Here is a 120,481-nt window from a genome sequence, read left to right as displayed (position 1 = left end):
GCTCAATCAGTTTGATCATCAGGTGAATTATGGATGTTTGTTATAACAATAGGGCTATTATGTACAGGTGTGACTGGGACGGGTTACCATACCCCTAGCGTAGCCAATCTCAAGATATTCAACTACTGGTAGACTGATACATAAAGTTCTACTGATACAAGCAATTATAGTGTGGTTTCAAAACACAGATTGTACTCATGTCTGTTTCTCTTTGACCCCAGACTTCTGAGGATCACTGTACAGCATTAGTCAGTGAGTAGTGAATCATTAATTGTGATTGTTGTTCATGAGGTCCGCAGGTCTAAACGACTTTCAGTAACCCAATTCTTCCTCTAACTACCAGCCTCTCTGTCTCTATTTCTCACCAGTCACCACCAGCAGAGGACTGAGTTAAGTACATGCATGTCCTATGGATCACCCATTTATATTAATTAGTGCCAATCTAAACCATGGAGTTGGTTGACACAGAAATGGGAACATAATATAGCTGGCCCCAACCACTTACAACTAGACGAGTTGAGTAAATTAGCTGGGAGCAAGAGAGGATGGCTCATAATAATAATAATAAATAGGACTTATATAGCACTTTTCAAGGACCCAAAGTCAAAACAAAACAGACCAAATAAAAACATGAATAAAGAGAGGGGTGGGCTCAAGGAAGGGAAAGAGTGTGATGAGTCAGTGTATGGGGAGGGTTTGGATACGAACCCGGTTTAGGATAAGGGGCGGATTGGGTTTAGGATACGAACCTGATTTAAGGTGGCCTGCTGTGGTGGAAAGGAGTGTGTGTGTGGATTGGTAGGGGAGAAGAAGGTCTGAGAGGTAGGGGGCAGCTTTGTAGGTTAGAAGGAGGATCTTGTAATCAATGCGTTGGAAGACAGGTAGCCAGTGGAGTTCACGGAGGACAGGGGTGATGTGCTACCAGGACTTAGTGTGGGTGAGGAGTCAGGCTGCAGATTTTTGAACCATTTGGAGCTCATGGATGAAGCTTGAGTTGATGCTGGAGAGTAGTGAGTTGTAGTAGTCAAGACGGGAGGAGATGAATGCATGTATGAGGGTTTTAGCGGCAGGACAGGAGAGGGATGATAATGAAGAGAATGCAGTGAATGGACTGGAGACCATTCCATTCATTACGTTCCAGCCATTACTATGAGCCCGTCCTCCCCAATTAAGGTGCCACCAGCCACCACTGCAGCAAATACTTCAGGAAGATCAAACACAGACCTCTTAAAGGCCTCCGCATGCTTCCCAGCCGAAACAGTTTCGGAAGAGATTGTGCGTATATCATGATGACATTTTGTGACGTTTTTTTGTTCGTTTTGGACTTCGGTAATGGGTTTTTTGGCTGTTCGGGCACACTACACATTTGTAAAATAGCTTAAAGTCTGGGTAGGATGGGTGGGAGGTAACACATTAGGTATGTCTGCAAGAATACAAGGAGAGTGTAGTCTTTTGACCTTTTATTGAAACAGGTTTGTTGGTCTTTTGTAGCCTTCAAATGATGAGAAATGTTACAGCTGATGAAAGATGGTTTGTCTAGGAACAAACTGTGACGTTCGTCGTTAAAGGTAGACCAAGGCGTAGCGTGAGTTGGGTTCATCATACTTTATTTTAAATGTGAACCAGCAAAAACAATAAAACGACCGACACGCTAGGCATGCAAACACATGCAACACAAAGACAAGACCCCACAACTGACTGTGGGGAAAAAGGGCTGCCTAAGTATGATTCCCAATCAGAGACAACGAATGACAGCTGCCTCTGATTGGAAACCATACTCGGCCAATCAAAGAAAAAAACAACATAGACATACAACGCATAGAATGCCCACCCCATGTCACACCCTGACCTAACCAAACAGAGAAAAACGTCTCTCTCAGGTCAGGGCGAGACACAAACAGAGGAAACAATCACTTAACATCAAGGTATAAAGGTTAAATTAGCACTATTAAGTCAGGAGGTAACGAAACAATATAAAAGGATAACTTTGCCTTGGCCGCCACACTGCATTCATACAATAATCATTGTCAATGAACGCAGCTCTGCGGTTACATGTTGGTTTGCCACCTCAACCTGCCTCTCTCGCACTGGACACTTCCAGTCTCCAGCAACATTGGCACCCCTACAGTTGACACACACAACTTTTCCCACCGAAACTACACAAACCTCTGTCCCATGCCCTACTGCACACTTTCTACATCTTGGAATCTCCCTACAAACACACTTCTGCGACATGACCATAAACGTGGCACCAAAAACACAGAAGTAGATTCGGCTGATAACTGATGTATCCTAACATGACTTTGTCAGGTAAAGACTGATTCAGAACTTAAAAGGACAGACTGACACCTCTGTTTCACCACACTCCCCACCTGGCCTGTGTCACACCAAACGATGGGAGTCACAAACACCAGGAATCTTCAATTTCAATTGCTCGACCTTCACACTTAACGCTACCCGAGAAATCACTCCTTTCAATGGTGCCTTATTCCTAAGAGCAAGGTAAGAAACAGATCTTGACCGAGTTGCGTGGCATGGAAACAAACATCACAAGTCCACTTCGGGTTACCTTCACCCATTTAACAGTACCCAACATCTTTTCCAGCCAGCCTCATACCACATATGGATAGACCAAAAGGCCTAGATCCACTTTCTCCAAGAATCTCACTCCCACTGGGCCAAACTCATCTTTATCATAACCATGTCCATCGATGCAAGGCTCGGGCTCTGAGCTCCTCGCAACACCTTCCACCTCACTTAAATCTCCCTCATTCACTTCCATTTCACCTCCAGAGCTCGGTCTGGCGGACATCTCACTCTGTTGTACTTGATCCCGGTCTTCTTCGACACACCATCTCCACTTTTAATCGCCATCTTCATCATTTTAAGATTCAATCTCTTCTTCAATTCTCTTCTTCCTCTTTTTCCTCTTCCATTCCTCCTCCGAAATCCACCTTTCCTTGTTCCTGTCCCAATATTCCTCTTCTTCTGGATTTGCTAGCGGCCCTGTGGCATGCCGACTTAACTCCATCTCTCTAGTCAGTCAGCTGACCGTCCATCAATTCTGGGACAGGGTTCCGGTCTGGAAGCACACTTTTGACTGCACCTACATTATTGACCCTTGGCACTCACATCTATAGCCATTAAGTGCTTTGAAAGGCTGGTCATGGCTCACATCAACACCATCATCTAAAAAACCCTAGACCCATTCCAATTTGCGTACCGCCCCAACAGATCCACAGATGATGCAGTCTCTATTGCACTCCATACTGCCCTTTCCCACCTGGACAAAAGGAACACCTATGTGAGAATGCTATTCGTTGACTACAGCTCAGCGTTCAACACCACAGTGCCCTCAAAGCTCATCAATAAACTAAGGACCCTGGGACTGAACACCTCTCTCTGCAACTGGATCTTGGACTTCCTGACGGGCCACCCCCAGGCGGTGAGGGTAGGTAACAACACATCCGCCACGCTGATCCTCAACACAGGGGCCCCTTAGGGGTGCGTGCTCAGCCCCCTCCTGTACTCCCTGTTCACTCATGACTGCACGGCCAGGCACGACTCCAACATCATCATTAAATTTGCCGATGACACAACAATGGTAGGCCTGATCACCAATAACAACGAGACAGGCTATAGGGACAGCCTATAGGGACAGCCAATAGGGAGGAGGTCAGAGACCTGGCCTTGTGGTGCCAGGACAACAACCTCTCTCTCAACATGATCAAGACAAAGGAGATGATTGTGGACTACAGGAAAAAGAGGACCGAGCACGCCCCCATTCTCATCGACGGGGCTGCAGTGGAGCATGTTGAGAGCTTCAAGTTCCTTGGTGTCCACATCACCAACAAACTAACATGGTCCAAGCACACCATGACAGTCGTGAAGAGGGCACGACAAAGCCTATTCCCCTCAGGAGACTGAAAAGATTTGGCATGGGTCCTCAGATCCTCAAAAGGTTTAACAGCTGCATTATTGAGAGAATCCTGACTGGTTGCATCACTGCCTGGTATGGCAACTGCTTGGCCTCCGACTGCAAGACACTACAGCGAGTAGTGTGAATGGCCCAATACATCACTGGGGCCAAGCTTCCTGCCATCCAGGACCTCTAGACCAGGCGAATTCAGAGGAAGGCCCTGAAAATTGTCAAAGACTCCAGCCACCCTAGTCATAGAGTGTTCTCTCTGCTACCGCACGGCAAGTGGTACCGGAGGGCCAAGTCTAGGTCCAAGAAGCTTCTAAACAGCTTCTACCCCCAAGCCATGAGACTCCTGAACATCTAGTCAAATGGCTACCCAGACTATTCACATTGCCTCCCCTCCCCTCTCCACATCACTGCCACTCTCTGTTGTCATCTATGCATAGTCACTTTAATTAACTCTACCTTTACCTCAATTACTTATTTAATTATCTATTTTTTTCTTTTTTTTCTTAAAACTGCATTGTTGGTTAAGGCCTTGTAAGTACATTGTAATGTGACATTCTCTTAGTAGAGGATCTAAGAAGATCAAATTTGACTTCCCTATGGGGCCATCAATGGGAACTATCTTTCTTGGCCGTGATTCAGTTAAATCAAATCAAATGTTATTTGTCACATGCTCCGAATACAACAGGTGTAGACCTTACAGTGCAATGCTTACTTACAAGGCCTTAACCAACAATGCAGTTTTAAGGAAAAAAAAGAAACAAATAGATAAGTAAAAAAGTAATTGAGGTAAAATGTACACTACCATTCCAAAGTTTGGGGTCACAGAAATGTACTTGTTTTTGAAAGAAAAGCAATTTTTTTGTCCTTTAAAATAACATCAAATTGATCATAAATACAGTGTAGATATTGTTAATGTTGTAAATGACTATTGTAGCTGGAAACGGCAGATTTGATATTCCATAAAAACAATCTTATTAGTCACACGCGCCGGATACAACAGGTGTAGACCTTACAGTGCAATGCTTACTTACCCTGTCCCAGAAAAATGGACGGCAATCTGATAAACACTGTACAAAAATGTCATTTTGTACAGTCACTGAACTATCTTAATCAACTTTTGGCTCTGCATGGTCATTATTATAGGATAAAGGTATTGCAAAAAGTCTCATTATTTTCCTTTCATTACTAGGCAAAGGTGAAGCAAATGTTTCAAGTCAAAGTACCTTGTGTACCATTGGATGCTGCTGAGGGGTATAATAATGGAATTGAACACAATTTAAATAGCTGTCAGTGACATCTAGGGATGGGAACGGGTGCACTGCATGCAGTTGGACACCACCTGGTAAGATACATGGCAAGATTAGGGATAGTTGCTTACGCAACAGTGGAGGCTGCTGAGGGGAGGACGGCTCATAATAATGGTTGAATGGTCAGTTTTTTTTTTTATTTATCCTTTATTTAACTAGGCAAGTCAGTTAAGAACAAATTCTTATTTACAATGACAGTCTACCCTGACAAAAGGGGGATGCCTAGTCAGTAGTACACCTGAAATGTTCTTCCACATGGCCCTCTGAATCAGAGAGGTGCAGGGGGCTTCTATAATCAACATCCACGTTGGCGCCCGGGGAACAGAACCAGGGTCTGTAGTGATGCCTCTAGCACCAAGATGCAGTGCCTTAGACCACTGCATCATTCAGGAGCACAGGAATGATGTGGTTTCCATGTGGTTGATACCATTCCATTAACTCCATTCCAGCCATTATTATGAGCCGTCCTCACCTCAGCAGCCTCCACTGTTGTGTAGGCTATTATCACGAACCTTGTCATTGTATTTACCAGGTGATGTATTCAACTACATGCAGTGTAACCCTCACCACCCCTAGATGTCACTGACAGCTATTTTAATTGTGTTCTTCAGAGCCTCCAAATGTGCAGGAATGGATCATTCAGCACTCTCTGGGAGTAACATTTTTATGTCGATATACAATCTAGAGATATACCATTATATTATAAACTATTTTGTCTGAAGTTGGGTGCTTTGAAACATTGTTGTTATTCTATTCCATTCAATTAAATTATATTCTATTCTATTCAATTCTATTCTATATATCTAATAGATAATTCATTTCCACACCCCCTAAAGGAGAAAATACTCATTCTCGGGAGAAAAACAGACTCACTAATCATGGGGAATATTCATCTGTATGGCAGCAGTAATTATGTGTTTGTTTATTTATTTATATTTTACTAGAGGGTTGCAATTAAGGGATCTCATTTTTTATGCAAATCTGGCCAAGGGCTATACATTGGAGGAGAGGCAAGAGATTAGCAATTCTAAGGATAAAAAATGTATTCGTCACATGCTTCGTAAACAACAGGTGTAGACTAACAGTGAAATGCTTACTTATGGACCCTTCCCAACAATGCAGAGAGAAAGAAAGAGAAATAATAGAAAAATAATAACAATACTAACGATAAGCAGTGGTGGATAATGCAATGCTGTACGGTCCAAAACAGAGACATGATCACAGTGTCTAATTGCCACCTGTGCCAAAGAGGGAGACAAGAATTTGCAGTCAAGCAGTGAGAGCTATAATCAAGTCAGAGTTATTTTACAAGAAAGGTCTATCATACATGCAGAGCACGCGCTCTCTCCAAGGGATATCAGTCACATGACAAGACACTGGAAGAGATGAGGCGACTGTATCTTATCACATCAATTAACCCTTGAGTATGACAGAGAGGATGAAACCAGAACTGGTTTAGTAACATGACATAATGTTAGACACTGTCTTGACTCAGGGAATAAACAATGAGCCAGATGTTACCTCAATACACCAAGATGAGACCACTGTTCTTGTCTTTAACCTTAATCACAAGGTCTCAATACTACATGTGTTCATTGTATGTGAACTCATTTGTTGGCATTGCAGCTTATGACTTCATGAGTTAACACTCATGGACTGATACCAGATTTTTATCATACAGTCTGAATTCATCTCTCTATGTCTCCTCTGATTCCACATTGTATTCCTTTTCTCTTTGATCCTGTTACCACAACGCTCAGTCCAGATTGTGTGCTGGTTTCTTGGACACTGACAGATGCACAGCGTGATTAACAGCAACAGTTGACTTGATGTGTTTTACATAATGTCGTGCCGTGCCAGAGATGACATATTGTATTAGTCAGAGAACATTAACAATGAGATCACATCGCTGACTGCTGGCGTCGTTGCGTTCCAGTCAAAATGGTTGGTGAGATTGCAATCCTCCAGTCCAATACATGCTTAAAGGGGCCATCTGCAGTTCGGACTTAATCAAAGTGTAACCCCACCACTGATTTGGTAAACAGCTGAGGCATGGGGCTGGAGAAATCTAACCACTCTCAAACTCATAGAGCTATGGATACAAGGGCTGACTATGATATAACATGTGTAGTTTTAACTAGGTTTTGAGGCTATACAGTGTTTACTGTAAACAATTTACAACACAGTTGTGGTACTGTATCCTTGGGCACATAACTTTGATCATGACCAGACTTTATTGCTTCTAAATATTTGTATATTCTGACTGAAAAGGGAAGACATATTGGTGTTGGAATGGCTTTGAATGGTCTCTAGACAGCATGGCAAGATTTGATAGAGGTATGGTGACACCTTAGAGGATGGTGAAACATCTTATATTCGTTTGACTTAGCATCTTTGTGAAGATGTAATTCCGAGGAGTGTGTGTGGGCAGTGTTGGTGCAGAGGTCTGGTACGGTGTGATGTAACGTCTTAGCAACAGGAAAACAATATCTAAAAGTCATGCAGTGTATCTGTAAGCAATTCCCCAGCGGGACTGCCCCTCACGTCTAGACAACAATAGAGCTGAGTACCAGACTGACCTCATGAAAAAACTCCTATGGCCTGTGATGTGGGGCTGGTTCTATGCCTGAAGAGAGATTGGCCTGTGATCTCCTCAGTCCCATTCTGCTTGGCAGTGTTCACAACCAAGTTGCCATGAACTAGATCCAAGGACAAAAAAAGGGGGAGGTCTCAAATAGCAGGAGAAAAAAACACTAAAACCTTTTTAGCAATGAGTTTCCTGTGTTTTTTATCATGTTTTCGGAGGGGAATTGGGGGTATAACTTCTACAAATGGCATGGTTCCTAGTTTCTGAAAATGTATTTAGGTTGGTTTTAAACTGTAAGAGGTTGTCTGTCACAGAGGCAAATGTGGATTTGGTTGGGAGCACTGTGATTGAAATTCTATATTTTGGACAAATATTTGGATTTGTTTAAAGTACATGCACCGCAGAAATCAAATGTTCTCTAATACAGCCTCAAACCACAGGCCACCCACCCCCATATTGGACATTCTGATACTGTAACTACATGATTATTTAGCTCCTTCTGCCATTTGTAGCTGGAGTGCCTATAGGATTTTGCCAGTCCATGAGAGAACATCAACAGGGCACTGTGGAGAGTGTTAGTCTGGGAGGGCAGGTGTCCTAGTGGTTAGAGCTTTGGGATAGTAATGGAAAAGGTGCCCGTTTGAATCCCTGAGCTTACACGTGAACAATCTGTTGTTCTGCACTTGAGCAAAGCAGTTAAACCCCCTGGGTGCCCAATATGGCAGCCACCTGCACCTCTCCTCTTCAGAGGGGTTGGGTTAAAAGTGGAAGTCAAGTTTTGATTGGACCTTGTGTGCAATTGATTATTAAAAGAAATGCATCCCCTAACCCACAACAGCTGCCTTGCACTTCTTGGTGTTAACAGGTAGTCTATATTTTGGTGAAGTATTTTGATTTGTTTCAATTACATGCACCGCAAAAATCAAATGTTCTCTAATACAGCCTCAAACCAAAGGCCACCCACCTTCTTGGTGTTTACAGGTAGTTGTCATTGGTTACCATGCTTTGTTTACTTTCAGAAGGAGTTCCCAGGTTACGAGAAGTCGGAATCAACTGGAGGGCTTTAGATTGGTCGCAACCCACTCCCCCCCCCCCCCCTGAAAAAGCTTTAGATTGGTTGCAAAAACGAATCGTTTTTTGGAGTCTCGTTTTGGTGTCATCTCACTGTGAGGCGCAATAAAGAGTGTGCTGTAGGTAGACCTCATTAAAGGTGTTAAAATGCTGTGAAATCAGGTCTTGCCCCAGGGAGACATTCTGTGTGTTCCAAGAAAAGCTAAACAAGTTAAAGAGGTGGGACTACAGTAGCATAGGTGATCACCAATAAACTAATTGCAATGGTCAATGAAGAGGTTCTGATATTTCTTAATTTCTTTAGTTTTATTTGGGGGATTTGTTTGTATTGTTAGGTATTACTGCACTGTTGGAGCTAGAAACATAAGTGTTTTGCTACACCTGCGATAACATCTGAAAAATAAGTGTACGAGAATAATAACATTTGATTTGAGATATGCCATAGATTTTAGCCAATAAAAGATGATTTCACATCCATCAAAATGCTGATTGTGTCAACAAAGAGTTTACATCTTGATTGTCACATATACGTTCAAACCAAATACTGCAAGGCTCAAAACCGTGAACACGCTGTTGTAATGTGGAGCTGTGTTCTCTGGGACAGAAAGGTGGATTTACAGAGCTGCATTCAAGGTGTATAAATAGATTTACAGAGCTGCATTCAAGGTGTTAAAACCCTTTACATGTACATAGTTCCATGCTTTGAATACCCTTGCTATTTCCATGGTGCAGGCATTAAGTGGAAATAGCTGAAAAGCGTTTGTATTTTGCAGCTCCATACACTCGTAATCATAGACAATAGCGGATAATCTCACTAAAACGTTTCCATGTGTTCCCAGTGTGATATATTCTGACTTCTGTTTATTTAACAAAGGTAAAAACCCAGGAGATGTATTTCTTCATCTTCATCGATATAGGAGTTCACAGAGGGGTATCAGTGGTAAACACCGCAAAAATATTGTGGTTGATATTATATGCGGTGTAGAATACAGGCCTATGTCTCCATCTTGCCCTCTATCTGTTTTCATTCTGTTCATCCCATTCAGTAAAATATATTCATTGTTACTATTAAGACTGGATGAAATATCACCCTTTATATTTCTGTCACTTTCGACAGAAATAAATGGACTAATATGGGCAAAGTTAAAAGATTTAACATTTTGTAAAACTGTAACATCCTGTAAATTATATTCACTCTTAATTTCCCTTTGTGTAGCCCCCTGCAGTGCCACATTACGCTGTCTTTACTGGGCTGCTTTAAAGACTTCCTCCCCTCACTTCATCATTGACCTACAGTACTGCTCTCTCTCTCTGATAGGCAAGGGGGCTCGCTGTTAGAACAGATTGAGGGACTCTAACATTTTATTGACCAATAGCCTACAGCTGTGTGTGGCAATGTGGCTGCAGACCTGAATGGGACTGTAAAGTTGCCCGCTGGTATTAGGATTTTTATGTACCTATCTCATTTACTTATGTTCATATTCATGATTTGTACTGTTTCATGGGTGTTTTTCAAAAATAGTACAGTGGAAACAATGTGTATGCATGAGTCAGATTCTGCACACTCAATAGGGCCTAGTGACATTAGACATGCAATCAGGTGATAATAGACAACACTAAAAGGATGAAGCAATAGACATCTTACAACCCGACAGTATATGTGACTATTGTGGACTTGCAGCTGGGGATCCCCTCTCCACCTGTTCAAACAGAGATGAGAGGTCAGCACATTGTGTCGCGCAACGGGCAGATAATATTAACACCTGCTGCACTCAGGGGGCCCCTAGCAGACAATGATGTCACAGTCAATGATGTCTACTTCAATTAAAATAATGTAAATATACAGATACTACACAACACAGCTCAGTTCTTCCCTGGTGAGAATGACCTAATTCTGGTCAGAAGAAAGTTGTTATAAACAGGTGATAAACCCCTCCCAAAGTTCTTTGAGAAAATGTGTAATGGTGGAAAGTGCTGGAGAGTTTCCGGAGGGATCCCTGAGTAAACTGGCCCAATTAGGTGGATTATCAAGAGGCAGGGACTGAAGGCGGTAGGCTGGGTGAATTAGTATTGGCAGAAGTCACCATTCAGACATGCATGACTGGGTAATAACAACAGAGCGGGGTGCAATTACCTTTCCCAAATCAGCCCTGTGTCAGATCAGGTTACCCTGCGCTGAGAGGCTTTACGGCAGCCAGGTCGCCCACTGGGAGCCTCAGACGAGCATTCAAAGGTCAACTACAGTGGAGCAGCCTGCCTCTCTTGCCACGGCTTGTTACATGATGACGTCTTTCATAAGTCACATGTGCCAAAGGTCACAAACTTGCTTAGATAAATCTGAATTATGATGATGTCAAGGTTATTTTGAGAATTTGGTTAAACGTCCGGAATCTTCAGTCATTTTGGTAATTAACAGGTAATTAATCTATGGTAACTTTAGTTATTTATACTCAAGTAACTTTAAAAAATGTCATATAAATAGTATACATTTTGTATATCTGTGTCCATTTTGTCCATAAGTTTCTACTGGATATACCATACGGTTCAAGAGAAAATAGCCTAATTCATGAAAAAAGCATCTAATCAACAATGGCATTATTTTCAATTCACTCTTCCAACTTTTGACTTTTTTCACAACTGCCACCAGTTTGGCACCAAAACATTTACAACAAAGACATTTGGCCTTTTCTTGTTTAGAGAAAAGTCTCTCCTTTGTCCTCTCTTCTCCGTCCTTCTCGAAATCCTCCATTTAGGAAGGAAACACAAGTGTATCCTACCTCGGAAGAGTTTTTATATCTGACACACCCCTTTGAATCAGCTGTTGTATTGTCGGAGGAGAAAAGCATGCACACATTTAAAAACGATATGCTACTTATCCTTTTATCTATAAAATGTCTTGCACAACTAAATAAATTCGTTTTTATAACTTTACACATTTATTTAGGGATCCACCGCTGTAAATGTAATTTGACCGATGAAGCGCGAGTGGAGAAGGAGTTTCTCATAAAATCGCATTTTCGTCCACGTTCACTCCTCGCATTGATAATCATGATGAAAAGACAACATGATCAAGTATGAAGTTTTTAGGGGGTTGGGCTACATATTGCTTTAAGTCTGTTCGCACTACAAAAGTTCAGTTAGACTTCATTACACAAATAGTAGGTGGTCTTGTGTTATACAATCTGTATCGAATGTACCGTGGCTCCAGAGCAAAAGCAGACTTAAACTCAATTTCCTCCCGTGGTGTGCCTTTTCATTTGTGTCATTATGCGGCTAAACAGTTCCTGCTTCTCAAATCCCTCCCTTTGTGTCTCAAATCACAACGGACTCTGTTCTCCATACAGTAGTGCACTGCTTTTGACCACAGCCACATTTGGGGTCCTGGTCAAAAGTAGTGCACTATTTAGGAAATAGCAAGGTAGTTGAGAGGCATTTGGTGTTGGTTTTAATTGCGGCCAGGGGTCTGGAGCAAGGAGTAGAGTGACACCGTGCAGGCTCCCCCAGCATTAGTGAGCTGAGCTCCACAGCCTGTTAGCTCATGGGCTCAGGTCATTAAAACACCAGAGACGGCATGGCTGCCAGGCACACCCCAGGCTGAGATCACAGTCCAGCTCTGAGCTCTGGACCAGAAGAAAATCTGTGTTTGTTCCCTGGGCGGTCACGACAATGGTATGTAGTCAGTCACAATACAAGTGGACACAATGTGAGTGGATGGACTTGACCTGTACTGGACAACATCAATGGATGCTGGCAAGATAGACTATGGGGCAAATGTTTTACCCAGTTACAGGATAGCACTGAACAACACTTTGGGTCATGGATTACACTTGTACGAATTTGTTTATAACACAGTTTGTTAAACCAGTGAAGCCTGACAGGTGATTTCTCAAAATGAAAAAGCTTGCCATCTTCATTATGTCTCTATACAAGGGCAATCTGCTGAGATTTTCTGTACTATACCAGTACTATACTAGCACTATACTATACTCTGTACTATACTAGTACTATACTAGCACTATACTCCTGGCAGGTAGCCTAGCGATTAGAGCGTTGGGACAGTAACCGAAAGGTTGCTTGTTTTAATCCCCATGCCGGCAAGGTGGAACAATCTGCCATTCTGCCCTTGAGCAAGGCAGTTAACCCCCACAACAACTGCTACCCGAGCGCTGATAACGTCGATTAAGGCAGCACCTCTCTGATTCAGAGGGGTCGGGTTAAATGAAGAAGACACTTCAGTTGTGCAACTGACTAGGTACACCGTTTCCCTTTCCCTACTACATCAGATCAATAGTCCAGAGGAAGACATATGATCTCCATATTGTTTTCCCTTTTCAACAATGTGCACACAAAAACAAATGCTAGAACCATTGACTCATCCATGTCATTGATTTATAGTGGGGGTGTCCCTAAAATAAAGCCACCAATGGCACCATAAATCCCCTTGTGTTTGTCTGATCAATCTATCCATTCACTGAGGGGACTTTTGTCTCTAGGATCACTCTCACTGATGGCCCCCATGACCCCTAAATAAGATAAAACAGACTGGCTCGAGGTGTGTGTCAGACAGTGATGGAGTTGGTGGTTGCTGACCTCTACTTGAGGGTTATTTAAATCAATCAATCAATCAATAAAATGTATTTATTTATAAAGTCCTTTTTACATCTGCAGATGTCACAAAGTGCTGTACAGAAATACAGCCTAAAACTCCAAACAGCAAGCAAATGCAGATGTAGAAGCAGGATGGCTAGGAAAATCTCCAGAGGTTTCAGAGGTTAGTCCACATCACAGGTTGGTTCCTCTCTGCTGCAACCTAGACGTAACATAGTAAAAGTAAATTCATGACTTTCGATTAGTATGGTATGTTTCCAATTTGAATTCCAATTTGTTTAGACTAACGTTAGCCAGGTGACTAGATTGCTAATGCTACTGTTAGCTAGGTGGCTAACGTTAGCTAGGCTAGTGGTTAAGGTTAGAGGTTAAGGTTAGTGTTAAAGTTAGGAGTTAGGTTAAAGGGTTAAAGTTAGGTTTAGGAAAGGGTTAGGTAACAAAGTAGCTAAAAAGTAGTAAGTAGTTGCAAAGTTGCTAAATAGCTTCACATGCTAAAGTTGTCTATGATGATATTTGAACGCGCAACCTTTGGGCTGCTAGACGTTCACGTTATACACCTACCCATCCAACCTGACCAACCACCCTACTTCAGTTTTTGCCTTAAAGGGAAACTTGTGGATTTTTGGCAATGAAGCCTTTTATATACTTCCCTAGAGTGATGAATTCATGAATACCATTTTTATGTCTCTACATCCAGTATGAAGGAAGTTAGAGGAATGTGTTGCGAGCCAATGATAACTAGCATTAGCGCAACAACTGGAAGTCTATGGTATCTACTAGCGTGCAGAAATTACACTAACGCTTGTTAGCAACTTCCTTCAAACTGCACACAGATAGATAAAAATGGTCTCCATAAGTTCATCTCACTTTGGGGAAGTAGATAATGGGCTTTTTTTTGCCAAAATCCTGAAGTATCCTTTTAAGTAACATTCTGTATTTTATGTAACTATACCAAGTCTAATATATATACTATTTTGAGTGTCCCGGATTTATGTTTATGATTAGGTCTAGTCTATGAGACCAGGCTGTCCTCTCACGTAGACAGAGATTGGGCAAAATCTAATCAACGCTTCAGTCACGTGTCTGTCTTTTAGCGGGAGAGCAGTTTACCCACTCCATTGAATTACAGAAACTGATTGTCGTTAAACAGTTACACACAGACGGCTATCTTAAATCTCTGGGCCTAAAACATGAAACACCGCATGGATCATGTGATATTTTCTTATTGAGTGAGAAGATTTGCAGGAGATTTTGATTATTGTGTGTGACTTGTAGCCTTTTTAGCCTATCCTTTATCCTTTTCAAGGTAATCAAATGGGCAAAATATGGCCATAATAGTTTTTGGTTGATTCAGCTGGAATTATAAGAGCTACACAAAAATGTCTCAATAATTAAAATATAAATTGCGCCAGGGAAAATGACTGCATTCATCAGTAAACACAAGTGCAATGGCTAATATTGGAATATGACAGCAAGCACCCTATTTCAGTAAAGTAAAAGAGCAACGAGATGCAAGGAGTAGGGGATTGGAATTCGTTCAAGCGTGAATCAGTAGCGTAATAAACTAGAGGCGCGAAGTTATTCCAGACTTCTAATTTTCCAAAGTATTAGGAGAGCAAAGAAAGTTTTTGTTCCGCCCTTTCCTCTCTCCCTTCGCAGAGAGCGCTTGCACATCCCCCTTCTCTTTAGAACGCGCACAACTAACTTCGGGGACAACCGCTGGCCAGTAGATAATACAGGATAGTCTACCCGTCGCACAGTGACAGAACTGAGACGCAAGGTAAATATACACTTTTCAATCACTGCCTTTGTACACATCATTGTGAAAATGTGTTTATGTGCTAACCTTATATAAGAGACTGCATGAGATTCTTTCCATGATGTAAAACATGTAAGAAGTATGGTGTTTTCCCACATTTCTACCCATCAGTTGTGTGCATGGCTTGGCATGACAGCATGTCACTGACTTGAACAGATTTGTCAGGCTATATTTTAGTTCCTTTCTCCAAATAACTAAGATATCAGCATTTTAATAATATATTAAGTTATGCCTATTTCACACTTATTTGTTAAAACACAGAGAAAATGGGTTTAAATCATGTTTCAAATATAAAATAATGCAGTATTCTCTTCAATTATCCTTGAAGTCTAATACTTATATCAATGTGTATGGAATGACAAAGTGTAAACAGTAACATTTGTTAAAAGTGATTTGGATTTATTTGAATTTGTGCACCTTATCACCCCTCAGGCTACTGACTTAATCACATTCAAGACATTCTTATGCAAAGTATACCAGATAACTTCAGTCTATCTTTAAATCTTTACAACAGTCAGAAAATACAGTATTTCAAAACCCTAAGACTAACCACAAACAGTACTGTTGAGAACTTTTCCTGATATTCATTATCATGTTAAATGTTTTCTGTGTCCTGGCAAGAGTTGTGGTTGACAAAAGGTGGAGAGTGGGATGAGCAAGCCAAGCCCACAACCATTGTTTTCAGAAGCTTTGGACATTGTGTGAACAGATTGTACGTTTTTCAATGTACTTTGTTTCATTGAAACAAATGAGTATTATCTATGTAAGCAAAGATACAGTGGCCAGATGTATCTTCTATTCACTTTAGCTTCTTATCACAGATTCTGATAGTGGTTGTGCGTGACATATTTATACAATCAGTTTTATTTTCCCAGACAGACTTTCTATTTCTTTTTTGAATCTCACTCTAAGATGTGGCAGACATAGGAACAATCATGCCAATTGTCTTCACATGCCATGTGCTGAATTCAACATAATTAAAACACCAAACCAGTGGGGCACATGCCAGTCAAGACTGTGAGACCTGAAATGATTCCTTACCCGCTGCATACAAAGCCATCATTGATTGTCTAAGTGGTGCATTAGTCTGTGCTGCAGTCCTTCTCATTCTGTGGTCTGGTATGATGAAGAGAGAGACGTAGCCCCAGATGTGAGAGAGGTAGCCAGAACCAATGTTTTACTTTCAATTGGATGTCTGATGGCTCTCAAAAGCTTTGAATTTGAAAAAACGTTGAATTTGGAAAAGGAGATTGTAATATTTCATTTTGAAAACCTCTGCACTTGGCTGTGACTGCTATAACCAGTTAACTGTGCGCTTGGTTGAGTTTGACACTGAGGGGTTGTGTTAGTGTATGATGACAGAATCCTCACTGAAGGGAAGGCTGTGCATGGTCCCTTATATAATCAGCAATGGAGGAATTTGCTCCTAGATAATAGGATGCCTCAACACAGAGCAGCACACTTTGGCATACTTACAGTCCATAACACTATATAGGTTGATAAACTCAACATTCTTATTCAAATATATTTAAACATAGTAATATAATATGTCAGGAGCATAGTATTTTTGAATATGTTGATATAGAAAACATTGACTGTATGCAGTTATGAGTTGCTTTGAGAGTTTAAAGACGTGTCAGTGCAGGTTTCTCCATACAACCAATGTACACACGAGCGTGTCTATTGAGTAAAATATACCATGTCAACACAGGGGGATTTTTGCCCTCCCAAACTGCTCCACCACATGTTGGAATCTATGCACCAGCAAGCTGTTTCTTAGCACTAAGGGGGCACTATGTGTGTCTTTTGAGTCTAACTAACACTGTTAATATTCCTCAACTGACTGTTAAGCTCAGTGTTAAAGATTTCTAAAATGTCAGGAGTAGATCGAATATCGGTTTTTATACACAGAATGTTTCACTTACAACAGGAATGTATTTTGGAAAATAACTTGTGAAATCATAAAACAGATTTCTTTGCTTGAAATGTCGCAGTGTCTCTTATAACTGGACCAAGCACACGAGCAGTGGAGGAAAACAGGAAAAGTGAAATAGAAAACTTAGTTTTCAATAATATGTTCTCTGATTTGAAGTCACATCAATGACTTGGATGACACACGAGTATAGAATTGTCTGAATAACCAATCTGAATATGGATAACTGCAAAGATTGTTCAGTGCAATAGTGTAAGAAATTCATCTTATCAAGAACTTACACACTTCCCACATTCTGAATTGCAGATTTGGAAGCGATCGGGCACTATCAACAAGCCTACTACTGTATTGTGTTAGACCAGTGGTTCCCAAACTTTTTATAGTCCCATACCCCTTCAAACATTCAACCTCCAGCTGCGTACCCCCTTTAGCACCAGGGTCAGTGCACTCTCAAATGTTGTTTTTTGCCATCATTGTAAGCCTGCCACACACACACTATACGATACATTTACAGTGAGGGAAAAAAGTATTTGATCCCCTGCGGATTTTGTACGTTTGCCCACCGACAAATAAATGATCAGTCTATAATTTTAATGGTAGGTTTATTTGAACAGTGAGAGACAGAATAAGACCAAAAACATCCAGAAAAACGCATGTCAAAAATGTTATAAATTGATTTGCATTTTAATGAGGGAAATAAGTACTTGACCCCTCCGCAAAACATGACTTAGTACTTGGTGGCAAAACCCTTGTTGGCAATCACAGAGGTCAGACGTTTCTTATAGTTGGCCACCAGGTTTGCACACATCTCAGGAGGGATTTTGTCCCACTCCTCTTTGCAGATCTTCTCCAAGTCATTAAGGTTTCGAGGCTGACGTTTGGCAACTCGAACCTTCAGCTCCCTCCACAGATTTTCTATGGGATTAAGGTCTGGAGACTGGCTAGGCCACTCCAGGACCTTAATGTGCTTCTTATTGAGCCACTCCTTTGTTCCCTTAGCCGTGTGTTTTGGGTCATTGTCATGCTGGAATGCCCATCTAGGACCCATTTTCAATGCCCTGGCTGTGGGAAGGAGGTTCTCACCCAAGATTTGACGGTACATGGCCCCGTCCATCGTCCCTTTGATGCGGTGAATTGTCCTGTCCCCTTAGCAGAAAAACACCCCCAAAGCATAATGTTTCCACCTCCATGTTTGACGGTGGGGATGGTGTTCTTGGGGTCATAGGCAGCATTCCTCCTCCTCCAAACACGGCGAGTTGAGTTGATGCCAAAGAGCTCCATTTTGGTCTCATCTGACCACAACACTTTCACCCAGTTGTCCTCTGAATCATTCAGATGTTCATTGGCAAACTTCAGACGGGCATGTATATGTGCTTTCTTGAGCAGGGGGACCTTGTGGGCGCTGCAGGATTTCAGTCCTTCACGGCGTAGTGTGTTACCAATTCTTTTCTTGGTGACTATGGTCCCAGCTGCCTTGAGATCATTGACAAGATCCTCCCGTGTAGTTCTGGGCTGATTCCTCACCGTTCTCATGATCATTGCAACTCCATGAGGTGAAATCTTGCATGGAGCCCCAGGCCGAGGGAGATTGACAGTTCTTTTGTGTTTCTTCCATTTGCGAATAATCGCACCAACTGTTGTCACCTTCTCACCAAGCTGCTTGGCGATGGTCTTGTAGCCCATTCCAGCCTTGTGTATGTCTACAATCTTGTCCCAGACATCCTTGGAGAGCTCTTTGGTCTTGGCCATGGTGGAGAGTTTGGAATCTGATTGATTGATTGCTTTTGTGGACAGGCGTCTTTTATACAGGTAACAAAGTGAGATTAGGAGCACTCCCTTTAAGAGTGTGCTCCTAATCTCAGCTCGTTACCTGTATAAAAGACACCTGGGAGCCAGAAATCTTTCTGATTGAGAGGGGGCCAAATACTTATTTCCCTCATTAAAATGCAAATCAATTTATAACATTTTTGACATGCGTTTTTCAGGATTTTTTTGTTGTTATTCTGTCTCTCACTGTTCAAATAAACCTACCATTAAAATTATAGACTGATAATTTCTTTGTCAGTGGGCAAACGTACAAAATCAGCAGGGCATCAAATACTTTTTTCCCTCACTGTATTAAACGTAAGAATGAGTGTGTGTTTTTGTCCAACCTGGCTTGTGGGAAGTGACAAATAGCTCTTATAGGACCAGGGCACAAATAATAATATAATAATCAATAATTTTGCTCTTTATTTAACCATCTTACATATAAAACCTTATTTGTTCATCGAAAATTGTGATTAACTCACCACAGGTTAATGATAAGGGTATGCTTGAAAGGATGCACATACAGTAACTCTGCAATGTTGGGTTGTATTGGGTTGTCTTAAATCATTTTCCACACACAGTCTGTGCCTGTATTTAATTTTCATTCTAGTGAGGGCCGAGAATCCACTCTCACGTAGGTATGTGGTTGCAAAGGGCATCAGTGTCTTAACAGCGCAGCCCAATCCAGAAATATGGCAGAGGTTTCTGATTTAAATTCAATTTTCACAGAACTGCTTGTTGCAATTTCGATGAGGCTCTCTTGTTCAGATATTGGTAAGTCGACTGGAGGCAGGGCATGAAAGGGATAACGAATCCAGTTGTTTGTGTCATCCGTTTCGGGAAAGTACCTGCGTAATTGCGCACCCAACTCACTCAGGTGCTTCGCTATATCACATTTTACATTGTCCGTAAGCTTGAGTTCATTTGCAAACAAAAAATCATACAATGATGGAAAGACCTGTGTGTTGTCCTTGTTAATGCAGACAGAGAAGAGCTCCAACTTCTTAATCATAGCCTCAATTTTGTCCCGAACATTGAATATAGTTGTGGAGAGTCCCTGTAATCCTAGATTCAGATCATTCAGGCAAGAAAAAACATCACCCAGATAGGCCAGTCGTGTGAGAAACACATCATCATGCAAGCGATCAGACAAGTGAAAATGATGGTCAGTAAAGAAAACTTTAAGCTCGTCTTTCAATTAAAAAAGACGTGTCAATACTTTGTCCCTTTATAACCAGCGCACTTCTGTATGTAAAAGCGTTACATGGTCGCTGCCCATATCATTGCATAGTGCAGAAAATACACAAGAGTTCAGGGGCCTTGCTTGAACAAGGTTAACCATTTTCACTGCAGTGTCCAAAACGTCTTTCAAGCTGTCAGGCATTCTCTTGGCAACAAGAGCCTCTCGGTGGATGCTGCAGTGTACCCAAGTGGCGTCGGGAGCAGCTGCACTAGCGTTACCACTCCACTATGTCTCCAAGTCATGGCTTTTGTGCTATCAGTACAGATACCAACACATCTTGCTCAAAACTCCTGTGGCTTATTTTTCAGATTGGCATGTTTTGTTTCTAAATGTCTGCGCAAGAGGGAAGGTTTCATTGAGTTGTGAGATAGTACTTTTGCACATATAACACACTGTGACTGAGGAAAGGCACTACTCCCAATATAAGTGAACCCCAAATCAATGTAGTTCTCATCATATTTGCGCCTCTTCGATGGTCCAACGTCTTTGTCTGTTGTTCGGTGCTTTCCCGGGTAAGGGGGCAGTAGCTCTTAGCTGCATCAGATTCACAACTGTCAGTGTCCATGCTAGCTGGGCTAACAACAAATGTAGAATTACTGATGCTAGCATTGGATGTGTTCGTGGAAGCAGAACAACTTGTGTCGTCGACAGGTGCAGGTGTAGTACTGCTGGTAGTAGCAGTACTACCAGTAGAGCTGGTATGTGTCTTACTTTTTTCAACCATTTATCCATTTTCGAGCAAACTGAATAAGCAGCAGCTCAATTGGCTACATACGGACCGTTAGTGGAATTCCCGCGAGAGAGTAACGGTTAATGTGATCGGATGTTCATTATTTGACTAGGCTACCTGTATTTGACATTGTGTTGTTATTTCGCTGAACACTAGATGGTTTAATTTTATTTTTGGCAGTGAAACGAGGTTACTCAGGTGAGAAAAAAACCTCACCCAAATGTTTAGCCCCGTTGGAAAATATAAATGGACAGAATCTGTTATTTTATTTTATGTTAAAATTTATTTTTTTAAATGTGAATCACATTTTCATTTGGCGTACCCCTGACGGCATTGTGGGTGCCCCAGTTTGGGAATAGCTGTGTTAGAGGATTAGCTTAGCTCTCTGTTTATTATTGTATCTGTTGAAGTTGTTCATGCTCTGTCAGGTGCAGTACTGTAGGTGGAGTACTTTCATCTGTTAGTGTTCCTAACAACTTGTTACTGTACCTCAATAATACCCTCTTCATCTTAAAGAAACTTAACTTTGTAAAGCATTTTACAAGGCAATATTAAATGAAGTTGATATTGTTGCTGATAAACAATCTTCTGCTCCAAGCACTCTGTCAACTGTTTATGTGTGGGCCTCCAATTGTATTGTATTGTTTTGGAAGGTTTTGTTATTTCAGCCTTGCTTTTCTAACTGTGGAAAGTTTGTCTAGGGTTGTCCATATTTCCCCCCAACCCTATCCGGCGTTACCTGTAGCCAAATGTCCATGCCAATGTAATGTAAACCACAGCATGCATCCACAGCTGTGCTGTGACCCAAGAGAGTGGGCATGGAAAAACATACATTAGCTCAATGGTCAATTTTAGTCTAGGCATAATGACAGTAATGTTAGCTAGTTTAAACACACTGGTGGGACCTAGTTCAAATGAAATCAAATATAAGTTTATTTGACACGTACACAGGTTACAGCAACTGTAAACAGTGCAGCCAAATACTTACCTGCAGCTTCCTCAACAATGCAGTTCAAATACCAATACCAATAATATCAAAAGTCAATCAAAAACAAAAAGTAGAAGGAACAGACAACTTGGTGATTACCTTATGGTTCTGTCACTACAGTAACATAACAGAACAGATGTTATGCCTCTTTCATTCTCACAGGTTGAAGGAGGCCATTTGAAATCGGACCTTCAACATCATTCTCACTCTTGTTCGACTGCAGAGGACTGGGTACAATTGTTATCAACAAATTCAATTTTCAACATTTGTTCTTGGGGGACTTTTATGCAAAATGAACCAGAAGAATGTGATGCTGTTTCAATGTGTGCTCCTGTTGTGGCTGGGCACCTGTCTAAGCCAAAGGGACTGTACAAGCGTGGATTGTCCAGTGTTGGACAACTGCATTGAGGAGGTTTTGGAGAAGGGAGCTTGCTGTGCCACCTGTGTTAAAATAGGATGCTCATGTGAAGGTTACCAGTACTATGACTGCATCCATGCAGGATTCCGGAATGGTAAAGTTCCAGAGGGAGAATCTTACTTTGTGGATTTCGGAAGCACAGAATGTTCTTGTCCACAGGGAGGCGGGAGGATCGGGTGCCATTTCATCCCGTGTCCCGAGATCCCTCCAAACTGCATCGCTGTTGCGGAACCCGCGGATGGATGTCCGCAGTGCGAGCGCATTGGCTGTATCCATATTAACCAGAAATACGAGGCAGGTCACTCCTTCCAGATGGACCCTTGTCAGGTGTGTCACTGTCCTAATGATGGCGGGAGCCTGATGTGTTCCCCTATCCCTGACTGTGACTCGGGTAACGTTAAGAAGCCCATGATAGCAACAACCACACAGAACAACGACCCTCCGAGAGACCTCAGCAAACTGCATGATAACAAACAGACAAGCCCGCTAGACCCATTCGCCACCGCTAACACCCTACCTCTTTACAAAGAGGAGCCATCCGTCCTGGATGAAGATGAGGATTATGACTACACACTGCCTGACCCCACATCTACCACTCCACAAAACCTGGTCCAGCCAACAGAATCTACCACTCCACAAGACCTGGTCCAGCCAACAGAATCTACCACTCCACAAGATCTGGTCCAGCCAACAGAATCTACCACTCCACAAGACCTGGTCCAGCCAACAGAATCTACCACAGTGTCACCATCCTATGCTGAGACAAGCTCTTCTCCTTATGAGATTTTTAATGACCTGAGGCAGGAGCTGAGAGAGAGACTAGGAACATACGATCAGGAGCGAACAGAGGAGGCGACCGTTACTGAGGATCCACATCACATAGATCAGACCACCTCAATGGCCCAGGGTGAGTCAACAACATCAACAACTAAACAGGAAGTGACCTCAGAGAGCCAAAGGCGTCAACAGGAGGTTGTTGACCGGGACAGCAGGCATCACAGAGACAGTGACAGAATGATGAAGAGTGACAGTTCGGAGGACGTCACACCAACTGTCCGTAGTGACAAGGGAGTGAGACACACTGGCCTCCACGAACAAAGAGACAGCCACAGCAGTCACCACCATGATGGCAGTCCTTTATCCCAAAGTCATGGAAGGCACCTTGAGGAGCAGCGTGAGAAGCAGCGTGAGCAGCCCAGAACGCCCCAGAGTAAACCTGACCAGGAGTCTTCATTCCCCACAGAGAAGTTCAGCCCGACCAGCAGAGCTCCTGTCACGAGGGAGGAGGGAGTCCAGCTGGCCAGGAGACAGCCCCACACCCTCTTCAACTACCAGGGCCCAAACGAACAGCCTGGAAACACTGAGGGTAAGTCAACAACACTAATATGGCCACTGTGCTTTTGGTATAGTTGATATTGAACAGCTCTACCTGTCCACAGTCTAAAACAATAAGGTACTGCTGATATGTTTCTATTCATTTTCTATAATTACTTTATTTAACGTGAGTAAATCACATACAATGACCTTTGAGACCTAGCGAAAGGCACTATACATGACAGCAGTTCTTGTATATGCAATTTGTTAATTCATTAAAAGATAGGAACTACATTCATCAAATGAAATGGTTTGTGCCTGTGACAACAGTAGCCCAGTGTTAGAGCCTCAGATGATTTACTGTCCTATTTCTCTTACATCCTGTGTTCAATGTAGGAATTCTTAATCAGTCTATAGTAGCTACTACTGTAGCTGGCGCTGGGTCCAGGAAATGCTAGGGTTCATGGAAAGCATATGGTCCCTAGACAGTGAGTCTTCAACTTTCCTACTCACAACAGGGGTTGGAGATAACCATGCTTGTCTTTTTTTAATTAATTTTTTTACTCATTTTAGTTAGGCATTTTATCAAATGGAAATTCCTTAGGATAACCTCTCAATAAAGGACTACAATGGAGGCATTTGGAGAATTCAAGGATGTTTCCATGTTTTCTTTAATTCAAACCCAAAGTGACAGATTGATAAAGTATTGTGACATTTCCGTATCTTCCTTGTGACGTCTACATCAGTGCCTTCCATCCTTCCAGGAGCCTCCTGAACACCGCTTAGCTTCTGTAGCAGTGTCACTCATGTACCATCATCAGTAAGCTCTCAGAGCTAGCAGGCCTCCCCAGGGCATAAATACTGTACAAGAGCAGCTTCTGAGATGGACAGCAGATGATGAAGACATTAGTTAAATGTCTGGAGGATGGGTTAAGAGGGTACAGTGTTCATAGAGAATACCTATCTCTGCTTTCAACTTGAGGTCTTCTCGTCTGTGACACATTCATAGGTAGTAGCTGTGATTGTGTATGCCCTCTAAATGGAGACTGTGTGGGGCCTCCAATATGTTGGAAAGTCTTCTCATCAAATCAGGTTTCACCCTGAGAGAAAAACCCCTCAATCAGATCATGAGATTCCTATAGGGTTTATGGGTTTACCTTTCATAATGTTTACAGTAATAAAGTGATTTGAACTGAATAAACTCCATGTAATTTCATCATCACCGCCACTGTACAGCTACTGAATTACGAACTAGGTCAGAGTTATGGGAGTTCGGACTCTTGTACTATACTGTAAGTAGGTATCGTGTAACAAACAGTCATCTGTGGATTTTCCCAGCCTCAGCAAGCCATCCTGCTTTGCTACACTATCACTGTTCAGACCTGTTGGTATTTTTCTCTGCTTTCAGCATAGGAATGTATAGTATGTATTAGCTGTATGGGGTGTTTCTTTGGGAGTTAGCACAAGAGATACCTGTCACATACATTCCATGCGGAGAGGCTAGATTCTACAGGTCACGGATAGAGTCTGGACTCACGAGAGCAAAGAAAGAAATATGTCAGTTCTTGTCTTCCTCAGTGGCATTGGTGTTTACAATTCACACAATTTGTTTACAAAGGCAAGGCGAAGGTCTGGTCAACTTCTCCAGTATGCCTTATGCCTGCCTGTGAGTAAATATCCCCCCGGCCTGCCTTGGCTGCAGTGCAACACGTAGATTTGTCTTGACAGATGCCCTCAACTGTTTTTCACGCTGCATATCAGAATATTAGGATATCATCCAAAAATGAAATGGTAGATTACTGTTGCTTCACGGTAGGTTGACTGAGACAGTCTGAGTTCATTCACATCCATGCTTGTCAAACACACCCTTAGTATCTCTGCCCTGTTTGGAGCAGCGACATAGAGATGACTGGCCTGGCTACTGTCCAGCCCCTGGGTAAAACTGTAATTGTTAAGCAGGGCCGGACTACCGCATTTGGGGCCTTGTGGCCCCTTCCTCCAGGGGGCCCCCAACCCATTTTTTTTGTTGCAGTTTTAAAGAGAATTTCCTGATATTCTACACATTTTGCCATGATGCTGAGAGAAAATGTTGCAGTTTTAAAGCTAATTTACTGCCATTCTATACATTTTGCCATTTCTTATGACGTGTTCATATGCTTGACCACCAGGGTGCCACCAACCCCCCTCCCCCCAGAAAAAGTATTCGGGCCCCATGGAGGTTGGGGGCCCCAGAGCACATGCCCTGCTTGCCTGGCCCTGTTGTTACTGTAAGGGTCAGAGGTCATGGTCACTGGGTGAAGGGAAAGCGGTTCCAGCATGGTGACATCCTTAAGGACAGGAAGAGACTCAGTTGACAAGGCCCTGAATAATGCCTGTTATCAACCCCCTTTAGGGCAGCATGCCAGAGTCTTTGGGAGAGGAAAGGAGAAAGCATCGACTACAAAAACACAACTATTTTTCACTACACATAAACCGGCCTAGTTTCTATTGAAGTAAAATATATATATATATATTTTAGAGTCAATAACTACCCTGCTCCGTCTGGAGTCTGGGCTGCTACCCTCCCTCTACCAGTTAGGGGGGTTTCAAGTTGTGGGGGTTTCTTGGCACTCCGAGGCTGTCATGGCCGTGTTGGTGTAGGATTTCACAGGGGGTTGTACCTGAAAAGGGCATAATACACATGTGATGAATGAGACCTCTGTTGTGGCCTGATTGCCAGGCGCTACTCGCTGGTCCCTCATGAGCCACTGTGATTACGCTTCTCCCATGAGGCACTGGGCCTCCCAATCCAACCATTAATCACTGGAGCTCCGCTAGACTTTCACACTCTTCTCCTGCTCATCAAGAAACTTACTTAGCCTACTCAACCAAGCCATTTTGGGATCGATTTGTTAAAACAGGCATAGGAAAATGTAAGGCGTGTACAAAACGTTCAAGTCATTTTGGACTTTTGTCCAAAACTCAATTTTCAGTAGCCACTATGCTGTACTTTGTGCCCTCATTATTTGTGTCAGGGATATAGCAAGGAGGACATTTGTATCATTGCCGCTCACAACACCTACTGTTGCATCCAGGGCCGGATTAAGAAATCATAGGCCCCAGGACTTTGTTTTTTTATATAGGCCCCGCCCATCCTCACTTCCCGGCACACCATCATTTTCTGTAAACAAATCCGTGCACCAAGATGCAATTCGATGTGTGATAAATTTACTGTTGAAGAAAAAGCCGCTTTATAATAAAGCCATAATAACATTTGCAATGTGGCATAGCCTACAGTTGAGCAGAGGCGTTTTTAGGATTTCCACACATGGGGAACATGTTAGCAATTCTACTTAAATTTACATGATAGAACACATTAGCTGAATCTTTTTTAATACTATATAAATTACCAAAATGAGTGGCTACACTAACAATCTGAGATCAACAGGTCTTGAATTCAAACAAACAATAGCCAAGGCCACTGAAACGTCACGCAGATTGAACAATATTAAGAGGCAATGTAAGTGCTGTTATTGTGAAGTGGAAAAGTCTAGGAGCAATGATGGCTCAGCTGCGAAGTGGTAGGCTACAGAAGCTCACGGAACGGGACTGCTGAGTGCTGAAGCGCGTAGCTCGTAAAAATGGTCTGTCCTCAGTTGCAACACTCACTACCGAGTTCCAAACTGCCTCTGAAAGCAACGTCAGCAAAATAACTGTTCATCGGGAGCTTCATGAAATGGGTTTCCATGGCTGAGCAGCCGCACACTAGCCTAAGATCATCATGCGCAATGCCAATCATCGGCTGGAGTGGTGTAAAGCTTGTCGCCATTGGACTCTGGAGCAGTGGAAATACGTTCTCTGGAGTGATGAATCACGCTTCACCATCTGGCAGACTGACAGATGAATCTGGGTTTGGCAGATGCCAGGAAAATGCTGGAAAAAATGGTCTGGGGCATTTTGTCATGGTTCGGGCTAGGCCCTGTAGTTTCAGTGAAGGGAGATCTGAACGCTACAGCATACAATGACATTCTAAACAATTCTGTGCTTCCAACTTTGTGGCAACAGTTTGGGTAGGCCCTTTCCTGTTTCAGCATGACTATGCCCTGTGCACCAAGCAAGGTCCATACAGAAATTGTTTGTCAAGATCGGTGTGGAAGAACTTGACTGGCCTGCACAGAGCCCTGACCTCAACCCCATCAATCACCTTTGGGATGAATTGGAACGCCGACTGCGAGCCAGGCCTAACCGCCCAACATCAGTGCCCTAATGCTCTTGTGGCTGAATGGAAGCAAGTCCCTGCAGCAATGTTCCAACATCTAGTGGAAAGACCAGCTCCATATTAATGATTTTGGAATGAGATGTTTGACGAGCAGATGTCCACATACTTTTTGTCATGTAGTGTTTATTATCGGCTACTAAACACAATTTCCAATAGCACACTGACTCATCTAATGATGAAGATGAAGCCACAGGCTTCTTCCCACCAGTCTTGGCAATAGCATTATCTCAAGATGAGCTACTTATAAAAACTGCTGCTGTTTGCAAAAAAATGTATAGTTGTTGAGAAAAATAGTTACTGTTAGTTCCACAGACAGATTAGTCTTCTCTTTCCAGAAGTAGGCATTTGCTTTCCAAACTTTACACTTTTCCCGCAATAGTTGTCACGTCCTGACCAGTAATAGGGGTTATTTGTATTGTAGTTTGGTCAGGACGTGGCAGAGGGTATTTGTTTTATGTGGTTCGGGGTGGTGGTTTGTTTAGAAGGGTGTTTGATTTATTATTTCCGGGTTTTGGGTTATGTTCTATGTTTTTTGTATTTCTATGTTCTCTCTAGTTTAATATTTCTATGTCTAGGTAATTGGGTGTTGGACTCTCAATTGGAGGCAGGTGTTTTAGTTGCCTCTGATTGAGAGTCCTATATATAGGTTTGTGTTTTGTAGGAGATTGTTTCTGTGTATAGCTTCAAGCCTGACAGGACTGTTATTCGTCATTGTTTCTTTTTGTGTACGTGTTTATTTTTGGTTCACCTTCTTTGCCAACTAAATAAAAAAGAAGATGTGTGCACATAATCCCGCTTCGTCTTGGTCCGCTTTATCCGACGACAACCGTTACAATAGTATTTTGAAATTTGCAAAAGACAGACAGACAGCTGCAACCAACCATGGAAATATAATCCATAGATGGCCGTTCCCATTAAAGTCAGGACTAGCAGCTATTGATATTGTACCTATGATTTTAATCTTCAAATTGCCAGGGTAAGAGGTTCCAAAACCCTTCTATCGATTATGTCTATAGCCACAACACAACAAGTTGTATATTTGGCTAGCATGCTGGACAAATAGCAGCCTTTCCGACTATAGGCAACCGGTAACTGCCAAAATAAAGGAAACACTTGAGTAAATGAGGGAAACAAATAATATGTCATGGTGTGGGGTGCATTTTTCCTGTCATGGTCTAGGTCCACTTGTAGAATCTTTGACAAGGATCATTAAAGCTGTTCTGGCAGCTCATGGTGGCCAAACACCCTTTTAAGACACTATGTTGGTGTTTCCTTTATTTTTGCAGTTACCTGTGTATGCTTGTGATACAATTTTATCCACAGTATTTTTTTTTTTAACTATCGATCCTCTGTTGCTAAATTATGCTCCCTGGTGTATTTTGAACATTGAGAGTGGGTTCCTGTGGTTGGATAAAATAATATTAAAATTACAGATTTTTTATTTTATTTGCTTTGTCTCTTGGGCCCCCTATAGGCTTGGGTCCGGCCCCTGTCTCACACAATTGACCAGTCACATGTATTTGTTATGCAGTTACCCAATCAAGGCAGGGCCCCCCAATTACCCACATGTGCCCCCTACCTCTTCTCCTCCCCCAATCTGACGATTAGCTGAGCGGCAGTAAGCAGCAGCAGTCTGTCTACATTCATTGAGAGCAGGCTCCTGAATCCTCCTGTGGTTGGTGGTTGCAGTAAAACATTTTTTTATATATATTACATATATAATATATACTGTATGTATTTATTTATTTTCTACATAAAAAATAAAGAAAATGCTGCCTCTTGGGGCCCCAATGGGCTTGGGCCTGGGCCCAGTGGCTTCATCCCCGGTAAGCTCCTGCATTAATCTGTCCCTGGTAGCATCTGGGAGTGAACTAGGCAGATATGTAATTTTAGTGCTGATGAAAAGGAGTGTGAATTCCAGACCTGGCCACATCAGGGTTCATCTTTACCGCTACTTTGAGGGAAGCGCTTGGAGGTGGTTGATCCTCATGCCAATCTACTGTAGGGGGCTTTCCAGGACATTTCCAGGAAGGCTTATCTCACTATTGCATGTCTTTACCGTAAAAGGGCAAACGGATCCACAAAACCACTCAGAATTGAAAATACGAACCCGAAAAAGCCATATGCAGGAAACCGGATCGTCAACAAGACCTAGACATAACATGAAATTGGTGATAAATACAACTGAATAACAGCTCTGCCACTTGTATCCATCTGCATTAATGTAATTGCAATTATGGTTATGTAAGGCCAACGGCTTGCAGCTATTTTCAGCATACTATAAATCTGTTCTCATGGTTAAAGATTAGATGATATGCTTTATTATTCTTCTTTGATGTGATTTGACCTGGCAGTCAAACATTTGCAATGGGCCAAATAAGATTAGAGAGGTTCACCTGTGTAACCACAAATCAAATCGTTATTTGTCACATGCGCTGAATACAACAGTGAAATGCTCACTTACAAGCCCTTAACCAACAATGCAATTTTAAGAATACATTTTTTTAATTGAAATATAACAAATAATTAAGGACAGATCCCGGAAATGCAACCCTCTTTAGTGTGTGTGTGTGTGTGTTTATATTTGGTGAGGTTATTGCCGTATAACTCTATTGGATTAGGTTTTTTAATACTTAATCATCAATATTCAAAGAAAAGGGCCTTGACAGTGGAACCAGAGCCTGTTAGAATAAGGCAATAATGAAAAGGAAAAGCTAACACCTTTTGGAAACAACGACCGTTCTTTCTATACAGTAATGTTCCCGTCTGAATGGCTGCATATAAATGAGACTGTTTTAACTGCAGCTTGCAAATTCAACCATGCTGAGCAATTGGGCAATTTTTCCCCGCCGTGGTATCTGATGTTACAAAATGCAAAATCTGGATTTGGATGGATGTGCCAAGGCATGGAATTAAACAATATCCTGTCCTTTGGCTTGTGAAAACAGGCTGTGATATATTACCCATAGAACACCAACAGGAAATGGCTCCACACGTTGGAGTAAATGAGAGGTCTGGCGAGGGTGTGTTGCATCTAACCATAACTCTACATGTAGGGAAATAATCACATTCAAGAGCTCTATCCTTGAAATGCAGATTGATTCTAGTCTGTTTGAATGTCAATCAAAATGAAATGAGTTGTATTAATTTGCATTTTTCACAGACATATTTTACAGAATGCTTAGCAAAACAGTGGAAAGGAACAAACAACCAGACCTAAACTAACTATTTATACTGTATACTGTAACATTGATTGCGATCCTGTCAATGATGTTGATCATTCAGATCACCGGAGCCAATCAGGAGTCGGGACGAGGCGATGGGACATTTCAGTGTGTGTCTGTGCCTCGTACTGGTCTGGTCATCCATCCAACACCACCAAAGACAGTGGGGTCTGGATGGCCCTCAGGGCTCCCAACCGCAAACCACAGCCCAGTCAAGAGTTCAGACTCCAGAGAGACTGATGGATCACATGTCCATCTGTTCTACTATCACTACTATCAGTCTCAGTCACTATCAGGGTGATCAGGATAAAAAGCTGTCGATACGCTGTCTTCTTCAACATGCTTCAGCCGGCCATGGAAAGGAAGTCATGCTGATGGGGGAAACACCCTCCCTGTTAAGTCATAGACAGCTGGGGCGTTCCACCAATTGAGTACCTTTTGGGTATTGTTAAAAGTTTTATTTCACTACATTTTTATAAAAGATTAACTTTTGGTGTATGGCTAATTACTTCCCACTCATCTCCCCTGTAACTATTCTCCAGGTCGTTGCTGTAACTGAAAATGTGTTCTCAGTCAATGTACCTGATAAAATAAGGGTAAAATAAAAACTAATTATAAACTGTACAGCAGCACCGGCCACCAATTTATGGCACAAGGATGGAGACATGTCGGGATGGGAGCTGCTCCCCTCTTGTTTTCAATACTCTCAAAGGAAGGTGGTGGTGGTGGGCTACAGTGCTGTGTGTGCGTGATATTACTGCAACTTAACAGGCTGACAGACAGATGTAATGACAGGCCAAGAAGAGAGAGATGTACCTAGAACCACCTATCAAGGCCACCTCCACAACTTTCCTCCTCACATGATAAATCAGCCATGGGGGTGATTACACACCTGAATGGAACATATTTGCTTTAGTCTCCTAATTAGAGAGATGCAGCATATTCATGGGCTGAGCTTAGACATGGTTCCGTTACTCCAGGTAATTGTTTCAAGGCTGTAAAGTGGCTGTTTCAGTCTAAATGTTTGACCTTTATCTGCAGGGTCTCTTTTCAGAGCCTTTTTGATGTTGTTAACTCAAAAGGCCTCAATTCAATCAAACCTGCATTGTGGTATTTTCAAAGTAGCTCTTTTCCCCCATTTAAAAAAACCCAACTTAGAATGGTCTTGGGTTCTGTAAAAACTCACATATTTCATAATAAGAAGTATGTGTTTCTGGGCAGACATTTGTAAACTAAGACCTTGCACAAATATTGCTTTGGCATGTTCAACTGAATTCCAGTCCAACTGCAAATAATATCTTACCTTGTTAATGAGCACATGGGACCATTCTGTACTACGTTTTATGATTGCTATACTGATTCCAGCTGGAGAAAAAAAATGAGTAGGATGCAAATGAAACAGATGACTGATGAAGATCTCGGTCTTATAATAATAACAAATTCACGCAGGTTCAAAGAACATTGTCAGAGAGCGCGAATGGGGACAGATATTTCTGCATCAAAGAGGCCTTGCCTCCTCTGAGGTTCCCTATCTTTTCATTTCTAAACCTATAAATGATTCACTGCTGTGCAGAGCATTCTCCACTGGAAATAACAGCTTGGTGCTCACATGAAAAGGCATGTCAAGGAGAGTGGGCCAAACAAAGGAAAGTGAATCACTAAGAAAAGTTGGGGAAGTTAATTAATGACGAGAGAATTAATGACCAGTTAACATAAGCTCCTTCAAACAAATACTTATTTTTTGCATATGTATTATCTGTATTATCCTTTCTGGCTGTTTCTTTAACTGGACTCATGCTTTAGTTGATTTTGTAGACTGTGGAGTTTAATCATGGTATTGGGTAAAGATCTCCACTTAGCACTTTTCTCTGTACCGCCTCCAGCTGCTCTCCTATTAAATCAAATGCTACATTTTAATCAGCCTACATAATAATTGACAAATTAAAGTTATAAAAGGTATACAAATTAGTTTTTACAGTCTGCTGATTTAGAAACAGTGCAGCTGGAATGCCCACAAACATAAAACAGTTTTAGAACAATGTCCCAGTTTTGTGTTTCACAAGGGTAAACCCTTCAATAATATCATAACAGTCTTAAGATATTATGTCGTTTTATGAAATGTCATCTGTCAAAACCATTGTGATGCACAAAAGAGGCTTGAGTTAACGCTGCTATTTAATTTAACTGTCATTTGACCAATGTTGTCCCCAGGGTGGTACGGATTACTTGAACATTTTAATTTATTACAGATTACATGACAATAAAACATGATTAGTAACAAAATCCATAGAATTACTCAAAATGAATAATGATTCATTTCGCGTAATTATAACTTTTGGATTACTTCCTTGGTTAGACGGCATCTGCCTGCCTCCTCAATTGATTCTGCAGACCGATCAGTTCCCTCTAACTCTGTCCACCCAACCCCCCCAGCATCCTTAGGCAAGTGCTGGCTGAAATTCCTGCTGCATTTTCTTGATGACATGGCATCACTGCTAAAAGGTCAGCTTCACTATGAAGTTACAGGGAAAGCTTTCTCAACCGTCATTCTTTGATTGTGAAATTATAGGCCTATTACACCCAGCCACCAAGCAGATTGTGGCCAGTAAAAGAGGAAATGGTCATTTGAGTGTCTGACCCACCATTACCTTGGGCTCCCGAGTGGCACAGCGGTCTAAGGTACTGCATCTCAGTGCTAGAGGCATCACTACAGACCTGGTTAGATTCCAGGCTGTATCACAACTGGCCGTGATTGGGAGACCCATAGGGCGGTGTATAATTGGCCCAGCATCGTCTGGGGTAGGATGTCGTTGTAAATAAAAATGTGTTCTTAACTGACTTGCCTAGTTAAATAAAGGTACAAATAAAAAATAAAAGTATACCATAACAGGTTGGTATGATAAAGATGTCAATAGACAGATGTAATGGATCTAGGAGAAATCAGATGATTTGTTATCCCAGTGCTTGGGAAGTGAACAGGGTGGAGCTGTGTTGACACAAAGATCATGATGTTTTTTGTTACAAATCCTGACGTAAAAAAAAAGTTTCTGTGGAAAGCCGCCAACGAGAAAAAATGTGGCCGTTTTGGAGATTTCAAACGGATTACAATAGAAGGGAAAGCTTTAATTCCCACTGAAAACAGTGTGGCTCGGCAAGCTTTAAAATAGGTTCCAAAATAGTATGTGTTTAAGGCAACCATTTGCAGCCCAGATCTTGATATTAGAAAAATTATTTCTAAAATGTAATCAGATGTTTTTAAGAATATAACTGTAATTTAAGTAATCCAGTCAAGTTACAGATACTTTATTTTTGTAATCTGATTACGTAATCCCTGGTACTAATTTACTAGTGAACCCTGGTTGTCCCATGATAATATAAACTATCTCATAAGAGAGACATGGTCCAAGATGGTTGTAGCAGAGGACTTGGCAGCCTAGTTGGGAAGGAGCAGTGACAGAACGCGCAGTCATAAATCAACACCCATCAATAGGCAGCAGTGGTAATACATTTCACAGGCAATAATATTGCACACTACAAATATGAATGGCCAGTACTTAATGCTGAAAATCCATAAAGACATAATTTACATTAATATTAGAAACATTCAAAAACATTACTGAAATGGGATAAACCAAATAACGAGAGGCGCCAGCACACAACCTGTGGCTAAAAGGTGAATTTGACTGGCGTGCGCACCTCACAGAGACAATTCAGAGGTGGTGAGTAGATTAGAGCAGGTTGGCGATAGAACAAAATCTATAATAGAGCTAGTCCTGCCCGACTATATTGCTGACGCATGCCAGATCTTACAATGCCTGGATAGGTATTTTACCTGTGTTATAGCAATCTGGTACCTGAATGCACAGTTGACCATGTGGCATGCAACCATTGGTTGATGCAATGCAACGCCTGAGAAGGGGAACACGACCAAACATTTCTTAATAAATTACTTGATTATCTGTCTCTGGCATTCTTTTATTATGGGCTGTCAGAGTTAATCATTTAACTCGAGTTAACTTTTTGTAATTTTGTGCACCTTTTTTCTTTATTGTGTGATTAATCACATTGTCTGAAAGTGTTTAAAATAACTGGAAAACATCCATTATACATCATATTATGCTATGTCAAAACAAGTTGACTTTGAGGTTAAAGAAAGTGTGCTTTATCAATTTACCTGATTTTGCTAACTGTTAGTTTGGACACAATCAAGACATCAACATGCAATGTATTTTGTATAAAACAATCTTAATTCTGAATTTGAGATTAATCGTGATTAATCACATCAAATCCCCAAAAATATTTATCGTTTGACATCCCTATGCAAAAAAACTATGCATTGATGGGACTAGCGATAGCATAGGCCTTGGTAAGCAAACATGTTTCATTAGCAACAAACTTAGTAGCAAACGAGGAGTTCATGTGGGAGAAATGGCACATTATAGATTGACCTAATTATACCAACCAGAGAAATACAGTATTGTAGGCTACAGGCCTACCTTTTCAGCTGGAATGGCTACACTGGGAAACATATCTTTGACCTAGAGGGTTAGGTTCAGTCTGTCCAAATGTAACAGAGTTAAGAACGTACCGTAAACTCACTCCATAGCTAGCTTGAAATGGCTCGGATTGCGCCATCCAATCGGTACGTTTTCGGTGGCCCAACCCTTTGGAATCTTGTCAAGGACGGCAGTCACATGTGTTGCAAAGCAGAAGGTCATTGGTTCAAGCCCAGTATGAGGCAGTTGGACAGTGGAGGAAGCTAAACTGTTAGCAGCAAACTAAACCCTGTTACACAAAGAACTACAGTACAGGAAACACCAATCAACATTGGAATGCACTGATCTGGAGTCATCATGATCATTGGGCAGGCTCTAAATGAGATTATTCTTTTTTTCCCTCTGTCTGTTCCTAGTGCTGGATGGGGTGATAGTGTGTTGTCTGAACACTGATTAGCCTTCAAGCTAAGATTTTGTATACATTGGCTCTGAAGTGTACTTTATAGAGTCTAAGGTTTCACAGTGCTCCCTGCCAGGGAAACAGAGAGAGGGAGACGGAGGTGGAAAATAATAAAATAATTTGTTCCTCATGCTGCTGAATGTGAATTCAGTCTATTCACCAAAGCACATTCAGAGCAAAGTCAATCACTCTAACAGACACGTGGAACAGTAACAGTCAAGCTGGGATGCAGACACACTCTCAGTAAACTGCCTCAGATTTATGTATCTTTGGATATTGCATAGACTACAATGTTACACATTAAATCCTTACTTCCATAAAGGACTGAGTGAGATGTATTGCGTGAATGATAGTCTGAGAGTTTGAGATTGTCCTCTCCAATGGTGATCTCTTCTTCATTCTATTTAGTTAGCCACTTTTCTTTTTTCATTTCATGTGTTCCCTCAAAAAAATTGAACTAAAACCCAATCTGTCTGTTGGTGTATTTGTTTTGTGTGTGTGTGTGTGTGTGTGTGTGTGTGTGTGTGTGTGTGTGTGTGTGTGTGTGTGTGTGTGTGTGTGTGTGTGTGTGTGTGTGTGTGTGTGTGTGTGTGTGTGTGTGTGTGTGTGTGTGTGTGTTTCTGTAGTTTCTTCCAAGGAGTTGGTGGAGACCTGCTGTGGGACAGGGGAGAAGTGGGCCTCAGCCAATGGCCACTGCAGCAACATGGAGCTCCCCAGAGAGGACAGACACTCCATCTGTCGGTACGCCCATGGAGACACACTAAACACAAGTTTTAGGAAGCCCAATTTTTCTGTAGAAATTACTCATTGGTAGGGACCAGAGTTTTTCCTACTTAGTTATAGAGTGTGTTATAAATGTCAGCTTTGCTGCTTTCACTATGCCAGTGAGGGATGGTCGGCTGCCAAGTTTGTTTCTGTTTCTGCTACTTGTAAAATATGATCATTTTATAAATGGCATCTTACGTGATTTCGCTTCGTGGGCCCATGTCATTATTGTGTGGCATGATTCCATGAAAGTTGTATTTGTGGTTGATGTGTTAAATATGAAGTGAATCAGATCACGATCTCTAAAACAATTGTGCCAATATGAAAACTATACATTTTACAGGCCCTCACACATTATATTGCACAGCGTACTAGTGTGAATCTTTGCCCTAATAGACTTCCAATTTGATTCCATAACATTTCCAGATGATGCTGGTTTTGGCCAGAGGGAGGCACAGCTAGCCAACACTCTTCTAGTGTAGGACCACAGTTAGGTCTAGGTACAGTCAAAACACTGACTCAAATTCTAACATCTCTCCTGTGTGTCTCTCTCTCTGCCAGGACGGCTCAGAGACAGTGCTGTCTGGGCTCTCTGAAGGAGAGTCGCTGTTTCTCTGGTATGAATGCAGCCAGAGAGGGAGTTGTGTGTGAGGTGGACAACAATGACCAGTGTGGAGCTGACTCCTTCAAGGTAAATGTGGTTCCCATTAGTTGGTTGGTTGGTTGGTTTGGTGGTGCTAGCTGTAATCCCAGAGTTATGGGTTTGATTCCCACATAGGCCACATTCCATATAGTGAGTAATGTTCTGTTGTTCTTGCCATAACCAACTCTTACCTCTTTTCTAACACTGAATATACAGTATATAACCAACTCCTACCTCTTTTCTAACATGGAATATACAGTATATAACCAACTCCTACCTCTTTTCTAACACAGAATATACAGTATATAACCAACTCCTACCTCTTTTCTAACACGGAATATACAGTATATAACCAACTCCTACCTCTTTTCTAACATGGAATATACAGTATATAACCAACTCCTACCTCTTTTCTAACATGGAATATACAGTATATAACCAATTCCTACCTCTTTTCTAACATGGAATATGCAGTATATAACCAACTCCTACCTCTTTTCTAACACAGAATATACAGTATATAACCAACTCCTACCTCTTTTCTAACACAGAATATACAGTATATAACCAACTCCTACCTCTTTTCTAACACGGAATATACAGTATATAACCAACTCCTACCTCTTTTCTAACATGGAATATACAGTATATAACCAACTCCTACCTCTTTTCTAACGCTGAATATACAGTGTATGCTTGGATTTGGAATGAAAGTGTTTGCTAAATGGCCATATATTTATGTTACCTCATTCTCTGATCTGTTGACAGAGCCAACATAATTTGCTGGGGGAGTCCCCAGAAATGATTTAAGGTCAAACATAGCCTACCTAGAATTAATTTAAATCAAACCAAATGCATCTACAAGACATGAATAGCCACAGTTTCATGAATTAAATGTACAAAGACAACTGTAAAAGCAGTTAAAAGAAAACCTCCCTTCAGATTTCCACTGGCCCTAGTCATTGCCAGTGAAGACCACACCAATCAGGAGGACCGTTTAGAGTCCCTCAGTGACTCAATTACCTCTTATTCAATTTAGGCAGCTCAAAGAGGGAGGACCATGTTTGTGGTCAAGGTTCCCACAGATTTATGAGCTTCTCGCTCATGAAACGAGGCTGCAGTACTGCAGGATATGTCTGAAGGTGTTTTCACCATCCTCCCATGATCAATAGCTTGGACACTGGTATTTTGAAAGCAGTGATATTTGATATTTCTGGAAAATGTAGCTATGTAGCTCAAGGTCTGTTATTGATGTCAGTGAGAGTCAAATCATTGTGATGTAGTGTGGAGTTGTAGTGTATTAGCCCAGATTTCCAGAGCCATTCATCTGCCATCAGACCTGTCTTCCAGGAAGTACCCAGAGCGCCCAGAATAGTAGGGGGGCATTATATACTCAAGGCCTTGGTCTAATGTTAAATATTGTCTTTTACCACCCCACCATGGGCTCTACATAACTCAAGTCATATAATAATTCTGTACAGCCACGCTATATCACAGTGGTCACTATTTCAGTGTTATGTTTCACTCTCCTTCATGTAGCCTGAACAACATCCTGCTGCGCGCTAAGACAGAGAAAGAGAAGAGAGACACTTGATATGGTAGATATAGCAGTCTGATGTTGAATCTGCCCACCCTACAGGAGTGTTGTAGCTGCTGCTCTCTGGGGCTGAGGTTCCGTAGGGAGGGCCACCGCTGTGAGGCCCATCAGTACCTGGGCTACCCCTGCAGCCACGTCTTCCTCACCTGCTGTGAGGGAGAGGAGGAGGTGGCGAGAGAGGAGGGGGAGGGAGACGGCTTGCACACCCTCAGAGAGAGGCCTGTGCTTAACCCGACTGCAGTGCCAAAGAGAGGTAGTGTCACATACCTGAGCACACACACACACACACACACACACACACACACACACACACACACACACACACACACACACACACACACACACACACACACACACACACACACACCACGGTCCTGCCAACACACTACACACACCACTGTCCTGCCAACACACACCACTGTCCTGCCAACACACTACACACACCACTGTCCTGCCAACACACACCACTGGCCTGCCAACACACTACACACACCACTGTCCTGCCAACACAATACATACACCACTGTCTGCCAACACACTACACACACCGCTGTTCTGCCAACACAATACATACACCGCTGTCCTGCCAACACACTACACACACCACTGTCCTGACAAAACAATACACACACCACTGTCCTGACAAAACAATACATACACCGCTGTCCTGCCAACACAATACATACACCACTGTCCTGACAAAACAATATATACACCGCTGTCCTGCCAACACAATACATACACCGCTGTCCTGCCAACACACTACACACACCACTGTCCTGACAAAACAATACATACACCGCTGTCCTGCCAACACAATACATACACCGCTGTCCTGCCAACACACTACACACATCACTGTCCTGACAAAACAATAGATACACCGCTGTCCTGCCAACACAATACATACACCGCTGTCCTGCCAACACACTACACACACCACTGTCCTGAAAAAACAATACATACACCACTGTCCTGCCAACACACTACACACACCACTGTCCTGACAAAACAATACATACACCGCTGTCCTGCCAACACAATACACACATCACTGTCCTGCCAACACAATACATACACCGCTGTCCTGCCAACACAATACATACACCGCTGTCCTGCCAACACAATACATACACCGCTGTCCTGCCAACACACTACACACACCGCTGTCCTGCCAACACACTACACACACCACTGTCCTGCCAACACACTACACACACCACTGTCCTGCCAACACAATACACACACACCACTGTCCTGCCAACCCAATACACACACCACTGTCCTGCCAACACAATACATACACCGCTGTCCTGCCAACACACTACACACACCACTGGCCTGCCAACACACTACACACACCACTGTCCTGCCAACACAATACATACACCACTGTCCTGCCAACACACTACACACACCACTGTCCTGCCAACACAATACACACCACTGTCCTGCCAACACACTACACACACACCACTGTCCTGCCAACACAATACACACACCACTGTCCTGCCAACACAATACATACACCACTGTCCTGCCAACACAATACATACACCACTGTCCTGCCAACACACTACACACACCACTGTCCTGCCAACACAATACACACACACCACTGTCCTGCCAACACACTACACACACACCACTGTCCTGCCAACACACTACACACACACCACTGTCCTGCCAACACAATACATACACCGCTGTCCTGCCAACACACTACACACACCACTGTCCTGCCAACACACTACACACACCACTGTCCTGACAAAACAATACATACACCGCTGTCCTGCCAACACATTACACACCACTGTCCTGCCAACACACTACACACACCACTGTCCTGACAAAACAATACATACACCACTGTCCTGCCAACACAATACACACACCACTGTCCTGCCAACACACTACACACACCACTGTCCTGCCAACACACTACACACACCACTGTCCTGCCAACACACACCACTGTCCTGCCAACACACTACACACACCACTGTCCTGACAACACACTACACACACCGCTGTCCTGCCAACACACTACCACTGTCCTGCCAACACAATACACACACCACTGTCCTGCCAACACAATAAATACACCGCTGTCCTGCCAACACAATACATACACCGCTGTCCTGCCAACACACTACACACACCGCTGTCCTGCCAACACACTACACACACCACTGTCCTGCCAACACACTACACACACCACTGTCCTGCCAACACAATACATACACCGCTGTCCTGCCAACACACTACACACACCGCTGTCCTGCCAAAACACACCACTGTCCTGCCAACACACACCACTGTCCTGCCAACACACACCACTGTCCTGCCAACACACTACACACACCACTGGCCTGCCAACACACTACACACACCACTGTCCTGCCAACACAATACATACACCACTGTCCTTCCAACACACTACACACACCACTGTCCTGCCAACACAATACACACACCACTGTCCTGCCAACACACTACACACACACCACTGTCCTGCCAACCCAATACACAAACCACTGTCCTGCCAACACAATACATACACCACTGTCCTGCAACACACTGCACACACCACTGTCCTGCCAACACACTACACACACCGCTGTCCTGACAAAACAATACATACACCACTGTCCTGACAAAACAATACATACACCGCTGTCCTGCCAACACACTAAACACACCGCTGTCCTGCCAACACACTACCACTGTCCTGCCACCACAATACACACACCACTGTCCTGCCAACACAATACATACACCGCTGTCCTGCCAACACAATACATACACCGCTGTCCTGCCAACACACTACACACACCGCTGTCCTGCCAACACACTACACACACCACTGTCCTGCCAACACACTACACACACCACTGTCCTGCCAACACAATACATACACCACTGTCCTGCCAACACACTACACACACCACTGGCCTGCCAACACAATACATACACCACTGTCCTGCCAACACAATACATACACCGCTGTCCTGCCAACACACTACACACACCACTGTCCTGCCAACACACACCACTGTCCTGCCAACACACACCACTGTCCTGCCAACACACTACACACACCACTGGCCTGCCAACACACTACACACACCACTGTCCTGCCAACACAATACATACACCACTGTCCTGCCAACACACTACACACACCACTGTCCTGCCAACACAATACACACACCACTGTCCTGCCAACACACTACACACACACCACTGTCCTGCCAACCCAATACACACACCACTGTCCTGCCAACACAATACATACACCGCTGTCCTGCCAACACACTACACACACCACTGGCCTGCCAACACACTACACACACCACTGTCCTGCCAACACAATACATACACCACTGTCCTGCCAACACACTACACACACCACTGTCCTGCCAACACAATACACACCACTGTCCTGCCAACACACTACACACACACCACTGTCCTGCCAACACAATACACACACCACTGTCCTGCCAACACAATACATACACCACTGTCCTGCCAACACAATACATACACCACTGTCCTGCCAACACACTACACACACCACTGTCCTGCCAACACAATACACACACACCACTGTCCTGCCAACACACTACACACACACCACTGTCCTGCCAACACACTACACACACACCACTGTCCTGCCAACACAATACATACACCGCTGTCCTGCCAACACAATACATACACCGCTGTCCTGCCAACACAATACATACACCGCTGTCCTGCCAACACAATACATACACCGCTGTCCTGCCAACACACTACACACACCGCTGTCCTGCCAACACACTACACACACCACTGTCCTGCCAACACACTACACACACCACTGTCCTGCCAACACAATACATACACCACTGTCCTGCCACACACTACACACACCACTGGCCTGCCAACACAATACATACACCACTGTCCTGCCAACACAATACATACACCGCTGTCCTGCCAACACACTACACACACCACTGTCCTGCCAACACACACCACTGTCCTGCCAACACACACCACTGTCCTGCCAACACACACCACTGTCCTGCCAACACACTACACACACCACTGGCCTGCCAACACACTACACACACCACTGTCCTGCCAACACAATACATACACCACTGTCCTGCCAACACACTACACACACCACTGTCCTGCCAACACAATACACACACCACTGTCCTGCCAACACACTACACACACACCACTGTCCTGCCAACCCAATACACACACCACTGTCCTGCCAACACAATACATACACCGCTGTCCTGCCAACACACTACACACACCACTGGCCTGCCAACACACTACACACACCACTGTCCTGCCAACACAATACATACACCACTGTCCTGCCAACACACTACACACACCACTGTCCTGCCAACACAATACACACCACTGTCCTGCCAACACACTACACACACACCACTGTCCTGCCAACACAATACACACACCACTGTCCTGCCAACACAATACATACACCACTGTCCTGCCAACACAATACATACACCACTGTCCTGCCAACACACTACACACACCACTGTCCTGCCAACACAATACACACACACCACTGTCCTGCCAACACACTACACACACACCACTGTCCTGCCAACACACTACACACACCACTGTCCTGACAAAACAATACATACACCGCTGTCCTGCCAACACAATACACACATCACTGTCCTGCCAACACAATACATACACCGCTGTCCTGCCAACACACTACACACACCACTGTCCTGCCAACACACACCACTGTCCTGCCAACACACACCACTGTCCTGCCAACACAATACATACACCACTGTCCTGCCAACACACTACACACACCACTGTCCTGCCAACACAATACACACACCACTGTCCTGCCAACACACTACACACACACCACTGTCCTGCCAACCCAATACACACACCACTGTCCTGCCAACACAATACATACACCGCTGTCCTGCCAACACACTACACACACCACAGGCCTGCCAACACACTACACACACCTCTGTCCTGCCAACACAATACATACACCACTGTCCTGCCAACACACTACACACACCACTGTCCTGCCAACACAATACACACCACTGTCCTGCCAACACACTACACACACACCACTGTCCTGCCAACACAATACACACACCACTGTCCTGCCAACACAATACATACACCACTGTCCTGCCAACACAATACATACACCACTGTCCTGCCAACACACTACACACACCACTGTCCTGCCAACACAATACACACACACCACTGTCCTGCCAACACACTACACACACACCACTGTCCTGCCAACACACTACACACACCACTGTCCTGACAAAACAATACATACACCGCTGTCCTGCCAACACAATACACACATCACTGTCCTGCCAACACAATACATACACCACTGTCCTGCCAACACAATACATACACCACTGTCCTGCCAACACACTACACACACCACTGTCCTGCAACACACTGCACACACCACTGTCCTGCCAACACACTACACACACCACTGTCCTGACAAAACAATACATACACCGCTGTCCTGACAAAACAATACATACACCACTGTCCTGACAAAACAATACATACACCGCTGTCCTGCCAACACACTAAACACACCGCTGTCCTGCCAACACACTACCACTGTCCTGCCACCACAATACACACACCACTGTCCTGCCAACACAATACATACACCGCTGTCCTGCCAACACAATACATACACCGCTGTCCTGCCAACACACTACACACACCGCTGTCCTGCCAACACACTACACACACCACTGTCCTGCCAACACACTACACACACCACTGTCCTGCCAACACAATACATACACCACTGTCCTGCCAACACACTACACACACCACTGGCCTGCCAACACAATACATACACCACTGTCCTGCCAACACAATACATACACCGCTGTCCTGCCAACACACTACACACACCACTGTCCTGCCAACACACACCACTGTCCTGCCAACACACACCACTGTCCTGCCAACACACTACACACACCACTGGCCTGCCAACACACTACACACACCACTGTCCTGCCAACACAATACATACACCACTGTCCTGCCAACACACTACACACACCACTGTCCTGCCAACACAATACACACACCACTGTCCTGCCAACACACTACACACACACCACTGTCCTGCCAACCCAATACACACACCACTGTCCTGCCAACACAATACATACACCGCTGTCCTGCCAACACACTACACACACCACTGGCCTGCCAACACACTACACACACCACTGTCCTGCCAACACAATACATACACCACTGTCCTGCCAACACACTACACACACCACTGTCCTGCCAACACAATACACACCACTGTCCTGCCAACACACTACACACACACCACTGTCCTGCCAACACAATACACACACCACTGTCCTGCCAACACAATACATACACCACTGTCCTGCCAACACAATACATACACCACTGTCCTGCCAACACACTACACACACCACTGTCCTGCCAACACAATACACACACACCACTGTCCTGCCAACACACTACACACACACCACTGTCCTGCCAACACACTACACACACACCACTGTCCTGCCAACACAATACATACACCGCTGTCCTGCCAACACACTACACACACCACTGTCCTGCCAACACACTACACACACCACTGTCCTGACAAAACAATACATACACCGCTGTCCTGCCAACACATTACACACCACTGTCCTGCCAACACACTACACACACCACTGTCCTGACAAAACAATACATACACCACTGTCCTGCCAACACAATACACACACCACTGTCCTGCCAACACACTACACACACCACTGTCCTGCCAACACACTACACACACCACTGTCCTGCCAACACACACCACTGTCCTGCCAACACACTACACACACCACTGTCCTGACAACACACTACACACACCGCTGTCCTGCCAACACACTACCACTGTCCTGCCAACACAATACACACACCACTGTCCTGCCAACACAATAAATACACCGCTGTCCTGCCAACACAATACATACACCGCTGTCCTGCCAACACACTACACACACCGCTGTCCTGCCAACACACTACACACACCACTGTCCTGCCAACACACTACACACACCACTGTCCTGCCAACACAATACATACACCGCTGTCCTGCCAACACACTACACACACCGCTGTCCTGCCAAAACACACCACTGTCCTGCCAACACACACCACTGTCCTGCCAACACACACCACTGTCCTGCCAACACACTACACACACCACTGGCCTGCCAACACACTACACACACCACTGTCCTGCCAACACAATACATACACCACTGTCCTTCCAACACACTACACACACCACTGTCCTGCCAACACAATACACACACCACTGTCCTGCCAACACACTACACACACACCACTGTCCTGCCAACCCAATACACAAACCACTGTCCTGCCAACACAATACATACACCACTGTCCTGCAACACACTGCACACACCACTGTCCTGCCAACACACTACACACACCGCTGTCCTGACAAAACAATACATACACCACTGTCCTGACAAAACAATACATACACCGCTGTCCTGCCAACACACTAAACACACCGCTGTCCTGCCAACACACTACCACTGTCCTGCCACCACAATACACACACCACTGTCCTGCCAACACAATACATACACCGCTGTCCTGCCAACACAATACATACACCGCTGTCCTGCCAACACACTACACACACCGCTGTCCTGCCAACACACTACACACACCACTGTCCTGCCAACACACTACACACACCACTGTCCTGCCAACACAATACATACACCACTGTCCTGCCAACACACTACACACACCACTGGCCTGCCAACACAATACATACACCACTGTCCTGCCAACACAATACATACACCGCTGTCCTGCCAACACACTACACACACCACTGTCCTGCCAACACACACCACTGTCCTGCCAACACACACCACTGTCCTGCCAACACACTACACACACCACTGGCCTGCCAACACACTACACACACCACTGTCCTGCCAACACAATACATACACCACTGTCCTGCCAACACACTACACACACCACTGTCCTGCCAACACAATACACACACCACTGTCCTGCCAACACACTACACACACACCACTGTCCTGCCAACCCAATACACACACCACTGTCCTGCCAACACAATACATACACCGCTGTCCTGCCAACACACTACACACACCACTGGCCTGCCAACACACTACACACACCACTGTCCTGCCAACACAATACATACACCACTGTCCTGCCAACACACTACACACACCACTGTCCTGCCAACACAATACACACCACTGTCCTGCCAACACACTACACACACACCACTGTCCTGCCAACACAATACACACACCACTGTCCTGCCAACACAATACATACACCACTGTCCTGCCAACACAATACATACACCACTGTCCTGCCAACACACTACACACACCACTGTCCTGCCAACACAATACACACACACCACTGTCCTGCCAACACACTACACACACACCACTGTCCTGCCAACACACTACACACACACCACTGTCCTGCCAACACAATACATACACCGCTGTCCTGCCAACACACTACACACACCACTGTCCTGCCAACACACTACACACACCACTGTCCTGACAAAACAATACATACACCGCTGTCCTGCCAAGACATTACACACCACTGTCCTGCCAACACACTACACACACCACTGTCCTGACAAAACAATACATACACCACTGTCCTGCCAACACAATACACACACCACTGTCCTGCCAACACACTACACACACCACTGTCCTGCCAACACACTACACACACCACTGTCCTGCCAACACACACCACTGTCCTGCCAACACACTACACACACCACTGTCCTGACAACACACTACACACACCGCTGTCCTGCCAACACACTACCACTGTCCTGCCAACACAATACACACACCATTGTCCTGCCAACACAATAAATACACCGCTGTCCTGCCAACACAATACATACACCGCTGTCCTGCCAACACACTACACACACCGCTGTCCTGCCAACACACTACACACACCACTGTCCTGCCAACACACTACACACACCACTGTCCTGCCAACACAATACATACACCGCTGTCCTGCCAACACACTACACACACCGCTGTCCTGCCAAAACACACCACTGTCCTGCCAACACACACCACTGTCCTGCCAACACACACCACTGTCCTGCCAACACACTACACACACCACTGGCCTGCCAACACACTACACACACCACTGTCCTGCCAACACAATACATACACCACTGTCCTTCCAACACACTACACACACCACTGTCCTGCCAACACAATACACACACCACTGTCCTGCCAACACACTACACACACACCACTGTCCTGCCAACCCAATACACAAACCACTGTCCTGCCAACACAATACATACACCACTGTCCTGCCAACACACTACACACACCACTGTCCTGCCAACACACTACACACACCACTGTCCTGCCAACACAATACATACACCACTGTCCTGCCAACACACTACACACACCACTGTCCTGCCAACACAATACACACCACTGTCCTGCCAACACACTACACACACCACTGTCCTGCCAACACAATACACACACCACTGTCCTGCCAACACACTACACACACACCACTGTCCTGCCAACCCAATACACAAACCACTGTCCTGCCAACACAATACATACACCACTGTCCTGCAACACACTGCACACACCACTGTCCTGCCAACACACTACACACACCGCTGTCCTGACAAAACAATACATACACCACTGTCCTGACAAAACAATACATACACCGCTGTCCTGCCAACACACTAAACACACCGCTGTCCTGCCAACACACTACCACTGTCCTGCCACCACAATACACACACCACTGTCCTGCCAACACAATACATACACCGCTGTCCTGCCAACACAATACATACACCGCTGTCCTGCCAACACACTACACACACCGCTGTCCTGCCAACACACTACACACACCACTGTCCTGCCAACACACTACACACACCACTGTCCTGCCAACACAATACATACACCACTGTCCTGCCAACACACTACACACACCACTGGCCTGCCAACACAATACATACACCACTGTCCTGCCAACACAATACATACACCGCTGTCCTGCCAACACACTACACACACCACTGTCCTGCCAACACACACCACTGTCCTGCCAACACACACCACTGTCCTGCCAACACACTACACACACCACTGGCCTGCCAACACACTACACACACCACTGTCCTGCCAACACAATACATACACCACTGTCCTGCCAACACACTACACACACCACTGTCCTGCCAACACAATACACACACCACTGTCCTGCCAACACACTACACACACACCACTGTCCTGCCAACCCAATACACACACCACTGTCCTGCCAACACAATACATACACCGCTGTCCTGCCAACACACTACACACACCACTGGCCTGCCAACACACTACACACCACTGTCCTGCCAACACAATACATACACCACTGTCCTGCCAACACACTACACACACCACTGTCCTGCCAACACAATACACACCACTGTCCTGCCAACACACTACACACACACCACTGTCCTGCCAACACAATACACACACCACTGTCCTGCCAACACAATACATACACCACTGTCCTGCCAACCCAATACACAAACCACTGTCCTGCCAACACAATACATACACCACTGTCCTGCAACACACTGCACACACCACTGTCCTGCCAACACACTACACACACCGCTGTCCTGACAAAACAATACATACACCACTGTCCTGACAAAACAATACATACACCGCTGTCCTGCCAACACACTAAACACACCGCTGTCCTGCCAACACACTACCACTGTCCTGCCACCACAATACACACACCACTGTCCTGCCAACACAATACATACACCGCTGTCCTGCCAACACAATACATACACCGCTGTCCTGCCAACACACTACACACACCGCTGTCCTGCCAACACACTACACACACCACTGTCCTGCCAACACACTACACACACCACTGTCCTGCCAACACAATACATACACCACTGTCCTGCCAACACACTACACACACCACTGGCCTGCCAACACAATACATACACCACTGTCCTGCCAACACAATACATACACCGCTGTCCTGCCAACACACTACACACACCACTGTCCTGCCAACACACACCACTGTCCTGCCAACACACACCACTGTCCTGCCAACACACTACACACACCACTGGCCTGCCAACACACTACACACACCACTGTCCTGCCAACACAATACATACACCACTGTCCTGCCAACACACTACACACACCACTGTCCTGCCAACACAATACACACACCACTGTCCTGCCAACACACTACACACACACCACTGTCCTGCCAACCCAATACACACACCACTGTCCTGCCAACACAATACATACACCGCTGTCCTGCCAACACACTACACACACCACTGGCCTGCCAACACACTACACACCACTGTCCTGCCAACACAATACATACACCACTGTCCTGCCAACACACTACACACACCACTGTCCTGCCAACACAATACACACCACTGTCCTGCCAACACACTACACACACACCACTGTCCTGCCAACACAATACACACACCACTGTCCTGCCAACACAATACATACACCACTGTCCTGCCAACACAATACATACACCACTGTCCTGCCAACACACTACACACACCACTGTCCTGCCAACACAATACACACACACCACTGTCCTGCCAACACACTACACACACACCACTGTCCTGCCAACACACTACACACACACCACTGTCCTGCCAACACAATACATACACCGCTGTCCTGCCAACACACTACACACACCACTGTCCTGCCAACACACTACACACACCACTGTCCTGACAAAACAATACATACACCGCTGTCCTGCCAAGACATTACACACCACTGTCCTGCCAACACACTACACACACCACTGTCCTGACAAAACAATACATACACCACTGTCCTGCCAACACAATACACACACCACTGTCCTGCCAACACACTACACACACCACTGTCCTGCCAACACACTACACACACCACTGTCCTGCCAACACACACCACTGTCCTGCCAACACACTACACACACCACTGTCCTGACAACACACTACACACACCGCTGTCCTGCCAACACACTACCACTGTCCTGCCAACACAATACACACACCACTGTCCTGCCAACACAATAAATACACCGCTGTCCTGCCAACACAATACATACACCGCTGTCCTGCCAACACACTACACACACCGCTGTCCTGCCAACACACTACACACACCACTGTCCTGCCAACACACTACACACACCACTGTCCTGCCAACACAATACATACACCGCTGTCCTGCCAACACACTACACACACCGCTGTCCTGCCAAAACACACCACTGTCCTGCCAACACACACCACTGTCCTGCCAACACACACCACTGTCCTGCCAACACACTACACACACCACTGGCCTGCCAACACACTACACACACCACTGTCCTGCCAACACAATACATACACCACTGTCCTTCCAACACACTACACACACCACTGTCCTGCCAACACAATACACACACCACTGTCCTGCCAACACACTACACACACACCACTGTCCTGCCAACCCAATACACAAACCACTGTCCTGCCAACACAATACATACACCACTGTCCTGCCAACACACTACACACACCACTGTCCTGCCAACACACTACACACACCACTGTCCTGCCAACACAATACATACACCACTGTCCTGCCAACACACTACACACACCACTGTCCTGCCAACACAATACACACCACTGTCCTGCCAACACACTACACACACACCACTGTCCTGCCAACACAACACACACACCACTGTCCTGCCAACACAATACACACACCACTGTCCTGCCAACACAATACATACACCACTGTCCTGCCAACACAATACATACACCACTGTCCTGCCAACACACTACACACACCACTGTCCTGCCAACACAATACACACACACCACTGTCCTGCCAACACACTACAGACACACCACTGTCCTGCCAACACACTACACACACACCACTGTCCTGCCAACACAATACATACACCGCTGTCCTGCCAACACACTACACACACCACTGTCCTGCCAACACACTACACACACCACTGTCCTGACAAAACAAAACATACACCGCTGTCCTGCCAACACATTACACACACCACTGTCCTGCCAACACACTACACACACCACTGTCCTGACAAAACAATAGATACACCATTGTCCTGCCAACACAATACACACACCACTGTCCTGCCAACACACTACACACACCACTGTCCTGCCAACACACACCACTGTCCTGCCAACACACTACACACACCACTGTCCTGACAAAACAATACATACACCACTGTCCTGCCAACACAATACACACACCACTGTCCTGCCAACAGACTACACACACAACTGTCCTGCCAACACACTACACACACCACTGTCCTGCCAACACACTACACACACCACTGTCCTGCCAACACAATACATACACCACTGTCCTGCCAACACACTACACACACCACTGGCCTGCCAACACAATACACACACCACTGTCCTGCCAACACAATACATACACCGCTGTCCTGCCAACACACTACACACACCACTGTCCTGCCAACACACTACACACACCACTGTCCTGCCAACACACACCACTGTCCTGCCAACACACTACACACACCACTGTCCTGACAAAACAATACATACACCACTGTCCTGCCAACACAATACACACACCACTGTCCTGCCAACAGACTACACACACAACTGTCCTGCCAACACACTACACACACCACTGTCCTGCCAACACACTACACACACCACTGTCCTGCCAACACAATACATACACCACTGTCCTGCCAACACACTACACACACCACTGTCCTGCCAACACACTACACACACCACTGTCCTGACAAAACAATACATACACCACTGTCCTGCCAACACAATACACACACCACTGTCCTGCCAACAGACTACACACACAACTGTCCTGCCAACACACTACACACACCACTGTCCTGCCAACACACTACACACACCATTGTCCTGCCAACACAATACATACACCACTGTCCTGCCAACACACTACACACACCACTGGCCTGCCAACACAATACACACACCACTGTCCTGCCAACACAATACATACACCGCTGTCCTGCCAACACACTACACACACCACTGTCCTGCCAACACACACCACTGTCCTGCCAACACACACCACTGTCCTGCCAACACACTACACACACCACTGGCCTGCCAACACACTACACACACCACTGTCCTGCCAACACAATACATACACCACTGTCCTGCCAACACACTACGCACACCACTGTCCTGCCAACACAATACACACACCACTGTCCTGCCAACACACTACACACACCACTGTCCTGCCAACACAATACATACACCGCTGTCCTGCCAACACAATACACACACAACTGTCCTGCCAACACACTACACACACCACTGTCCTGCCAACACACTACACACACCACTGTCCTGCCAACACAATACATTCACCACTGTCCTGCCAACACACTACACACACCACTGGCCTGCCAACACAATACACACACCACTGTCCTGCCAACACAATACATACACCGCTGTCCTGCCAACACACTACACACACCACTGTCCTGCCAACACACACCACTGTCCTGCCAACACACACCACTGTCCTGCCAACACACTACACACACCACTGGCCTGCCAACACACTACACACACCACTGTCCTGCCAACACAATACATACACCACTGTCCTGCCAACACACTACACACACCACTGTCCTGCCAACACAATACATACACCACTGTCCTGCCAACACACTACACACACCACTGGCCTGCCAACACAATACACACACCACTGTCCTGCCAACACAATACATACACCGCTGTCCTGCCAACACACTACACACACCACTGTCCTGCCAACACACTACACACACCACTGTCCTGCCAACACACACCACTGTCCTGCCAACACACTACACACACCACTGTCCTGACAAAACAATACATACACCACTGTCCTGCCAACACAATACACACACCACTGTCCTGCCAACAGACTACACACACAACTGTCCTGCCAACACACTACACACACCACTGTCCTGCCAACACACTACACACACCACTGTCCTGCCAACACAATACATACACCACTGTCCTGCCAACACACTACACACACCACTGTCCTGCCAACACACTACACACACCACTGTCCTGACAAAACAATACATACACCACTGTCCTGCCAACACAATACACACACCACTGTCCTGCCAACAGACTACACACACAACTGTCCTGCCAACACACTACACACACCACTGTCCTGCCAACACACTACACACACCACTGTCCTGCCAACACAATACATACACCACTGTCCTGCCAACACACTACACACACCACTGGCCTGCCAACACAATACACACACCACTGTCCTGCCAACACAATACATACACCGCTGTCCTGCCAACACACTACACACACCACTGTCCTGCCAACACACACCACTGTCCTGCCAACACACACCACTGTCCTGCCAACACACTACACACACCACTGGCCTGCCAACACACTACACACACCACTGTCCTGCCAACACAATACATACACCACTGTCCTGCCAACACACTACGCACACCACTGTCCTGCCAACACAATACACACACCACTGTCCTGCCAACACACTACACACACCACTGTCCTGCCAACACAATACATACACCGCTGTCCTGCCAACACAATACACACACAACTGTCCTGCCAACACACTACACACACCACTGTCCTGCCAACACACTACACACACCACTGTCCTGCCAACACAATACATACACCACTGTCCTGCCAACACACTACACACACCACTGGCCTGCCAACACAATACACACACCACTGTCCTGCCAACACAATACATACACCGCTGTCCTGCCAACACACTACACACACCACTGTCCTGCCAACACACACCACTGTCCTGCCAACACACACCACTGTCCTGCCAACACACTACACACACCACTGGCCTGCCAACACACTACACACACCACTGTCCTGCCAACACAATACATACACCACTGTCCTGCCAACACACTACACACACCACTGTCCTGCCAACACAATACACACACCACTGTCCTGCCAACACACTACACACACCACTGTCCTGCCAACACAATACATACACCGCTGTCCTGCCAACACACTACACACACCGCTGTCCTGCCAAAACACACCACTGTCCTGCCAACACACACCACTGTCCTGCCAACACACACCACTGTCCTGCCAACACACTACACACACCACTGGCCTGCCAACACACTACACACACCACTGTCCTGCCAACACAATACATACACCACTGTCCTTCCAACACACTACACACACCACTGTCCTGCCAACACAATACACACACCACTGTCCTGCCAACACACTACACACACACCACTGTCCTGCCAACCCAATACACAAACCACTGTCCTGCCAACACAATACATACACCACTGTCCTGCCAACACACTACACACACCACTGTCCTGCCAACACACTACACACACCACTGTCCTGCCAACACAATACATACACCACTGTCCTGCCAACACACTACACACACCACTGTCCTGCCAACACAATACACACCACTGTCCTGCCAACACACTACACACACACCACTGTCCTGCCAACACAACACACACACCACTGTCCTGCCAACACAATACACACACCACTGTCCTGCCAACACAATACATACACCACTGTCCTGCCAACACAATACATACACCACTGTCCTGCCAACACACTACACACACCACTGTCCTGCCAACACAATACACACACACCACTGTCCTGCCAACACACTACACACACACCACTGTCCTGCCAACACACTACACACACACCACTGTCCTGCCAACACAATACATACACCGCTGTCCTGCCAACACACTACACACACCACTGTCCTGCCAACACACTACACACACCACTGTCCTGACAAAACAAAACATACACCGCTGTCCTGCCAACACATTACACACACCACTGTCCTGCCAACACACTACACACACCACTGTCCTGACAAAACAATTGATACACCATTGTCCTGCCAACACAATACACACACCACTGTCCTGCCAACACACTACACACACCACTGTCCTGCCAACACACACCACTGTCCTGCCAACACACTACACACACCACTGTCCTGACAAAACAATACATACACCACTGTCCTGCCAACACAATACACACACCACTGTCCTGCCAACACACTACACACACAACTGTCCTGCCAACACACTACACACACCACTGTCCTGCCAACACACTACACACACCACTGTCCTGCCAACACAATACATACACCACTGTCCTGCCAACACACTACACACACCACTGGCCTGCCAACACAATACATACACCACTGTCCTGCCAACACAATACATACACCGCTGTCCTGCCAACACACTACACACACCACTGTCCTGCCAACACACACCACTGTCCTGCCAACACACACCACTGTCCTGCCAACACACTACACACACCACTGGCCTGCCAACACACTACACACACCACTGTCCTGCCAACACAATACATACACCACTGTCCTGCCAACACACTACACACACCACTGTCCTGCCAACACAATACACACACCACTGTCCTGCCAACACACTACACACACACCACTGTCCTGCCAACCCAATACACACACCACTGTCCTGCCAACACAATACATACACCGCTGTCCTGCCAACACACTACACACACCACTGGCCTGCCAACACACTACACACACCACTGTCCTGCCAACACAATACATACACCACTGTCCTGCCAACACACTACACACACCACTGTCCTGCCAACACAATACACACCACTGTCCTGCCAACACACTACACACACACTACTGTCCTGCCAACACAATACACACACCACTGTCCTGCCAACACAATACATACACCACTGTCCTGCCAACACAATGCATACACCACTGTCCTGCCAACACACTACACACACCACTGTCCTGCCAACACAATACACACACACCACTGTCCTGCCAACACACTACACACACACCACTGTCCTGCCAACACACTACACACACACCACTGTCCTGCCAACACAATACATACACCGCTGTCCTGCCAACACACTACACACACCACTGTCCTGCCAACACACTACACACACCACTGTCCTGACAAAACAATACATACACCGCTGTCCTGCCAACACATTACACACCACTGTCCTGCCAACACACTACACACACCACTGTCCTGACAAAACAATACATACACCGCTGTCCTGCCAACACAATACACACACCACTGTCCTGCAAACACACTACACACACCACTGTCCTGCCAACACACTACACACACCACTGTCCTGCCAACACACACCACTGTCCTGCCAACACACTACACACACCACTGTCCTGACAACACACTACACACACCGCTGTCCTGCCAACACACTACCACTGTCCTGCCAACACAATACACACACCACTGTCCTGCCAACACAATAAATACACCGCTGTCCTGCCAACACAATACATACACCGCTGTCCTGCCAACACACTACACACACCGCTGTCCTGCCAACACACTACACACACCACTGTCCTGCCAACACACTACACACACCACTGTCCTGCCAACACAATACATACACCGCTGTCCTGCCAACACACTACACACACCGCTGTCCTGCCAAAACACACCACTGTCCTGCCAACACACACCACTGTCCTGCCAACACACACCACTGTCCTGCCAACACACTACACACAACACTGGCCTGCCAACACACTACACACACCACTGTCCTGCCAACACAATACATACACCACTGTCCTTCCAACACACTACACACACCACTGTCCTGCCAACACAATACACACACCACTGTCCTGCCAACACACTACACACACACCACTGTCCTGCCAACACACACCACTGTCCTGCCAACACACACCACTGTCCTGCCAACACACTACACACACCACTGGCCTGCCAACACACTACACACACCACTGTCCTGCCAACACAATACATACACCACTGTCCTGCCAACACACTACACACACCACTGTCCTGCCAACACAATACATACACCACTGTCCTGCCAACACACTACAAACACCACTGGCCTGCCAACACAATACACACACCACTGTCCTGCCAACACAATACATACACCGCTGTCCTGCCAACACACTACACACACCACTGTCCTGCCAACACACTACACACACCACTGTCCTGCCAACACACACCACTGTCCTGCCAACACACTACACACACCACTGTCCTGACAAAACAATACATACACCACTGTCCTGCCAACACAATACACACACCACTGTCCTGCCAACAGACTACACACACAACTGTCCTGCCAACACACTACACACACCACTGTCCTGCCAACACACTACACACACCACTGTCCTGCCAACACAATACATACACCACTGTCCTGCCAACACACTACACACACCACTGTCCTGCCAACACACTACACACACCACTGTCCTGACAAAACAATACATACACCACTGTCCTGCCAACACAATACACACACCACTGTCCTGCCAACAGACTACACACACAACTGTCCTGCCAACACACTACACACACCACTGTCCTGCCAACACACTACACACACCACTGTCCTGCCAACACAATACATACACCACTGTCCTGCCAACACACTACACACACCACTGGCCTGCCAACACAATACACACACCACTGTCCTGCCAACACAATACATACACCGCTGTCCTGCCAACACACTACACACACCACTGTCCTGCCAACACACACCACTGTCCTGCCAACACACACCACTGTCCTGCCAACACACTACACACACCACTGGCCTGCCAACACACTACACACACCACTGTCCTGCCAACACAATACATACACCACTGTCCTGCCAACACACTACGCACACCACTGTCCTGCCAACACAATACACACACCACTGTCCTGCCAACACACTACACACACCACTGTCCTGCCAACACAATACATACACCGCTGTCCTGCCAACACAATACACACACAACTGTCCTGCCAACACACTACACACACCACTGTCCTGCCAACACACTACACACACCACTGTCCTGCCAACACAATACATACACCACTGTCCTGCCAACACACTACACACACCACTGGCCTGCCAACACAATACACACACCACTGTCCTGCCAACACAATACATACACCGCTGTCCTGCCAACACACTACACACACCACTGTCCTGCCAACACACACCACTGTCCTGCCAACACACACCACTGTCCTGCCAACACACTACACACACCACTGGCCTGCCAACACACTACACACACCACTGTCCTGCCAACACAATACATACACCACTGTCCTGCCAACACACTACACACACCACTGTCCTGCCAACACAATACACACACCACTGTCCTGCCAACACACTACACACACCACTGTCCTGCCAACACAATACATACACCGCTGTCCTGCCAACACACTACACACACCGCTGTCCTGCCAAAACACACCACTGTCCTGCCAACACACACCACTGTCCTGCCAACACACACCACTGTCCTGCCAACACACTACACACACCACTGGCCTGCCAACACACTACACACACCACTGTCCTGCCAACACAATACATACACCACTGTCCTTCCAACACACTACACACACCACTGTCCTGCCAACACAATACACACACCACTGTCCTGCCAACACACTACACACACACCACTGTCCTGCCAACCCAATACACAAACCACTGTCCTGCCAACACAATACATACACCTCTGTCCTGCCAACACACTACACACACCACTGTCCTGCCAACACACTACACACACCACTGTCCTGCCAACACAATACATACACCACTGTCCTGCCAACACACTACACACACCACTGTCCTGCCAACACAATACACACCACTGTCCTGCCAACACACTACACACACACCACTGTCCTGCCAACACAACACACACACCACTGTCCTGCCAACACAATACACACACCACTGTCCTGCCAACACAATACATACACCACTGTCCTGCCAACACAATACATACACCACTGTCCTGCCAACACACTACACACACCACTGTCCTGCCAACACAATACACACACACCACTGTCCTGCCAACACACTACACACACACCACTGTCCTGCCAACACACTACACACACACCACTGTCCTGCCAACACAATACATACACCGCTGTCCTGCCAACACACTACACACACCACTGTCCTGCCAACACACTACACACACCACTGTCCTGACAAAACAAAACATACACCGCTGTCCTGCCAACACATTACACACACCACTGTCCTGCCAACACACTACACACACCACTGTCCTGACAAAACAATTGATACACCATTGTCCTGCCAACACAATACACACACCACTGTCCTGCCAACACACTACACACACCACTGTCCTGCCAACACACACCACTGTCCTGCCAACACACTACACACACCACTGTCCTGACAAAACAATACATACACCACTGTCCTGCCAACACAATACACACACCACTGTCCTGCCAACACACTACACACACAACTGTCCTGCCAACACACTACACACACCACTGTCCTGCCAACACACTACACACACCACTGTCCTGCCAACACAATACATACACCACTGTCCTGCCAACACACTACACACACCACTGGCCTGCCAACACAATCCATACACCACTGTCCTGCCAACACAATACATACACCGCTGTCCTGCCAACACACTACACACACCACTGTCCTGCCAACACACACCACTGTCCTGCCAACACACACCACTGTCCTGCCAACACACTACACACACCACTGGCCTGCCAACACACTACACACACCACTGTCCTGCCAACACAATACATACACCACTGTCCTGCCAACACACTACACACACCACTGTCCTGCCAACACAATACACACACCACTGTCCTGCCAACACACTACACACACACCACTGTCCTGCCAACCCAATACACACACCACTGTCCTGCCAACACAATACATACACCGCTGTCCTGCCAACACACTACACACACCACTGGCCTGCCAACACACTACACACACCACTGTCCTGCCAACACAATACATACACCACTGTCCTGCCAACACACTACACACACCACTGTCCTGCCAACACAATACACACCACTGTCCTGCCAACACACTACACACACACCACTGTCCTGCCAACACAATACACACACCACTGTCCTGCCAACACAATACATACACCACTGTCCTGCCAACACAATGCATACACCACTGTCCTGCCAACACACTACACACACCACTGTCCTGCCAACACAATACACACACACCACTGTCCTGCCAACACACTACACACACACCACTGTCCTGCACACACACTACACACACACCACTGTCCTGCCAACACAATACATACACCGCTGTCCTGCCAACACACTACACACACCACTGTCCTGCCAACACACTACACACACCACTGTCCTGACAAAACAATACATACACCGCTGTCCTGCCAACACATTACACACCACTGTCCTGCCAACACACTACACACACCACTGTCCTGACAAAACAATACATACACCACTGTCCTGCCAACACAATACACACACCACTGTCCTGCAAACACACTACACACACCACTGTCCTGCCAACACACTACACACACCACTGTCCTGCCAACACACACCACTGTCCTGCCAACACACTACACACACCACTGTCCTGACAACACACTACACACACCGCTGTCCTGCCAACACACTACCACTGTCCTGCCAACACAATACACACACCACTGTCCTGCCAACACAATAAATACACCGCTGTCCTGCCAACACAATACATACACCGCTGTCCTGCCAACACACTACACACACCGCTGTCCTGCCAACACACTACACACACCACTGTCCTGCCAACACACTACACACACCACTGTCCTGCCAACACAATACATACACCGCTGTCCTGCCAACACACTACACACACCGCTGTCCTGCCAAAACACACCACTGTCCTGCCAACACACACCACTGTCCTGCCAACACACACCACTGTCCTGCCAACACACTACACACAACACTGGCCTGCCAACACACTACACACACCACTGTCCTGCCAACACAATACATACACCACTGTCCTTCCAACACACTACACACACCACTGTCCTGCCAACACAATACACACACCACTGTCCTGCCAACACACTACACACACACCACTGTCCTGCCAACCCAATACACAAACCACTGTCCTGCCAACACAATACATACACCACTGTCCTGCCAACACACTACACACACCACTGTCCTGCCAACACACTACACACACCACTGTCCTGCCAACACAATACATACACCACTGTCCTGCCAACACACTACACACACCACTGTCCTGCCAACACAATACACACCACTGTCCTGCCAACACACTACACACACACCACTGTCCTGCCAACACAATACACACACCACTGTCCTGCCAACACAATACATACACCACTGTCCTGCCAACACAATACATACACCACTGTCCTGCCAACACACTACACACACCACTGTCCTGCCAACACAATACACACACACCACTGTCCTGCCAACACACTACACACACACCACTGTCCTGCCAACACACTACACACACACCACTGTCCTGCCAACACAATACATACACCGCTGTCCTGCCAACACACTACACACACCACTGTCCTGCCAACACACTACACACACCACTGTCCTGACAAAACAATACATACACCGCTGTCCTGCCAACACATTACACACCACTGTCCTGCCAACACACTACACACACCACTGTCCTGACAAAACAATACATACACCACTGTCCTGCCAACACAATACACACACCACTGTCCTGCCAACACACTACACACACCACTGTCCTGCCAACACACTACACACACCACTGTCCTGCCAACACACACCACTGTCCTGCCAACACACTACACACACCACTGTCCTGACAACACACTACACACACCGCTGTCCTGCCAACACACTACCACTGTCCTGCCAACACAATACACACACCACTGTCCTGCCAACACAATAAATACACCGCTGTCCTGCCAACACAATACATACACCGCTGTCCTGCCAACACACTACACACACCGCTGTCCTGCCAACACACTACACACACCACTGTCCTGCCAACACACTACACACACCACTGTCCTGCCAACACAATACATACACCGCTGTCCTGCCAACACACTACACACACCGCTGTCCTGCCAAAACACACCACTGTCCTGCCAACACACACCACTGTCCTGCCAACACACACCACTGTCCTGCCAACACACTACACACACCACTGGCCTGCCAACACACTACACACACCACTGTCCTGCCAACACAATACATACACCACTGTCCTTCCAACACACTACACACACCACTGTCCTGCCAACACAATACACACACCACTGTCCTGCCAACACAACACACACACCACTGTCCTGCCAACACAATACACACACCACTGTCCTGCCAACACAATACATACACCACTGTCCTGCCAACACAATACATACACCACTGTCCTGCCAACACACTACACACACCACTGTCCTGCCAACACAATACACACACACCACTGTCCTGCCAACACACTACACACACACCACTGTCCTGCCAACACACTACACACACACCACTGTCCTGCCAACACAATACATACACCGCTGTCCTGCCAACACACTACACACACCACTGTCCTGCCAACACACTACACACACCACTGTCCTGACAAAACAAAACATACACCGCTGTCCTGCCAACACATTACACACACCACTGTCCTGCCAACACACTACACACACAACTGTCCTGACAAAACAATAGATACACCATTGTCCTGCCAACACAATACACACACCACTGTCCTGCCAACACACTACACACACCACTGTCCTGCCAACACACACCACTGTCCTGCCAACACACTACACACACCACTGTCCTGACAAAACAATACATACACCACTGTCCTGCCAACACAATACACACACCACTGTCCTGCCAACACACTACACACACAACTGTCCTGCCAACACACTACACACACCACTGTCCTGCCAACACACACCACTGTCCTGCCAACACACACCACTGTCCTGCCAACATACACCACTGTCCTGCCAACACAATACATACACCACTATCCTGCCAATACACTACACACACCACTGTCCTGCCAACACACTACACACACACCACTGTCCTGCCAACACAATGCATACACCACTGTCCTGCCAACACAATACATACACCACTGTCCTGCCAACACACTAAACACAACACTGTCCTGCCAACACACACCACTGTCCTGCCAACACACTACACACACACCACTGTCCGGCCAACACAATACATACACCACTGTCCTGCCAACACACTAAACACACCACTGTCCTGCCAACACAATACATACACCACTGTCCTGCCAACACAATACATACACCGCTGTTCTGCCAACACACTACACACACCACTGTCCTGCCAACACTACACACACACCGGTGTTCTGCCAACACACTACACACACCACTATCCTGCCAAACACTGCACACACCACTGTCCTGCCAACACAATACATACACCACTGTCCTTCCAACACAATACATACACCACTGTCCTGCCAATACACTGCACACACCACTTTCCTGCCAACACAATACACACACACCACTGTCCTGCCAACACACTACATACACCACTGTCCTGCCAACACAATACATACACCACTATCCTGCAAATACACTACATACACCACTGTCCTGCCAACACAATACATACACCACTATCCTGCCAATACACTACACACACACCACTGTCCTGCCAACACAATACATACACCACTGTCCTGCCAACACAATACATACACCACTGTCCTGCCAACACACTAAACACACCACTGTCCTGCCAACACACACCACTGTCCTGCCAACACACTACACACACACCACTGTCCTGCCAACACACTAAACACACCACTGTCCTGCCAACACAATACATACACCGCTGTCCTGCCAACACACTACACACACACCACTGTCCTGCCAACACAATACATACACCACTGTCCTGCCAACACACTAAACACACCACTGTCCTGCCAACACAATACATACACAACTGTCCTGCCAACACACTAAACACACCACTGTCCTGCCAACACAATACATACACCACTGTCCTGCCAACACACACCACTGTTCTGCCAACACACTACACACACCACTGTCCTGCAAACCACTGCACACACCACTGTCCTGCCAACACAATACATACACCACTGTCCTTCCAACACAATACATACACCACTTTCCTGCCAACACACTAAACACACCACTGTCCTGCCAACACACTACACACACACCACTGTTCTGCCAACACAATACATACACCACTGTCCTGCCAACACAATACATACACCGCTGTTCTGCCAACACACTACACACACCACTGTCCTGCCAACACTACACACACACCGGTGTTCTGCCAACACACTACACACACCACTATCCTGCCAAACACTGCACACACCACTGTCCTGCCAACACAATACATACACCACTGTCCTTCCAACACAATACATACACCACTGTCCTGCCAATACACTACACACACCACTTTCCTGCCAACACAATACACACACACCACTGTCCTGCCAACACACTACATACACCACTGTCCTGCCAACACAATACATACACCACTATCCTGCAAATACACTACATACACCACTGTCCTGCCAACACAATACATACACCACTATCCTGCCAATACACTACACACACACCACTGTCCTGCCAACACAATACATACACCACTGTCCTGCCAACACAATACATACACCACTGTCCTGCCAACACACTAAACACACCACTGTCCTGCCAACACACACCACTGTCCTGCCAACACACTACACACACACCACTGTCCTGCCAACACACTAAACACACCACTGTCCTGCCAACACAATACATACACCGCTGTCCTGCCAACACACTACACACACACCACTGTCCTAACAACACAATACATACACCACTGTCCTGCCAACACACTAAACACACCACTGTCCTGCCAACACAATACATACACAACTGTCCTGCCAACACACTAAACACACCACTGTCCTGCCAACACAATACATACACCACTGTCCTACCAACACACACCACTGTTCTGCCAACACACTACACACACCACTGTCCTGCAAACCACTGCACACACCACTGTCCTGCCAACACAATACATACACCACTGTCCTTCCAACACAATACATACACCACTGTCCTGCCAACACACTAAACACACCACTGTCCTGCCAACACACTACACACACACCACTGTTCTGCCAACACAATACATACACCACTGTCCTGCCAACACAATACATACATCACTATCCTGCCAATACACTACACACACCACTGTCCTGCCAACACACTACACACACACCACTGTCCTGCCAAGACAATACATACACCGCTGTCCTACCAACACAATACATACAGCGCTGTCCTGCCAACACACTAAACACACCACTATCCTGACAAAACAATACACACACCACTATCCTGACAAAACAATACATACACCACTGTCCTGACAAAACAATACATACACCACTGTCCTGACAAAACAATACATACACCGCTGTCCTGCCAATACAATACATACACCGCTGTCCTGCCAACAGACTACACACACCACTGTCCTGCCAACACACACCACTGTCCTTCCAACACACTACACACACCACTGTCCTGACAAAACAATACATACACCACTGTCCTGCCAACACACTACACACACAACTGTCCTGCCAACACACACCACTATCCTGCCAACACAATACACACACCACTGTCCTGCCAACACACACCACTGTCCTGCCAACACACACCACTGTCCTGCCAACACACACCACTGTCCTGCCAACACACTACACACACCACTGTCCTGCCAACACACACCACTGTCCTGCCAACACACACCACTGTCCTGCCAACATACACCACTGTCCTGCCAACACAATACATACCCCACTATCCTGCCAATACACTACACACACCACTGTCCTGCCAACACACTACACACACACCACTGTCCTGCCAACACAATACATACACCACTGTCCTGCCAACACAATACATACACCACTGTCCTGCCAACACACTACACACACCACTGTCCTGCCAACACAATACACACACACCACTGTCCTGCCAACACACTACACACACACCACTGTCCTGCCAACACACTACACACACACACCACTGTCCTGCCAACACAATACATACACCGCTGTCCTGCCAACACACTACACACACCACTGTCCTGCCAACACACTACACACACCACTGTCCTGACAAAACAAAACATACACCGCTGTCCTGCCAACACATTACACACACCAATGTCCTGCCAACACACTACACACACCACTGTCCTGACAAAACAATAGATACACCATTGTCCTGCCAACACAATACACACACCACTGTCCTGCCAACACACTACACACACCACTGTCCTGCCAACACACACCACTGTCCTGCCAACACACTACACACACCACTGTCCTGACAAAACAATACATACACCACTGTCCTGCCAACACAATACACACACCACTGTCCTGCCAACACACTACACACACAACTGTCCTGCCAACACACTACACACACCACTGTCCTGCCAACACACACCACTGTCCTGCCAACACACACCACTGTCCTGCCAACACACACCACTATCCTGCCAACACAATACACACACCACTGTCCTGCCAACACACACCACTGTCCTGCCAACACACACCACTGTCGTGCTAACACACACCACTGTCCTGCCAACACACTACACACACCACTGTCCTGCCAACACACACCACTGTCCTGCCAACATACACAACTGTCCTGCCAACACAATACATACACCACTATCCTGCCAATACACTACACACACCACTGTCCTGCCAACACACTACACACACACCACTGTCCTGCCAACACAATGCATACACCACTGTCCTGCCAACACAATACATACACCACTGTCCTGCCAACACACTAAACACAACACTGTCCTGCCAACACACACCACTGTCCTGCCAACACACTACACACACACCACTGTCCTGCCAACACAATACATACACCACTGTCCTGCCAACACACTAAACACACCACTGTCCTGCCAACACAATACATACACCACTGTCCTGCCAACACAATACATACACCGCTGTTCTGCCAACACACTACACACACCACTGTCCTGCCAACACTACACACACACCGGTGTTCTGCCAACACACTACACACACCACTATCCTGCCAAACACTGCACACACCACTGTCCTGCCAACACAATACATACACCACTGTCCTTCCAACACAATACATACACCACTGTCCTGCCAATACACTACACACACCACTGTCCTGCCAACACAATACACACACACCACTGTCCTGCCAACACACTACATACACCACTGTCCTGCCAACACAATACATACACCACTATCCTGCAAATACACTACATACACCACTGTCCTGCCAACACAATACATACACCACTATCCTGCCAATACACTACACACACACCACTGTCCTGCCAACACAATACATACACCACTGTCCTGCCAACACAATACATACACCACTGTCCTGCCAACACACTAAACACACCACTCTCCTGCCAACACAATACATACACCGCTGTCCTGCCAACACACTACACACACACCACTGTCCTGCCAACACAATACATACACCACTGTCCTGCCAACACACTAAACACACCACTGTCCTGCCAACACAATACATACACAACTGTCCTGCCAACACACTAAACACACCACTGTCCTGCCAACACAATACATACACCACTGTCCTGCCAACACACACCACTGTTCTGCCAACACACTACACACACCACTGTCCTGCAAACCACTGCACACACCACTGTCCTGCCAACACAATACATACACCACTGTCCTTCCAACACAATACATACACCACTGTCCTGCCAACACACTAAACACACCACTGTCCTGCCAACACACTACACACACACCACTGTTCTGCCAACACAATACATACACCACTGTCCTGCCAACACAATACATACCCCACTATCCTGCCAATACACTACACACACCACTGTCCTGCCAACACACTACACACACACCACTGTCCTGCCAACACAATACATACACCACTGTCCTGCCAACACAATACATACACCACTGTCCTGCCAACACACTACACACACCACTGTCCTGCCAACACAATACACACACACCACTGTCCTGCCAACACACTACACACACACCACTGTCCTGCCAACACACTACACACACACCACTGTCCTGCCAACACAATACATACACCGCTGTCCTGCCAACACACTACACACACCACTGTCCTGCCAACACACTACACACACCACTGTCCTGACAAAACAAAACATACACCGCTGTCCTGCCAACACATTACACACACCACTGTCCTGCCAACACACTACACACACCACTGTCCTGACAAAACAATAGATACACCATTGTCCTGCCAACACAATACACACACCACTGTCCTGCCAACACACTACACACACCACTGTCCTGCCAACACACACCACTGTCCTGCCAACACACTACACACACCACTGTCCTGACAAAACAATACATACACCACTGTCCTGCCAACACAATACACACACCACTGTCCTGTCAACACACTACACACACAACTGTCCTGCCAACACACTACACACACCACTGTCCTGCCAACACACACCACTGTCCTGCCAACACACACCACTGTCCTGCCAACACACACCACTATCCTGCCAACACAATACACACACCACTGTCCTGCCAACACACACCACTGTCCTGCCAACACACACCACTGTCGTGCTAACACACACCACTGTCCTGCCAACACACTACACACACCACTGTCCTGCCAACACACACCACTGTCCTGCCAACATACACCACTGTCCTGCCAACACAATACATACACCACTATCCTGCCAATACACTACACACACCACTGTCCTGCCAACACACTACACACACACCACTGTCCTGCCAACACAATGCATACACCACTGTCCTGCCAACACAATACATACACCACTGTCCTGCCAACACACTAAACACAACACTGTCCTGCCAACACACACCACTGTCCTGCCAACACACTACACACACACCACTGTCCTGCCAACACAATACATACACCACTGTCCTGCCAACACACTAAACACACCACTGTCCTGCCAACACAATACATACACCACTGTCCTGCCAACACAATACATACACCGCTGTTCTGCCAACACACTACACACACCACTGTCCTGCCAACACTACACACACACCGGTGTTCTGCCAACACACTACACACACCACTATCCTGCCAAACACTGCACACACCACTGTCCTGCCAACACAATACATACACCACTGTCCTTCCAACACAATACATACACCACTGTCCTGCCAATACACTACACACACCACTGTCCTGCCAACACAATACACACACACCACTGTCCTGCCAACACACTACATACACCACTGTCCTGCCAACACAATACATACACCACTATCCTGCAAATACACTACATACACCACTGTCCTGCCAACACAATACATACACCACTATCCTGCCAATACACTACACACACACCACTGTCCTGCCAACACAATACATACACCACTGTCCTGCCAACACAATACATACACCACTGTCCTGCCAACACACTAAACACACCACTGTCCTGCCAACACACACGACTCTCCTGCCAACACACTACACACACACCACTGTCCTGCCAACACACTAAACACACCACTGTCCTGCCAACACAATACATACACCGCTGTCCTGCCAACACACTACACACACACCACTGTCCTGCCAACACAATACATACACCACTGTCCTGCCAACACACTAAACACACCACTGTCCTGCCAACACAATACATACACAACTGTCCTGCCAACACACTAAACACACCACTGTCCTGCCAACACAATACATACACCACTGTCCTGCCAACACACACCACTGTTCTGCCAACACACTACACACACCACTGTCCTGCAAACCACTGCACACACCACTGTCCTGCCAACACAATACATACACCACTGTCCTTCCAACACAATACATACACCACTGTCCTGCCAACACACTAAACACACCACTGTCCTGCCAACACACTACACACACACCACTGTTCTGCCAACACAATACATACACCACTGTCCTGCCAACACAATACATACACCACTATCCTGCCAATACACTACACACACCACTGTCCTGCCAACACACTACACACACACCACTGTCCTGCCAAGACAATACATACACCGCTGTCCTACCAACACAATACATACAGCGCTGTCCTGCCAACACACTAAACACACCACTATCCTGACAAAACAATACACACACCACTATCCTGACAAAACAATACATACACCACTGTCCTGACAAAACAATACATACACCACTGTCCTGACAAAACAATACATACACCGCTGTCCTGCCAATACAATACATACACCGCTGTCCTGCCAACAGACTACACACACCACTGTCCTGCCAACACACACCACTGTCCTTCCAACACACTACACACACCACTGTCCTGACAAAACAATACATACACCACTGTCCTGCCAACACACTACACACACAACTGTCCTGCCAACACACTACACACACCACTGTCCTGCCAACACACACCACTATCCTGCCAACACAATACACACACCACTGTCCTGCCAACACACACCACTGTCCTGCCAACACACACCACTGTCCTGCCAACACACACCACTGTCCTGCCAACACACTACACACACCACTGTCCTGCCAACACACACCACTGTCCTGCCAACACACACCACTGTCCTGCCAACATACACCACTGTCCTGCCAACACAATACATACCCCACTATCCTGCCAATACACTACACACACCACTGTCCTGCCAACACACTACACACACACCACTGTCCTGCCAACACAATACATACACCACTGTCCTGCCAACACACTACATACACCACTGTCCTGCCAATACAATACATACACCACTGTCCTGCCAACACAATACATACACCACTGTCCTGCCAACACACTAAACACACCACTGTCCTGCCAACACACACCACTGTCCTGCCAACACACTGCACACACACCACTGTCCTGCCAACACACTAAACACACCACTGTCCTGCCAACACAATACATACACCGCTGTCCTGCCAACACACTACACACACACCACTGTCCTGCCAACACAATACATACACCACTGTCCTGCCAACACACTAAACACACCACTGTCCTGCCAACACAATACATACACAACTGTCCTGGCAACACACTAAACACACCACTGTCCTGCCAACACAATACATACACCACTGTCCTGCCAACACACACCACTGTTCTGCCAACACACTACACACACCACTGTCCTGCCAACCACTGCACACACCACTGTCCTGCCAACACAATACATACACCGCTGTCCTTCCAACACAATACATACACCACTGTCCTGCCAACACAATACATACCCCACTATCCTGCCAATACACTACACACACCACTGTCCTGCCAACACACTACACACACACCACTGTCCTGCCAACACAATACATACACCACTGTCCTGCCAACACAATACATACACCACTGTCCTGCCAACACACTACACACACCACTGTCCTGCCAACACAATACACACACACCACTGTCCTGCCAACACACTACACACACACCACTGTCCTGCCAACACACTACACACACACCACTGTCCTGCCAACACAATACATACACCGCTGTCCTGCCAACACACTACACACACCACTGTCCTGCCAACACACTACACACACCACTGTCCTGACAAAACAAAACATACACCGCTGTCCTGCCAACACATTACACACACCACTGTCCTGCCAACACACTACACACACCACTGTCCTGACAAAACAATAGATACACCATTGTCCTGCCAACACAATACACACACCACTGTCCTGCCAACACACTACACACACCACTGTCCTGCCAACACACACCACTGTCCTGCCAACACACTACACACACCACTGTCCTGACAAAACAATACATACACCACTGTCCTGCCAACACAATACACACACCACTGTCCTGTCAACACACTACACACACAACTGTCCTGCCAACACACTACACACACCACTGTCCTGCCAACACACACCACTGTCCTGCCAACACACACCACTGTCCTGCCAACACACACCACTATCCTGCCAACACAATACACACACCACTGTCCTGCCAACACACACCACTGTCCTGCCAACACACACCACTGTCGTGCTAACACACACCACTGTCCTGCCAACACACTACACACACCACTGTCCTGCCAACACACACCACTGTCCTGCCAACATACACCACTGTCCTGCCAACACAATACATACACCACTATCCTGCCAATACACTACACACACCACTGTCCTGCCAACACACTACACACACACCACTGTCCTGCCAACACAATGCATACACCACTGTCCTGCCAACACAATACATACACCACTGTCCTGCCAACACACTAAACACAACACTGTCCTGCCAACACACACCACTGTCCTGCCAACACACTACACACACACCACTGTCCTGCCAACACAATACATACACCACTGTCCTGCCAACACACTAAACACACCACTGTCCTGCCAACACAATACATACACCACTGTCCTGCCAACACAATACATACACCGCTGTTCTGCCAACACACTACACACACCACTGTCCTGCCAACACTACACACACACCGGTGTTCTGCCAACACACTACACACACCACTATCCTGCCAAACACTGCACACACCACTGTCCTGCCAACACAATACATACACCACTGTCCTTCCAACACAATACATACACCACTGTCCTGCCAATACACTACACACACCACTGTCCTGCCAACACAATACACACACACCACTGTCCTGCCAACACACTACATACACCACTGTCCTGCCAACACAATACATACACCACTATCCTGCAAATACACTACATACACCACTGTCCTGCCAACACAATACATACACCACTATCCTGCCAATACACTACACACACACCACTGTCCTGCCAACACAATACATACACCACTGTCCTGCCAACACAATACATACACCACTGTCCTGCCAACACACTAAACACACCACTGTCCTGCCAACACACACGACTCTCCTGCCAACACACTACACACACACCACTGTCCTGCCAACACACTAAACACACCACTGTCCTGCCAACACAATACATACACCGCTGTCCTGCCAACACACTACACACACACCACTGTCCTGCCAACACAATACATACACCACTGTCCTGCCAACACACTAAACACACCACTGTCCTGCCAACACAATACATACACAACTGTCCTGCCAACACACTAAACACACCACTGTCCTGCCAACACAATACATACACCACTGTCCTGCCAACACACACCACTGTTCTGCCAACACACTACACACACCACTGTCCTGCAAACCACTGCACACACCACTGTCCTGCCAACACAATACATACACCACTGTCCTTCCAACACAATACATACACCACTGTCCTGCCAACACACTAAACACACCACTGTCCTGCCAACACACTACACACACACCACTGTTCTGCCAACACAATACATACACCACTGTCCTGCCAACACAATACATACACCACTATCCTGCCAATACACTACACACACCACTGTCCTGCCAACACACTACACACACACCACTGTCCTGCCAAGACAATACATACACCGCTGTCCTACCAACACAATACATACAGCGCTGTCCTGCCAACACACTAAACACACCACTATCCTGACAAAACAATACACACACCACTATCCTGACAAAACAATACATACACCACTGTCCTGACAAAACAATACATACACCACTGTCCTGACAAAACAATACATACACCACTGTCCTGACAAAACAATACATACACCGCTGTCCTGCCAATACAATACATACACCGCTGTCCTGCCAACAGACTACACACACCACTGTCCTGCCAACACACACCACTGTCCTTCCAACACACTACACACACCACTGTCCTGACAAAACAATACATACACCACTGTCCTGCCAACACACTACACACACAACTGTCCTGCCAACACACTACACACACCACTGTCCTGCCAACACACACCACTATCCTGCCAACACAATACACACACCACTGTCCTGCCAACACACACCACTGTCCTGCCAACACACACCACTGTCCTGCCAACACACACCACTGTCCTGCCAACACACTACACACACCACTGTCCTGCCAACACACACCACTGTCCTGCCAACACACACCACTGTCCTGCCAACATACACCACTGTCCTGCCAACACAATACATACCCCACTATCCTGCCAATACACTACACACACCACTGTCCTGCCAACACACTACACACACACCACTGTCCTGCCAACACAATACATACACCACTGTCCTGCCAACACACTACATACACCACTGTCCTGCCAATACAATACATACACCACTGTCCTGCCAACACAATACATACACCACTGTCCTGCCAACACACTAAACACACCACTGTCCTGCCAACACACACCACTGTCCTGCCAACACACTGCACACACACCACTGTCCTGCCAACACACTAAACACACCACTGTCCTGCCAACACAATACATACACCGCTGTCCTGCCAACACACTACACACACACCACTGTCCTGCCAACACAATACATACACCACTGTCCTGCCAACACACTAAACACACCACTGTCCTGCCAACACAATACATACACAACTGTCCTGGCAACACACTAAACACACCACTGTCCTGCCAACACAATACATACACCACTGTCCTGCCAACACACACCACTGTTCTGCCAACACACTACACACACCACTGTCCTGCCAACCACTGCACACACCACTGTCCTGCCAACACAATACATACACCGCTGTCCTTCCAACACAATACATACACCACTGTCCTGCCAACACAATACATACACCACTATCCTGCCAATACACTACACACACCACTGTCCTGCCAACACACTACAAACACACCACTGTCCTGCCAAGACAATACATACACCAATGTCCTGACAAAACAATACATACACCGCTGTCCTGCCAATACACTACACACACCACTGTCCTGCCAACACACTACAAACACACCACTGTCCTGCCAAGACAATACATACACCTCTGTCCTACCAACACAATACATACAGCGCTGTCCTGCTAACACACTAAACACACCACTATCCTGACAAAACAATACACACACCACTATCCTGACAAAACAATACATACACCGCTGTCCTGCCAATACAATACATACACCGCTGTCCTGCCAACACACTACACACACCACTGTCCTGCCAACACACACCACTGTCCTTCCAACACACTACACACACCACTGTCCTGACAAAACAATACATACACCACTGTCCTGCCAACACACTACACACACAACTGTCCTGCCAACACACTACACACACCACTGTCCTGCCAACACACACCACTATCCTGCCAACACAATACACACACCACTGTCCTGCCAACACACACCACTGTCATGCCAACACACACCACTGTCCTGCCAACACACACCACTGTCCTGCCAACACACTACACACACCACTGTCCTGCCAACACACTACACACACACCACTGTCCTGCCAACACAATACATACACCACTGTCCTGCCAACACACTACATACACCACTGTCCTGCCAACACACTAAACACAACACTGTCCTGCCAACACACACCACTGTCCTGCAAACACACTACACACACACCGGTGTTCTGCCAACACACTACACACACCACTATCCTGCCAAAGACTACACACACCACTGTCCTGCCAACACAATACATACACCACTGTCCTTCCAACACAATACATACACCACTGTCCTGCCAACACACTAAACACACACCACTGTCCTGCCAACACACACCACTGTCCTGCCAGCACACTACACACACACCACTGTCCTGCCAACACAATACATACACCACTATCCTGCCAATACACTACACACACCACTGTCCTGCCAACACACTACACACACACCACTGTCCTGCCAACACACTACATACACCACTGTCCTGCCAACACAATACATACACCACTATCCTGCAAATACACTACATACACCACTGTCCTGCCAACACAATACATAGACCACTATCCTGCCAATACACTACACACACCACTGTCCTGCCAACACACTACACACACACCACTGTCCTGCCAACACAATACATACACCACTGTCCTGCCAACACAATACATACACCAGTGTCCTGCCAACACACTAAACACACCACTGTCCTGCCAACACACACCACTGTCCTGCCAACACACTACACACACACCACTGTCCTGCCAACAGAATACATACACCACAGTCCTGCCAACACACTAAACACACCACTGTCCTGCCAACACAATACATACACCAATGTCCTGCCAACACACACCACTGTTCTGCCAACACACTACACACACACCACTGTCCTGCCAACACATTACATACACCACTGTCCTGCCAACACAATACATACACCACTATCCTGCCAATACACTACACACACCACTGTTCTGCCAACACACTACACACACACCACTGTCCTGCCAACACAATACATACACCGCTGTCCTACCAACACAATACATACACCGCTGTCCTGCCAACACACTAAACACACCACTATCCTGACAAAACAATACACACACCACTATCCTGACAAAACAAAACATACACCACTGTCCAGACAATACAATACATACACCAATGTCCTGACAAAACAATACATACACCGCTGTCCTGCCAATACAATACATACACCGCTGTCCTGCCAACACACTACACACACCCTTGTCCTGCCAACACACTACACACACCACTGTCCTGCCAACACAATACATACACCACTGTCCTGCCAACACACTAAACACAACACTGTCCTGCCAACACACACCACTGTCCTGCCAACACACTACAGACACACCACTGTCCTGCCAACACAATACATACACCACTGTCCTGCCAACACACTAAACACACCACTGTCCTGCCAACACAATACATACACCACTGTCCTTCCAACTCAATACATACACCACTGTCCTGCAAACACACTAAACACACCACTGTCCTGCCAACACACACCACTGTCCTGCCAACACACTACACAAAAACCACTGTCCTGCCAACACAATACATACACCACTGTCCTGCCAACACAATACATACACCACTATCCTGCCAATACACTACACACACCACTGTCCTGCCAACACACTACACACACACCACTGTCCTGCCAACACACTACATACACCACTGTCCTGCCAACACAATACATACACCACTATCCTGCAAATACACTACATACACCACTGTCCTGCCAACACAATACAAACACCACTATCCTGCCAATACATTACACACACACCACTGACCTGCCAACACAATACATACACCACTGTCCTGCCAACACAATACATACACCACTGTCCTGCCAACACACTAAACACACCACTGTCCTGCCAACACACACCACTGTCCTGCCAACACACTACACACACACCACTGTCCTGCCAACACAATACATACACCACTGTCCTGCCAACACACTAAACACACCACTGTCCTACCAACACAATACATACACTGCTGTCCTGCCAACACACTAAACACACCACTGTCCTGCCAACACAATACATACACCACTGTCCTGCCAACACACTAAACACACCACTGTCCTGCCAACACAATACATACACCACTGTCCTGCCAACACACACCACTGTTCTGCCAACACACTACACACACCACTGTCCTGCCAAACACTGCACACACCACTGTCCTGCCAACACAATACATACACCACTGTCCTTCCAACACAATACATACACCACTGTCCTGCCAACACACACCACTGTTCTGCCAACACACTACACACACCACTGTCCTGCCAACACACTACACACACACCACTGTCCTGCCAACACAATACATACACCACTGTCCTGCCAACACAATACATACACCACTATCCTGCCAATACACTACACACACCACTGTCCTGCCAACACACTACACACACACCACTGTCCTGCCAAGACAAAACATTCACCGCTTTCCTGCCAACACAATACATACAGCGCTGTCCTGCCAACACACTAAACACACCACTATCCTGACAAAACAATACACACACCACTATCCTGACAAAACAATACATACACCACTGTCCTGACAAAACAATACATACACCACTGTCCTGACAAAACAATACATACACCACTGTCCTGCCAACACAATACATACACCACTGTCCTGCCAACACACACCACTGTTCTGCCAACACACTACACACACCACTGTCCTGCAAACCACTGCACACACCACTGTCCTGCCAACACAATACATACACCACTGTCCTTCCAACACAATACATACACCACTTTCCTGCCAACACACTAAACACACCACTGTCCTGCCAACACACTACACACACACCACTGTTCTGCCAACACAATACATACACCACTGTCCTGCCAACACAATACATACACCGCTGTTCTGCCAACACACTACACACACCACTGTCCTGCCAACACTACACACACACCGGTGTTCTGCCAACACACTACACACACCACTATCCTGCCAAACACTGCACACACCACTGTCCTGCCAACACAATACATACACCACTGTCCTTCCAACACAATACATACACCACTGTCCTGCCAATACACTACACACACCACTTTCCTGCCAACACAATACACACACACCACTGTCCTGCCAACACACTACATACACCACTGTCCTGCCAACACAATACATACACCACTATCCTGCAAATACACTACATACACCACTGTCCTGCCAACACAATACATACACCACTATCCTGCCAATACACTACACACACACCACTGTCCTGCCAACACAATACATACACCACTGTCCTGCCAACACAATACATACACCACTGTCCTGCCAACACACTAAACACACCACTGTCCTGCCAACACACACCACTGTCCTGCCAACACACTACACACACACCACTGTCCTGCCAACACACTAAACACACCACTGTCCTGCCAACACAATACATACACCGCTGTCCTGCCAACACACTACACACACACCACTGTCCTAACAACACAATACATACACCACTGTCCTGCCAACACACTAAACACACCACTGTCCTGCCAACACAATACATACACAACTGTCCTGCCAACACACTAAACACACCACTGTCCTGCCAACACAATACATACACCACTGTCCTACCAACACACACCACTGTTCTGCCAACACACTACACACACCACTGTCCTGCAAACCACTGCACACACCACTGTCCTGCCAACACAATACATACACCACTGTCCTTCCAACACAATACATACACCACTGTCCTGCCAACACACTAAACACACCACTGTCCTGCCAACACACTACACACACACCACTGTTCTGCCAACACAATACATACACCACTGTCCTGCCAACACAATACATACACCACTATCCTGCCAATACACTACACACACCACTGTCCTGCCAACACACTACACACACACCACTGTCCTGCCAAGACAATACATACACCGCTGTCCTACCAACACAATACATACAGCGCTGTCCTGCCAACACACTAAACACACCACTATCCTGACAAAACAATACACACACCACTATCCTGACAAAACAATACATACACCACTGTCCTGACAAAACAATACATACACCACTGTCCTGACAAAACAATACATACACCGCTGTCCTGCCAATACAATACATACACCGCTGTCCTGCCAACAGACTACACACACCACTGTCCTGCCAACACACACCACTGTCCTTCCAACACACTACACACACCACTGTCCTGACAAAACAATACATACACCACTGTCCTGCCAACACACTACACACACAACTGTCCTGCCAACACACACCACTATCCTGCCAACACAATACACACACCACTGTCCTGCCAACACACACCACTGTCCTGCCAACACACACCACTGTCCTGCCAACACACACCACTGTCCTGCCAACACACTACACACACCACTGTCCTGCCAACACACACCACTGTCCTGCCAACACACACCACTGTCCTGCCAACATACACCACTGTCCTGCCAACACAATACATACCCCACTATCCTGCCAATACACTACACACACCACTGTCCTGCCAACACACTACACACACACCACTGTCCTGCCAACACAATACATACACCACTGTCCTGCCAACACAATACATACACCACTGTCCTGCCAACACACTACACACACCACTGTCCTGCCAACACAATACACACACACCACTGTCCTGCCAACACACTACACACACACCACTGTCCTGCCAACACACTACACACACACACCACTGTCCTGCCAACACAATACATACACCGCTGTCCTGCCAACACACTACACACACCACTGTCCTGCCAACACACTACACACACCACTGTCCTGACAAAACAAAACATACACCGCTGTCCTGCCAACACATTACACACACCAATGTCCTGCCAACACACTACACACACCACTGTCCTGACAAAACAATAGATACACCATTGTCCTGCCAACACAATACACACACCACTGTCCTGCCAACACACTACACACACCACTGTCCTGCCAACACACACCACTGTCCTGCCAACACACTACACACACCACTGTCCTGACAAAACAATACATACACCACTGTCCTGCCAACACAATACACACACCACTGTCCTGCCAACACACTACACACACAACTGTCCTGCCAACACACTACACACACCACTGTCCTGCCAACACACACCACTGTCCTGCCAACACACACCACTGTCCTGCCAACACACACCACTATCCTGCCAACACAATACACACACCACTGTCCTGCCAACACACACCACTGTCCTGCCAACACACACCACTGTCGTGCTAACACACACCACTGTCCTGCCAACACACTACACACACCACTGTCCTGCCAACACACACCACTGTCCTGCCAACATACACCACTGTCCTGCCAACACAATACATACACCACTATCCTGCCAATACACTACACACACCACTGTCCTGCCAACACACTACACACACACCACTGTCCTGCCAACACAATGCATACACCACTGTCCTGCCAACACAATACATACACCACTGTCCTGCCAACACACTAAACACAACACTGTCCTGCCAACACACACCACTGTCCTGCCAACACACTACACACACACCACTGTCCTGCCAACACAATACATACACCACTGTCCTGCCAACACACTAAACACACCACTGTCCTGCCAACACAATACATACACCACTGTCCTGCCAACACAATACATACACCGCTGTTCTGCCAACACACTACACACACCACTGTCCTGCCAACACTACACACACACCGGTGTTCTGCCAACACACTACACACACCACTATCCTGCCAAACACTGCACACACCACTGTCCTGCCAACACAATACATACACCACTGTCCTTCCAACACAATACATACACCACTGTCCTGCCAATACACTACACACACCACTGTCCTGCCAACACAATACACACACACCACTGTCCTGCCAACACACTACATACACCACTGTCCTGCCAACACAATACATACACCACTATCCTGCAAATACACTACATATACCACTGTCCTGCCAACACAATACATACACCACTATCCTGCCAATACACTACACACACACACCACTGTCCTGCCAACACAATACATACACCACTGTCCTGCCAACACAATACATACACCACTGTCCTGCCAACACACTAAACACACCACTCTCCTGCCAACACAATACATACACCGCTGTCCTGCCAACACACTACACACACACCACTGTCCTGCCAACACAATACATACACCACTGTCCTGCCAACACACTAAACACACCACTGTCCTGCCAACACAATACATACACAACTGTCCTGCCAACACACTAAACACACCACTGTCCTGCCAACACAATACATACACCACTGTCCTGCCAACACACACCACTGTTCTGCCAACACACTACACACACCACTGTCCTGCAAACCACTGCACACACCACTGTCCTGCCAACACAATACATACACCACTGTCCTTCCAACACAATACATACACCACTGTCCTGCCAACACACTAAACACACCACTGTCCTGCCAACACACTACACACACACCACTGTTCTGCCAACACAATACATACACCACTGTCCTGCCAACACAATACATACCCCACTATCCTGCCAATACACTACACACACCACTGTCCTGCCAACACACTACACACACACCACTGTCCTGCCAACACAATACATACACCACTGTCCTGCCAACACAATACATACACCACTGTCCTGCCAACACACTACACACACCACTGTCCTGCCAACACAATACACACACACCACTGTCCTGCCAACACACTACACACACACCACTGTCCTGCCAACACACTACACACACCACTGTCCTGCCAACACACTACACACACCACTGTCCTGACAAAACAAAACATACACCGCTGTCCTGCCAACACATTACACACACCACTGTCCTGCCAACACACTACACACACCACTGTCCTGACAAAACAATAGATACACCATTGTCCTGCCAACACAATACACACACCACTGTCCTGCCAACACACTACACACACCACTGTCCTGCCAACACACACCACTGTCCTGCCAACACACTACACACACCACTGTCCTGACAAAACAATACATACACCACTGTCCTGCCAACACAATACACACACCACTGTCCTGCCAACACACTACACACACAACTGTCCTGCCAACACACTACACACACCACTGTCCTGCCAACACACACCACTGTCCTGCCAACACACACCACTGTCCTGCCAACACACACCACTATCCTGCCAACACAATACACACACCACTGTCCTGCCAACACACACCACTGTCCTGCCAACACACACCACTGTCGTGCTAACACACACCACTGTCCTGCCAACACACTACACACACCACTGTCCTGCCAACACACACCACTGTCCTGCCAACATACACCACTGTCCTGCCAACACAATACATACACCACTATCCTGCCAATACACTACACACACCACTGTCCTGCCAACACACTACACACACACCACTGTCCTGCCAACACAATGCATACACCACTGTCCTGCCAACACAATACATACACCACTGTCCTGCCAACACACTAAACACAACACTGTCCTGCCAACACACACCACTGTCCTGCCAACACACTACACACACACCACTGTCCTGCCAACACAATACATACACCACTGTCCTGCCAACACACTAAACACACCACTGTCCTGCCAACACAATACATACACCACTGTCCTGCCAACACAATACATACACCGCTGTTCTGCCAACACACTACACACACCACTGTCCTGCCAACACTACACACACACCGGTGTTCTGCCAACACACTACACACACCACTATCCTGCCAAACACTGCACACACCACTGTCCTGCCAACACAATACATACACCACTGTCCTTCCAACACAATACATACACCACTGTCCTGCCAATACACTACACACACCACTGTCCTGCCAACACAATACACACACACCACTGTCCTGCCAACACACTACATACACCACTGTCCTGCCAACACAATACATACACCACTATCCTGCAAATACACTACATACACCACTGTCCTGCCAACACAATACATACACCACTATCCTGCCAATACACTACACACACACCACTGTCCTGCCAACACAATACATACACCACTGTCCTGCCAACACAATACATACACCACTGTCCTGCCAACACACTAAACACACCACTGTCCTGCCAACACACACGACTCTCCTGCCAACACACTACACACACACCACTGTCCTGCCAACACACTAAACACACCACTGTCCTGCCAACACAATACATACACCGCTGTCCTGCCAACACACTACACACACACCACTGTCCTGCCAACACAATACATACACCACTGTCCTGCCAACACACTAAACACACCACTGTCCTGCCAACACAATACATACACAACTGTCCTGCCAACACACTAAACACACCACTGTCCTGCCAACACAATACATACACCACTGTCCTGCCAACACACACCACTGTTCTGCCAACACACTACACACACCACTGTCCTGCAAACCACTGCACACACCACTGTCCTGCCAACACAATACATACACCACTGTCCTTCCAACACAATACATACACCACTGTCCTGCCAACACACTAAACACACCACTGTCCTGCCAACACACTACACACACACCACTGTTCTGCCAACACAATACATACACCACTGTCCTGCCAACACAATACATACACCACTATCCTGCCAATACACTACACACACCAATGTCCTGCCAACACACTACACACACACCACTGTCCTGCCAAGACAATACATACACCGCTGTCCTACCAACACAATACATACAGCGCTGTCCTGCCAACACACTAAACACACCACTATCCTGACAAAACAATACACACACCACTATCCTGACAAAACAATACATACACCACTGTCCTGACAAAACAATACATACACCACTGTCCTGACAAAACAATACATACACCGCTGTCCTGCCAATACAATACATACACCGCTGTCCTGCCAACAGACTACACACACCACTGTCCTGCCAACACACACCACTGTCCTTCCAACACACTACACACACCACTGTCCTGACAAAACAATACATACACCACTGTCCTGCCAACACACTACACACACAACTGTCCTGCCAACACACTACACACACCACTGTCCTGCCAACACACACCACTATCCTGCCAACACAATACACACACCACTGTCCTGCCAACACACACCACTGTCCTGCCAACACACACCACTGTCCTGCCAACACACACCACTGTCCTGCCAACACACTACACACACCACTGTCCTGCCAACACACACCACTGTCCTGCCAACACACACCACTGTCCTGCCAACATACACCACTGTCCTGCCAACACAATACATACCCCACTATCCTGCCAATACACTACACACACCACTGTCCTGCCAACACACTACACACACACCACTGTCCTGCCAACACAATACATACACCACTGTCCTGCCAACACACTACATACACCACTGTCCTGCCAATACAATACATACACCACTGTCCTGCCAACACAATACATACACCACTGTCCTGCCAACACACTAAACACACCACTGTCCTGCCAACACACACCACTGTCCTGCCAACACACTGCACACACACCACTGTCCTGCCAACACACTAAACACACCACTGTCCTGCCAACACAATACATACACCGCTGTCCTGCCAACACACTACACACACACCACTGTCCTGCCAACACAATACATACACCACTGTCCTGCCAACACACTAAACACACCACTGTCCTGCCAACACAATACATACACAACTGTCCTGGCAACACACTAAACACACCACTGTCCTGCCAACACAATACATACACCACTGTCCTGCCAACACACACCACTGTTCTGCCAACACACTACACACACCACTGTCCTGCCAACCACTGCACACACCACTGTCCTGCCAACACAATACATACACCGCTGTCCTTCCAACACAATACATACACCACTGTCCTGCCAACACACTAAACACACCACTGTCCTGCCAACACACTACACACACACCACTGTCCTGCCAACACAATACATACACCACTGTCCTGCCAACACAATACATACACCACTATCCTGCCAATACACTACACACACCACTGTCCTGCCAACACACTACAAACACACCACTGTCCTGCCAAGACAATACATACACCAATGTCCTGACAAAACAATACATACACCGCTGTCCTGCCAATACACTACACACACCACTGTCCTGCCAACACACTACAAACACACCACTGTCCTGCCAAGACAATACATACACCTCTGTCCTACCAACACAATACATACAGCGCTGTCCTGCCAACACACTAAACACACCACTATCCTGACAAAACAATACACACACCACTATCCTGACAAAACAATACATACACCGCTGTCCTGCCAATACAATACATACACCGCTGTCCTGCCAACACACTACACACACCACTGTCCTGCGAACACACACCACTGTCCTTCCAACACACTACACACACCACTGTCCTGACAAAACAATACATACACCACTGTCCTGCCAACACACTACACACACAACTGTCCTGCCAACACACTACACACACCACTGTCCTGCCAACACACACCACTATCCTGCCAACACAATACACACACCACTGTCCTGCCAACACACACCACTGTCATGCCAACACACACCACTGTCCTGCCAACACACACCACTGTCCTGCCAACACACTACACACACCACTGTCCTGCCAACACACTACACACACACCACTGTCCTGCCAACACAATACATACACCACTGTCCTGCCAACACACTACATACACCACTGTCCTGCCAACACACTAAACACAACACTGTCCTGCCAACACACACCACTGTCCTGCAAACACACTACACACACACCGGTGTTCTGCCAACACACTACACACACCACTATCCTGCCAAAGACTACACACACCACTGTCCTGCCCCTCCACCACGCCCCACACATACATACACCACTGTCCTGCCAACACACTAAACACACACCACTGTCCTGCCAACACACACCACTGTCCTGCCAGCACACTACACACACACCACTGTCCTGCCAACACAATACATACACCACTATCCTGCCAATACACTACACACACCACTGTCCTGCCAACACACTACACACACACCACTGTCCTGCCAACACACTACATACACCACTGTCCTGCCAACACAATACATACACCACTATCCTGCAAATACACTACATACACCACTGTCCTGCCAACACAATACATAGACCACTATCCTGCCAATACACTACACACACCACTGTCCTGCCAACACACTACACACACACCACTGTCCTGCCAACACAATACATACACCACTGTCCTGCCAACACAATACATACACCAGTGTCCTGCCAACACACTAAACACACCACTGTCCTGCCAACACACACCACTGTCCTGCCAACACACTACACACACACCACTGTCCTGCCAACAGAATACATACACCACAGTCCTGCCAACACACTAAACACACCACTGTCCTGCCAACACAATACATACACCAATGTCCTGCCAACACACACCACTGTTCTGCCAACACACTACACACACACCACTGTCCTGCCAACACATTACATACACCACTGTCCTGCCAACACAATACATACACCACTATCCTGCCAATACACTACACACACCACTGTTCTGCCAACACACTACACACACACCACTGTCCTGCCAACACAATACATACACCGCTGTCCTACCAACACAATACATACACCGCTGTCCTGCCAACACACTAAACACACCACTATCCTGACAAAACAATACACACACCACTATCCTGACAAAACAAAACATACACCACTGTCCAGACAATACAATACATACACCAATGTCCTGACAAAACAATACATACACCGCTGTCCTGCCAATACAATACATACACCGCTGTCCTGCCAACACACTACACACACCCTTGTCCTGCCAACACACTACACACACCACTGTCCTGCCAACACAATACATACACCACTGTCCTGCCAACACACTAAACACAACACTGTCCTGCCAACACACACCACTGTCCTGCCAACACACTACAGACACACCACTGTCCTGCCAACACAATACATACACCACTGTCCTGCCAACACACTAAACACACCACTGTCCTGCCAACACAATACATACACCACTGTCCTGCCAACACAATACATACACCGCTGTTCTGTCAACACACTACACACACCATTGTCCTGCCAACACTACACACACACCGGTGTTCTGCCAACACACACACACACCACTATCCTGCCAAACACTGCACACACCACTGTCCTGCCAACACAATACATACACCACTGTCCTTCCAACTCAATACATACACCACTGTCCTGCAAACACACTAAACACACCACTGTCCTGCCAACACACACCACTGTCCTGCCAACACACTACACAAAAACCACTGTCCTGCCAACACAATACATACACCACTGTCCTGCCAACACAATACATACACCACTATCCTGCCAATACACTACACACACCACTGTCCTGCCAACACACTACACACACACCACTGTCCTGCCAACACACTACATACACCACTGTCCTGCCAACACAATACATACACCACTATCCTGCAAATACACTACATACACCACTGTCCTGCCAACACAATACAAACACCACTATCCTGCCAATACATTACACACACACCACTGACCTGCCAACACAATACATACACCACTGTCCTGCCAACACAATACATACACCACTGTCCTGCCAACACACTAAACACACCACTGTCCTGCCAACACACACCACTGTCCTGCCAACACACTACACACACACCACTGTCCTGCCAACACAATACATACACCACTGTCCTGCCAACACACTAAACACACCACTGTCCTACCAACACAATACATACACCGCTGTCCTGCCAACACACTAAACACACCACTGTCCTGCCAACACAATACATACACCACTGTCCTGCCAACACACTAAACACACCACTGTCCTGCCAACACAATACATACACCACTGTCCTGCCAACACACACCACTGTTCTGCCAACACACTACACACACCACTGTCCTGCCAAACACTGCACACACCACTGTCCTGCCAACACAATACATACACCACTGTCCTTCCAACACAATACATACACCACTGTCCTGCCAACACACACCACTGTTCTGCCAACACACTACACACACCACTGTCCTGCCAACACACTACACACACACCACTGTCCTGCCAACACAATACATACACCACTGTCCTGCCAACACAATACATACACCACTATCCTGCCAATACACTACACACACCACTGTCCTGCCAACACACTACACACACACCACTGTCCTGCCAAGACAAAACATTCACCGCTTTCCTGCCAACACAATACATACAGCGCTGTCCTGCCAACACACTAAACACACCACTATCCTGACAAAACAATACACACACCACTATCCTGACAAAACAATACATACACCACTGTCCTGACAAAACAATACATACACCACTGTCCTGACAAAACAATACATACACCGCTGTCCTGCCAATACAATACATACACCGCTCTCCTGCCAACACACTACACACACCACTGTCCTGCCAACACACACCACTGTCCTTCCAACACACTACACACACCACTGTCCTGACAAAACAATACATACACCACTGTCCTGCCAACACAATACACACACCACTGTCCTGCCAACACACTACACACACAACTGTCCTGCCAACACACTACACACACCACTGACCTGGCAACACACACCACTGTCCTGCCAACACACACCACTGTCCTGCCAACACACACCACTGTCCTGCCAACACACACCACTGTCCTGCCAACATACACCACTGTCCTGCAAACACAATACATACACCACTATCCTGCCAATACACTACACACACCACTGTCCTGCCAAAACACTACACACACACCACTGTCCGGCCAACACAATACATACACCACTGTCCTGCCAACACACTAAACACAACACTGTCCTGCCAACACACACCACTGTCCTGCCAACACACTACACACACACCACTGTCCTGCCAACACAATACATACACCACTGTCCTGCCAACACACTAAACACACCACTGTCCTGCCAACACAATACATACACCACTGTCCTGCCAACACAATACATACACCGCTGTTCTGCCAACACACTACACACACCACTGTCCTGCCAACACACTACACACACACCACTGTCCTGCCAACACAATACATACACCACTGTCCTGCCAACACAATACATACACCACTATCCTGCCAATACACTACACACACCACTGTCCTGCCAACACACTACACACACACCACTGTCCTGCCAAGACAAAACATTCACCGCTTTCCTGCCAACACAATACATACAGCGCTGTCCTGCCAACACACTAAACACACCACTATCCTGACAAAACAATACACACACCACTATCCTGACAAAACAATACATACACCACTGTCCTGACAAAACAATACATACACCACTGTCCTGACAAAACAATACATACACCGCTGTCCTGCCAATACAATACATACACCGCTGTCCTGCCAACACACTACACACACCACTGTCCTGCCAACACACACCACTGTCCTTCCAACACACTACACACACCACTGTCCTGACAAAACTATACATACACCACTGTCCTGCCAACACAATACACACACCACTGTCCTGCCAACACACTACACACACAACTGTCCTGCCAACACACTACACACACCACTGACCTGGCAACACACACCACTGTCCTGCCAACACACACCACTGTCCTGCCAACACACACCACTGTCCTGCCAACACACACCACTGTCCTGCCAACATACACCACTGTCCTGCAAACACAATACATACACCACTATCCTGCCAATACACTACACACACCACTGTCCTGCCAAAACACTACACACACACCACTGTCCGGCCAACACAATACATACACCACTGTCCTGCCAACACACTAAACACAACACTGTCCTGCCAACACACACCACTGTCCTGCCAACACACTACACACACACCACTGTCCTGCCAACACAATACATACACCACTGTCCTGCCAACACACTAAACACACCACTGTCCTGCCAACACAATACATACACCACTGTCCTGCCAACACAATACATACACCGCTGTTCTGCCAACACACTACACACACCACTGTCCTGCCAACACTACACACACACCGGTTTTCTGCCAACACACTACACACACCACTATCCTGCCAAACACTGCACACACCACTGTCCTGCCAACACAATACATACACCACTGGCCTTCCAACACAATACATACACCACTGTCCTGCCAACACACTAAACACACCACTGTCCTGCCACGTCACACCACTGTCCTGCCAACACACTACACACACACCACTGTCCTGCCAACACAATACATACACCACTGTCCTGCCAACACAATACATACACCACTATCCTGCCAATACACTACACACACCACTGTCCTGCCAACACACTACACACACACCACTGTCCTGCCAACACACTACATACACCACTTTCCTGCCAACACAATACATACACCACTATCCTGCAAATACACTACATACACCACTGTCCTGCCAACACAATACATACACCACTATCCTGCCAATACACTACACACACCACTGTCCTGCCAACACACTACACACACAACACTGTCCTGCCAACACAATACATACACCACTGTCCTGCCAACACAATACATACACCAGTGTCCTGCCAACACACTAAACACACCACTGTCCTGCCAACACACTACATACACCACTGTCCTGCCAACACACACCACTGTTCTGCCAACACACTACACACACACCACTGTCCTGCCAACACAATACATACACCACTGTCCTGCCAACACAATACATACACCACTATCCTGCCAATACACTACACACACCACTGTCCTGCCAACACACTACACACACACCACTATCCTGCAAATACACTACATACACCACTGTCCTGCCAACACAATACATACACCACTATCCTGCCAATACACTACACACACCACTGTCCTGCCAACACACTACACACACACCACTGTCCTGCCAACACAATACATACACCACTGTCCTGCCAACACAATACATACACCAGTGTCCTGCCAACACACTAAACACACCACTGTCCTGCCAACACACACCACTGTCCTGCCAACACACTACACACACACCACTATCCTGCCAATACACTGCACACACCACTGTCCTGCCAACACACTACACACACACCACTGTCCTGCCAACACAATACATACACCGCTGTCCTGCCAACACAATACATACACCGCTGTCCTGCCAACACACTAAACACACCACTATCCTGACAAAACAATACACACACCACTATCCTGACAAAACAATACATACACCACTGTCCTGACAAAACAATACATACACCAATGTCCTGACAAAACAATACATACACCGCTGTCCTGCCAATACAATACATACACCACTGTCCTGCCAACACAATACATACACCTCTGTCCTGCCAACACACTACACACCACTGTCCTGACAAAACAATACATACACCACTGTCCTGCCAACACAATACATACACTGCTGTCCTGCCAACACACTACACACACCACTGGCCTGCCAACACACTACACACACCACTGTCCTGCCAACACACTACTCACACCACTGTCCTGCCAACACATTACACACACCACTGTCCTGCCAACACACTACACACACACCACTGTCCTGCCAACACAATACACACACCACTGTCCTGCCAACACAATACATACACCATTGGCCTGTCAACACAATACATACAACGCTGTCCTGCCAACACACTACACACGCCGCTGTCCTGCCAACACACTACACACACCACTGTCCTGCCAACACAATACACACACCACTGTCCTGCCAACACAATACATACACCACTGTCCTGCCAAGACACTACACACACACCACTGTCCTGCCAACACAATACACACACCACTGTCCTGCCAACACACTACACACACCACTGTCCTGCCAACACACACCACTGTCCTTCCAACACACTACACACACCACTGTCCTGACAAAACAATACATACACCACTGTCCTGCCAACACAATACACACACCACTGTCCTGCCAACACACTACACACACAACTGTCCTGCCAACACACTACACACACCACTGACCTGGCAACACACACCACTGTCCTGCCAACACACACCACTGTCCTGCCAACACACACCACTGTCCTGCCAACACACACCACTGTCCTGCCAACATACACCACTGTCCTGCAAACACAATACATACACCACTATCCTGCCAATACACTACACACACCACTGTCCTGCCAACACACTACACACACACCACTGTCCTGCCAACACAATACATACACCACTGTCCTGCCAACACACTAAACACAACACTGTCCTGCCAACACACACCACTGTCCTGCCAACACACTACACACACACCACTGTCCTGCCAACACAATACATACACCACTGTCCTGCCAACACACTAAACACACCACTGTCCTACCAACACAATACATACACCACTGTCCTGCCAACACAATACATACACCGCTGTTCTGCCAACACACTACACACACCACTGTCCTGCCAACACTACACACACACCGGTGTTCTGCCAACACACTACACACACCACTATCCTGCCAAACACTGCACACACCACTGTCCTGCCAACACAATACATACACCACTGGCCTTCCAACACAATACATACACCACTGTCCTGCCAACACACTAAACACACCACTGTCCTGCCAACACACACCACTGTCCTGCCAACACACTACACACACCACTGTCCTGCCAACACAATACATACACCACTGTCCTGCCAACACAATACATACACCACTATCCTGCCAATACACTACACACACCACTGTCCTGCCAACACACTACACACACACCACTGTCCTGCCCTCACACTACATACACCACTTTCCTGCCAACACAATACATACACCACTATCCTGCAAATACACTACATACACCACTGTCCTGCCAACACAATACATACACCACTATCCTGCCAATACACTACACACACCACTGTCCTGCCAACACACTACACACACAACACTGTCCTGCCAACACAATACATACACCACTGTCCTGCCAACACAATACATACACCAGTGTCCTGCCAACACACTAAACACACCACTGTCCTGCCAACACACTACATACACCACTGTCCTGCCAACACACTACACACACACCACTGTCCTGCCAACACAATACATACACCACTGTCCTGCCAACACACACCACTGTTCTGCCAACACACTACACACACACCACTGTCCTGCCAACACAATACATACACCACTGTCCTGCCAACACAATACATACACCACTATCCTGCCAATACACTACACACACCACTGTCCTGCCAACACACTACACACACACCACTATCCTGCAAATACACTACATACACCACTGTCCTGCCAACACAATACATACACCACTATCCTGCCAATACACTACACACACCACTGTCCTGCCAACACACTACACACACACCACTGTCCTGCCAACACAATACATACACCACTGTCCTGCCAACACAATACATACACCAGTGTCCTGCCAACACACTAAACACACCACTGTCCTGCCAACACACACCACTGTCCTGCCAACACACTACACACACACCACTATCCTGCCAATACACTGCACACACCACTGTCCTGCCAACACACTACACACACACCACTGTCCTGCCAACACAATACATACACCGCTGTCCTGCCAACACAATACATACACCGCTGTCCTGCCAACACACTAAACACACCACTATCCTGACAAAACAATACACACACCACTATCCTGACAAAACAATACATACACCACTGTCCTTACAAAACAATACATACACCAATGTCCTGACAAAACAATACATACACCGCTGTCCTGCCAATACAATACATACACCACTGTCCTGCCAACACAATACATACACCTCTGTCCTGCCAACACACTACACACCACTGTCCTGACAAAACAATACATACACCACTGTCCTGCCAACACAATACATACACTGCTGTCCTGCCAACACACTACACACACCACTGGCCTGCCAACACACTACACACACCACTGTCCTGCCAACACACTACTCACACCACTGTCCTGCCAACACAATACACACACCACTGTCCTGCCAACACACTACACACACACCACTGTCCTGCCAACACAATACACACACCACTGTCCTGCCAACACAATACATACACCATTGGCCTGTCAACACAATACATACACCGCTGTCCTGCCAACACACTACACACGCCGCTGTCCTGCCAACACACTACACACACCACTGTCCTGCCAACACAATACACACACCACTGTCCTGCCAACACAATACATACACCACTGTCCTGCCAAGACACTACACACACACCACTGTCCTGCCAACACAATACACACACCACTGTCCTGCCAACACACTACACACACCACTGTCCTGCCAACACACTACACACACCACTGTCCTGCCAACACACTTCACACACCACTGTCCTGCCAACACACACCACTGTCCTGCCAACACACTACACACACCACTGTCCTGCCAACACACTACACACACCACTGTCCTGCCAACACACACCACTGTCCTGCCAACACACACCACTGTCCTGCCAACACACACCACTGTCCTGCCAACACACACCACTGTCCTGCCAACACACTACACACACCACTGTCCTGCCAACACACTACACACACCACTGTCCTGCCAACACACTACACACACCACTGTCCTGCCAACACACACCACTGTCCTGCCAACACAATACACACACCACTGTCCTGCCAACACACTACACACACCACTGTCCTTCCAACACACGACATACACCACTGTCCTGCCAACACACATAAGTGTCCTGTCAAAGAAAGGCACAGAGTTAAACAAAAGAAAACCTTTATACTCTACCCCTCCTTACTAAAGAGAGGCTTTGCAGTGGAATCTCCCCACTTTGTGCACCTCACTGCCCTGCCAGAGTGAGGATGGGAACTACTATAGACCCCTCTATGAGAGATACAAATCAAATCAAATTGTATTTGTCACATGCACCGGTGTAGACCAGGTGTAGACCTTGCAATGAAAAGCTTACTTACAAACCCTTAACCAACAATGCAGTTTTAAGAGATAAGATACAGTTCCTGTTCTGTATTCTCTTGTACTTCCTTGGTTACCTTCTGCTTTACTTGACTCTATTCTACTGTACAACATAAAGGTTAGGCTATTAGTGACAGCCCTCTCTCCTTGTCCTGTAGTGTCAGACAGTCCGTTCCCTAAAGAGGCCTTCTCCATCGGGGAGGAGGAGGAGAAGGAGAGGGAGAATACGGTGGAGGGCCCTCCGGAGGTGGAGGATGTAGATGAGTGCCAGTTTTACCAGGGAACACTATGCCACCACAGGTGTATCAACACCCCTGGCTCCTTCAGGTGTGCCTGCTACCCTGGCTATGTACTGCAGAAGGACGAGGTCAGCTGTGTGCCAGGTAAAGGAAAACTACTCTTAGGTTGTTAGAGTATGTCAGAGTACTGTACAGTACCATGCACTGTACTGTACAGTACTCCACAATACTGTATGTGCAAGACCACATAGCTATTAGCCTGGTTGCCTGTCTGTTTGGGCCTTGAATAATGGCACACAGTTGCCTTAATTGGCAATACGATGACACATTGGATAAAAACAGATTGGCACCTAGGCTAATAACTAAAGTATAGAACAGTTATGTTTAATTACATAAAACAAGTGAAGGATGACTGATTCCAGAGTGGAGTACCTTTGTGCCAAACCATTTTTCACAGCCACTCTCTCAACAGTATGATTAACAGCCTTCTGTGTTTTCAGACTCCTGCCAGACTCTATCTGTCCATATTTGTCCACACTTTTGACAGCATATGATTTTCCTGCTCTGGCCTGAACATTGCTTCCTGCCTACTGTCTCTGATTCAGACTGATAATTGTTATTCAGATCTCATTTATACATTTTTTTATTATATTTTTTATGTGTACCCCTTTTATCCCCAATTTTGTGATATCCAGTTGATAGTTACAGTCTTGTCCCATCGCTGCAACTCCCGTACGGACTCAGGATAGGTGAAGGTCGAGAGCCATGCGTCCTCTGAAACACCCCCCCCCCCCAAGCTGCACTGCTTCTTGACACACTACTCACTTAACCCCGAAGCCAGCCGCACCAATGTGTCGGAGGAAACACCGTACAGCTGGCGACCGGGGCCAGCGTGCAGGCGCCCGGGCCGCCACAAGGAGTCGCTAGAGCGTGATGGGACAAGGACATCCCAGCCAGCCAAACCCTCCCTAACCCGGACGACGCTGGGCCAATTGTGCGCCGCCTCAAATGTCTCCCAGTCGCGGCCGGCTGCGACACAGCCTGAGATCGAACCCGGATCTGTAGTGACACCTCTAGCACTGATTAGTGCCATAGACCGCTGTGCCACCCGGGAGGCCCCCAGATCTCATACTGTTTTGATAAAGCTTTTCTTCACAGTTATCAGTAGCCTTCATACATTTAGACAAGTAAAGACAGTATGTTCAGGTATTTCCAACCTACTGTACTGTAGGCTACTGTAAGTGTGCCATACATTTATCGAATGGGGCTTTCACCAGCACAAGCCTGTCTCAACAGGAATCTAATGTGAAACCTACTTTACAGAAAGGTGCAGTGAGTCTGCAGGCTGATAAAAACCCAGGTTTGTCTGCAGGCCATGCCTTTTCCTGTCATGCCTCAACTCTCTGTCTCTAAGGGAACTTTAATCTGTGCCCTGTTGCTGCCTAACCTCATATCTGTGGATGAATTGAAGGCATTTCACAGCTCTCTCTTCTCAGGGCTGCGTGGGACGCTACCGTCCCACCCACAGTTCACGCTATTCAACAGCCAGTGAAAAATCAGAGCGCCAAATTCAAAACAACAAAATGTCATAATTCAAAGTTCTCAAACATACAACTATTTTACACCATTTTAAAGATAAACCTCTCCTTAATCCAACCACATTGTCCGATTTCAAAAAGGCTTTACTTCGAAAGCATAAAGTTAGATTATGTTAGGACAGTGCCAACAAAAGAAAAACCACACAGCCATTTTCCAAGCAGGAGAGGGGTCACAAAAACTATAAATACAGCTAAAATTAAGCACTAACCTTTGATGATCTTCATCAGATGACACTCCTAGGACTCAATGTTACAGAATACATGTATGTTTTGTTTGATAAAGTTCATATTTATATCCCCAAAAAACATTTTACATTGGCGTATGATGTTCAGAAAATATTTTTCCTCCAAAACTGCCGGTGAACCAGCACAACAATTTACAAAAATACTCATCATAAATGTTGATAAAATATTAAACTGTTATTCAAAGAATTATAGATAAACATCTCCTGAATGCAACCGCTGTGACAGATTTCAAAAAAGCTTCACGGGGAAAGCACACTTTCCCCGTGAATACAACAGGCAATACAGATACCCGCCATTTTGGAGTCATCTAAAATCATAAATAGCATTATAAATATTCACTTACCTTTGATGATCTTCATCAGAAGGCACTTCCAGGAATCCCAGGTCCACAATAAATGTTGTTTTGTTCGATAAAGTCCATCATTTATGTCCAAATACCTCCTTGTTGTTAGCGCGTTCAGTAAGCTACTCCAAATGTAGGAAGTGCGCCCAAAATTTCACAACAAAAAGCCCAAAAAAGTTCTATTTACATTCGTTGAAACATGTCAAACGTTATATAGCATCAATCTTTAGGGCCTTTTTAACATAAAACTTCAATAATATTCCAACCGGACGATTCCAATGTCTTGAAAAACGTTATGGAACACAGCTACCTCATCACGTGAACGCGCGCCACAAAACTCATGTAATTTTCTGAGTCACCAACTTCCCGGCCTTCTTGTTCGCTCTGTGTTCACCGCAAAAGCCTGAAACTAGGTTCTAAAGACTGTTGACATCTAGTGTAAGCCTTAGGAAGTGCAAAATGAACCCTAAGTCACTGTGTGTTAGATAGGCAATGACTTGAAAAGACTATAAGCATCAGATTTCCCACTTCCTGGTTGGATTTTTCTCAGGTTTTTGCCTGCCATATGAGTTGTGTTATACTCACAGACATCATTCAAACAGTTTTAGAAACTTCAGAGTGTACTAATAACATGCAAATATTTGACTCTGGGCCCGAGTATTAGGCAGTTTACTCTGGGCACGTTTTTCATCCGAAATCGAAAATACTGCCCCCTATACCTTGACAGGTTAACCACCAAGACAGGATGACTGGGCGGTTTGTTGGTTATACTGTTTAATTAGTATTTTCCGTGATGAGTTTATTTCTGTTTTCACAGAGACGGTAGATGAAGAGAACAAGTTGAGAGAGGATGACAGGCCAGAGGTGGAGTCTACCTCCACCACACCCTCCACCACTCCAACCTCTGTTAACCCCTGTGAGGGTGGGTAGAACCTGACAGCAGGCCAGAGTGGTGCCTATCTACTGTAGACCTGGCAGACTACAATGTCGACTGTGTTTTCATACCTTAAAATCAGTCATTAGTCTTGATAGAAGAACCCAAATGTATGTCTGGAATCAGTGTGTGGAAGTAGTCCCATTATGATGGTGCGCCAGCATTAGAGGAATCATAGTGGAACACCATATTTGGTACAGAATAGAAAGGTAAATGAAGACACCCATTAGTCCGCTTAGAGAGCACAAAGCCTAGAAGGTTTTCAGTCATGCACCCTTCTAGAATAGTTCATGTCACATTCCTTCACATGACAGATGTTTCCTCCTTCAGTTTAATACTTTAACCACCTTTGTCCATTTTAGTTATGTTTGACCCATTGTACTTTTAAATGTTACATACAAGTTTTAAGATTGCATCAAAGGCCACAAAGCTCCTGTGTGTATTGCGAAGTATCCAGCCATTCCCATGTAGTCCAGCATAGTATGTAGTGGGGGTCTCCTCAGGGTGTGTGTTTGGCTCCATAATTCCAGGGTGGGGATCCCGCCCCATTGGGACGCAGGAGGAAATACAATCCGAACAGGTCAGGGGTCAAAGTGGAAACAGGAAATGAGTACACATGGATACAGTAAATCAGAGGTTATATAACACACACACACACACACACACACACACACACACACACACACACACACACACACACACACACACACACACACACACACACACACACACACACACACACACACACACACACACACACCCCGAGCCAGGGACTGCCCTGTGACGTATGTCACCTTGACTACTGTTGTGTTGTGGTGTGTTTTGGTGTGATGTTGAGCTGTGTTGTGACCCTTTGAGCAGGAAATGGCCTCTGTATGCAACAGTGCTCCTCAGTGGCTGGTAGACCTGGCTGCTCCTGTTTCCCTGGATTCTCTCTGATGGCTGACGGACAATCCTGTGAAGGTAAGAAAAAAGACATGCACGCACGCACGCACGCACACACACACACACACACACAAACACAGAGGGCACATCAGCTCAGTATTTCAGCAGTTCCAGTCGGGCAGACTCTGAATGGCTGTCACTGACTCCAGTCTCTCCTCAGTCTCCCCCCAGTGCCCCCGGAGCAGAGCAGAGCTGCTCTCTGTGTACAAGATTAGCAACGGTCATCGTAATTGTTTAAAGTTATTCTAATAAATGCAACAGTTGGACAATGAATGAAGATATTGACTGAATTATAGCACAAAAAACATTGAACTGGCACGGACATAATGAATGGAATTCCAGTATTAAATGTATTGTCAAATGTCACTTTTTTTCTTATATATATATATATATATATATATATATATACCTTACCAGTCACAAGTTTGGACACATCTACTCATTCCAAGGTTTTTATTTATTTGTACTATTTTCTACATTGTAGAATAATAGTGAAGATAACAAAACTATGAAATAACACATATGGAATCATGTAGTAACCAAAAAAGTGTTAAACAAATCAAAATAAATTTCATATTTGAGATTCTTAAAATTAGCCACCCTTTGCCTTGATGACAGCTTGGCTCACTCTTGGCATTCTCTCAACCAGCTTCATGAGGTAGTCACCTGGAATGCTTTTCCAACAGTCTTGAAGGAGTTCCCACATATGCTGAGCACTTGTTGGGTGCTTTTCCTTCACTCTGCGGTCCAACTCATTCCAAACCATCTCAATTGGATTGAGGTCGGGTGATTGTGGAGGCCAGGTCATCTGATGCAGCACTCCATCACTCTCCCTGGTCAAATAACCCTTACACAGCCTGGAGGTGTGTTTTGGGTCATTGTCCTGTTGGAAAACAAATTATGTTTGTGTTTGATGTATTTGATACCATTCCACTCATCCTGTTCCAGCCATTACCATAAGCCCATCCTCCCCAATTAGGTGCCACCAACCTCATGTGACTTTAAAATTAAATGTGCCTTATTTGCATATACACTGGGTGTATTTGCATACAATAATACATTAATATAAAGGAGTGGGCTGCAACCACCAGAAACTTGTCTCTAGGCCTACCTGTGCTCTACTGCCTCGCTACAGTGCCTTGCGAAAGTATTCGGCCCCCTTGAACTTTTCAACCTTTTGCCACATTTCAGGCTTCAAACATAAAGATATAAAACTGTATTTTTTTTGTGAAGAATCAACAACAAGTGGGACACAATCATGAAGTGGAACGAAATTTATTGGATATTTCAAACTTTTTTAACAAATAAAAAACTGAAAAATTGGGCGTGCAAAATTATTCAGCCCCTTTACTTTCAGTGCAGCAAACTCTCTCCAGAAGTTCAGTGAGGATCTCTGAATGATCCAATGTTGACCTAAATGACTAATGATGATAAATAGAATCCACCTGTGTGTAATCAAGTCTCCGTATAAATGCACCTGCTCTGTGATAGACTCAGAGGTCCGTTTAAAGTGCAGAGAGCATCATGAAGAAGGAAGGAACACACCAGGCAGGTCCGAGATACTGTTGTGGAGAAGTTTAAAGCCGGATTTGGATACAAAAAGATTTCCCAAGCTTTAAACATCCCAAGGAGCACTGTGCAAGCGATAATATTGAAATGGAAGGAGTATCAGACCACTGCAAATCTACGAAGACCCGGCCGTCCCTCTAAACTTTCAGCTCATACAAGGAGAAGACTGATCAGAGATGCAGCCAAGAGGCCCATGATCACTCTGGATGAACTGCAGAGATCTACAGCTGAGGTGGGAGACTCTGTCCATAGGACAACAATCAGTCGTATACTGCACAAATCTGGCCTTTATGGAAGAGTGGCAAGAAGAAAGCCATTTCTTAAAGATATCCATAAAAAGTGTAGTTTAAAGTTTGCCACTAGCCACCTGGGAGACACACCAAACATGTGGAAGAAGGTGCTCTGGTCAGATGAAACCAAAATCGAACTTTTTGGCAACAATGCAAAACGTTATGTTTGGCGTAAAAGCAACACAGCTCATCACCCTGAACACACCATCCCCACTGTCAAACATGGTGGTGGCAGCATCATGGTTTGGGCCTGCTTTTCTTCAGCAGGGGCAGGGAAGATGGTTAAAATTGATGGGAAGATGGATGGAGCCAAATACAGGACCATTCTGGAAGAAAACCTGATGGAGTCTGCAAAAGACCTGAGACTGGGACGGAGATTTGTCTTCCAACAAGACAATGATCCAAAACATAAAGCAAAATCTACAATGGAATGGTTCACAAATAAACATATCCAGGTGTTAGAATGGCCAAGTCAAAGTACAGACCTGAATCCAATTGAGAATCTGTGGAATGAACTGAAAACTGCTGTTCACAAACGCTCTCCATCCAACCTCACTGAGCTCGAGCTGTTTTGCAAGGAGGAATGGGCAAAAATGTCAGTCTCTCGATGTGCAAAACTGATAGAGACATACCCCAAGCGACTTACAGCTGTAATCGCAGCAAAAGGTGGCGCTACAAAGTATTAACTTAAGGGGGCTGAATAATTTTGCACGGCCAATTTTTCAATTTTTTATTTGTTAAAAAAGTTTGAAATATCCAATAAATTTCGTTCCACTTCATAATTGTGTCCCACTTGTTGTTGATTCTTCACAAAAAATTACAGTTTTATATCTTCATGTTTGAAGCCTGAAATGTGGCAAAAGGTCGAAAAGTTCAAGGGGGCCGAATACTTTCGCAAGGCACTGTAATTATTAATTACCATTGTTATCATGTTCTCTTGCCTGATTCAACAAGTGTGTCAAGAGAAGGATACCCATGCAATTTAAAATCACAACTCTTGGCTCTAGATTACACCTATGTAAGAATGTTGTTCATTGACTACAGCTCAGCATTCAACACCATAGTACCCTCCAAGCTCATCATTAAGCTTGAGGCCCTGGGTCTCGACCCCGCCCTTTACAACTGGGTCCTAGACTTCCTGACGGGCCGCCCCCAGGTGATGAATGTAGGAAACAACATCTCCACTTCACTGATCCTCAACACTGGGGCCCCACAAAGGTGCGTGCTCAGGCCCCTCCTGTACTCCCTGTTCACCCATGACTGTGTGGCCATGCATGACTCCAACACCATCATCAAGTTTGCAGACAAAACAACAGTCGTGGGCTTAATTACCAACTACGACGAGACGGCCTACAGGGAGGAGGTGAGGGCACTCGGAGTGTGGTGTCAGGAAAACAACCTCTCACTCAACGTCAACAAAACAAAGGAGATGATCGTGGACTTCAGGAAACAGCAGAGGGAGCACACCCCTATCCAAATCAACGGGACAGTAGTGGAGAAGGTGGAAAGTTTTAAGTTCCTCAGCGTACACATCACGGATAAACTGAAATTGTCCAACTACACAGACAGGGTGGTGAAGAAGGCGCAACAGCACCTCTTCAACCTCAGGAGGCTGAAGAAATTTGGCTTGTCACCTAAAACCTCATCGAGAGCATCCTGTCGGGCTGTATCACCGCCTGGTATGGCAACTGCACAGCCCACAACCGTAAGGCTCTCCAGAGGGGGTTGCGGTCTGCACAACGCATCACCGGGGGCAAACTACCTGCCCTCCTGGACACCTACAGCACCCGATGTCACAGGAAGGCCAAAAAGATAATCAAGGACAACAACCACCTGAGCCACTGCCTGTTCACCCTGATATCATCCAGAAGGCGAGGTCAGTACAGGTGCATCAAAGCTGGGACTGAGAGACTGAAAAACAGCTTCTATCTCAAGGCCATCAGACTGCTAAACAGCCATCACTAACACAGAGAGGCTGCTGCCTACATACAGACTTGAAATCATTGGCCACTTTAATAAATGGATCACTGTCACTTTAATAATGTTTACATATATTGCATTAGTCATCTCATATGTATATACTGTATCTTATACCATCTATTGTATCTTGCCTATGCCGCTCGGTCATCGCTCATCCATATATTTAAATGTATATATTGTTATTTCATCACTTTACTTAGATTTGTGTGTATTAGGTAGTTTTTGTGGAATTGTTAGATTACTTGTTAGATATTACTGCACTGTCGGAACTAGAAGCACAAGCATTTCGTAACACCCGCAATATCATCTGCTAACCATGTGTATGTGACCAGTAACACCTGCTAATCATGTGTATGTGACCAGTAACACCTGCTAATCATGTGTATGTGACCAGTAACACCTGCTAATCATGTGTATGTGACCAGTAACACCTGCTAATCATGTGTATGTGACCAGTAACACCTGCTAATCATGTGTATGTGACCAGTAACACCTGCTAATCATGTGTATGTGACCAGTAAACTGTGATGTGAGATCAGACATAATATCGCTATCATCCCAGTTTTCCTTTTTGGAAAGATGCTTTTATTTCAGCGCATCTAATTTGTAAACATTTCAAATTTATTAAATCATACCTTTTTTCAATTGCACAAACATCAATACCCATAAAAATAAAGTTATCTTTCTTCCCTTTCTTGTGATGTAACTGCCGAGACGATGCGTGAAATCCCAGACGAAACATTTGTGTTTTTATAGAGGCAACAGAATGCCGATGCATTCCATTGAGCCCATTTCAGCCATTACTGGAGTGTGTTTGGCAGATCATAACAAAGGTTTCCCCGGTCATTACATTAACGGGAACACACTAATGGCACAAGCAAGAGTTGGAAAGAGTCACCAGAGTAAAATGAAAGCAATCAATCCAGATTTAAGTGACAAGTGGATTTTGCACTCCTCAAACACAGGAAATGGAAAGGTCCTCAGGTGGGCGGAGCATGCACATTGCTAACCAGAGTACTAATCCCCTTTTCTCACAGTGACATTGGAAGCGAAGACGCCAGGCTGCAGACTAACAGAGCCTTGTACTTGGAGGCAGGCTCCACTATGTGATTAAATGTGTTTCTATCTTTGTGATCTCACACTGTCCCTACAGTACAACACGCCACACACGTCTACTAGTTGAGACACAATATGGGATTGTATGGTTGTTACGATGAAGCTAATTAGTGAGCTAATGTATCTGTTTAAGTAATCTCGTAGAAAAGCATATGTTACGCCACCCTTGTTAGAGATTGCTCGGATTCCATATTAAAGGGATAAGCCATCGCTTCTTGCAGACTGAGACTTCCTGCTTGGTGGCAGTGGATTGTTCTGTTGTGACATGGTGGTGCAGTGTTTTGACAGATCTCTCATTGTGTGAGACTTACACCCTGTGGCTGTGCCCCCAATCCCTTCTCTCTGTGGAGGCCAGGCTGCTTAATCTATTTAGGACTGCCCCTGTGTTACACTAAGAATTTAACAGGACTAGGGGTGACTAGGGTATTCCAATGTGCTTACTTTCCCTCTCTATTTCTCTCACTTACTCTGATTTACCCTTTCCATCCCACTCCCCTCTCTCTCCATCTTGTCTCATGCTTTCATTCTCTCTTTTTGCTTTTGTATCTCCCCTCCTACACTCTTGGTGTCTCCCTTGGTGTCTCCCTTGGTGTCTCTCTTGGTGTCTCTCTTGGTGTCTCCCTTGGTGTCTCCCTTGGTGTCTCTCTCGGTGTCTCTCTCGGTGTCTCTTGGTTTCTCTCCACCACTCTCTCCTTTCACACAGATATCAATGAGTGTTTGATGTCCACTCGTACCTGTCAGATGAACGAGAGATGTGTGAACACGGCTGGTAGTTTTGTGTGTCGGCGTCAGATCACCTGCTCTCTGGGTTACCAGATCAACAACGACGTCTGTGAAGGTATGGAGACAGTACAGTAGCTGCAAACTGTACAACACCCAAATCATTCACTCTCCAGTATAGGTGTAACTAGTAGCAACACAACAACTGGTGTGTATTCATTTGACCTTTCACAATGTGAGGAAAGCACATTGTTTAGTTTTACAATCACAGTTGCCACCCATGGGAGTGACTACGAGTCAGAGATTGGGAGCTGCCAATTAGATCCTGAACCATGTAAGCTACATTTTTCAACTGACCACACAAACAAGTCTGTTTGATGCTGAATATGATTACAAACAAGATATTAGCATTGGGTTTTGCCTGCATACCCTCTATTAGAAGATCTCACTTGACTTGTGTTTATGTCGGTGGAGAATGTAAAATGCTCCAACACAAAAAGAAACCTCACAGCCTTCATCATTATTTCCGTTGCCCACACTTGGCAGGATACACTAACTCTGGGCTCTTACACACAGCCAGTGTGCTCTGAGATAGAGCTATGAGATGAGCAAGTTGTTAAAGTTCTGTTGTTGACTACTGGAAGGAAATGGAGAGAGAGATGGGTCTCAGAGATGGGTCTCTTCTGCTCTGGTGGAGGGTGTTAGAGTACGGGCTACAGCTGCTCTGGTGGAGAGTGTTAGAGTAGGGGCTACAGCTGCTCTGGTGGAGAGTGGTTAGAGTAGGGGCTACAGCTGCTCTGGTGGAGAGTGTTAGAGTAGGGGCTACAGCTGCTCTGGTGGAGAGTGTTAGAGTAGGGGCTACAGCTGCTCTGGTGGAGAGTGTTAGAGTAGGGGCTACAGCTGCTCTGGTGGAGAGTGGTTAGAGTAGGGGCTACAGCTGCTCTGGTGGAGAGTGGTTAGAGTAGGGGCTACAGCTGCTCTGGTGGAGGGTGTTAGAGTAGGGGCTACAGCTGCTCTGGTGGAGATTGGTTAGAGTAGGGGCTACAGCTGCTCTGGTGGAGAGTGTTAGAGTAGGGGCTACAGCTGCTCTGGTGGAGAGTGTTAGAGTAGGGGCTACAGCTGCTCTGGTGGAGAGTGTTAGAGTAGGGGCTACAGCTGCTCTGGTGGAGAGTGTTAGAGTAGGGGCTACAGCTGCTCTGGTGGAGAGTGTTAGAGTAGGGGCTACAGCTGCTCTGGTAGGGAGTGTTAGAGTAGGGGCTACAGCTGCTCTGGTAGAGAGTGTTAGAGTAGGGGCTACAGCTGCTCTGGTGGAGAGTGGTTAGAGTAGGGGCTACAGCTGCTCTGGTGGAGAGTGGTTAGAGTAGGGGCTACAGCTGCTCTGGTAGAGAGTGTTAGAGTAGGGGCTACAGCTGCTCTGGTAGAGAGTGTTAGAGTAGGCACTACAGCTGCTCTGGTAGGGAGTGTTAGAGTAGGGGCTACAGCTGCTCTGGTGGAGAGTGTTAGAGTAGGGGCTACAGCTGCTCTGGGCTTCAACGGAAATTAAACTCCCACCGCAGTGAGTCAACCAAATGAGCATTTAAACACGGTGCTCATAACTGCTGCCACTTCTGTCAGCTGGTTGGAGTGTGGGATCGAGACTGTGTTGTTATGTTTCTACTCCTCTTTCAATTCCCTGCCCATTACTTCACATCAATTAAACTCCCCTCTCATCGACTGAAGTCCCGTCCCCTCCGACATCTTACAAAGAAAGCAAATTCTCTCCTCACTGCTTACTCCAGGAGTTGATTGTCTTCCCCAATTTCTTATCCAATAATTGCTGTCCCCGCTTGGGTAGAGTGAACACCCTGGGCTCTGTGAGGTTGTCAAGCCAGCTCCCTCCTTGATTTGTCATGAGCCAATTACCTTCCTAAAGTATTGCTTTAACTGCGACTGAGCACCCTGCCAGTCTCTCACACGTTTATTCCTGTCCCTGACCGCGGTATCTCTCTGTCTCAGTATGTCTGGGTCTGTCAGAGCTTCACTCAGTCCTGTGCCAGCCATGCCAAGACCAGGATTGTCTTAATGTGCTAGTTGAAGCCCTGCCCTTTCCAGGGGCCAAGCTTAGGCTTTAGCATGGTACATACCGTATGATGTCCCTACATGGATCATAGAGCCTCACAGACATACAGTACATGTGGCTTCATGCACAGAGGAAGACACACACTCACACTTGTTTTCTGCATGCACACACACACACACACACACACACACACACACACACACACACACACACCCACACACACACACACACACACACACACACACACACACACACACACATACAGAGAGAAGTTCGCTCTCTAAGCCCTGTTTATGACAGATGTGATATCTCTGCAGTGACAAGGCTGTGTACAACAGCAGATGTGTCAGGATGATTGACATCAGGGGAATCCCAGTGTAGACAGGTGAAAGAGCTGTAAGGAGCTGTGCTCTGGGGGAACTCACTGCTCTCTACTGTCACAGATACAAACACCAGAGAATAGGAAGGCTAATGCACATAACTATGGTCTGACAGGCTGGCTCATTGGAGATAATTCATCATGGAGAAATAATAAGCTGTGTTTGCTGTTGTGTTAATGTAATGAGGATGATAGGTGGGGGAAAAATTCATAGGATCCTCTCTGAAGTTGGAGAATTAACCCTTTTACTGTTGATTGTTTTCTTAAAGGGGAAGGAGAGTGTATAAATAGATCTATGTGAAATGATTTATCTGGTCATTTAGGAGCGCTTTAGCTGCTGTCTCAAAGTCACAGTAACACAGTGACACCAGGTGGTTACAGTAGACATTACACTCTAACAGGCTTGCAACGTATGAGTTTTACTTCTCTAAGCAACTTAATGGATTACAATAGATTGATTACAAACTGACAATAGATCACCAACCAAACATGTTTTTACATCATTTGTCATACATTAGATTCAATGTATAATATGCATCCTGCTTATTCCTGTCTCTGTTTACAGATGTTGATGAGTGTTTTCAGGGGACTCATGACTGTGGGCCAGGCTTTGAGTGTGTGAACAGTGAGGGCTCGTTCAGGTGTAATGCCAAACCTCGCTGCTCCATGGGCTTCACACAGGACACACATGGAAACTGCATTGGTAAGAGGGGCTGTCGGGACTAACTGGGCTGTTAACAAGAGTAATAGTATGAATGTAACATTATGAACATAACTATAGCAGTGTGTCAATATAAATGTAAAGGTATACCCAGACCAGGTAAAGAGGGGTTGAATGTCACACAGGTAGTGAGGTTTAAACCTACACCCAGCAGACCAGACCAGGTAAAGAGGGGTTAAATACCACACAGGTAGTGAGGTTTAAACCTACACCCAGCAGACCAGACCAGGTAAAGAGGGGTTGAATGCCACACAGGTAGTGAGGTTTAAACCTACACCCAGCAGACCAGACCAGGTAAAGAGGGGTTGAATGCCACACAGGTAGTGAGGTTTAAACCTACACCCAGCAGACCAGACCAGGTAAAGAGGGGTTGAATGCCACACAGGTAGTGAGGTTTAAACCTACACCCAGCAGACCAGACCAGGTAAAGAGGGGTTGAATGTCACACAGGTAGTGAGGTTTAAACCTACACCCAGCAGACCAGACCAGGTAAAGAGGGGTTGAATGCCACACAGGTAGTGAGGTTTAAACCTACACCCAGCAGACCAGACCAGGTAAAGAGGGGTTGAATGTCACACAGGTAGTGAGGTTTAAACCTACACCCAGCAGACCAGACCAGGTAAAGAGGGGTTGAATGCCACACAGGTAGTGAGGTTTAAACCTACACCCAGCAGACCAGACCAGGTAAAGAGGGGTTGAATGCCACACAGGTAGTGAGGTTTAAACCTACACCCAGCAGACCAGACCAGGTAAAGAGGGGTTGAATGTCACACAGGTAGTGAGGTTTAAACCTACACCCAGCAGACCAGACCAGGTAAAGAGGGGCTGAATGCCACACAGGTAGTGAGGTTTAAACCTACACCCAGCAGACCAGACCAGGTAAAGAGGGTTTGAATGCCACACAGGAGGGGGATCAGAGGGGAGCAGAGCAGAGTGGGCAGCAGTGGGGCGGATGAAAGCCAACCCTCCTCCAGTCAGTACATTCTGAAACTGAGGAATGAGCCTGGGGGACAGGAACTGGGGCATGTCGAGGCAGTTCTGAACCACTGAAAAACAGTCAAAGGCAGGGTTAGAAGATGAGAAAATAGAGGGAAACACACACCAAAATGATCCCAGGGAATGGGAGTGTATGATGTATGTCTGCTTCTGAGTAACACAGTGTGACTAACTGGCTGACATCTCTCTCGGACGCTGTCCTCTCTTTCACCCTGTCTTCCCGTGGTCCTCTGTTCTTCCTTTTCTATCTTCAAACTCCCTCCCTCTGTCTCCAACCCTCTCTCCTACCTCCCTACCTCCCTCCCTCTGTCTCCAACCCTGTGTCCATCCGGCCTCTCTTCTCCCTCCATCGTCCTCTCCATTCATCAGACATAGATGAATGTGGTGTAGTGGGCCAGCCCTGCAGTCCAGGCTTTAACTGTATCAACACTGTGGGATCCTACAGCTGCCAGAGGAAGATCATAATGTGTAGCCGTGGTTACCATGCCAGCCCAGACGGAGCCAGATGCATAGGTAAGAGGAGGAGAGGTATACAGATCTGTGGAGTTTTCATTTCCATGGTTAATACCATCGTCAAGTCTTTAATAGAGATGGTTGACATTGAGCCACAGTACCCACTCTGTATCTTTCCTCTCTTCCTCTCTACCGCTCTTCCTGTGTCCAGATGTGGATGAGTGTCAGAGCGCTCTACACCACTGTGGGGAGGGACAGATCTGCCACAACCTGCCCGGCTCCTACCGCTGTGACTGCCAGACGGGCTACCAGTACGACATGTTCAGGAAGACTTGTGTGGGTAGGTACTGTGTGGCCTACTGACCTCAAGAGAAGAAGCTCTCCCTTTAACTTTTTTATTTAAATAAAAATCTCTGTCAGAGTAGTTCTGCGTGGTTTTGGTAGGCTAGTTGAAATATCTCCTGCTGCAGCTCTCCTGCTGCAGTTAGTCTCCCAGGCAGCTCTCTCCTGCTGCAGTTATTCACCCAGGCAGCTCTTTCCTGCTGCAGTTAGTCTCCCAGGCAGCTCTCTCCTGCTGCAGTTAGTCTCCCAGGCAGCTCTCTCCTCCTGCAGTTAGTCTCCCAGGCAGCTCTCTCCTGCTGCAGTTAGTCTCCCAGGCAGCTCTCTCCTCCTGCAGTTAGTCTCCCAGGCAGCTCTCTCCTGCTGCAGTTAGTCTCCCAGGCAGCTCTCTCCTCCTGCAGCTAGTCTCCCAGGCAGCTCTCTCCTCCTGCAGTTAGTCTCCCAGGCAGCTCTCTCCTGCTGCAGCTAGTCTCCCAGGCAGCTCTCTCCTCCTGCAGTTAGTCTCCCAGGCAGCTCTCTCCTCCTGCAGTTAGTCTCCCAGGCAGCTCTCTCCTCCTGCAGCTAGTCTCCCAGGCAGCTCTCTCCTCTTGCAGTTAGTCTCCCAGGCAGCTCTGTCCTCCTGCAGTTAGTCTCCCAGGCAACACTCTCCGCTGCAGTTAGTCTCCCAGGCAGCTCTCTCCTACTGCAGTTAGTCTCCCAGGCAGCTCTCTCCTGCTGCAGTCTTAAATCCTGCTGCTCTGCTCCTCTGGGCTGCAGTCAGTCAGTCAGTCAGTCAGCCAGCCGCTGCAGAGGACAGTGTGCTGATTCACTGGTATGTGACTTTAATAATAATGAACTCCAGTGGAGTGTTTTGACTTATCAGCAGGCAGCTGGCCCTTCCACTTCCAACCCCTATTCACACACATACACTATGGAGGTGCACACACATACATGCATATGTTTTGTATACACACATTCTCTCTCTCTCTCTCTCTCTCTCTCACACACACACACGCATGTTCTCTCTCTCACACACACACGCATATTCTCTCTCTCACACACACACGCATATTCTCTCTCTCACACACACACGCATATTCTCTCTCTCACACACACACGCATATTCTCTCTCTCACACACACACGCATATTCTCTCTCACTCACTCACTCACTCACTCACTCACTCACTCACTCACTCACTCACTCACTCACTCACTCACTCACTCACTCACTCACTCACTCACACACTCACTCACTCACACACTCACACACACACACACACACACACACACACACACACACACACACACACACACACACACACACACACACTCTCTTTAGATGTGAACGAGTGTTGGCGCTACCCTGGCCGCCTTTGTGCCCAGACCTGTGAGAACACCCCGGGATCCTATCAGTGTTCCTGCACCGCTGGGTTCAGCTTATCCAGGGATGGCAAGAACTGTGAAGGTCTGTCTGTCTGTCTGTCTGTCTGTCTGTCTGTCTGTCTGTCTGTCTGTCTGTCTGTCTGTCTGTCTGTCTGTCTGTCTGTCTGTCTGTCTGTCTGTCTGTCTGTCTGTCTGTCTGTCTGTCTGTCTGTCTGTCTGTCTGTCTGTCTGTCTGTCTGTCTGTCTGTCTGTCTGTCTGTCTGTCTGTCTGTCTGTCTGTCTGTCTGTCTGTCTGTCTGTCTGTCTGTCTGTCTGCCTGCCTGTCTGCCTGTCTGTCTGTCTGTCTGTCTGTCTGTCTGGCAACACCCCCAGCAGGACACAGAAGGCTTTTGTTCACCCTTCACACCTCTAGAGGACTGTGAGATTCGACTGATAGGACAGTAGTGGATGTTGGTGGAGAGACAGAGACACAGACATATGTTGCATTCTGTGGTGTCATGGATGTCATGGCATTTGTTTTAGGAGTATTTTTCCATCTTTGAATGTCTTACAGATGTGAATGAGTGTCTGACCAACCCCTGCAGTCAGGAGTGTGCCAACATCTATGGCTCCTACCAGTGTTACTGCAGACAGGGCTCCTACCTAAGGGAGGATGGACACACCTGTGAAGACATTGATGAGTGTGCCCAGAGCATTGGCCACCTGTGTTCCTTTAAGTGTGTCAACGTCCCAGGGAGCTACCAGTGTGCCTGTCCCGAGTACGGTTACACCATGTCTCCCAACGGACGCTCCTGCAGAGGTGAGGAGACACTGATACACACATTACATACACATAATACACACACACACATTACCTCTGAGCTGACTATGGTTTGGGTTACAGACATAGACGAGTGTACCATCGGGGCCCATAACTGCTCCTTGGCTGAGACCTGCTACAACATCCAGGGAGGCTTTCGCTGTCTGTCCTTCGACTGTCCACAGAACTACCGCAAATCCTCTGACATGTAAGTGACTGTATCTCCACTAATCCGATATCCCAGGACTCCTTGGAAACGAGAGGAACTACAGTTGAATTGAAGAATTGTAATCTTATGTGTTGTTGGAAAAGTTCAAACAACAATGAATGGACATTTTCAGAGGTATTTTCATGTTGCCCTCTGGGGCTGGCAAACTGTGCTGTCTTGATTTTCTCAAAGTTCAAAGTTCTTTAGAGGTTTTTCTCCAACTAGTGGAGTGTACGCAGGAAGGAACAATGTTTCCCTTGAGGGGAATGTGTCAGGCTGGGTAATCAGATCAAAGCTGTGAAACAGAAAGGCCACAGTGGACACAGAGGCCATGATAGATCAGCTAGGATTCAGAAGAGGATTGGCTTTATTTCTCTTCTATCTTATTCTATCTTATTCTGAAATGACCTGGAAAAACAGTCATGTTTTGCCTATATGATTCTGCCCATTTGACTGTTATTATTTATGATGTGTTGATTCCATGACTGACTGACTGACTGACTATCTGACTCATGATTTGACTGTTCTCATTCTGTGAGTCTTTTTCATTCTTTTCATTCTGATTAATATAGTTTTGAAATTCTGACTCTCTCATTGGCTGGTCCTCTAGGCGCTGTGAACGACAGAGTTGCCCCAACTTGCTGGACTGTCAGAACTCTCCTCTCAGGATCACCTACTACCACCTGAGCTTCCAAACCAACATCGTCATCCCTGCCCAAATCTTCCGCATCGGCCCCTCCCCCGCCTACTCCGGGGACAATGTCATCATCAGCATCACCCAGGGCAACTTGGAGAACTACTTTAGCACGCGGAAGCTGAACGCCTACACGGGCGCGGTGTACATGCACAGGCAGGTGCGTGAGCCACGGGACTTTCTGATCGATGTGGAGATGAAGCTGTGGAGACAGGGCACCTTCACTACGTTCCTGGCCCGGATCTATGTCTTCATCACGGCCAACTCACTCTAAAAGACTGGCCCCCAGCCTCACCCTACTTCCACCCTTGTCCCACCCTCTCAATGGACAGCCCATCCCCTTCTATACCCCTAGCCCTACCACTCAATGGACAGCCCATCCCCTTCTATCTCCCTTGCCCCACCCTCTCAATGGACAGCCCATCCCATTCTATCCCCCTAGCCCTACCCCTCAATGGACAGCCCATCCCCTTCTATCCCCCCTAGCTCTACCCCTCAATGGCAGCCCATCCCCTTCTATCCCCCCTAGCTCTACCCCTCAATGGACAGCCCATCCCCTTCTATCCCCCTAGCTCTACCCCTCAATGGACAGCCCATCCCCTTCTATCCCCCCTAGCCATACCCCTCAATGGACAGCCCATCCCTTTCTATCTCCCTAGCCCTACCCCTCAATGGACAGCCCATCCCATTCTATCCCCCCTAGCTCTACCCCTCAATGGACAGCCCATCCCCTTCTATCCCCCCTAGCTCTACCCCTCAATGGACAGCCCATCCCCTTCTATCCCCCCTAGCTCTACCCCTCAATGGACAGCCCATCCCCTTCTATCCCCCCTAGCTCTACCCCTCAATGGACAGCCCATCCCCTTCTATCTCCCTAGCTCTACCCCTCAATGGACAGCCCATCCCCTTCTATCCCCCCTAGCTCTACCCCTCAATGGACAGCCCATCCCCTTCTATCCCCCCTAGCTCTACCCCTCAATGGACGGCCCATCCCCTTCTATCCCCCTAGCCTTAATGGACAGCCCATCCCCTTCTATCCCCCTAGCTCTACCCCTCAATGGACAGCCCATCCCCTTCTATCCCCCCTAGCTCTACCCCTCAATGTACAGCCCATCCCCTTCTATCCCCCTAGCTCTACCCCTAAATGGACAGCCCATCCCCTTCTATCCCCTCTAGCCATACCCCTCAATGGACAGCCCATCCCCTTCTATCCCCCCTAGCTCTACCCCTCAATGGACAGCCCATCCCCTTCTATCCCCCCTAGCTCTACCCCTCAATGGACAGCCCATCCCCTTCTATCCCCCCTAGCTCTACCCCTCAATGGACAGCCCATCCCCTTCTATCCCCCCTAGCTCTACCCCTCAATGGACAGCCCATCCCCTTCTATCCCCCTAGCTCTACCCCTCAATGGACAGCCCATCCCCTTCTATCCCCCCTAGCTCTACCCCTCAATGGACAGCCCATCCCCTTCTATCCCCCCTAGCTCTACCCCTCAATGGACAGCCCATCCCCTTCTATCCCCCTAGCTCTACCCCTCAATGGACAGCCCATCCCCTTCTATCCCCCCTAGCTCTACCCCTCAATGGACAGCCCATCCCCTTCTATCCCCCCTAGCTCTACCCCTCAATGGACAGCCCATCCCCTTCTATCCCCCCTAGCCCTACCCCTACAATGGACAGCCCATCCCCTTCTATCCCCCCTAGCTCTACCCCTCAATGGACAGCCCATCCCCTTCTATCCCCCCTAGCTCTATCCCTCAATGGACAGCCCATCCCCTTCTATCCCCCCTAGCTCTACCCCTCAATGGACAGCCCATCCCCTTCTATCCCCCCTAGCTCTACCCCTCAATGGACAGCCCATCCCCTTCTATCCCCCCTAGCTCTACCCCTCAATGGACAGCCCATCCCCTTCTATCCCCCCTAGCTCTACCCCTCAATGGACGGCCCATCCCCTTCTATCCCCCCTAGCTCTACCCCTCAATGGACAGCCCATCCCCTTCTATCCCCCCTAGCTCTACCCCTCAATGGACGGCCCATCCCCTTCTATCCCCCTAGCCTTAATGGACAGCCCTTCCCCTTCTACCCCCCTAGCCCTACCCCTCAATGGACAGCTAATCTTCAGCACAGCCCTGCATTTGTTTCCTACCATACTGACCGTCTAGTAGACGAGTTGCCCAGTTTTATACCACACTGATGATATCAAAAAGTAGTTTTGCACTGTTAACAAAAAAACGATTCAACTTAAAAAGTTAAGTTACCTGGCTGCCTTACAATCGGTTACGTCAACTAGTAGTTCAAATTAGTTGACAAAACATAATATGAGTGACATTAGTTTATCAAGTTGATTCAACTTGAAATCTTAAGTCAGTGGGCTAGAGGTAACATTAGTTTTTACAGTGTAGAGAAGGGCTCTCCAACCCCAGTTGTAACTAACCCGATTCAGCTTATCAACCAGCTAATTATTAGAATCAGGTGTGCTAGCTTCGGGTTGGAACGAAAACGTACAGGATGGTAGTTCTCCAGGAACAGGGTTGGGGATCCCTGGTGTTAGCGTGTTGTTGTCTTTAACCCACTAAGACAGGTTGTGTCAGGGCCTCAATCCAAATTCTCTCTTTTCTATCTCCCTTAAGCTGCTGTTCCTTTCTATCTTCTTGAAGAATGTTGTACCACTATGCTAATTTAATATCACAGTATATTATGACATGTATTTGTATTTACTGTATGTATTATTCAGACACATTAGATATGACTGGATGTATCATATTTTGTTCCGCTATTTTCATAAGCTGCAAATTATTTTTAGTAAAAATGAAAACTACACAAACTGTTTTATGTTCCGTGTCTACCGTATGACCTATAACAGTAGCTGTATCCGATGAGCAGATTCAAATGAAATACAAGGCGTGTTTTTTTTACACATAAAATCCAACTGAAGAAAAGTATTCAATTGAATTGACTTAAAAGTAAACCAAATTAGTGCTACTCCTGTTTATGTTCGTTCACACAGTACAAGTGAATCCAGAAGTGGTTCCAATGTTAGCACCATGTCAGAACATGTTATACTGTTAATATACATGCTTATTTACATACCTTTTCACACCTCCCTAGTGAGATCACCACCGTCAAACCGACAATATCAAATATAAAAACAACATACATGTTTTATGATGACTAATCAAAACCAGGGCTATTATCATAATAAAAACATATTATCTTATTTATAATAATATAATGAATCACTGTATGAAGCAGATGATTTTAAAGTAGCTGTCCAGTGTTTCCAGATTTCTATGAATAATTAATTACAATATGAGTGAATGTTTATTTTTTACCCCAACTCTGATATTGTAGCACTTGTTGAAAGAGTAACATCTCCATCTACAGGATATTGTGTGTTCTACACTCAGTATTTGGTTCTACACCATTGCTGCATGGCTGGAATTCAATCCAACTCACAATGGAAATGTAAAAGACGCGTCATAAAGGCTTGGGTTTTGAGCCAAAACGGGTCCCGATTGTTTATTTTTTTCACAATCATATGGTTTGTTTCTAATCCAATTTGTTCAATGTGTTACACATTTGTTGTGGTTAAGATCTCGTTCAATCTCTTCAAGTGTCTGTTGACAAACTTCTGCCCATATACACTACCTGGTACAGTAGTAGGTTTACAGAACCCAAATTCATTCTGTGGTTTTATATGACCATGGCACAAACAACTACTGTGTAAATACCATGATGCAGATTTGAGTGTAGAATTCACATCAATTCTACAGAATGTGGGACTAATATTATTCGAATCTCAGAATAGAAACTTTTTGAAATGGAGTAGATAAAAAAAGATAAGAATCCCTACCTCTTTTTTATTTGCTTCAGTTTGAGTTAAGGTCATCTGCTCCTCTAGCTCTGGGCTTTGAGGACCTTACCATTGTAAACACGGAAAGGGTGTGAGTGGCTCCTTGACAACTGTATTAATATATATTTCACATCCAAACAGAAACGTTTGCCAGTTATCTGCTCACTAGAATGAGTTATATTTCCAAAGGTCATTTCAACAAAAGAATCTAAATTACATTTTGTTTTCCACTCTCCCTTGTCTAGTTTTAGTCTAGAGCTCTTCGCTTGGCTCTGAGAGCAAATGTGATAGCAATTACAGCACACATGCTTCAAAGCTAACCCATGTCTTCCACAGATACTGAGCTGTACAGTATGTACACTGAACTAAAATATAAACACAATGTTGGTCCCAGGTATCATGAGCTGAAATAAAATATCCCAGACATTTTCCATATGCACAAAACGCTTAGTTCTATAAAATTTGATTACAGAAAGTGAGTATTTCTCCTTTGCCAAGACAATTCATCCAACTGACAGTTGGGGCATATCAAGAATGCCACACAACCATGCCACAGATGTCTCAAGTTTTGAGGAAGCGTGCAATTGGCATGCTGACTGCAGGAATGTCCACCAGAGCTGTTGCCAGATAATTGAATGTAAATTTCTCTAACATAAGCCGCCTCCAACGTCATTTTAGAGAATTTGAAAGTACGTCCAACTGGCCTCACCACCGCAGACCAGCCCAGGACCTCCACATCTTGCTTCTTCACCTGCGGGATTGTTTGAGACCAGCCACCCTGACAGCTGATGAAACAGTTGTTTTGCACAACCGAACATTTTGTGCAGAAACTGTCAGAAACAGTCTCAGGGAAGCTCATCTGCGTGCTCGTCGCCTTCACCACGGTCTTGACCTGACTGCAGTTCGGCGTTGTGACCGACTTCAGTGGGAAAATGCTCACTTTCTATGGCCACTGGCACACTGGACAAGTTGGCCACTGGCACGCCGGT

At 46.7% G+C, this 120,481-nt stretch overlaps 1 protein-coding gene across 1 annotated transcript; it reads left to right on the top strand.

Moving 5' to 3' along the window:
• Positions 1-15,139: 15,139 nt before the first annotated feature.
• LOC106566675 (fibulin-2) lies at positions 15,140-119,144 on the top strand. The gene is made up of 16 exons (XM_014134937.3): positions 15,140-15,284; positions 22,189-23,810; positions 36,823-36,937; positions 37,523-37,652; positions 39,244-39,454; positions 97,807-98,031; positions 100,892-100,996; positions 101,870-101,971; positions 107,612-107,746; positions 110,632-110,769; positions 112,153-112,296; positions 112,448-112,576; positions 113,896-114,021; positions 114,493-114,738; positions 114,823-114,946; positions 115,557-119,144. The coding sequence occupies exons 2-16, from the start codon at positions 22,319-22,321 to the stop codon at positions 115,912-115,914; spliced, it is 3,780 nt and encodes a 1,259-aa protein (XP_013990412.2). The 5' UTR covers positions 15,140-15,284; positions 22,189-22,318; the 3' UTR covers positions 115,915-119,144.
• Positions 119,145-120,481: the final 1,337 nt, after the last annotated feature.

The sequence above is a fragment of the Salmo salar genome, chromosome 13, assembly GCF_965601325.2.
Source record: "Salmo salar chromosome 13, fSalSal1, whole genome shotgun sequence".
NCBI classification, from domain to species: Eukaryota; Metazoa; Chordata; class Actinopteri; order Salmoniformes; family Salmonidae; genus Salmo; species Salmo salar.
The sequence above is the reverse complement of the archived record's forward strand: the minus strand, read 5'-3'. Positions and strand labels throughout refer to the sequence as shown.

Excerpts from the sequence above, each read along its gene's own strand:
- LOC106566675 (XM_014134937.3), top strand. The coding sequence starts at position 22,319 with ATGAACCAGAAGAATGTGATGCTGTTTCAATGTGTGCTCCTGTTGTGG. Across the intron at positions 36,938-37,522 it reads GACAGACACTCCATCTGTCG|GACGGCTCAGAGACAGTGCT; the intron begins GTACGCCCATGG and ends TCTCTCTGCCAG. Across the intron at positions 114,947-115,556 it reads TACCGCAAATCCTCTGACAT|GCGCTGTGAACGACAGAGTT; the intron begins GTAAGTGACTGT and ends CTGGTCCTCTAG.